Below are 126527 nucleotides of genomic sequence, written 5' to 3'. Positions count from 1 at the left end.
GAAACACATATACCAATAGGAACAATAATAGTCCTGACATGATAAAACACCATCAAGAAGGGGATATGAAACACACTGCGCTCTCTGCAATAAGATTACAGGCTATCAGCCCTCAGTAGATTTGCCAGCGGGAGTCCCCAGTATAATAAAATCAGATTAAAGGACAATCATATTTATTTCTAGTATATACAATACATCAAGGTTGCTCAGTAGCTGTTATTGTGATAGGCTGTGAAAAGGCAAGCCTCTGTGTACTCTCCTTCTCCTAAGTTGACGTTAGGCTGTGTTTAATGAGCTTCAGGTGTCAAGGCGTCGGGAATGTAACAGGATATGTTGGCGAGGCTTATTGATTTATTGTTTTTCAAAGAAGTTTTGGTACTTTTGTTATTGCCTGGCTGTCGCCGGTAATGTCATTTCAAAATAATTTCGAGTGAATAAAAGTTGAGGCACGGTGTGTAAATGTGAGCGTGTGATTGCTCGGCAGCTGGATAAAATATTGGAAAATAAGATGACTTGGAGATGTTAATATGACTTCTGACACATAAACATATCTCCTGCTCTGGGCTCTGAAAACAGGTATGTGCATATGTGCAAAGATTTAAATCAGAAAATATGAAAAATAAACAAATTAGTTGGTTTTACCTCCTTGTTGCCACCAGTAAAACCACCACTACCAGATGTGCTTGTGCTGCTATTAACACCAAAACCTAATCACATGTAGGAAGGATGCGGAGAAAATATACCACATAAGACTATTTGAACAAAGACATCAATGTGTCACATAAGAGTTCAAACTATGAGGTAAGTTGTTTGCGTTTAAGCTGCTTGGATAAATGTTACCGACTAAAATGGTTTTTGGCCCAGATGCTCTCCGGTAGGTGGTCAAACAGCCTGCACAGGTGTCCTTCCGCATTAATTAAAACCTCTGAAGGTTACCAAACCAAAGTAAACTGAAGTGGCAGGAGAGAAACACAAACCAAAGGGATTGTTTGCTTAAATGCCAGCTCGGAGTTCTTGCAAGCCAAAAGGTTCTTTTTATGAACGTAATATAAAAGCTCATAACTCATCTGTAAGACGTGTACAATGTGTGAACTGTTAATTAGGTCAGTAAATGTACTGACAACCTACCAGTAAAAGCTTGTGAAAGTATTTAAATGCAAATGTATAAAATCAATAATTTTGTTTGACTGCATGTAAGAAAGAAATGTACCTACAGAGAATTAACTTAATTAGAACTACAGTTTTCCTCAGTTGCAGAGGGTTTTAAAGTTCTTTAGCTAATTGTTTTGGTTTTAATGTCTGCAACTCACCAGACATTTTAATGCTACTCTTATTGAAATTGTATTATTTAGGCAGACCTTTAATGAGAAAGAAAAGAGAACTCTAGATCATAATAATAAGCAGCATATATACAAGGTTAGGTCTTCCCTCTCATGCCTCACTGCTGGGACTATGCAGCATGCAGGACCTTCACCTTCCTTTACTATCTTTCTTTTGTTCGTGACGCTCCTTCATGCTACATCCCTCTGCCTTCTCCATGTGCTCTGCCCCAGCCAGCTTTGTGCTTATGCAACCCGTTGTTTGTCTGCTTTGCTCATCCTGTCCAGGGAAAGCAACTGTCTAAACAGCAGTTGTATCATTGGATCATAGAGGTTGCTATCAATGCCTGATAGTATAAAGAAAGTCAAAAAGCCCAAATAGATTTGAATGAATTCACCAAAAAAAGACTGGGCTTTGTGCAGCGTTTAAGGTTGTGAAAAGAAGAAGAATCTTTGCAGTGACCACAGTAACCTCCAACGACTCAATGTCAGATTTTGCTTTGTGACCCAAACTTGGCTAATTATGTAAATGATCTAAAACCATTTTACTTTCAAGTTGAATAGAGACTGCAAGAATTATTCAACAAAAATGTGAGATAGACTGAACTTTCTGGCCCTTTACCTGCTAAATGCTTTACTGTGCTCACCAGCTACTGCCTAAATATGTCTGCTGCTGTCTTATGCTGGACAGGTAGCGTAGAGTGTATTTAGAGCAGCTACATGCTGCTGTTACAAATTACACAGGCGAGAGCAGTGCTGTAACCACAACATTAAAGCTGCAGCCCATAAACCAAAACAACAAACTGAAAGATGCTATGTAGAGAGGGTGATAATTACCCAATACTACCATGATCTTTTTTATGACATATAGTGATTAAATCCAGTGGTGAATTAAAAAATGTTGCTGTGGAGCAGCTTCAGGTGTGAGCGTTTTGATGGTTGTTGATCAAAGCTTTAGTTTACTGCTTCCTAAATTAAAAATATGCATCATAAAACCAGGGGATTTGTAAGAGGATTCGGAATTTTTTATAATCACACATCTTGAGAAGATGCAGCTTATTTTCGACATCATTTAAATGTTCTAAGCGTCTAAACAAAAAGTCAACGTGTGATTAAAGTGAAAACATAAAAGCTTGATCTAATCTTGTATAAACAGTTGTAATGCACTTTTTCAGGGAAATTGCAACTGTGCGTATTCTCAAATAACAGCCTTACATGTGGAACTGGGAGGCTTCAGACATTTCAATCGTCCACTCGCCCACACGACTACATGTCCCTTCTCTCTGCCTAAATGCCACACAATTATGAGTAGTTCCAGGATTGTGCATAAGCATGTGTGTGTTTGTGCGTGTGTGTACAATGTGTGAACAGAGAAGTCATCTTATTTACCCACCTTGGTGTTAGGGTTGGCCATTGCCCGCCCAGCTAAATGCCATGCAAATGCTGCTGCTGCCGTCAAACTGCCAATCACGCCGGTGTTGGCATTCACGGCATACTGCCGGAGCATTTACAGCGCCTGTGATCTTTACTAAATGAGAAATAACCCTAGCCTGTCCAAGCTGGCCGTGCCGTTTAAACAACGCTATCCCAAAATTCCCACTGGAAAAATGCTGTGAAGTCAAGACATCATATTGTGTCAGAGGAACGATAAAGAAAACAAAGGGGGTAGAGGGGAGGTGGGTGGACGTGTGGGTGGTAAGGGAGGTGTCTTACTCCCACAGTACAGCCTCATTATGATGATGTGATTTGCTGGAATGGCAGCGGTGGCTCTCGTCACTAATACCAGCTCCCCTGAGCCTCGAAACAGCGCTTTATTAAACTTTATGAAAGGCTTAGCTGTCCAATTTATGAGTCTGCCTGCTGAGGACAGGAGCGTGCAGAGACAGAGGAAACGCCGCAGCACTACATCAGATGAGATTACACAGGACAAAAAGTTTTACCCCTGACAGTACTTTTTCTCTCACTTTATTCAGAAACGCAAACACAAGCCATTGTTTTAGATTGATATTACAAGAGGTGACGGAAGTGTATCAACTTACAAACCAAACTACGTCCCTATCATCATATCTTTGTGAAAACACTCAAGCTTTAATAAAAAATCATTTGACTAGGTTTTTTTTATAGAATTAGAGTCATAAAAACACATTAGCGTGTCAAAGTCTGCAGGGTTTGCTGATGTATGATCATCATTGGTTTTCTCAAGCAATTTTAATATTTTATATGTTAAAAACAGGTTTTCAAATTAGACTAGACGAATTATAAGAAGCGCAATAAATGAAAGATGCAAAACAGATTGCAAACATACACAAATGATAATTTTAAGAAAGCTAATTCAACGTCACATTTGTTTTTTATCCTAGTTCTACAAACTGGCAACCAGGAGACCAGTGTGTGGGGACACAAGTGCTCGTCAATGTAAACAGAAGGAAAACCACACAAGTCTTTGTAAGTAATCACATGGCAAACACGCTTCAATGAAGGATAAACGTAAATAGAAGAGGATCCAGCAGCAGACCTTGAGGAACTCGATATCACTCTGTATGAAAAGAAGTGGAGGAGTTTTTGAAGCATTTGATAGGAAGTGAACACTGTCAGAGTCTTCATTCAGCGTTCATTACCAGTTGTATGGTCACTGTAAAGCTGACTCCTTCCTGAGCTCTTTGCAGGGACTAGCAGTTTGGATAAGAGTCAATTAGAGAGAAACAAGGAATGTAAAGTGTAAACAACCACACTGTCATTTTTTACTTCCCTAAAGCACGTTTGACCATATAACACAAACTCATGAGAGATTTTATCAGGGGAAAACATTTACATTTAAAGGTCAGTTAACTCTGGTTTAAAAGAAGTATTGCCCAGTGCAATATTTTTTTTTCTGCTCTTTGTTAGTTGACTTACAACACGAGTCACAACTGCAAAGCTTTAAGCTTGTTTGTTTTTTGTTGTTGGAAAAGTAGATGAACAGTCCTTTTTATCCTCTCCTGCATATCTGAGAATTAAATGTGTCAATTAATTATAAATTAAGACTGATACCATTCTTAGGGACTCTCATACTCATGAGTGTCTGATGATCAAAATCATCCAAAATCAATGTTACATTTGGCGGGAGGATTGATCGTTACAGTCCTGATAATGAATTTGAGTACCTGTTCTGATACTTTGCCCTACCGCTGCAAAGATCACTTCTGACAGTCTTAATTATGCACAGAAATTGTGCCGACAGAGCCGTGTGCACCTTCCTCAATCCACTCCTGGTGGCAAAAAGCGCCTCATTAACTCCTCTATCTTTGCTGACATTCTGTTATCACACACTGACAGACACACAGAGATAAACACATGCATTAAATATTCACTAAAGTGTTTATGTTGGCAGAGAGACAGTCGGGAGAGCAAACAGTGCACACACATGCACACGGATCCCCAGGCAGCAATTAGTCGTGCCCCGTAACAGGTCCCTCCCTCATCTCATTTAGCTGTAGGTGCAAATTAAATTTGTCTTAATGCACTGTCACTGGTCTCTGTTCCTACAAGAACACGTCAGGGTCATACTGAGGCAAAGACAGGTGCACTCACTCGCACCCACAGCGAACACCTTGAAAAATACATAATTACAGAGAACGTTTTATTTCCTGCTACGAAAGGTAGAATCTCAAGACGTGGGATGCAGAGTTTAAATTCAGTTTGTGAATGCTGAGAGCGGAACATAGTGTCCAATTTACCACATAACCGAGCTTATAGTAAAGCTACAGCTTGTTTGATTTCAGATTTAAATCATTTAAATCTTAACGTGGATGTTTCTCACCAGTATAAATAGTTACCAGTCACATACACAGACTGTGGCATGTGTCAAAGTATCACCAAGATCTTCGAGGATAAAGCAGCTCATTTGTTATTACATAACTTCCACTGGGAGCATTAAATGTTCATCTTATTTCAACTTCTCATTCTCACGTGCTCTTTGAGGTAATGCCCTTAAGACAACATACTGTTTTAAAGAAAGATGTTACAAAGTCATAAGTAAATGATTTTCTCATTCCAAGGGACAGGACTTGTTCACAGTGAGTAATCTGATTACAAACATTCATTTTGCTGAATTTGATTTCAGCCAGCAGAGACTAATAGAAATTGTTAAATTGTTCAGATATTAATTTATTTGACAAATAGCGCAAATTAGAAAAGGTTAAAGAGATGTGTGAGAAGTCAAGGCTATCAGATCCCACAAGGATCTAATCCCATTGAGTTAATGATGGAGTTAAAAGGATTTAGAGAAACCTTGTTACCATGGCTTGACTTATTTTACAGAAACTCATCTGATCCATAAACCCTGAGATCAGGTGTTCACTAGAGGACATCGCACACTTACCAGGACAGGAAATGTTTCTCTGTAGCAGCAGGAACATTGTGGGGTTTCAGAGTAATCAGAATAAAATAAATCCAAAACATAAATGCATTACCAGATTTCTTGCATTACTATAATCAAATCTATTGTAGTAATCTGGTTTGTAGATGTATCCAGTGACTCAGCAAAGCAAACAAACAAAGAGAAAAGATAAAAAGCACAATGCACAAATGTGCAACGATTCCATGACATGACTTCACCACATGAGCAAGTTAAGCACACTTACACCACAGTGGTGCTAAATGACTGAGTGGCAAAATGACAAAGTAACACTCAAATCAATGGCACTCGGCTGCTAATGAATGACAAGGCTAATTGCAGGAACGGCTTGTTGCTCTTTGGTTTAGATAAATACTCCGACAAGTGAAGTGCTTTAATTATCCCCAGTGTGTTTGTGCCTGAGTGCCGTCGCCACCGCTTCACTTGAGATGCCTGCTGAATGAGACAAGCTAATTAAGAGTGATTTCCCCGCTCCCCACTCATTAATAACACAACAGCAATTAAGAGGAGCTGGCGGAACATGGTGCATTTGGTGCTAACAAGATTAGCCTCATGGAGCAATGAGTTTACAAGAGAGAGACACACACACACACAAATACACCCAGAAAGGGAACGGTAAAGCCGAGAAAGAGATTCAGTTGAGAGAGAAATATATTAGAAGGTGTCGGAAGAAAGGAGGAAGACAGAGGGTATATAAGGAATTGACAGGATAGTGAAGAGAAATGAGACTGAAATGAGAAAAGAGGACGAAAGGAGGTGGAGAAAATAGTAGTGAGGAAGAGGCAAATGAAGTTAAATGCGAGGACGACAAAGGTGCAGAGAAGGAGAATGCAAAGGACAGAAGATAGGATAAGAAAAGAGAGAAAGACTATGTGCTTCTGAGTCAAACTGAATCTCTTTTTTCTTCTGCATGAATCATCAGAGTGGCCTTTAAATGAGCTGTTGCATAAAGGACATTCAGTTTCATGAGCTCACCGAATAATAACAGAGGCAGGCAAGTGACTGCACCTCTGATCACGACAGCGTTTAATTACCAACATATTTGAGCCTGTGAGAGAGAGATTATGGAGGTAATGAATAAATTCAGAATGGAACAATTGCAGTATTTTGGTATGTTTATACTGACACCAGTTTATTACATGCAGGTACAACAATTTGTAAATGTAATTAGATCATCCCTACATGAATCACATTAAAAAAAGCAGGCCAACATGCTGCGAGGGGTTCCTGTCCTACAGAATGATGTAAGAGGATTTGGAGAAGGAGTCGTGTTGATGTTTAGGAGTTTGATTTTAAGATATGAAAGAGTTTTTACAGCAGAATCTACACAGACCTTATCAAGAGGGTGGAAACCAGCGGGGAACTGCTAGATTTTAGTTGGACAAACGACATGGATCATGCTGACATGATCCACAACAACAACACTGCTACAACTCTGATGTTTAGCTCATAAAATGCCAACATCTTAGATTAGATTTTCTAATTAGCACTAAACACAAAGAACAATAGAGGCTGATAGAAATGCAGGTGTACTGGATTATAGTATAAGTATTGTGAAATTTTAACCAAAGGCTATTTTTTAAATCCAAAATAGGAGATATGGTCTGGAAATCTGGAACAGCAGTGCACTGTTTTTAACTGTACACATAATGGGATTAATAGGATTACACCTGTTTTTTTCCCCGTTAGCGACCTTATTTGTTGCGGCTAATTTGAAGTCCGCAGATGGTCTCTAGCAAGTGTTTTTCCTGTGTGTTGCTTCATTGTTGTTGCCTTATGGTGTTCTAACATGTGTAACTTGAAGTACCATCATGTACCTTATTTTCATTCTGATCATGGCCACAGTGAGGATATTTGCTGAGCTCTAGGCTCTGAAAGAGTTAGAGCTGCATTAATTAAAATGTTTGCATTACAAATGTATGAATTTACCAAACATTAAGTAAAAAGGGCTGCGACCATCCTACAGCTACACAGAGCATTTTAGCACCTTACGCTTTTTTTCCTGTTTATTTTTATGGGCCTTAACGTTACTGTTTTGAATCACTCCCACTATTCTCATCATTATTGTTTTCAGCAGCAACAGGCTGTCGTACACAACCTGCCCAGCACCAATCAGCACACTGCCAAAATTACAACCACTAGCTGGTGAAGTCTGAGCTTTCAACAGGGCCAGATATTTCCCCGAGGACCTGATGGAGTCCGTAACACAGCTGAATAAAGAAGGAACATAGAACTTATATTCACCAGCAGGGCGCCAACATGCCCCCAGATAAATGTTAATATGCTTAGTGTCTGCTAGATGTGAAAATAAATGTTTTGTAAATGTCAGTGCTTGTGTCTTACAAGAAAAAGCTATTGATGCAGGTCAAAGACCTAACAGGGCACTAATTAAAACTAAAACAGACATACATATATTTGGATAATTGATCTGTGCCAGTTATCATGTCAGACTGGATACACTTAATGCCTATGAGGTCGCCATTGTCCTCTGCTGTATATGCAGCAGACTGGAAAGTCTGAAGGAAAGCGTTCTATATATGTTGTAAAAATATAGCAGCATTGCAGAACAAAACTGAGCAGTTCCAGGGGGAAAGAATAAACTTCAAGGATGAACTCAGAATTCAGTGATCTTCTTCTTAAAGCATACAGCATACAGTATCTATAGAAAACAGACTCGGGGGCAATGCAAACTATGTGTGTGTCTGTAAAAGGATGTCAGTCACAGTAACTTTTCATGCTGCAAGAATAGAGCTCTTGACAAGAGACTCAATCAGCAGCACTAAAGCCTGCCTCTGCCTCCTGTGCCTCTGCCACCCTACTTTTGTGTCGACTAATCTCCACTGTAGGATGTAGAGGAGCCATTTGATATTGTCTTCCCCGGTGTTTTTCATTATCGCCGTCTTACTGCAACCTGCCGGTGGCATTACCGCGACATTAGTGGGCTTGACAGGATGAGAATCACCACACAATCCTGTCACAACCTCCCATCTCAGCTGTAACCCTATTCGCATTTCAAAGCTCCTCTGCCTCTTCTTATCTGTCACTTGCTTTTTTCCTCCTTTGAGGTGGATGAACAGCAGGGTCATGGACAATATTTTTTGGAAAATTACTGAGAGGTTAGACAGTTTGTCGGAATCCAAATTTCATTTAGAGTGTAGGGTATAAAGAACTTGTCACTCTGCACGTGATAGAGACACTAGAGCAAAATCGCCATTTGAAAGATTGAAAACATAATTCTATTTTCTCCTTCACAAACATCCCTCTTCTCAAATATGAGAGAAGTGTTAAAAGTGTCTTAATTTAACAGCTGTCTTATGTTCTTTTCTTATTTTCAAATCACAATAGATTTTTTAATAAGGTTAGTTTTTGGTTCTTTCACACTGCACAGTACATTACACAAGAAAAAGCATCGAGGTTTTTCAACATAGTCATGCGCTTGCAAACACACACAAATCATTGACAGGCTGGTTCCAATTACCACGACTCCTATTGATTATTGGGCCCTCCTGTGGCTTTTGTAGCCAACAGCAGCATTTATGATTTTTTAAAAAGATTTTTAATAGACTACACGTTCTGCAGTTTCTAATGAGCAATCTTAATTTTTTGCTTGTCCAGCTTCAGTTTCACAGCATAGATTCATGGATTTCCTTTACTAGGCCTGAATATTTGTATTTCTTTTTCACTCACTCTACAGTCTACATGGCTGTTGTAAGCTTGATGCAGAACTGGTAATGTTGGTCCGTCACACTAGTCTTGATTTTTGACTCAAATTTAAAAAAGTAATTTATGGGTTGTCATAAAATTTTAAACAGACACTCATGGTTGCTGGAGAATGAACCCTACTGACTTTGCTGTAGCTTTAAATGAATTACCTCATTATTATTATTATTATTATTATCAGATCGATTCCCATTAAATTTGGGACACAAAATATGTGTCACATTTGTTTTCATGTGACATGTGAGATTATGGTAAAGGTTTGGTTAGGGTTAGGTTTAGAGTTTTAAAAAAAAACCACTCTGATAAAGTTAAAACTACAATCATGGGTGAAACTTGTTTTAGTCGCTGTGAGCATGCTGACATTAACCCAAAGCAGTGCTGTGACTTTGTGTGGTTACTTAGGGACATACTAAGTCTCCTAACATGGCAGGAGAACTGTGGCAGACAAATATCTGTGAGATGAGCAGTGAATAAGGAAGTGAAGGAGCTGTTTATGCATCTTGTTAGGAAGGGGCGAAGAAAGGTTCATTGATTACTAAACTGAAACCAGAGTCATGCCAAACTCCCCGCAGTCGATGGAAGTATGAAGGTTTTCAGTGTCACAGCTCAAGATGACCACGGACTAAAAGAAGCTGTTGCTGAAAGCCTTGTGCCTCAGAAAGGAAGAAAGAAATATAAATCTGAAGAAAATGATGAGGCTGTGTCTTATCACACTGACTGAAAACTCATCTGGCTTAAAGTAATACCTCACTCTGGCGGAACATTTTTACCTTTCAGCACACAAACCTTCGCAGCAGGTCCAACATCTCCTGCCCTGGGGATCCACAGTCAACACTAGCATTCAGACTTTCTCCCTGCTCTTGGTATTGATATTTGCTAACAGCCAAAATTACTTTTTGGAAAGAATCATCTGGGATGTTATATAAAATAATAACTCCTGGATCAACTTTACCTTGTGTTTCATTACATTTCCAAATGAAAGGAAGACAATAGCTATATAGTGATTTTTTTTTTCTGCAGTCACTAAAAATGACTCAAAAAGAGTCAGCTTGAGAGCTTACACTTCATAATCACCTACCTCATAATTATTCATCAATGGTAACTTGTACTACACGAGGGAAAAGACCCTACAATAATGCAGATACCTTAGAACATGTTGAACAGGTAGTAGTTAATAGTTCAATTCCCACTTATTCCACCCATACAATCATTCATTCTCTGATGCAGAAGTAAAACTAACAATAAAAGCTCTGAGAAAATGGTGCATCTCATGCTCTGTTCCTTCATCCTTACCACTGCACACTGATAGTCTTTTTTTGGCATCTTCTGGAGAGGACTAATTCCTAAGATAATCACCTAAGATATATATATATATATATATATATATATGGTATGATAAATGTGGTGGAGGTGGTTCTTATCAGAATTAACTACATAAACATATGTGTATCAACTCATTGCTGTTGTTTTTGTGTATTGTTTGCAGTATTATGTAAATGTTGGACACTTACCATTTTATATTATTTACCATATGATGTCAGTCTATTTGTGTGCATGCTTTGGCAACATCATTTAATCACAACATCCATCATTAATTTTTACTGACTGGGGTGGGCAATACCAGACATGAATCATTTGAAACAGACCTATAGGTATTGCAAACACACATTTCTTGATGAATACTTCCACCTAGAGGTCAATTGCTGTAAAAACATCTTCTAGTTTAATTTTTTTCTCCAATATGTTAGCACCAATAGCACATGGCTAAGACTAAATACTGGACACTGTTGAGCGAGTCTGTTCTGAAGAGCTTATCTTGAATTTATGTTAACTTTTATTTGACTTCTACCTTTAACTTTATTTATTGTTAGAATTGGAATTTGTTCATTTCTTGCAGTCCAAGTTGTATAAAAGGCTGAAAAATGACATTTTCATATATGGCAGCATGTCTAATTGATGTGGTTAAGGTGACTGCTGCACACAAATATTATTTCATGAATGAAATAAACTGGCACTGGGGGAACTTCACGATATCATAGGTCAAAGTTCAATCAGACTGAACTCTGAGTTGGGTTAAAAAGGCATGACAACTCAAGCAAGCGTGTGTCTCAGCCTGAGTCTAAGTGCACCATTACGCTTGTTACCACACCTACCAGTGACATAACAGCGTAATGACACACTGGCGTGCACAAGTACGTACGTGTGCATCACTGCAGAGATGTTCAGCTGCTGCAACTGGTCTTTACAAAAGCCCACGGTACAGATGGTGCTGTTGTGTAAATTAGTCACATTTACCTGCGGCTAACGCGATCAGTAAATGGAGCGCACTGAAATTCCTCGTCCCAAAATTCCTTCTTAAAGTGGAAGTCAGGCAAGCATGAGTTAGGTCAGATGGGTTGTTGTGCACTGGTTGTTGTCAAACTGCACTTAAGACAAGAAAAGACACTGCAGATGCACATAGTGCCAGTCAGAAATACCGGAATGTAAATATATTTTGAACAACAAGGATTACCTAGACTATGTACACCAAAGGGCTTTTAGTCAACATATTCATTAAAATAGTACATCTATGAAACGCAGACATAATTAAGAAAGCAGACTGGCAAAAGCAGTGGTTAAAGCCTGTTAGGAATAATGTTCAAGTATCTTAAGGTGCACCTTCCAGGACCAACAAGAACCTCTACTAGGGGTAAATCACAGGTTTGCTTAAACTGTAGTAATAGAATATTAGAATAGACTTTCAGGCCCGTTTTATTGGTGCTCTTTGAGAAATTCCTTCATATACGCCGCCAGAGCCTCAGTGTCCTCCAGTGTTACAGCGTTGTACAGAGATGCACGAATTCCTCCAACTGACCTGCAAGAGAAGACAAACAGTCTCAGCTCAGTGATGGACGTATTTCACAAGACACCAAACTCACTATGCATTCAGCTAATGGTGTCTCACACCATTACATCACATAAACTGACTGAATGAATTCAGGATCCAGTCAAGAGGCATTTCAACACTAACCTGTGTCCTTTCAGCGATATCATCCCACGCTTGGATGCTCCGTCCAGGAACTCCTTTTCCAAGGCGTCGTCTCCCTCTTTCTTCCCCACACGAAACGGTACGTTCATGCGGCTTCGACAACCCTCTTCTACGGGACACCTAGAGACAGCAGGGAGTTCTTAGTTTACTTTTTCACCTGTGTTAATCGTCACCCTTATTCAGGCTGATGTTATTTTTCTGCCTTAGTGATACTATGAAAGAGAACTCTTGGTTGGTAAAACAATTTCTACGTAAATGATAAAACAGCTGTTTAACAGCTGTTAAATGAGTGCAAGCGTCTACAACATCAACTCACTGCTGACATTATGTGGTCAGTACACTGATATTTCATCCTATTAAAATTCATAGGTTAAGTTGTTTTGCAAGTCCAAAAAAGTCTATAGCCTATAAGAGTGTGTACAGGTAGTATTACAACATATGAGGCAAAGCATAGTTAAGTTCCTTATTAGCCTTAATGGCACAAGATTGTCACAACTGTAGCCTAATGTCCAATGTTTTAAAGTATTATAGTTTCTATTTCTTCAGCTAAAGAGTGAAGTTACAATATTCCATGATGAAGTAGGTTAAAGTTTTACATTTTGCAAAGAAAGACTGTGCTAATCTAGAGCCTAAGGGGACACTCTCTAAATATTCCTTGAATGTGAAGGGCTGGACAATTTCCACCTTCGCTGGGTTTTCCCCTATTCGAACACAGGCTGCTGACATTTTGTGATACTCACACATAGAAACCATTAGAAGCATCGATGATGTCATAAATCATGGAGGACTTCCGCTTGTTCAGCGTTTCCATTGCAGCGCTGCCGCCGTTGTTCTTAATCCACTCCAGCACCAGAGCCATGATGTAGATGCTGAACCGACAAAATCATGAGGGAGATTAAAGCTGTCACATAAAAGTGGTAAAAGGTTCTTTTACTGCTCTTATACACTTTACATGGTGATTGTTAAACAACTATAATAATTCATAATTCTGTATTTTGTAAAGAAAATAAATAAACAGTCATTTTGCTTTTTGACCTTCCTGCCAAGATACATGAGAAAGTACACTGTCCATCCCCCTAAAAATCGTCTATAGCTTTGAATACTTTACACATTCACTGTGGCATAGTTTCGACAAGCTTATACAATGTCAACATTTATTCCCGGCCAGAGTTGCATTAATTTTTTTGCCAAGATCTTATATTGATGATGGGAGAGTCGGACCACTGAACAAAGTCTTCTCCAGCACAACCCAGAGACACTTAATGGGGTTAAGGTCTGGACTCTGTACAGACTGTCTTAACCCAGTTTTAGTAGTTTCATCAATCTCCTTAGATGTTTTCTTTGCTTGATGCATGAGGATAATTTGACGGTTCTGAAACAGATTAACATCTTTTCCACGACCACACGATGTGTCCTCCGACATTTAAGAAATGAGAAGCCACTCACTGCATCAGTTAGGGTTAAATAACCTGTTGCCGGCTGAAACATAATCATCCATGCAGTAATTATCCAGTGGGAGGCTCTTAGCTATTTGCTTAGTTAAATCCAGGTGGTGACTTTTTTTTTTTTGGACGGGCAGTTTATGTACCATTCTAGTGTTTGTACTACCTACAGCATGAGTACGTGGCCAGCTGGCAGGTAGCTTATATCAGCATAAAGACTGGGAACGGGGGAACATTTAGCCTGGCTCTGTCCAAAGGTTAACTGGCTGTAGCTTCATATGTAGCTGACAGATATGACTCTCAGATATGACTGTATCTTTTCTCAACTCCTCAGAAAAGGGCTAATAAGCATATTTCCTCAAATGTTGAATTATTTTAAGTCTTTTATGTGATGGGAGTAGTACTCTGAGCAGTACATCCTCTTTTTGTACTTACATTAATATATATATACAGGTTGTTACATCACAGTCAACAGTACAGTACTTTTTTATTTATTTATTTTTTTATCTGTAATACTTTCCTCTGTTTTTTTTTTATAATCTGTATTTTATCTGTCAGTAGAAACAGAGGGCTGGAGTCTGTACCTGAAACAAGGTGGTGTGTTGTAGAGGGAGTTCATTTCAGCCTGCACTTTGTAGTCCAGAACAATCGGACACTCTTTCAGAGCATGGCCTATCAAGTCCTCTCGCACGATGACCACAGTCACCCCGGCACAACCCACATTCTTCTGAGCCCCAGCAAAAATCAGCCCAAACTACACAGTGCAGGGAAGACACAATAAAATGAATTGGTTCAACTTGTGAGAAAAACTGTTACATTTGGTTTGAGGGAAACTAATCACAAAACTAAACTGACTGTTTTCACCAAAGTCGAATGCGTTCATCCTATGTACAGTGGCTACTTTAGGACGTCTAAAACACAATTCGTCGGCCTCAGCGTTCTTATCCTCACCTTGGATACATCCACAGGTCGGGAAAGAAAGTTGGAGGACATGTCACTGACGAGGACGACCCCGTTTGTCTCAGGTATGAAGTTGTACTCCACGCCATGGACCGTCTCATTACAGCAATAGTAAACATAGGAAGCTGAGGGGTTCAGGGTCCAACTGCTGGAGTCAGGGATTTCTGGAGGGGTCAATCACAGAACACAATTGAAATACATTTTACATTTCCAATTATAATCTGCATCCTAACATTAGTAGCACTGGGATGAACCCCAGTGAGACCCAACCACGTGGAAAAGGCTGCTCGCATACCAGAGTCTTTTACTGGCAGTCGCCTCTATTGTTTATTACGTAACAGCTTGGGCACACAGGGGGACTGTCCTTACCCGGAGTGAATGAGAATGACTGCTCATAAGAGCTGATGAACTTTGAAGCAAAAGGGAAAAATGTGAGAAGAAATGGAGGATGTTGTAGTGGGCAGATTTTTTTTAGTTACAATAAGAAAATCATCCTCACTCTGCCTCTGTCAGCTTTAAGACCTCTTTTTAATCCATGCACGCAGACTTACTGGTGTAACTATTCAGCTTTGGGTGAACAACGTTGATTTTTCCGTATTTCTCGGCTTCTTTTGCCGCTTTTGCAGACCAGGTGCCGGTCACCAGGTAATCAGCACAGCTGTCCTCCTTCAGGCCGATCAGGTTAAGGGGAACAGCGCTGAACTGTCCGGATCCACCACCCTGCAGAAACATCACCTTGTAGTTGTCTGGGATATTTCTGTGAAGACAAAAAGGTCCCTGTGTTAACAGTGCATATAAAGTTAGTTAAATATTTACTGTACAGCACAGTAGTTAAATTCAAATTGATAAATATATTCATTTAAACGATTCATCTCAAATCTCCTGCCACTGTTTCTATAAAATGTTTTACCAACACACAGTAACGTGCACTTTATACTGTGTGAGAATGTGAACTAACACCCTGCTCTTGAAGTGCAGCACCACGCTTACTGTCTCTGAGGAAAGAGGAGCGAAGCTCTGTGAAACACAGGCAGCACTTACAGCAGCTCTCGCAGGAGACTCTCTGTTTTGTTGAGGATTTTGTTGAAGTCTGACGATCGATGACTCATCTCTGGTTCAAACAGAATCAAAAACATTTCGAGTTTAATCTCACTGGCACGGACGTTTACTGACCTTTCAGCAAACGCTGATTATATTTGGGAGAAAGCAGGGATAAGCTATGTTATTATATGGACAGGTGTTTTATTCATCCCATTTCTATCAGTGTACGTTTTGTTTCATAGTAATTTAAAATACTTCTACTCACCAAGAACACTAATACCAGTATCGCTGTAGTTGATCAGCTCCTTCTGTGCTTGAAGCAGCACCTGCAACAGGTGATCACAGATAAAATATCTTTTATATATTTCTGGACAAACACAGAAATGGTTTAAGAGGTTTGAACAAGAAACAAGATGCAAGTTCAAAACTAGTAGAGCTGCTTTAAATTTAAATCATTTAATGTTTACTGGCATCATTTGGTTTGTAAAATAGCAGGAAATAATGACTCAATCACAGCTCTGTCGTGTGCAGAACACTTATCTGCGCATCACATTAACCAGTTTTACAACATTTGTGTGAAGTATGACAGTGCTCTAGTGACACGCATTGTGTTTCCTGCCATCTAGCGGTCACATCTGCTGCTGCCAATAAAACACAAAGGAGCAGGTTTCCACATGATCGAGGCTGATGCAACTCAACAGTGCGTTTTCAGCCTGTGGGATCCGCTGACAAATGCCAAATCGACAGCAGCAACAGCACTGAAAGCATCGTTTTCCCCACATGGCTGCAGGCCACACTGTGAGGACCCACTTCACAGCGAGTACGCAAACGCTGCGCAGGATCAGAAACGTGCATGAGATAAAAACCCACCTCCATCACACGAAATCTAAATCTCCTCCACATTTTTCCTTTGCAGCAGTTTGCTGCTTATGGGCTAATTGCCTCGTATATTACAGCTTTTCCAACGTTACACAAGCAGGCCGGGATCTAAACTTACGGATTGGGGGAGTTTTGCAGGTCCAGCTCCAAAGTTGATGGTTTGTTTCTGCTCCATGATGAAATGCTGTCTCGTTTTCAGCTGGTGGATGTTGCCTCAGTTGGAGTCATCAATGGGAATGATTTCCTTCGGCTGTAGCTCTCCTGCAATCTTCGGTGTGGAAAATGCTGCGTTCAAGCGCTCCTCGAAAACTCGTGTTCTGCACTAACTACAGTAACTCAGTGAAGTACAGTGAGGTCACCGCTGCGTATGCATTTTGATATGAGTCGCAATAGTTAGTTGACTGATCAATTAGTCGGCCAGTTGACCGAATGAAAACAAATAAATCTTAAAATCAAATGTTAAAGAATCAACAGGTTTATTTGTTATTCTCAAAAAAACAAAACAAAACAAAAATGAATTTACCAGCTAAAGTTTAATACAGTGTGACCTTGGGGGACGCTGAGAGTCTGGAGTGCTGAGTCATCTGCTTTTTTTGTTTATTGGTTTGTTGTTTGTTGCATGTTTCCAAATCTATAAAACATGAACACTTAAATTTTTTTTATATCATTGAAGGCATCACAGGACCCGGAAATCTCAGTCGGTCATCCCATTGGCTGAGCTCTCATGTCTGTTTAATAAACGAATGTCATTGGTGAATATTGACATAGGTCTGGACTGATTGGTCCCACTGAGACCGCACCAGTGCAATTAAGTTACAACGTGGACTGACTTTCATTCTCATAGTTATCAATGTGACAGACTAATAAACCCACCAGTTGAGCAAAACATTATATGAAATGCAAACTTCATACAAAACAATATACAAATATAATTAACCCCTTGTTTTAGTCTTTCATTTATTATACACAGTAATTCTTTTCTGATGAATGTAACATACAAATTCTTCATATATATATATATATATATATAATAATCTTTTGTGTGTGTGTCATTTTTAGATTGTTTCTATTTTAGCAAGTAAATGCAACACTTCCTCCTATTCCACACATTGGCATCATGCACATTTAGCCTGGCTAGAGTCTGAGTTGTGAGTGTTTTTCCCAGCATGCACAATACATGAGGTTGAACCACCATAACAAGCCTGAATAACTAAACCAGGCTAAACAAGGATACAAGAAACAGACCAAGGTGTGTGTGTGTGTGTGTGTGTGTGCATCCTTTGTGCACCTTTTATAGCTGGTTAACACTTTTCCAGGATAAATGTTCACTAACAAATGATGAATAGCAACAAATGACGAACTTAGTTTCTACCTTTAGCCTTTATTCTATTACTCGAAGAGCTAATATGTGTGACCGTGTTTTATGGAGATAAAGTTCAGCTGATGATCCAAAAACACATTTTGACAGTTAACTGACTGCCTCAGTCCGGCTACGCTTGAAAAAACGTGACAAACATAATTGTATTTCAGAAGCTCGTGAAGGTCACGAGAGAGGCACCTGACTGGTTTGTCCTTTTTAAGAGATCACATGGGAGAAATTGCTCCTCAGTGTGTGTGTGTGTGTGTGCGCGTGTGGTTATCTTGGCGAGCACCAATTTTGCACAAAGAGACAGACCGGTGTCTGACCTGTGCCTGCGTGTGTGTTGGTCCATGCACACACATGCCAATGTGGGCAGACTGCTCTCATCTCCTGCACAAACTATAAATAAACAATGAACGTACAGTGTCCGAATGCACGGCGTGGCCTTTAGGATCCAGATGAAAGAAAGTGCAACTCTGCTTCGCCTTTGGGATCCCGGCGATCCAGCTCTCCCCCTTCCTGTGCATCCATGTTTCCCACCCTGACTCTCCGCCTCGTGCGCCACAGAAACATGGCAGGGAAGGCGTGCTTGAAGGCCTTTCTGAAGTTGTTGCCCATAAAAGCATAAACCAGAGGGTTGACAGAAGAGTTGGTGTAAGACATGCAGTGACCCCAAATCTTCAGCTGCAGGTGGAAAATAAAATGAAGACAGGTAGATGAAAGGCTTTGGTCCTGTTACAGTTTTTTTCTGACACCACAGTCCTGTCACTCACTGTCACTCCCTCATCCCAGAGAATATTTAAAAAGTAAAGTAGGTTTGAAAACATAAAACCACAGGGAATTAATCAAAAATGACTCAGAGCTATCTCTGCCTATCTGAATAACATATTTATTATTGGTTGCACCTCTACCCTAGTGAGTCTTATTTAATTAACCATCAGAAGTAAGTCACCTTGTATAGAACATAACTGCGGAGGCCAAAAGCTTGCAGGAGGATGCAGACCTGGATGGGGCCCCAACAGATGAGGAAGAGGACCACCATCACGACTACCATGCGGGAGACCCGTGCCCGTACTGCTGCAGCTCGTTCTGCCTGAGCCTGGAGCTGGAATCAGGGAGGATTTGTAACAACTGAAACATATGTAGTTCTCTGTGGATTTAATGAGTGAATTCAACATTGTTCTCTTACTTGGTAGCTACTGTCAACGGGATTCACACTGGGTTTGCCCATGCGCTTGAGCATGAAGGCATAACAGGCAGTGATGGTGAGCAGGGGCAGCAAGTAGACGGCCAGGAAGGTGTAGATGATAAACGCTCTCTGGAGGTGGACAGAGGGGAAGACCTCAGTGCAGTAGGTCTGAGGACCAAACCAGTATCCTGCCTCCAGACGCTGGTACACAGCTACAGGAATGGACAAGAGCAAGGAGCCTGCAGGGGACAGAGTGACAGAGTGTCTGTGTCTCAACTGTGATGTTTATAATAAATCAAACTTATCTCCACTAGATGGTGACTCCGACAAGCAACAAATCAAAAGGGCGTCTGTATGTGTATGAGGTTTATTTTGTGATACCTATCCAGATAGACACAGAGACGCCCAGAGCCATGCGGGGAGTGCGGTGTCGCAGTGACTGCAGAGGATAGATGGTTACGTAGCAGCGGTCGACGCTCATAGCTGACAGAGTGATACATGTTGCCTGAGCTGTCACCTGAAACACACACACACGCACACACAATATGTTTTCCTCTGTTACTTTTACTACTTTTAATGAGCTGACATGAAGAATGATTCCAATTTGTTGATCATATATTAAACATTTTTATATATTATGCTGATATTTTACTGATGATACCAATACTATGGTGTTGTCTGCCAACAATCACTATTTTACTGACAGTTATTAATGGTATAATCATCACAATGTGTCCAGTTGTTAAATTGAGTGGATCTCACTTGCTGAAGGTAATTCACCAGTCGGCACATAAACTCTCCAAAGATCCAGCTGGGCAGTGGGTAAAGTGTGGCAGTGAAGGGCACGCAGCAGACCAGAAACAAGATGTCGGTGGTGGCCAGATTTACTGGAGGAGAACAGGAACAGTGAGCAATAAACAGAGAAACATCACCGTAACACTGGCCGATGCTGAATGTTCTGCTTTTCAAAATTCACCAACTAACTAATTTTTAGTTTTTTTTTATGTGGTCTGTTTTTACTTTGGAAAGTCATAGTTTCCATCCCACTTTCACAAAGTATGAAACTGTGCAACTTCAGAGAATATTTCTTTCATCAAAGTTAAAGTAACAGCAGGACACTATAAATCTACTTCAAATACTACAAGTAAAAGATGTGCATTTAAAACAGCTAAATCAGTGTAATGGAGTAGAATATTAACATAATTACAGTAACTGAGTACATGTACTGAGTAAATGTTACTTTCCACTATTGGAAGTATTAAGACACAAAAAGAGAGCTTCAGAAATGTTACCTATGTAAAAGTTGGTAACAGTCTTCATCTGCTGGTGTTTCGTGACCACATGTATGACCAGTGAGTTGCCGACCAGACCGAGCAGCATGATGAGGCTGAAGAAAGTGGGCACCAGCCAGGCGTCGACCAGCACCGGTGGCCTCTGTCCCTCCAAAGCTGCGGAGTCGTTGCATCCAGACCCACAGTCTTCACTGTAATTGTCTGCTGATTCCACCATCATCTTCACAAAGTAAAGTCAATAACATTTCTGTGTTACATGTAGAACGTATACTCTGTCTAACGAACGACATCATGCAAATTTAGCACAGAAAATGACAATGTTGAGCTGTTATTAATTTAAATTAAAACATAAACTTACTAGAAACATCTGGCATGAAAGCGTGGATTTAAATGATCAGATAAAGGAAAATTAAATAATTAAGAAAACTAAATAAGCTTTTTTTTTTATTTACAAAAAGCTTCTTTAGTTTACACATCTTTTACCTGTGTTGTGCCCCTGCAGTTCCGCTCTGCTCTGTAAAACTAGATTTAGTCCCGTGTTGGTCAGTGATGTGCTGCTGGGCTGTTCTCCGCATGTCTGAGATGAAAGCACAGTTATAGAGCCCCATAACTGGGGAGGAAAAGGGAGAGGGAGGGGTGTCATTTCGCTTTGTGAATGTTTATGTGCGCACAACAGAAAGAGGCTGGGTTAGTAATCATCACCTGTAATTACCCAGAACTGGGTCACCTGAGAAATGACTGCAGCTGCATGGAGCTTTTTACAAGATCATAGGGATGTAATATTTCAGTAATGATGATGAAAAAAGGGTTATTATATCAATTATAATAAAAAAATATTAATACAGTGAAACTATTGTAGTCGCTAGTACGTAATAAGCAGGTAATAGCTCAGTATAAGCAATGCGCTAACCCAGGTAATAAAAGGCCTAGATCTTACAATGTGGAAGCCAAACACCAAGAGCTCCAGTATTTTCATGGAAGCAGTTAAACAGAGTTAGAAAATGAAAACAGCTCAATTCTACTTAATTTGACTGTAATAATAAATAAATACAAATGTACCCCCATCACCTTAACATTATGAAAATATAACCCCCATTGCTGTATTTATTACCACACTATTATCTTATTTCCAAAACATAATATTACCATGGTGAAGAGCTGAAACTAAACTGAAAATGACTTTATTTTTAGAGCCTCATTACCTATGAGGTAATGAAGCTGCTAACACGGCTCATAGATGCTGAGCTAAAACATGCATGTCACTGGGCTCTAACACACCCACAGCCTGCAAGCCACCTATTCCCTTCTCTGTCACAGTTCAGATATAGGGAATAGCGGATGGTTCCCTGCAAAAACAGGGAAATCATAGCTAAATTGACAACGAATGAATCATGAAGGCAGCGAGAGGTCATGGTGACAGTACAGCTTCATCTCGCAGCACTTTAAGCACTAGAAACTGTTTTAAAAACTATCATGACATCCTTTATGAAAAGCAGCAAGCGACAAAGCTTTGTCTTTTTCACAGCGTGATACACACAGAGATGAAGTGTTTGTTTGTCCTGGGGACAGAAACACATTAAAATCATTCTGAGCTTCGTGCTTATAACAGACAAACATAATTGGACCTTAAATGTGTGGAGATGTCTTGACAGAGCTGGAGTCTTTAAGATGTGTTTAGGGCTTCTGAAATTAAATGCATGTGTTACACATAAAACCTTTTCAGCCATTATTTTTTGCCACCCTCAGCATGTTTCACCATATTATATTTTCACATGTCCAACAAGTGTCAAGTTTGTTTGTCACAAATTCTGTAACATGAAGAAAAAGTCTCACTGTCTTTGCTGGTTTCACTTAGATTTTATCTTTTCTGTGTCTTTCCCTTTCTTTAATTAAGAAGTGGACACAGACGAGCTGGAACAAGCATCTTTCCGTGGCACCTGTAGGCGTCTGGGAACGTGTTTCTTTGAGGCACCTTGAAACAGCTTCCTCTGCAGGTCTGTCAAGTTCTCAAAGAACCATTCATTGGTTGGGCCTGGTTTAGAATCAGACAACAAAACAATCAGTAAATGATCAAGTGTTGATCTACTGTTAGTAACAGTAACATGATAACTGTTATGATCCAGCTTATATTAAGACCACAGACTAGTAAAACAATCTCCTTCACCCACACCCTCTGACCAGGTTGTGTTGGTCTGCACTGTGGTTCACAGGGTAGTTGTTTAGTCCAAGCCATCACATCCAGGACGTGTGGGTGTATCTCTTGTCTTTTAGTCTGTTTTTCCACAGAGGAGTCAGCAGCCGCCGACTTAGATTTTTCCACCAGGTGTGCAATGACAGGATTTAGGGATGACAAGCTGGGCCGGAGTTGTCCCTGCTGAGATTGTGCCACTAGATCACCAGGAGCAGGAACCGCTACTGAGGGAGATAAGCTTTCACTCAAGTGATCACGCCGCTTAAATTCACACTTCGACAACAGGCGGATGTTTTCAGGGGGCACCGCTCGAGCTCTAAAGGCCCCGTGGGTATTAAAAGCGTCTGTTGCTGGGTTCTTTAGGATGGAGAGGGTGGTGCCGATGTTACGGGGGTCAATATGCATGGTGGTGTCACGAGGCAGTGATTTCCTTTCAGCCAAAGCCTTTAATAACTCTGAAATCTTAGAAAATGTGATTCTTGAGAGATTCTTACAAAAGCTACATCTTTCTGTGACTAACGGCTGCTACTGCAAACAATAAACTGTACATCATGATATGCATCACATCCAGATGCTGCAAATAAATATGTCTGATAACCTTACACAATGTTCGCAGTGCTGTAACAAATGTTAACACGATGATGCATGTGTATAAAATGACCACTACCTTAAGCCCACAAGACTCTCTGCTGTCAGATTCCTCATTCTTTTGGTTGTCCATGACCCCAAAGAACCTTCAAGTAATATGAATATATAAGAATTTGTAATATTCCTGAAAAATGAATGCCTAATATAAGTTAATTAAAAAAAAGCTTTTAAAGTAAGTGAAACGTTACCTTTCTCGCAGCCTAAACGTGAAAATGTTGAGAGGTTTGCAGCACAAACGTGAACCTGATGACGTAACAGTGACACAGAATCCTCCTGATTCTGAGTTGTCACCATGACGACTTATCCGACGCTATGCCGACTGGCATCAGTTTGAAGTCGCCTCTGTACGAATACTACAGTTTGACTGATGAACATAAAACAGTGGACCTACCATTTCATTTTACTGGATTTATTATTTCATATTTACACATATGTATTGCACAGGTTACAAATCTTAAGAGCACATACTGTAGTCTATACAAACAAAAGTCCTGGCTTCAATTAAGCAAAAAGAAACAAACATAAACCACATGTACTCTTAAGTGAGGAATACATGTTTTGTGCGTTGTTATTTTTTTGTGCGTTCATGACGTTCAAGGGAGAGAGTTGCCTCCTTTATATTTACACACAGAGAGATATATATATACACTTATTCAACTTTTCAGCCTTTCAAACTGATAAAGCAAATTCAAGACACTCAAACTTTTTCCACTTTTGCATACTAATGGTAGATAATCCTGGATAACACACTGTCCTACAGTGACTTCAGCAAACTGCTGATCATGGCCTTGATGTCTATGTGTTTTGGTGGGTAGCTTTAAACTTGAAAACAGATGTAATAATATCACCTTTCTTTCTCAAAGCTTCACCAACTTAAACCTCAACTTGCAGCTTTGGTCAGCATGCTCTTGGGCAATGTTATACGATTTTCTCTAGCACACGGTAAGATTCGACTGAATTTCTGAAAATAAAGTGTGTGTATGTGTAAAATGGTAGCCAGTCGCTTTAAAAAAAAAAAAAAAAAAGAAAGAAAAAACACCCTGCTTTTGAGGTCCTTCTTAAGTTTTCAGATGCAGAGCCCAGAATTTTAAAAAGCAGCTGTCTACATCACAGGTTTCTGAACCTAAAATATATCTGTTTAGATGGTTTCAACTACACACATTGTATTAAAATCTTCCTCTAAAGACGAAAACGCATACTTGGATTTGGGAGTGTGTGTATGCAAGTGCAGGAAGAGGCAGTAGCAGAAACTGAGTCACATCCACATCTCAGAGGTTTCCTCATATCCGACTTCCTGGTCAGCATTCTGTCTTCTGGTGCTCTATAGATGGGACAGGGCTTGGATAAGAGCGGGAAGATGGAGGCTCCATGATGCTCAAATGTTGAAGCTTTCACCACAGCCACATGTGCCCTTGATGTTGGGATTGTTGAAGACAAATTCGCTAGACAACTTTGACTCCACAAAGTCCATCTCAGTTCCCAGCAGGGTCAACTGAGCCTTCTTCTCTATAAACACCCTCACACCTGTGGAGGTAGAGTAAAAAAAGTTGGTGAAGTGAACTAATTGTTGTCTTCTGATTCCACATTTAAAATCTTTAATACAGAAAATGGAACATTAAGGTGTAGCTTACCATCCTGCAGCACCTCCTCATCAGATTTGTCTTTCTCCTTGGTGTAGTCCAGTGTGTATGTCAGCCCATTACAGCCACGTGTTCTCACACCGACCTTCAAGGCAATCTGAAAAAGAACCAAGTAAATGTTAGCACTCCATTATTTTGCTATCACATATACACACACAAACAACTAATGGGAAACAGAGTCAAGATATGTTGATAAATTTTTTGACACAGAATAAAATCAACTCTTTTAAAGTGCCCAGTTTTGTTTCTCAGTCAAAATAGTTTCAGCATTTCAAAGGTGAAGAGAGCTCACAAACTCAACGTGAATCTGTGTGTACTTTACTGTACTTTAGGTACATTCACATTAAGATTTTGAGCTACAATCCAATAGTATGTAAGGAAAAAAACAGCTTTGTCCTTAGGACAAAGGAAACATGTAGAAACACCAAACAGCATGTAGATGCTGTTTGGTGAGATGATGTTTCAGTGAATGTTGGTAATATCAGCTACTCACATATTCCGGCTTGTCCTGTAACAACAACCTGATCTTGTGCACAGCTGCTGGAGTCTAAAGAAAAGACAACAGAAGATCAAATGTTAGCACTCACTATATTCAGATGTGGGTGGTGTATCTTGGCAAAACTGTGACTGTTTTAATCATACTGATCCAAAGAAAAACAGAGAAACAGGCCTGGGGTTTGGCCTCTGTTTCTGTGGATGTTTTGATAGTGCCCCACCCCCCACCCTCATCTTATCCACTTAAATCTAACTTGCCCAATAATGTGCACCTACACTGTAATGAAAGAACCTGTACTTCTGTAACTCCGGCTCTAAAAGAGTGGATGAAGATGCAGAAAAGATGGATACCATGAAGAATTTGAGAGGATGAAGTTTACTATATAAGTAACCTGCAGCTAATCCCTATAATCTGTATGGGTAAAAGTGAGCTGCTGTTACTGACCACAGGACAACTCAACTGTGTCACAGCCTGGAACTATTTAACTGTACTGTGACTATAATCTTAATTTGTAATGTCCAAAGTTCCCTGTAGAGTATATATTTGCATAACTAAATCATGTATTAGGCTTAATCAAATTTAGACCACAATTTTGTAACATTGATATTTATTACTAACCTTAGTCCCTGGGAGGTAAAGAAATGAACTACAGCAGAACACTTTAATGACAGATCCTGTGTAGTTCACTGAGTGATGAGGGACGTCCCACCTATAACTTCAACTACCTTTATCAGCTCAAACCAACATACAAACATTATCTTTCTCTGCAGAGTGAGTGGAGCCCGTCAGACTGATACTCTACATTCTCCCACCCCTAAAAAACATCAACTATGCAGTAACAGCTCAACTAGCTATTGCAACAAATGTTGCTAGAAATAATTAGGAAATTAAAGAGGAAATCCACTGATGTTACAGATACAGGTTGTGAGTCAAAGGGTGTCAAACTGTGAAAATCAAATATGTTGACATTTGATTTGGCAAACATTTAAAAGTTTAACATTCACAATGGATTCAGCTTCTAAATTGTGTGCAAAGTTAAGTTTAGTTTAGTTGATTCTCCGACTAAACAACAATCAACTATTGTAGTTTTCTGCTGCTCTCTTGAATCATTTAAACGAGATACTTGAAATGTTAAGAATTGTGGGCTAAGATCGAAGACGTCACATCATCAACTCAGCGATATTTTGGACAATGTTTAGATAGAATCAACACATTTAAAGGTAATCGACAGATTCACAATAAAAATAATAGTAACCTGTATCGTGAGTGCCAACTTTAATAACCACATGTACTATCGATACCCTTGCATATGAGAAAGCTCGTAAATGATATTGTTAACTTAGGTAAGGTAAACAGAAGTGTAAAGTTGATCTAACGTGTTGCTTTGTGTGTTTCATTGCTAATTTGCAACTGACAGTGAACCGTCAACGTCCCAAGCAACAGCTTAGCCTAGCCTAGCCTAGCTACCTACCCTACCTGATAGTAACATTAGTTAGCATGAGCTAATCTAGTTAAGCCCTGAGCAATTAGGATCTTACAACCATGCTTGCATAAACCTCCACAGTGTGCACTTCATCAAAAATATAAGTTATCAACTCAACATTTAAGTGTTTGGTAAAGATACGCAAACCGTACTGACTTCAGAGAGTTAGCTAGCATGTAATCAGCTAACTTTGGATCACGCTTAATCCGCTGGTATTAACACCGCACCTTAGTAAAAAAAAAAAAAAAAAAAAATACGTGAACTGCATTTGTTTAAAACTAATGTGTGCAACTTACCAGTGTCAGTGCGGCTCTAGTAGGCATTATCTTTCTTTTGCTGACCGCTCGGACGGTCGCTCGCACCAAGGAGGCAGACATGTTTGTACAGTTGAAATGACAACAATGAATTGCGCAAGCGTGTCAAAACAATGTAACCGCCCCAAACGTGTAGCGCCTTCAATGATTGGCTAATATCACGACGGACAATTCCAATAGCCAATGAGCTTTAGGATAAAAGTTTCCAAAGATCGCATCAACTTCTGTTGCATAACCTACATGTCCTACAAGTGGCGCAGCGTTCAAATGTCAAACATGTTGATATTCTCTTCACTCAAAACATCCCCCCACGGCTATTTTACTTTTCAAAGTGTATCTAACGCTTGTTAACTTATCCTGACACGGTCCACATCTGTGTTTCTCAGCAGATAAAGGTTGGTATGTTGAGCAAAGTACTGTTCCCACAGTCAATAATGAAGCTCTGGTTTACGCTGCATGATTGTGTGTGTGGCAGACACGTTTTCGTGTAGGGTTACTATTAAAAAAATACAGACAATTAAAATCAAACGAACATTTTTTTTATTTTCTCTTTAAAGTAACTATTCCACACTGGGATTTGATTTCAGTTTAATGAATTATCTTTGACAAAATGGATTGCTGGCCAACATTTTCTGGCAGGATTGACTTTTCTTATTAACAAACTTAAATGTCCCATTTGAGTTCAACGGAAGAAATGCAATAAGGCTAGCAACAAAACAAAGCTACTTTAAAAATCAGAAATTTTGTTACAACACGTTTTTAATAAACTGCAGCCGTATTTGGATAACAATAATAATACCCAGACAGTCCATATTGAAATTTCAATATTACGCAGGTCTTTGAGACATTAACTAGCAGCAACATAATTCAAGAGCGTGGACTCTCACAGTGCAGCTACCAATCTGTGGCACCATTACAACAAAATTAAGCCTTCGTAGCAAATAAACACTTGTCTCCACTGAGCCCATTACCTCTAGTTTAGAAGTGAATGCAGCCTTTTCCACAGTCTATGCCATCAGATGGACCAGTTGATTTTTTCTTTTATACTCGACAACAGCGTGTAAGTATGGAACTTGTTCAACTATGTGTTCTTGCATTATAATTATGATACTTCCTATCACATGGAGACATATACAAGCCTGGGTCAGCTGAGGAAGTAGAGTTTTACCCTTCCATTCACACTTACAGGCAGTTAATGGGACGTATGCATCTATGAAACAGGAGGATCAGCAGTCTCAAAAAGCAAAGCCATAAACCTGAAAAATTATGTTTACATGGTGGATTCTCTAATACTGAGACACAAATATACAAAGACATACTGTAGATATAGCTGCTTTCAAGGCTGAGGGAGAAACAGACTGATGAATGTCAGTGCAGAGGGCAACTTAAACCAGTTAAAAAAAAAAAAAAAAAATCCCTTAGAAAAAGATCTTGGCCATTAAGAAAGGCACACTGCCACTTTTTAAATCTGTTTAAATTTCAAAACGATCAAAAATCCATTCTAAAAACCTTGCAATTAAAAATAAGTGAACTGATGAGTAACTTGTTGGTTTAATTAGAAATGGCCTTGTTCTTGACCTCTTAACTGACCCTTAAGTCACTAGTCACAAGTGGCAGACAAACATAATGTCACCATGTCCATTTGTCTCGGAGCTGTAGCAGTGTTTGCAAACACTAGGTCTTACTTGACTGTGAGGGCAATTATAATTATTTACAGACACTTCAATTTTACACTGAATCTGCAATAACACCTTTGAAAAGTTATGAATTTAAAACTTAACTGGCAGTGTTGATTAACAAAGACATGAAATGCATGCATAATGGCTTGTCTTGTTAAAATGAAAGCTTTAAAAAGCTCCTCTGAAGAGGAGAACTTTTGGGGGGGAAAATAAGAAGGAGAAGAAGAAAAAAAAAAAAAGCACAAACTGACATAAAAAGGCCCTATTTGGCTTCAAGTCAAGGCATCTTAGCTTTGGCTTTTAATGGGCTGCCTTTGGCCCAACAGTCCCATTCAGATTTAAGGGTTCCTGGACTTTGGGTTGCTGTCTGCTTGGACAGGAGTAGAACCTTGTGGTTTGTGTAGCCACTGCTGCTGCTGCTGCTCATTCCACTGGGCTCTTCCTGTGACCAGAGTGACCCAAATTTCGGCAGGCTAAACTACCTGAAACAAATCAGAATACAAATGTCAAAATTTATTCTAAAAACTCATTTTAAGCCTGCACCAGCCACTTTTCTACTCTAGAAAGATATCTTGATCTGGCTAAATGACAGACGAGGACAGACTGCGTCCTGGTAAGCTGACAGCTGTATCTTCTTTATTTGCATAAAAATCATTCCAGGTTACAGATCCAGCCACTCAAAGAATATGTTGTAGGAAACATAGAAAACAGATAAAAACAGGAGCACAATGGTACACTTTAGCCAAGACACCAGGAAGCATGGACTCTGTCCAGAGAAAGATGGATCAATCAGAGCCTGCTGTGGATATGTCTGGCTCTCATTATTTCTCTTCTTCGGCCCTAAACAGGTGGAATATTTTTTAATTCCTTACCATATTCCACAATATAATTAAAGTACAGTAGATTTATATACCTGCTTGTGGACCCAGTATCACATTTTCTTGCTTTCTCCTTTTCTTCTCTTCTTGTATAGGTGAACCCTATTAACAAACAGAGGCACAGGCATAAATGTATTCACTGAGCTCTACAATGGCATCAGTATAAAGAATTATATTTAAAAAATATAAATACTGATACCTGTTTCTCCTTTTCTCTTAAATTCCTCAAGTGGGCTGAAGGAGAAAAACTTTCCATCCTCACATTTCCTGTCAAATGAAAAGATTTACAAAAAAGTAATTACAACTATGTAATGTGGTTCAGTTATATGAATATAATGCATAATAACCTCTTGTCCAGTCCATTTTAATGCAGAAAAAAATAAGCAATATAATACAACTGCTAGCTCCACTAGTAACTTAAAAGAAATGTTTCTTGGAAATTCCTAAAGGTTGAATAAAAAATTTGTGTGAACCTGCAGCAGGGCTTCTGTACACCTGACAGTCCTTCTTGATGTGGGCACTCGATCCACACACGTAGCAGCAGCGCATCTCCAGTGCATCTCTTTTCCTCCAGTGCTCACTCTTGTGTCTTGCCTGATCCCTGGCATCCTCTGCTGTATCCATTTTGTCTCTGAGATGCTCAGGTCTCTTTTCCAAGTCCCTTCTGTGCTTGGACCTAAGCAAAAACAGGTCCCCATTATAATACCAACATGTAGCTTGACAACAAAAAAATTCATAGATGTATTATGCTTATACCTACTTCTTACGCATAGGGCAGTCTTTCATGAAATGGCCAATCTTGCCACAGATGCGGCAGCAGCGATCATTGGGAGCCACTTCACCCTCAGTGAGAACTTCAGGATCAAAGAAATACTCCTGGAATAGATCAGTGTTGGTGCTTAGAAAATTTCACCAAAATATGCAAATGTGCTATTTAGACCGCAATTACTAACCATCTGGCTGGGGTACACTGGAGGAAAGACTTTGACTGGTGTCCCAAAAAGTGTTCTGCCATTGATGAAAGCCTTCATGATGAAGTTTGTCACTGTTTTAATGGGTAAAAGTACAGAAAATTACACTAGGACAAACAGAAAGGCAATCAAAGACAAGCAGCAAATGGAAATAAAGAAATGATCATACTTTTCCTGGACAGACCAGCACCCAGGTTATGATTCAGATCAAATGGATCTGTAATTACAGACAGGAGAAAAAACAAAATTCAACTAGAAGAAATATTTCCGTTCAGTTTAGTTACCAATCCAATACTAACTGTTAACAGTGACATGCATCGACTGAACTGGAGCAGTAGTAGTACCAGCAGAAATAATGAACCAAAACTATTTCAACAGCCTGTGTTGTTGGACTGGTGTTTAGTTTAAACTAATGTAATTAAAAATTTCCTCTTTGTGTTCTTATTGAAGAGGTCTGGACCCAAAGTATAATGCAAGCTCACCTTCAATGACAATGTATTTAGATGTCCACTGCTTGTTGAAGGTGGTGAGGCGGGCGTGCTGTCGGATACAGACCACATGCTCTCTGAAATCGAATTCCTCAGTGTAAAAGCGAAGCAGGCCGAGCCACAGTTCCCCCACAGTCTCAGTGTTCTTCCCATACTGTGGCCAACGACTGGGCTGCAGGTAGCAGTGGACAAGAATGATGTGTTTTTAAGACAGGGTGTAACATGCATGACCACTAAAATGTAATGTCACATACATAAATATGCAAATATATGAATGCTCACTAGTGCTTTTAAATCATCAAAGAAGTATACATTCCAGCCATCAACTAGCACTTCTGGCTTCTTCTTTCCATCATAAATCTGCAACAAACAAAAACAGAGCATAAACATAATACTAAGACATCATAGTTAGTGATATTTCTGAGTTTTTGGGGAGAACCAGGCAAAGAGATTCATAATTCTAACTTAGTTTTCTTTTATACTGCATGTCTCAAGTAAAACACAAGCATGCGTTTCCAGGATGGTCCAATACTAAAACCTTAAATGCAGTGTCATTGAAGTGTACAAGCATTTACAAATTAAGACTAATTTTCAATTTGCCTATTTGAAACTTTACAAACATAATTTTTACCTCTTGCAGCACAGGGATAACGGGTGGGTTTCTCTGCTGTAGAAAAAACAGCACCATAAGGGTGTAAGCATAGGACGACAGGCTGCCACGTGAGGCATCCCCAATGTCACACATCTGTAATGGAACAGAATAAATATGGTGGTAATAAAGGACAAAACAATGGCAACGCTAAAACATGAAGGGGTAATGCGTTTCAAAGATGCCATGGATGTGAATGTGTGCAGCATAATCACCTTGGCAAAGACCTTCATGACATAACAGAGGATCTTCACTCTCCTGTCAATGGCAGCATATGAAGCAAGCAGGTGTGTGTTGTGTAGGGCCTGAAAAGGGAAGTGTAACAATGCAAATTATAAAATAAATCAAATCAATCAATTGTGAATTAAAATCAGATGGCAAAATGAAACGGGTGGAAACTAACCAGTGTATTGTAGAGGCTGATGTCTCCCTCCAAGCCAGTGCGAACATGGTAAAACTTCACAATGGGTACTTTTGCAGTAGTAATGGGCAAGATGTTCTTCAGACCTGGTAACAGACATGGACACGGATTAAAAGGGATATGGTGACAACGTCAGTTTTAACAGCTCTCCATTTCTCACTCGATCTAAAATGACTGAAAGCCATGCCTTACACATTGAAACCAGCATGGGTAGAAAGCTGAAAGACAAATCAATTAATAAATAAATGAAAAACCTTATGACGCACTATGACTTACCTGGGTGTTTCTTTAGCATTCTCGCCAGACTTTCAATGATATTGATGCAGTCAACATCCTTTAGAAACACAAATGTTTACTAAACACAGGTAGAACTTAACCCAGCAGTAGACAAATACCATAAATGAAAATTAGCAGTGGCATAAAAAGATATCTTACATTTATGGTCTCCTTCCCCTGCAACACCATACAGATGTCCAGGTCACTCTGTCGGAAGCCAAAGCCATTTTTGGATGATCCAAATAATTGTAGCTGAGCTCCTGTACAAAAACATGATTTGTACATTTCATCTTTATCTCTTCTCTCATGCTGGTTTATGTTTGCAAACATTGAAATTCTAAACAGTTCAGATGGTGGTATACTTCACCAGCAAACTGTCGTCTGACAAAGGTCTCCAGGTCTTTAAGGATGTGCTCTCTTAAACCCACTTCCAGTTCATCAGGGGCAAAGTCAGCTAAAAAGCAAATGGATCAATGGTCAAAATAAGAGACAAGATGCCACTGTGTATGAAAAAGTATAGAACCGTTTTCTAAAGCTGATGCTCTATATAATTCAGTGGCCGAGTATGTGCTGTTGCAAAACTGACTCTGCTGCCTTCTGTTTTTAGACTTCTGGGACATTGTTTATGCCAATGACTAAACAGGATTCCTTAATTTTAACAGAATATAAAAACTAATTAAATTTGTTATTGTACTAATGTATAAAAGATACAGATGGAAGAGCTATGTAGCTCAGTGCATCAATTTATTAATGCTTATGTCACAGTATATTAGATGCTTATGTCACTCACCTCCCAAATGCATATAATAATGGCAAACTGACTAGAAGCAATATTTCAACTTCTTTAAAATATGAAAATATTGATATCTTTAAAAGGTATACTTGGGGAACTGACACTAGTGGTTTCTAAGCATATTCAAGACCAGAAGATACAAATTCCCACTGCTTCCCTACTCATGAGCAGGTGGTGTCCATCAAGCTGAAACAAGCAATTAGTGACAACTGGTGCAATTAAGAGAGTTTCCTGAATCCCACTTAAACCATTGGATCATTGTACTATTACTCACTGTAGCACTGCTCACAGACTTTGTTGAGCACAGTAAGAAACTCTGGTGTTATTTGAGGCAAAGGATCCAGCTGCACTTTCTTAAAATCTTCAGGGCAGTCTTTCTTCAGATGTCCATCACGCTTACACAAGCTGCACACAACCATGTGTGACTGGTAGAGATGAATAACAGATTAGCTTAACCTAAAGTCATAAGACAGTTTATCACCACATAACTTGTAATTTTTTTTGTTGTTTTTTGTTCTTACATATTAAGATAAGGAGGTTAAACTTACTTTTCCTCTGGTGAAAGCTTGTCTGGTGAACTCATAAGATAACCTGCTCTGTTTCTGGTTTGTGATTTCTGAGGTCTCATCTTTAGCTGTGTCCTCTGAAAGTGGAGATGACATATGAACAGTCACCAACTCCACCTCTTCCTCATCTTCCTCATCCACTGAACCAGGTGTGTCCAAATCAGGACCCTCCTCATCAGACAAAAGCTCCTCCCCTGAGATCTCATCCACTGGGAAGATCTCCTCATCTTCTGTGGTGAAGCTGTCCAAGTGGTGTCTGTTATGCGTGTCCACATCTATGTCTACGTCCTCTTCCTCATCCTCATCCTCAGAGAGACTGCTTTTGCCCATGTCCACTTTTTCCTTCTCTCTTTCTTCATCTGAATCAGTGTACTCTTCAACTTCCTCCTCTTCTTCAATAATACAGTCAGAGTCTTCAGGACCATTTTCTACAACTTTGTGTTGACTTGCATGTTGTGACTGAATGCTGAGCTTACTGAAATCTGTATTCAAAGCCTTAGCATTCGCCCCTTCACAAGGTCCTCGCGGTGTTTTGCGATTAGCAGCTGGCATGTTCACTGGCAATGCAAAGTACTTGTATGTGGTTTTGAGGCAGTGGAGGATGTACTCGTACATTTGCTGACTGTTCACGGTGCGGGCCACATTTCTTTTCACAGCAAATGGGTCTGAGAATAGAAATTAAGACATTAGCTAGAAAATCAGTCTGTATTTATTCGCCAAAAACTGAATTGTCTGTGTAAAGTATCCAAAAGCAAAAAATAAATAAATAAAAAACTTTCTGACCCTCCACAGCAATGCGTTTCTTTGGCCAGTCTTTCATCTCTCGGGAGAGGACAGTACTGGTGCGCACACTGATTACATTGTCGGCCATGTTAAACTCCAGCGAGTAGAAACGAAGCATTTCAACCCAGAGAAGCCCAACTTCCACAGGCGGGTGAGGGTTCAAAAACACCAGTGGAACCTGGAAGAAAACAGCAGACAAAATACAGTTTACTTTTAGTTATCAAGTATAATAAATTAGAAAATTGAATAAAAGGCTATAACCAATGCTTTACCTCCTCTGCTAAACTACACACATGCACACACAGCAACGGTTTCTAAAAGCATACCAGCTTCGTTTACTTTGAAACATTCGTTTGACTTATTTGATACATTTTTCCATCAACATAATATTTTCTTACAACTAGCTTTTGTGTTTTGGGGACCCAGCTATGTATTTTAAGTGAAAATAAAAGCATTTGTGTGTTGTCATGATTACCTTTCCCTTTATACAGGAGCCCTCTGGCTGTGATGATTCTTTGGAGGAAGGGCTGTAAATCCAGTGTACATATCCATCCTCATCATGCGTGAGGTTAAATTCCGACAGTCTGCTGAGTGAAAACACCTTAACCTAAAGACAAAATCAAATGACTAGATTAGTTTACTGTAATACTGAGGTTTTATTGTATAAGTGTATTTTACTTTAGAACACAGACCTCTTGGTTTAGGTAAGTCGGCAAGAGGGGCTCTTTTCGCTGTTGTAAGAAATAGATAACCAAGAGCGCAAAGACATATGGAGGAAGCCCTCCCTCCTCGGCACGATCAATCTCACAGATCTAAATCAAAAGAATGAACAACTGTTAATAACATAATCTGATGTTTAGAAATGCATGGAGCCCCATTTAGAAGTTGCTTGCATCGTGTGAGCATTAGCACATGGTCTCAATTGGACATTTACCTGTGCCCAGTGTCGAAGACCCACAACCAGTGGCAGGAGGAGGTGTTCTCGACTGGCTAGCGCAGAAAGATAAGAGGTGGTTTGGAATGCATTTTCATTACCTGCACTCACTTTGCAGATCAGACCACTGTTGAGGAAAATAACAGTTTCAGTTTTCAATTGCACTCCTACTCCTCTTTACATGTAAATAATTTCCTCTGTAGAGGAAGACACCAAACTATCCCAAAGTTTATCATTTCTATAAATCATGGTTTGAGTCATAAACATGATATGCAAATCTGTGAAAAACTGCCAGAAATACTCACCTTTTTTTCTCTTTGCAAATTACCACAGGCACCCTGGCATGAAAATCAGCTTCCAGATCATTGAAGAGAGCTAAGGACCAAACCAGACGTTTTAAATGTAAAATGACAGAGAGGCTTTTGTCTTTCTTATTGTGGAATATAGAAAAGAGGTGACTCACGGCTCACAGAGAGGCTCTCCTTGACCAGCAACAAGACATCTGGCTGATGCATCTGTGAATACATTCCATTTCAAAGCCTTTATACAACATAAATGCAATATAAAAAGGACATATGAATGTGGTGTTTTCTATAGGGAGCAAAAGCCACAAATCAATAACTTTTGAAACCTAAAATGTAAAAGAACAGAACAGAAAAGACTTAACACTTTTTAACACTGACTTACAGTCATGTGTTATTTTATACAATGTCAAACTAATAACTAAACCATTTAATTTGTAACAAAACTTAAATATATTCTTTCATGAAAGCTTTAATTATCATGTCTATTTTAGTATGAGGTATGGTGGCTTTCTGTTATCTAATATAATTAATAATGTTGAAATAAACATTATGCACACTATCAAACTCACACTGGGCTACTCACGTGAGGCGGATACTGAATGTCAATGTTGACATCAGAATCCTTAAATCCAAACTTAGTGCAAGATGATCCATATAGCCTGAGACGGATCTCTAGATATGATAGAAAGAGGGAGGAAGCAATGTTATTAATAGTAAATGTAAACGGATGAAGAGCAGCCATGTTACTCCTCAAAAGGCACTATTTTGTAACTACTCGAAATGACTTCATTGGCGATGGCCATGTTCACTTCAACAACAACCACCCAACCTTTGGTCTCCTCCACAATAAAAGCCCTTACTTCCTTCCAGGACATATGTACACTTTCACAGAGGTAGTTATTAAGCTAACTGAATACTATGTAAACAGCATAGAAATGTAATAGAAATATATTCTAGTATGTGGAATTTAACAGATAACGCCATCTGAATTAATTTAGGTCATGTTCTTATGCAACTTACCAGGAAGGACGGACAGAAGAAGGTCTTGCATTAGGGAGACTACACACTGTCTTCTCTCAACATCCTGGTCATTCATCCCATGTTCTCGGACAACAGCCTCCAGTGCAGCACTTACTGCACTGACCTGCTCTGGGCCTGGAGGCAGAATCTCAGTCAACATCACCTGTTCTTGCCTCTCCTGCAGACAGAAGCATAAGCAATTAAATTGCATTTCATTTTAATGAATAATACTGCCAAATTACACCATTATAGAATCTGGAGCTATTGCATAATCATCCACAGATGTTTGGATGAATCTCTTGATTTCCTAATTTGTGTAATAAGACCATTTCTCACCCGGGCCCTTTTCTTGTGCCGTTTGTCTCTGATATGCCTATAAGCGTCAGGAACAGAATCCAGGAAAACCTCACACAGAACACAGGTGTAAAGTGGACCAGTGTTGCTGTGAGACTTCTGAACAAATTTGAAAAAGGAGAAAAGCACAGACATCAGACAAGGGTTGTTACAATGTTGTCAACTGAACCAAAATCTGCTTAATTAAAGTTAAATTAAATCAAAATAGCAAAATACTCAAAACTGAAATAAATGTGCCTTGTTTTAAATTACTCAAACTAATTGAGATAAGTAAATTAGACAAAAAAAAAACAACAAACAAAAAAAAACTCCTAAGTGAAGTAAAAATAGTTCTGTAACTGAAGTGGGGTGATTCGTCTAGTTCTGGGGAACAAGTGAGAATATTTATCCCAAGTCAGTCCCTGTGGCACTTGACTTGATCTGTGTGTTCCTGCTTGAATATTTGTACAATGAATATTTTCAGCGCAGAATTATTATTTTTAGGTGTGTGAGAGAGAGAGTGAAAGTGAGAGAGAGATACTGAGGAATCACCAGTGGAACTACAAGGTGTTCCACAAAAATCCACAAGAAAATAATGGGTGTCATGCAATCATGTTAATGCAGTAAACATTACCTGGTTTCTCAGTAAAGGGTGGATATTGTTTAAACAATCTCGCCTTTTCTTTTGGCGTGGCTATGAGTTCAAACATATGCAAGCTTGTCTACATTTATGCTTTCTCGATATACAGCACTTTTCTACGTAACTGGCACTCAAAGCACTGATGGTATGATAAATAATAAATAATGGTTTGCATGATGATGAAAATGCATCATCATCTATGGTTAAAAAAATATTTGAAACAAGAAGTTGAAGTATTTTAATAGACTAAAACTTGATTTGTTTGCTTGGCAACGAAACTGAAACAGTTTCCAAATAACTGAAAATAAACTACCAAACTTTAAACAAACAAACAAAAAAACTAACACTGTTCTCTTAAACCAGCTGTAAACTAAAGAGTAAAAAAACAAACAGAAATTAAAGCGTATACTTGGGCCACCACAATAAAAGCCTTTACCTTCTTCAGAGGGTAGATCTCATCTCTATTAAGCCGTCTCTCTGCCTGCCGTTGGCTACGCTGCTCTTGGGCTGAGAGCGTGTACTCTTCATTCATAAGGCCCCTGTTCTCTTCTGCTACACCTTTCTTTTTGTTTCTGTTTCTCCGTTTTCTTCCTTTGGAAAAAGAAATGCTTCAGAAAATGCAAAAGACATACAAATTATAGTTTCTTGGAAACCTTTTTTTTTTTTTTTTTTTTTTTTTTTTTTTTTTAAAGATGAGCAGGGATGATGTTTTCTAAATTCTCACCTGATTTATGAGCACTTCCATCAGTGCCCTCTTTCCATTCTTGCTCCTGGTCCTCCTTTGGACCCTCTCCCCTCGTACTCCTCCTCCAGTGTTGCTGTGAACGCTCTCTCCAGTTATCTTCTCGACTTCCACCGATGTTCTCAGGTCCTGAGGACCAACGAAGGTCATCTTTCTGTGAGGGGCTGCTGCCACCTCTGAATCCACCAGGGGAGTAACTGAGGGGTCCCAGAGCTCCCCTCTTGGGACTGGCCCTGTAAGGTCCACCCTGGTTCCTTTTGCCCTGCTGACTTCCCTCTGGTCTGAAGTTCTGTCCTCGCCCCTGGTCCTGTGTCCTCCAGCTTTCTGTCTTATCTGCTCCTGATCCCCTCTCCCAGCCACCTTGCCTAGGCCGGTAAGGCCTGCCAGAGTTTTCCATGGCTCACTAATGCTAAAATGACATAACAAGTTCAATATGGAAATAGTCTTAATTGAACCAAAACACCCTCGACATAACCTGCAAGCCAACAGGATCATCTGACAAACCTTTGTTTGATTCTTAATCCATAGTTGCCTCACAGCTTTTATAACCTATGCAATGTCATGTAATTCAGAGCAAAAACAGTAGCAGAACTTTGCAGCTGAATAAATACCAACCACACTTTGAATTTAGCCGCTGGTTAAGCAAGTTAAGCCCATAGACAAAGTAACTGGCAATAATCTGTCACTTTAGCATCATATAACTTCCTAAACCACTACAAACTCTGGTCAACTGTTTACAGACTTTTATTGACATGAACGTTGTCAAGACGGAACCTGATAATTTCACCAATAGGAAGATTCTAAATAACTGGTGATTTCTATGTTGCCACAGCCTGCACTAAAAACGGTAGGTTAGGCAAATACAACAACTGTGTATGCATAAAAGCAATGCTACATTAGCCAGCGAGTCGGTTTACCCAACTGCTAGCTATCTATAACGTTAGCCACATTGCCTTACCCAACTAGCTGATTTCAGGAGCTTGTTATTGTGTAACGTTAGCGTACCATTAAGCTAGCTTACTAGCTTGTAAAGTCTCATATCCCCAACCTTAACATTACCTTCGAGCAAACAGCTTAACGGTGCAGCTTTATCACGCATGTGACTAACACACGTTAAAGGTTAGCGTGCTAGCTAGAAAACCCAACCGCTAACGTTAGCTTAGCTGCGTTACCCAGCTAGCAGCAGCTAGCGTTGCTATTTATTATATAGACAGGTTTTTAAGTAGTTAGACCTGCAGCTGCGACAAAGGCAGCCGAGCAGTAAAATGTTAGCGGCAATGAAGCATTAAGACTATTATCTCAATGTAAATACCTTTTGCACTTGTGCAGAGGGCATACTTGAAGCCTTGATCAGGTCTGACTTAGCATGATCGTTTGTCTTCCACTGGAGTTTGAAAGGTGACGTCTGGACTGTCTTGTTTTGTAGTCGTCAGCGTTAAAGATCCGCCCACCGGCGACAACAAAACACGGAGCCCTGGTGTTTATTACTGAAATAAAACACACAAACAAATCCGAGAACACTTCTGAAACGAAAAGTGTGCACATCCAGCTTTGTTATAATAATAATATTAATAATAACAAGAAGAAGAATAGATTTAGCATTTCACACTATCACATCATTTTACACGATGAGCTGTGATTTTCTTTTCTTTTTTCCGTCATTTTGCATGTAACAGGTAGAATAATATGACGTTTGAAATTCATATTTATACTGAAATAATAGGCTACGTCACATGTGTGTAATGTATTCGTTTTGTAATTTAGTGGCCTACTTTTTGTCTTGCTAAACACATCTACAGACTTTATCGTATCATAATAATTATTTAAAATAATTAATTCCTCATGGGACCGTGATTGTTTAGCATCGGTTGCCCGGGGCAACGGGAGAAATGTGCGCCGCAGGAGCGGGGAAGACCCCGGGAAAAGTGACGTCAGCAGAGGGAACTCCTCTAACCATCCCACAGCCAACACTCAGGAGTCTGCTGCTGTGGACGAGCTGGTCACAGAAATACGCAGTTACTGGCCTGGCAGCAGATCCACATCCAGGCGATGGTGTCATTCGTGAAGTGTGACGGCCGCTCCAGGTCTGCTACAGGAGGAGACGGGTACAAAAGGAGACGAATGAACGGTGAATCACCTCCATCAGAAACCTCCACACCGCCCCAACGTCAGCAGACAGCCAGGCAAAGAAAACAGAAACTCATGTCCAAACTAAGTGACTCCGGTTTCGAGGAAGACTTGGGATCCCCGGCTCGGATTGATGTGTCCCCACTCCGTTCAGAAGGACAGCCTGGTGTGGGACAGGTGTGCAGTTGGTACCTCCAGTATGGAGACATCGGTTACAAGATCCAGAGGGAGAAGGAGGCGCAGTATCATCCCTGCAAAAGCTTGGCACGTCAGCCACAAGTAGGCAATAACAGACTTTGAGTGAATGAAATAGGCTACTACATGAAAACCAAAGTATAAAAAAATTTAAATGTGCAGCTTTTTTACTTTTTGTAGCCTGTGCACAAGACAGCTATCTAAATTTTAAATTAATAGGAAAAGATCTGCTTCCTACATGTTTGTTTGTACATTGCAATATCTTATTGATCTCAGTAGCCTCCTGAAATTTGAATTGTGCAGCTATAGAGACACTAGTAGTGGCTGAGCACATGAATACATGGGGATAAGGGTTTCTGTGTGTTTTATTGGCAGTTGACGGCAGAGGCAAGGTGTAAACTCGTCAGCTGGCTCATCCCTGTACATAAACATCTAAGTCTGTCCTTTGAGTGCTGCTGCCTGGCGGTGAACATCATGGACCGGTTCCTGGCGTCCACAGCAGTGGCTGCAGACTGCTTCCAGCTACTGGGGGTCACTGCACTTCTCCTAGCCAGTAAACAGGTTTGTCTTTAGGTGTGACATATGCCAGAGGTACTAATAGTATGCATAATTCTATTTAATTTAATAGATTCCACTCTTTATTCTCTGCATCACCCAGGTGGAGGTTTGCTCACCGCGGATAAGACATCTCTTGTCATTGTGCTGCGATGCCTTCACCAAGGAGCAGCTCTGCAACCTGGAATGTCTCATCCTCCTCCGCCTGAACTTCTGCCTTAATGCACCCACCCTGGCTTTTTTCCTTGACTATTACACCAACTGCATTGAAGCTGCAAAGCTTGTGACTGAGAAAACAGCTGATGAGAAGTGTGCAAGAATGAATATAGACTCAAAACTGCGCAGACAGTGCAAACTTGCACAAAAGGTGTGCGAGCTGAGTCTAGCAGACTATGCTTTCAACAAGTACCCGCCATCGCTGACTGCTAGCTGTGCACTGAGGATAGCCAGTGGCTTACTGAAAACTGAACAAGGGCTTGCTGCGCTTGCAATCACGCAGTTGCAGGACGACCTGTGTGAGAGCCCTGACTCTTCTGAGAACCACTCTCTAATAATGAAGAGTAACTTCCTGCCCGTGAGTCAGGAAAGCTACCACGAGAACCTTGCCCAGGAATGCAAAGACAACCTGGAGCTGTTGGTGTCATTAAACCAGGAGACGCTGGAAGTGATGTCTTTAATGTAACTGCAGTGTGCCACCATTAAAGCTACAGTTCCCTCTACTTTGGGGGTTACATTTTTAGGACTTCGATAAACCTCATGTATAGCTCATGGAGATACTTGCTCTGAATGTTTTGAGACTTAGCATTGTTGTTTAATATTTCATGATAGATCTATTTATTGATTTATTGATAGAGAGCCATTTGTCAGTGAAGTACAGTATATTAATATATTACCCTTATTTTTATTCATTTTAAATTAAATGAATTGTTTACTGTGTATTATAAGTTCCATTACTGTGGCAATCTCTTTGATGAAGGTCCTGAAAAAATGTTGACATATTGACAAATGTAATCGTTATTGATTGTAATTATGAAATAAATGATCCGTAAATGAACTTCAGTTTCTGTTTTAATGTCTGAATTTCTGATGCAATATGACTAATTTCAGCTGATAGTTGATGTTCTTTCACATTAGTCAGGAGTATTGCAGTTAAATGCAGAAGTCCATTACTCCACTATTCAAGCAGACAGATCTTTTAAGCCTATCATATTGTATTTGAACGAAAGTCAAGTTTGGTCAAGTTTTGTAGAGCATATATATATATATATATATATATATATATTTAAAACTCCAAAACATGCTTTTGTTATCACGTGTTATTCAATATAAAAATGCCATTGTTATCAAGCCTACAGAAATTATTTAACGTCATATCTAAAATGTGATTTTATTATAATAGGTTAATTCAAGTAACACATCAAATGTCTTGTGTCCTGAAAGCAATGAAGTCGCCCTACACACACTCCTGACTGTCTACACAGGTCATCAAAGTGAAAGTTGAAGTTTCTTTATATAGTAACATGCTGCATATTCTATATATGTCCTGGTCATGGATGGAGGAGATCATGACACACTCCACATGGGAAATGTTTAGCCGAAGGCACGGGGAGGGCTGGCTACTTCTGACGCAGGGAGCACCTGCTGTAATGGCGCCGTTATGCGCGGTACCACTTAACACTTCAGCCCAGAAGACCGTTAGTCCGCACCAATCTAATCTCCGAGGACGCCGGTTTCTCCCTGGAGACCAAATAAGTGCATTTGATTGGGCCAAACGTATGAAACCGCGGCATGAACAGACACAAACCGGGAGAATGTCGTCTATATCAGCACTAAATGAAATCATGTCTCTTCAGTTCTGCAGTCAGAGCCGATGGAGACGCACAGAGACAGGAGAGTGTTTGGTGCTATCTGCCCCAACCAAATGGGACAACAGGTGAGCAGGGCAGCAGTCAACAAGAAGGTATGACATGTTTCTGTTCACACTGATGACCATGTCCACGACAGCTTTATGGAGATTGGAAGGACTAATAAAATCCGTTCTCCCTGCAGGATAAATTGCTGGTGCCACGGAGCAGCAGCCCCGTCGCTCTGTACGTTGAGTTCCCGTGCGTAATTGAACAAGGTACGCACATGGAGTGCGCATAAGCAAAAACAAAGCATCTTTAAACACGTTGCTCCCGGGGGTAAAAACACTGAGTGACACTTTTTCTTGTGTTGCAGCTTTTTCAACGATTGCATGGGAGGATTTGGAAGACTGCGACTCTGTGGTGAGACGGGACTGCGACTCCCTCGGGTCTCGGGTGAGGAGAAAATCAATTCATTTCACGATAAGACGATGCCCTCAGCTTGTGCAGTGCTCACTGAAACGGCCACAGTGACACGTTCTGCACATTACTCGACTTGGTCGTGCTGGAATTTAGAAAAAGCTCAGTTTAAATATATGTCTTTATCCTCATTTATTTTAATTCTCCATTTTATTTGGCAACAGGTGAATGAGTCTGATGCAGATGACCAAGACTTTGCAGAATATGCACTTGATTTCATGGCAGGTAAGAAATTAAATATAAATTATATTATCATAATATGTTAGATTTGTATATATTAAAAACATAGCAATTATTTTTAATGTTGTGTATGTCACTATTTACCATTATGGTATGTTTTCCTCCTCTTTCAAGAATCTCCAGCCACTCTGGAAAGCAGTCTCTCCTCAGCTGAACTGGTATCATTTCAGGGATGTGTCATACCCCCGCTCACCCCTCAGCAGGATTTTTCTCCAGAGGAAAGTCTGGTTAACTTATCCACAGAAGCGGACAGCCCATCTGCCCAGGATCGAGCTCTTTGGCAGGGCATCACCCAGAGTCATGGCGGGGCCCTGGGGAATTCTATAGCAGTCAACAATCAGGTAAATCAGTAAGATCTAATAAAGAGTTAGTGTCCAGCCTTTCTTTTCTCAGCTCTTTGTTTAAGACACAGTCTCTGTATCTTTAACACTGAACAAAGGCTTGTGCTGGATGTATGTGTCCTCAGTCAGCATGACGGAAAAGATTTGACTTTGTATGTCTGCAGCTTCACAAGACTCTTCACAGACGACAGGAAGAAATTGACTCCCTTCAGGAAAGAAACCTTCACCTCAGGCAGCTGGCCAATCGAGCGAAGCACCTGGCCTCAGTGCTTGAAGTGAGTACACGACTGAGACTGGCATATACAAATATGTTTATTCCTCGATACAGCATAGCTCCTTACACCTGTATTCTCCTAAATTACATTCAATCATTAGTTCTGTTGGTCTTGTATTTCAATGGTTTTCCTTCAGAAACTGATGACAGTTGGAGACCCAAATGTAAGAGAATCAGTGAAGCCATGCAGGGACAGAACTTCACTTAGTCCCTGCAAGCGCCAGCGAATGGACGAAGGCTATGAGACGCAGTCCTCTGACTCGGTGGAGGACATGCTGAGGGACCTCAGCACACGCTGCAATGCTGCCCTGCACAGCTCCACTACTAGAACAAATCTACAGCAGGAATCAGAGACTATACAAATGTTTGGCTCATTCTCAAACCTAAAGACTTGTATTTCCAAAGACACAAGCACAAGGATTGATGGAGCAGAGCCTGAGGAGAGTGTTTCATCTTTCAGAACTTCTATTAAAGAACACTGCACCATAAGAACTCAGGTGTTTCCTCATGGACATGCCTTTACCTCCAGGACTCAGCAAGGGGGGTACCGTTTTCGCTGGGTTCCCAACCACAGCTGAAACCAGTATTAACAAATGTAAAACTGAATCCAATATGTGCTTCTACTAAGTGCCATAAGTCAATTAAAGACTGGAAGGAGGGGTGGACAGTGACTGTTAATGCTTACCTCATAATCTATGTTGATATTTGTAAATGATTAAATGGTGTGTTCCTCAGGTGGCTTTTAAGTTTATCAGTCAGAGGTGGTGCTTCATAAAGGCAATATTGCCCCAGCTTTTGTTTACACCATGTTTCTGTTTACGTGCCTCAACGCCATATTTATTTGCACACCCTTCATTCCCCCTTTCTGCTACCTTGGGGGTCACTACAGCAGATCATGGTCCTCACATTTATTTGGCCCAAGTTTTTACATCGTATTCCCTTCCTGACGTAAGCCTGGCTAGTGGTTGGTTGTCCAATGACACTTCAATGTATGGACATGAGGAGTCAGGCAGCAGAAGACCTGCTTTACCAGCTGAGCCACTGCTGCCCCCTTTTTATTTGTACACCCTATTAGCTGTTCTTGCTGTATTTTTTTACAGATTTGGAAATAAAAGTTATTATTTATACAGTATATGACTTGGAGAGTTTTTTATGTCTTTAATTAGGTAATATTTAAACAGGTACTTTCTATCTGCCTGTATCTGAGGGATTGTCATCCTTTTACCGGGCTTACAAACATGCTGTCAACAGTGGTCTCCTGTGACCAAATATGCTACTTGTCACGTCTTTTCCAAAAATATTTCTTCTGAATTAGACTTTTAAAACAAGGGTATAAAAAATTGAAAATATAAAAGAGAAGAGAAAAATAACCAACCTTAAGATTTGACCATCTTTGGGTATCTGTGATCTTTGAACCTTCCTGTTGAAAAAAGTAGGTTTGCATGAGGCTGATGGGTCAACAGCATCGGACACTTGTTGGAGTTCAATGAAACCTGGACCTGTTTACTTCAGAGTGGGGAGAGAAAACCTTGTAGCACACTGATGGGTGGCAATTTACAGTATTGTAGCTGCCTTGAACAATTGATTGAACGACATAAATACATTTAAGAAGAGCTGTGAGATGAAGTTTTGATTAACTCTGGCCTGATCACTCACTGGAAGCTACAGGACAAGGAAAAGTTACATTGTGTTAAAAAAAAACAGCTAATGTGAACTTTTCACTTTTCAACTGAATTCATAAAATGATCCTGAGGTCAAAGTCAGTGTGCACTATTAGATAATATAAGATTTTTAATGTCAAAATGCGATGTAATCTTTCAATGTAGAAGTGCCAGAAGGGTACATTTACATTGTTTTACTCCACTTTATTTGACAAGGACATCACACTTAAAGAAACATTACTGTCAATGTGCCAGAGTTAGGCAAAAGGCTCATTTGCAACTGGGATCCATGGATAATTAATAATGTTACATAAGGTGGTAGAGTTTGAGGCCTTCAGTGTGATTTCTTTTATTTATATATATATATATATATATATATATATATATATATATATATATATATATATATATATATATATATATATATATATATATATATATATATATGTATATATATATTTATATTGCTTAACCTTCAAGAGCAGCCAGGGTTCCTGGACTCATTGCAAGCCTAACACAGTTTAGAGTTATAATAAACAGGACTCTTGCTGTCGATCCTCAGCTCCTCTAAACTCATTTTTTACTACCAACCAATTCGTTGGTCGTTGAGCAGCAGCTCTGCTGAGAGGGCGAAGCTTTGTTCAAGCTGCTGGTGACACATTTTGACCGGTTTAGCTGCCGCCAAACGGAGGGGGACAATGCGGGGAGGGGAAGGGAAATACAGACACAATGAGTTTCTAAGGTGACTAAAGCCAAACCTGCAGGGAGACTGCAAAACAGAGTCCGGCGGGAAGGAGCCTTAAAAAAAAAAAGACAACTGTGCAGGGATGCTGAGCAAATCATCTGAGCCAATGTGGTTCATACAGAGATACTAGTTTTATTCAAGTGATGCAACAAGCAGTTTACATTTTACAGCAAGGTTAGATGTTGTTTTAACGTTTGATGTAGGATTATTATACAAGCATTAAATATAAGTCACATCATTTTGCGGGACACCTGCGTCGCGCTCCGCGGCTCCGGGAGCGCGCACCTGTCGCGCAGTTTTCAGGCTCGTGCCCCGAGGTGCGAGCGCAGATGGAGGTGGCAGGTGGCGAGAACGTGCACAGCTCGCGCCGTTCAGCCCACTTAGCGCGAGAGCTCCTCGTCGTCGAGGAGGAGTGTCCCGCGGATACGAGAGCTGCACGCGCAAAAAACCAAAACAAGACGCGCTCATTGTTCCAGGAGGAGAGACGTTAGGAAATCATAAGAGTGGATTTTATTATAGTCACAGATACACAACAGGAAACTGAACTTCACAACTAAAATAAAGTTACATAAAATAGAATGATTTGCACACTAACATTTAATTCAGTTCAAATAAAACCAACAGTTTCAAAAGCTACATCATCATCATTATTATTATTTTTATTATTAAAATGTTTCAACACGCTGCTTTGCTTTAAAGAGCCTGTGATTGAAAGGTGCTACATAAACCCCATTATCTGTGAATCATGCTTATATAATAATTTAATTTTAAAAAAGCTAGACAACAGTGTTTTGAGCTTAAGTGACCAATTAAAAGCGCTTTTTTTAACTGTTTGTTTCCACTGGAAACCGGGACGCGGAGGGAATCCCTGAACAAGCCTACATGCACAAAAAAAAAAAAAAAAAAAGTACAATCCTCCAATAGCAGCGCAGAGGACGGTACTTCCCGCTCCGCTGTCCGCTCAGGGTGAGTATTAAACACGCAGTGCGTCCAGGAGAGGAGACGACAGGTGCACCAGGCATTGGCAGGATCAGCCTCCTCACACGGACTGAGAGGGAAGGACATGGACTGACGGCAGGTGGAGATGCGTCTGAAACGCACGTCTGGAGATTCAATTGAACTGGTGAGCATTTATTAGAATAACATAAAAACAACCTGACAGGTAGATGAAGTTTTATTATCTTTATATATTTATCTGCTATCACTGATGGCCTGTTGCTGCTGCTACCAGGCAACCACTTCAAATTCTAAACACAGGGCTGTTCCTCTTACTTCAACCATCCACTAAAACACAGAAACTCTTAAACTTAAAAGAAGAGGCATTCATCATGAATTAAAATAACCCTCAACTTGCTGAATATTTAGTTGTTTTTTTTTTAAGTTGTTTAATGTGGGAGAAGGATGCTTTTAATGATCATAATGAATCTGTTATTTGCTATTTCCTTGACCAGGACAACATGAGCAATATGAGGGGAATGTTGAGCGACTATGTAAGAAAGAGGAGATCCTTCAAGGTAAGAATGATAAAATTAAAAAGATAAAAGACAAAACTAACGTTAAGGTTAAAATGCTAGTTAGGTTTCTGCGCTCCAGGAGCCGAGCTGGTGGTGACAGTGTGGCAGTGTACTGCTGCTGGTTGTGCTACTATCTGATTGACAGCTGTCAGCTACACTCCTCACTGCTGCAACCAACTGACCTCATATAATCCCTGCTGACACTGACACACACTCCACTTCATTCACCTGCAAAATAAAAAAACAAAAAACCTGTAGAATAAAGCTGGGCAGGGAGAAATCTTTAAACTCGACATTTAACACCATGATAAACATCAGTTCAACATAGTCAAATCCTTTCATTTGCATTTACAGCAGGCCTTTGAATTGTGGCTGGTTGGGAGGCAGTGTAATGTTAGCTGATGTTTCCTTAGCCAGCTCACACTGCTCTGCTGCCCTAACAGTTACACTTAACTGCGTTTGTTCATCACGCATTCACACATACGTGCACTTTGGAGAACATGCTGGAGGGTGAAGAGATACAAGCATCCCGATTCCCCAAAGGACAACATGTCAACATTTGAGCTCCTGGTGTCACAAAGACCTAAAACAGAGCAGTTTTATGGTGCCTTCTATTGGAGCCCCTGTTTTCAGATCTTATTGTGGGCGGCTGCTAGGCAGTGTCTTGTTAGCTGGTTGATTGTGCCTATGCCAGCTTACCTGCTACTGCCCTCCAACTGTCCACCTAAAGCCACACCAGACATCCCGGAGGACGCTCTGTCGACTCAAAACAGCTGGCTGCGTTTGAGAGGTCTGGTTGCAGAATTGATGAAAGAAGGAGTCACTGGTGACGTACACCAGAGGCGCCAAAATCAATGTGTTATAAAATACGTCAAACAACAAAATCCCATAAACAGAATATAAACACCAAGTGATTCCACTTTGCAAGTATTGTAAATTAACAATCAGTTCATTAAGTAGCTGAATTGCCGCAAAAAACCCCCAGAAAAACACAAACCATCCTGAGTTCATTGGCTAAACAAATAATAATGAAATCATTTTATTGCTGGATGGATGGTCAACATTTTGTGGAGCTCATATCAGTCAAGGGGTGCTTAGATTGTAGGCTTCACTTTTCAGGTAAATATTAGAAAGAAAGAAATAAGAAACAAAAAAAAAGTCTAAGCCAAACTGAGTAGTTGTAAAATCTAAGGCCAAACAATCATTTGGCTGCAGGAGTGGTCATTAAAGGAATGTGCATCGTGATTGTCATTATTAACACAGGATCATTTCCATGCACGCAGGCAAACTCTCACAAATTACACACACGCATTGGGGCAAGTGGATCTTTTCTTCCTGCATGTTTCTGGAGCAGAACATCACTCAACACAATCACTGTCGCAGTTCAAAGTTCACCACTGGTCATTCCCGGCCGTCGAAGCACAGGAAGAAAACATCACACAGTGAATGTGTCCAGCATTCATCAGTGAGCTCCATCATAGCTCCACTCGTTTCTTTAGGATGATGTCTCGCACCAGCGCCGTGACGTCTTGTCTAACGCTCTCCATGGGCTCATCTGTTCGCCAGTACCGGATCACTTTCCCCTCTGGATTCACCAGAAACTTCCAGAAGTTCCACTTTGGAGTTTTCTGCACAGAATCTGAAGAAGGATCGACTTTGAGTTATTAATGACACGGTTAGGTATCATAAGTCAATTTATAACGGCCCCTTATGTCTAACTGGCTGGTTTAGTCATCATAGTACATTATTTAAATATATAAGATTTAAGTTTTTAATAGATTTGTTGCACATTTCACTTCAACTTTGTCATCTTAAGTCAAAGTGAGGTCCAGACTGGATTTCCTGACACCCTGCTACTTATCTGTATCCATTAATAAGCTAAAACGTGCAGTTATTATAGATGCAAACATATTATTTAAACATTAAGATATATTTCCCCCAGTGTTTGTGTAAGTGTGTCATTTTATAAAATATGCTGTCCAGCCTGAGATGCGCTTCATCGTCTTTCTACCAACCTGTGAGGAACTTGAAGGCAGGTTCGGCCTCTGAGCCCATGATTTTGATCTTGCTGAAAAAGGGGAAGGTAACACCGTAGGTGGACTTGGCGAAAAGCTCGATGTCCCGGCTGAACCCGGTCTCCGTGTCCCCGAACTGGCCACAGGGGAAAGCCAGGACGTTGAAGTGAGAGGTGCCCAGCTCCCGGTGCAGCTCCTGCAGAGACCTGTAGTTCGCCTCCGTCTGCTCGCTGTGACTCGCCACGTTTACAACCAAAGACGCCTGAAGAGGGGAGAACAGCTTTTTATTTTATCATGTTGGGCCTTTAAAGAACAACCACACACACACACACACCGAGCAGTGAAACTTTCCCTCAGCTCAAGACGCAGGATGTTAACTTCCACCCAGTCTGCACAGATTCCCCCTGCAGCTGATTTAACTGGTGATGATGTGGACTTACTTTGCCTCGGTACTTCTCCAGAGAGACCGTCCTCCCCTTCGCGTCTTTCACCTCGAAAGAATAAAAATCCTGCGGTTTCGTGGGCTTCAGCAGCTGCGTCTGCAGCAGGAACAGACACCCCACACCGACTGTCATGCTCAGCAGCACCGTCCACCTTTTAGCTTTTGGGTTGGAGGACTTGGAAGGGTAGCCCCCTAAAGCCTCCATCTTGGAGGGGGAAGAACGAAACGTCGGAGGGGGACGTGAACTTTCCTCAAGTCTTGGGGCGGACCAGCTGATCGGAGCTGTAAAGCTGCTAAATTAACCTGTGACGATAGCGGAAGCGAAATTGCGATTATTTCAAAATAAAAGACCGACTTTTTGAGGCGCACACAATAATGAATCAACACATAGGTCCATTATACTTATTAATGGCATATTTAGATATGCGACCCTGATAATAAAACCCCACCCATTTAAAATTAATTCTGTTAAATAGAAAAGTAGATTTGGTTTATGAATCACCCTTCAGATGAATAGCCAGCATTAATACAAACTAAAGCTTATTATTCTTACATGACCTTAAATTCAACAATAATTATATTTATTTACCCGTTATCAGCATGACGTTTTAATAACTGAGAAAACGAAAAATTATTTAATAAAGCACAGCTTTGTAGTACAGAGTGGCAACAATAACTTTCAAATCAGTTTTCTTTTCTAAAGCAAAATAAATAAATAAATAAATAAAGCCTTGTTCCTGCTTCTTATGGTGATTTGATGCTTTTCTCTGGTGCACATATTAATAAACGAGATACTGTTTACATATGATGCATGTGTTCAACAGGGAAAACGTTAGTGTCAGATTTTATTGTTCATGTTAAAGGTTTTAACAGGAAGTCTTGCTCTTGCTATTGGCTACTTGACATGTGGAGTTGTGTGGTTTGAAGTTTGCATTGATTTGCACTTTTCAGTATTGGGGATTATTTATACGAAATCTAACATATTCTTTAAAATTGTGTTTATCGTTTGTTTCTCTCAGAGACAAAACGATGCTCATCACGTGTCTTACAAACGCTTCAGGAGGCGGATCATCCAGAGGGGAGGCACAGAGGCTCCTGCAGCCAGTACACCTCTAACCACCTGGAGGCAGTGTGATCCAAGCTTTGACTTTGACACAGTCTGTCAGAGACTGGACCTGGATTCTCCACCAAGACATCCTGAACCAGCAGAAGGAGTCCTGCAGAGAAACCTTGAAGGTGCAATTTTAACAATAATAATAATACATTTATTTATAGAGCACTTTTCTAAACATATGTTACAAAGTGCTTCACAAGACAGACAAGAAACACATGTAGCCCAACAAGATCACCTTGAGCAAGCAGTGGAGAGGAAAAACTCCCCCTAGGGAAGAAACCTCCAGCAGAACCAGGCTCAAGTTAAACGGCCACCTGCCTCGACCGGTTGGGATGCAGAAAACAGTTATACAAACAAAACAATAATACAAACAACTACCACATCGATCCTTGGGGAGACCAGTTCCAACGTAAAGACATTTTAATCTAATGGAGAGTCTTCCCAAGGACAGATTTGTTTTAGCTTACAGAAGATCGCAAAAGGCTCGCCGGTAGAGGTATGTTTTAAGGAGAGTTTTAAAAGATGTTACTGAGTCAGCTGATCTTATTTCCTCGGGTAAGCTGTTCCAGAGTTTAGGGGCTCTAACTGAAAAGGCTCTGTCACCTATTGTAGTCATTCTGACATCAGGGACATACAAAAGATTTCTACCAGAGGATCTCAGGCTACGTGCAGGCTCATAAGGCTTTAAAAGCTGGGATAAATAGCTGGGAGAAAGGCCATGCAGAGCTTTAAATGTAATTAATAAAATCTAAATGGAAGATAATACAGGAGTGACAACACGCCACATCATAGAGGAATGGAGATGATCTGACTCTGTGATGTGGATCACATCTGTACTGTGTAAAGACACAGAGTGCAGGTTAATGTTTATGTGACACAACACTGTGCACCCTGCAATATGCTTCAAGTGTAGCTTCAACCACACGTAACAGCACTGTGGGCAACGCCTAAGGCAACAGCTTTGCATCACAGCTTTACAGACCATGTTGCAGAGAGAATACATATCTTAGCCTTACCTCTTAAATAAATGTTTTATCTCCCATAATGCTATTAAAATTGTGCTTTTTTTTGGTTAAAATACACAGAATTCTTGGTTTAGGACCATAGTTGCACCACTTTATCCTCACTATCAAAATTCAAATCTCTCCACACAGGGGCACAGAAGACTTGTTCCAGAACGGATCCAAGTCAATGTATTTTTTTCTGTAATATTTCTGTTGTAATCAGGGACAGCGTGGGTGGAAGGTGTGTCCTGCTGTGGGGGTGTTACACCACTGAACACACAATGCACCATCTCTGCCAAGGGAAAACCAGTCAGAGAAAATTCTCCAGAACAGGTTCGTTTATTAGTCGTTATTCAAGGGTTTAGTGTCACTATGCCACAAAATACATCAAACAAAGTGTAAACCTGTCACAAATATTAAGCACAGCAATTGGCAATGTTAATGTATGATGACATTTCAACATTAAATGTTTTTGAATCAATCCTATAAGGTGTAAAAGTTGAATTATAAGAAAATATATTTGCTATTTGCAGGGATGGGTGTGGAGAGATGCAGGTCAAGAACATGACAATGCCCAACAGTCAGGTACAACATGGCTGTTTTTTTTTTATGGTGCTGCATGGTGAAATGGCTGGTGAATTACCCTTAATGTGGCCAGTTTAACTTTGCTTAAGTGTGGATGTTTACTATTATGTATTTTTACATTTTAATGACACAACATAGTGTTTTTGTTTTGTGAAGAGTAATGAGATCAACACCATCAATACCCAACCAACGACACAGTACATTACCTGAGATGTTGCAGTTTCTGAAACTATGTTTTTATCAAATATTTTTCCTTTGCAGAATCTGATATAAGAACACATAATCTGCCATTTGCTGTTCTGGACAAAGCCGCTCTAAATCTAAAGGCGAAGTTAGTGATGAAGTTGGCAGCACCGTCACTGCTGGACGACTACTGTAAGAGACATGTGGTGTAGTAGGTTCATTATTTTGTGTCTGTGTTTGCTCCATGTTCTTGGTACAGTACATTACATTCTATTTAATGGGGACTATTATCAACCACAGACTAAAACACATTTGGCCTAGAGGTGGGTAGTTGTTGCAGCAGGGTGGTGTTTGTATGCAACACGTTCATCAAAGTGAAAGATTGTATAGCAGCATGTCCACCGTGGTGTCATAGTGTAGTTCGAGCAACATTTGAAACACATAGCAGGGAACACAATGTACTGACACATAAACATTTATCTAAACTACACAACAGTTCTTATATATATATAATATATAATGTATATATAAGCTTCAAAGAATGAGTCACTTTCTAATATCTGTTTTTCATGGCCCTATTGACTCATTAACTCTTTTGGCAAAATAAAACTGTCTCTCTTTTTAATTTCTTCCCTTTCAGACACCAATCTTCTCGATTGCAGTTGTAATGGTGTCATTGCGTTAGCTCTGGGTTCTTCTGTTTATCTTTGGAATTCAGAAACTCGTAGCCTGATGGGACATTTGGACCCGAGTCCCCAAACAGAACAACAGTCCATCTCATCTCTGTGCTGGAGCAGAGACGGCAGAGCTCTCTGCATTGGAACGAGACAAGGGGAGATCCAGGTAAATGCCTTCAAGCTTGAAGAAAAAACACAGAGCACATGGTAGAAACTGATTCACACAAACTGTGGTAAGGGGGCATGTGTAAGAGGAAGTGTAATGCTTAGTGAATCAGCACTATGAAAATTTGTGGCGTCTTTGTTTCTGTCTTTGTGTCTTTAGTTGTGGGATGTTGAACAGAAGCAGAAAATGAGGTGTCTGATATCACACCAGTCTGTGGTCAGAGCACTTTCCTGGAAACAGCAGTTACTGAGCAGGTAGTGATATGAGAGACATCAGTACACTACATGTATTATACACAAAATGAATAATTAAAACAATAAATAGTATAATTTTGAGTGAAACTGACACTAAAAGACTTTGGCTGAAAAGTTGATACTAAATGAACGTAGAATGAAGTTTAGCCCTCATGCAGTTATTATGACATAAACAAATACACATGCAATATTTCTGCATTCACAATCTAACAGTGGCTCTGTTCTTGGGAATATCCACCACTTTGACATTCGGGCTCCTACACCGCTGGTAGGTGTAGCCGTTCAGAAGCAGGGGATCTGCAGCCTCCAGTGGTCACCAGGGGACGACTGGTTGGCTAGCGGCTCCACAGATGGCCTTCTCCACGTATGGGGTAGTGATATTGCAGGGCTCACAAGATCACATCAGCCAATCACCACAATGAAACAGCCTAGTGCTGTGAAGGTGAGTTTACTTGCCATCACAAATTGAAATTAAAGCTTGTGCTTGTGTCAACTTTGCGACTTCTTGTATGACTTGATGATGACCAGTCCTAGCTTGTAGGTGTTGTTGGTTTCATGCTTAAGATTATAGCTTAAGGTGGTTGAAACATACTGGAATCAGCAACTGTTCACTTAAACAATCAGCTCATATGCTGTCATGGTTGTGCACTTGTTGTGTTTGCATGTTTAGGCAATGGCATGGTGCCCTTGGCTGAGAAAGACGATCGCCACAGGAGGGGGGTGGAAAGATGGAGAGCTCAGAATCTGGAACACACAAACAGGGACTTGTGTGACTTCTGCCAACACAAACTCCCAGGTTCTTAACAATGAAAGTATGGTATAGTGGATAAGAGGCATTTTCACTGTGTTTAAACATTATAAATATAACTCCTTGTGACTTTAAATGCAGATCTGTTCTCTACAATGGGCTGAAAAGAAGAGATATTTGGTCACAGGTCACGGCCTTCCTCATCACCAAGTCAGTGTGTGGGAGTTTCCCTCCCTCAGGCCAAGTTACCAGCTCACAGGTTAGAAAAACTGAAATATTATTAACAATCTATTAATTTTTAACACACTACACAGCATCATACAACTAAATGGTTATGCATGCTGAGTAATATTAAAGGAGCAGCATCAGTGTGACTGAGAAGCTTCACTATGACAGTTAAACCATTGTTGCAAATATTGTTTGTCTCTATGACATTTTGCGCTGAGTCATTCATGTCCTAGCAGATAAAGATAAACTAAGATAAAACTGTGAAAAAAGACATACATATGACAAGAATCGTGATCACTGTCAGTCCCTATCCTTCGTACAGAGGAGGGCTTAGTTGTGCAGTTTGATGGCCACTAGCATAAAGGATCTCCTGTGTCGCTCTGTGGAGCACTCCTTTGTTGAACTGATGTTGACATGACATGCATGTGGCTCATCAAAGACAAACACATTGTGGTTGAGAGTTTCACAGTCACAATGAACAAAAAACTTTTTTACTACCTTACTACTTTTTATTTAGGAAAAGTATTTAAATATAAATAAAGTCATGTTGTTTTTTTAGGTCATTCTCATCGAGTTCTGCACGTGGCATTAAACCCTGCTAATTCTCACATTTTTTCTGCTGGAGCAGACCAGTGCTTTCACATCTGGGACCTTTAATCTTCAGTATTGGACATGGACCCTAAATGATGATGCCATCTGGTCAGAACTGTGAAAAACATCTGTCCAAATACATGTTATCTTTCTTAGTAATGTACGGTGAGCATGACTCTTGTAAAATAATGTTAATGTATTTTTTCATATATTTATTTCCTTCTTTTATGCTCACCTCTTGAGATGTGTGATGCAATAAATATTTTACATGTTCTAAGTCTTGGTGTATCATTTTAGCCTAGCCTATGAACACGAGATTTATTAGGTCCTGTATGGCTCTTACACTTTTCATCAAGGTACAGATGATTGGTTAGAGTAGCTTAATGATTTCTACTAATCATTAAGGTAGAAATCATAAAATAGAAACTCCAAGATGGATCATTCCTCACAGTATAACCTAGGAAGGTAAGGCTGGAATCTGCCAAAAACAAACATCTATGGAAACATTTTGTCTGCCAGTGTAAAGAAATAAGCAGCCAAACTGACTGAAAGATCCCTCATCATGCAGCAAGATGACGACCCAAAACACTCTGCCAAAACAACAAAGAAGTACATCAGGCACAACAAGTGGAAGGTTTTAGGTCAAGTCAGTCTCCAGACTTGCCCTGTAGGGCATTTTATCTGCTAAAGAGGAGGTTGATCTTGGTAAGCTGGTGCAAAAGCTAATTCCAACCTGCAAAATGAGAGAAAAAACAGGAACAACATGCAAAAGTCAAATAGATAGACAGTATAGATGTAAACCCTGAGGACTGCAATACAAAAAAAGGATTACTGTTGTATTTTTGAAACAGTATGAGAGCAATGCAGTTGAAAGCCCTGGTGAGAGAACACTAGTCATGTTTTCTCTACATGCTGCTGAGATCCTACCTTTTCTTTTTATTCTTCAGTTCTACTGAGAAGTAGCAACTCTCATTTTAACATTTAAGCAGAACTTTTTTCTTTTGCCTGAATCATACTTTTGCTGTTTCACAGTGGCCCACCCTTACTGACAGGTCTCACACTGATGATGTGAGTGTGAGCTTCTTCACACATAACAAGTCTCCAGTCCACAGCGTGTGAACAAAACGGCTATTATGACTGATAAGTGACAAGTGGTAACTGCCAAAGTTGTGAAGTTCATACAGATTAATATTTAATGTTTTTGCACATTCAGACCACATCCTTTAAGTAGAACATATAAAGACAAGAGTGTGCAACAAGGTGGGTTTCAGTGTGTTTCACCCTCACTTCAAAGAGAGAAAACAAAATGTTCTGCCAAATGGGTTTCACTGCGCTTATTTCCTGCACTGTCCTCCTCATTGTCCAGACAAGTGAGTAATATTCTATATATTGTACTAATTCTTTATTTGACCATTTATTCATGTAAACACGTAGAACACAAAGTAATGGCACAGATCTCATTTAATCACCTGGTTTCTTTGTTAAATGCCTTAGGTGATGGTTCTGAGATTATTGGTGGGAAAGAAGTGAAGCCCCACTCGATGCCTTTCATGGCTCTGCTGAAGAACAACACAACCGTCTGTGGAGGGACACTGATCAGTCCATCATGGGTGCTGACTGCTGCCCACTGTAAAGAGTAAGAACTAGATACATATGTTTTAGTTTAGATATTTTGGCAAAAACACACAAAATACATTCTCAGTGATCATGTTTTCTGATAGGTTTATTATCAACTTTCATGATACACTACTTTTTGATATTTCCTGATTATGTTAACAGAAAACACAATCCAGTTGGGTTTCGTCACAAATGAAACTTAGTTGCACATAAACATAATATCTAGGAGACAGGATTAGCTATGCAGTCTTTTGTCAGTTTAAAATTAAGTTCTCACTAATTCATTCAGAGACAAAAGCATATAAGACATGTAGCTGAGACTTTGCACATTGACTTCTTTTGCTCTTTCAGCATTAAGACGGTCTTGTTGGGGGTGCACTCCATCAAAGAAAAGAAAAATGAAAAGAATTCCAGGCAGATCCGAAAGGTTAAGAAACAGTTTCCTCATCCCTCCTATGATGAGAAAAAAAAGGTCAATGATCTCATGTTGCTAAAGGTAAGATAACATTTTAAGAACCTGTAGTGAATATCTGCTGAGATGAAATAGAAAAGAGTTAGGAGCAATCAATATTTGGAGCACTTGGTTTGAGATCAGAATTTGCTGCATACATTTGTTTTGCCAGAAAAAACAGATGCTATACAAACTGCAATTCTGCAAATCAATTTAAGGTACGCATGGTGCAAAGTCAAACTGAGTTTGTCACAGTATTTCTAGCCATGTTAAGCCTGTAAAAATAAGTTATTTTTCAATAACAGTAAAACTGATTTTGGGTCATGTATGCTTTTTGATGAATCTCTTTGTATTGTTGGGATTGTTGGTAGAGTCCAGATGAAAGAAAGTGAGATTAGTGAGTACAACATGTTACAGCAGCCTATACAACATAAAGACAGATTTAAAAGATTTAAACCTGGTCAAGGTCCAAAACTCTCATGTTTTTTGTTGTGGCACTTTGTAGTTGGTATCCGTAGCCAGTCTTGGTCATGATCTGGCTGAGGGGGTTCAGGCCTATGCAGAACAGCAGTGGGGACAGAGCATCTCCTTGGTACAGTATATGCCGCACTTGATGTTGACTTGGGCAATCGGCTTGAAGTTGGTCTCAAGGGTTGTTTTCCACTTTCCCATTGAGTTCTGGATGAAGGTTCTTAGAGTCCTGTTGATCTTGTACAGTTCCAAGCGTTCCATGACCCATGTGTGAGGCATTGACTCATAGGCTTTCTTGTAGTCCATCCAGGCAGTGCACAGGTTGGTATGTCTGGTCTTACAGTCTCTGGTGACTGCTTTGTCTACCAGTAGCTGGTGCTTTGCTCCCCTGGTGTTGCTACCAATTAGCGATGTTTTGTTCGTGAACGATTTGTTTAATATGAACTAAACTTTTATATGACTTGGGAGTAATGAGTCCTCTCAGTAATGGATTCGTTCATTTCCAGTTCATTGCAGTACCTTCTATCACCACATGGCATCAGCTGCATAGGCTCAGGCAGCAGGACGGGAAACAGTTTGTTATCACAGATGATGGATGGATGAAAGTTTAATTTAAAAAGAAGCATAAAGAATTTATTAATAACCATCTATTAATCCATAATGTTCCTTTTTTGACAGCTTGACAAACCAGCGAAGCCAACCAAAACGGTGGGATTGCTCAAGTTGGATAAGACTATTCAAGATCCAAAAGCTGGGACCATCTGTGTCGTGGCTGGATGGGGGACAACAAACAACACTACAAAACAAATGTCAGATGTCCTGATGTCTGTCAAAGTGACTGTGGTTGACAGAAAGAAATGCAACTCTCCTAAATGTTACAACCGTGCTATCACCAATGACATGGTATGTGCTGGCTCGAATGGTAAAAAAAGAGCAGATACTTGTGAGGTAAGAATGCTTTGAATTCACTGTCTGCTCACCTTCACCTCTGTACCCAAACTAAATAGAACTAAGTATTTCTTCTCTCTGTAGGGGGATTCAGGAGGCCCACTGTTGTGCAACGGAGCTCTAGTTGGAGTCACTTCTTTTGGAAAGGGCTGTGGTGATATCAAGTTTCCTGGAGTTTATGCATTTCTTTCAGCAAAACAACTTATTTGGATCAAAAATACAATGAAATCTTAAACATGGTGAAATGAGCGCTCACTGCTAATTACTAATTTTACCCTGTATCTTTGGATTATTGTGCTGAATTCATTTTATCCTAATTAGATGTATATTTGGGGGTTTTATATTATTATGGCTGCCCCCGCTGGAATAAAACTGCTTCTCCATTAGCTTTGCTTTTTGATGATTGTACTGTATATCTTTGTTGCTAAATATATTCTCATAGCTTTTGGCTGCTGGCCCCTGATTGTAGCTCCAAATTCGAAATAAAAATGCTATCACAAGGTATTTTTTTGTTTCTTTGGTCACTTCCGATCATCAACTGAAACTTTTAAAACATTTATGTGTATACATTATTAATAACAACAACAATAACATCAATAATAATAATAATAATTTCACATTTTGGACACAATTTGCTTTAAAAGCAAATTGCTTTAAAACTTTTTGCTTTAAACGTCTCACTAATTGTCATAAATAAGTTTTACTTTCACTAGTCCTCTACCAGCCGTCACGTGAAAGGCAGCTCGGGCTGCACGGTTTTGTTCATTGTTCTCAGCTCAGGCTGTGGAAGCAGTGCACTCGTTCATGGATCGTTCATTTGTCACGTGACAGCTACCAAGTCACTGTCGCGCTGTTAAACAACAAGTGCAGGGAGGATGTAGGACACAAGTCACTTTATTGTGGTGTGGATTTGCTTTCCTATGTTTTCACATGGTTTAAATTGCTTGTGGCATTTTGTTTATTATAATTTATCAGCGGAAGCAAACCATGTTGTCTTCAGTATATAGTGTTTGAGAACCGCTGTTTTTTTTTAAACCGCCACCTGCTGTAAAATGAACGAAATGAATGAAATTACTCAAAATGATTTGTTCAGTGTGTAGATCTGAGTCAGTTAAATTAACCGAATTTCCCATCTCTACTACCAGTTCCCTTCTGGGCACTGTTCATGTATTGATCCATGTGCCTGCTCATCTTGGCTGCTATGACACCTGACAGGAGCTTCCATGTTGTGCGGAGGCAGGTTATTGGGCAGTAGTTGGATGGGACTGCTCCCTTCTGGGGGTCCTTCAGGATCAGGAATGTCCGGCCTTCCGTTAGCCATTCAGGGTGGGTTCCATCCATCAGTAGATTATTAATTTGTGCTTCCAGGTGCTCATTGAGTGAGGTTAGCTTCTTTAGCCAGTAGTCATGGATCATGTCAGGACCTGGTGCTGTCCAGTTCTTCATACCCGAGACTCACTCTTGGATGTCTGCCTTTGTGATGGTTACTGGATGTTGTTTAGGAAGGTTGCTGTGGTCTGCTTTCAAGTATTGTTCAGTCTCCAGCCTTGGTGGGTCTCCTCTCATGTTATTACCCTGCCACTGTGAGTACACCTTGGATGGCTCAGTGGAGAACATCCTGTTTATTCTCCTGGTCTCAACTTCTCTGGTGTATTTCTTCAGCCGGGTAACCAGGGCCGTGAGCCTTTGCTTGGCAGTCTCCAAGGCCTTAGGTAAGGTCATCTTACTGTACTTCTTAAGCACCTGGTTCTTCTTCATGCTGCCTTTCTGTAGCTCTGATAGTTGGCTAACTTCTCTCCATGTTGCCTTGATCTTGGCCTCCAATCGCCATTTCCATGGAGGATACTGCACCTTATGGCTTGTGTTGATCTTATAGCCAAGTACTTCAAGGATCACAGTTGATCCTGAACTGTATATCAGCTGATTGGTCTCGCTGATGGTCAGGGTTGGTATCGTCTGTAGTGCTGCATTCTTCTAGCAGACTTTGAGAAGGTACTTCACTAATTCTTGGTAACCGGACTCGGGGGCTCCAGGTGTCCATCTACCCATGATCTTCAATCTTAGTCAGCTGCTCTTGCATTAAACTCAGTTATTGGGGCTTGGAACCCAATCTCTGATTGTGGGGAGGATGAAGAAGAAGAAACACCTTTATTTGTCATTTGTCACATTTTACATGTTACAGATTAAATTTGTCCTCTGCATTTAACCTATCCCCCTGGGGGGAGCTGTGGGCAGCTTCATACAGCGCCCGGGGAGCTAGCGTGGAATGTCTTGCTCAAGGACACGCCTAGTGTCTGTGACTCCCTGCTGTTGTACGTCTAATATATATATATATATATATATATATATATATATATATATATATATATATATATATATATATATATATATATATATATATATATATATATATATATATATATACATACGTGTGTGTGTAGGAGGAATATATATATATATACACACATATATACATACACACACACACACACACACACACACACACACACACACACACACACACACACACACACCTCTTTCAGTATTAACACGGTCTTGCTGGGGGTGCACTCCATCTAGAACGAGAAAAATGTGAAGAATTGCAGTCAGGTCCGCAAGGTTAAGAAACTGTTTCCTCATTCCTCCTATGATGAAAAAAAGCATATCGATGATCTCATGCTGCTAAAGGTAAGATTTATTTTTTATTTTTTAATGCAGAACAGATTTAATCAATTTCTGTTTGTTGTCACATCTGTACTGTGTAAAGACACAGAGTGCAGGTTCATGTTTTTTTGCCAGGACATTGTGAACCATGCAGCCTGCAAAATGTTGTTTCAACCACACATAACACTGTGGGTAACACCTAAGCCAGCAGCTTTGCATCACAGCTGTACAGACCATGTACTGACACAAACATTTATCTAAATTACACAACAGTTCCTAACACAGTATTGTTGTAGTATTTTCAAAGTAGGCTTTACTGAGGAATATTTTATACTGCTTTGGATACAGCTTTTGCTAATAGGTTCAGTTCAGTTGATAGTAGGGTTAGGGGAGATCCAGCTTCAAGCTTGATATAAAACTAGAGCACATAGACTTGAGTGACTTCTGCCAACACAAACTTGCAGGTGCTTAACAATCAAAGTATGGTACAATGGATCAAATGCATTTTCATCTGTGTATAAACATTATAAATATAACTACTTATAACTTTGATTGCTGATTTGTTCTCTATGATGAGCTCATCACCAAGTCAGATTGTGGGAGTTTCCCCTCACTCAGGCCAAGTTTCCAGCTTGCTCTCTAACCAGGTTAGAGAAACTGAAATATTAATGATGTTTTAATTTTTAACACTGCAACAGCATTATACACTAAATGTAATGCATTATTATGCATGCTGAGTAATATTAAAAGAGCAGCATTAGTGTGAGAAGCTTCACTATAATCAGTGTGACAGTTAAACCATTGCTGCAAATATTGTTCATCTGTCTCTATGACTCATTCAGGGCTTCCACTGAACAGAAAACTATAAATTGACAAATGAGAAATGTGGGTTAGATCTGTCAAGAAAAACTTCATATAGTAGGTCTGTCACAACCTTTACGAAGGACCCCGTGGCCAGAGATAACCCAGATTCGGAGGAGAGTTCAAAAAGTTTGACAGAAATAGAACTTAAACAAAGCAGGAGGACTCAGTAGAGATCCAAATGACAGAAGGCGGTGTCAGGCGAGTAAAAAAGCTCTGGATGTGAGTTGTTGTGGAGAACCGGAGGGAATGGCAACAGTTCTAAGATGGCTGTTGAACAGAGGCTGAGGACTGAACACTGAGACACGTGACTGATAAGGTGGTGTGGGGGTCACGGCTAATATGGCCGACCAACAGAGCATGTGGAGCAGATGGGGAGAGTGAAAGCTAATAAAGTCCGGGGATATGTACAGGGCAGAACAATATCAGGCTATAATCGCAGTCAGGGGCAATCCAGGTCATACACAGTGAAAAGGTTTTAAAGTGATGTCCAGCAGGCAAAATCCACAACACAATAGACAGTCCTGGTCAAACACACTAGGAGGTCCACACAGAGTGGAACCGGGAAATGGAACAACAAGGGAGAGAACCGATAACACATAACCAGAGGGGTAGAAGGGGTGCAGGCAGATACAGGTACAGGTCTTGTACTGTGAGCAGGGGGGAAAGCAGAACTCACAGAACCAGGAGGTCAGGCAAGAGATGAGGTCCAGGGCAGGCAGAGTCCGAAAAATCCCCAATAAATCAGTCCAAAAGAAAAGCTGGATACTGTCCAGGAGTTGAGGTTTGACTATCTGGAAGCGGAGAAACTGTATCTATATAGTGTGGGGGAAACCAGGTGCAACCAATTCGGTGAGTGGAGGAGGAAACAGGAAGTTGTCGAAATAAGCATGGGGCATGGGGGAAATACAGGCAGCAACAAGGCTGGAATCATGACAAGGTCAAGGGTGGAAAATGAAAATATAAATATTTACATTTACATTTTAGTCATTTAGCAGACGCTTTTATCCAAAGCGACTTACATATATCAGTACAATGGTAGGCAGGGTGAGCGTGAGGAGGTCTTGCCTAAGGACCCCTATTGGAGGTAGGCCATCTCCCACATGGGAGGTGGTGATGTTACCACTACACTGACCAGCGGCTTTAAATATGACATAAATTGTGATCACTGTCAGTCCCTATCCCTCTTACAGATAAGGGTTTAGTTGTATAGTTTGATGGTCACTGGCAGAAAGGATCTCCTGTGGTGCTCTGTGGAGCTCTCCCTTGTTGAACTGATGCTGACATGGCATACATGTGACACCAGAAGATACAAACCATTCATTAGCAAGAATAACCAAACTAACTAAAAGGTCCCGCATCATGCAGCAAGATAATGACCCAAAACACACAAAGAAGTTCATGAGGAACAAGAAATGTAAGGTTTTAGATCATGCAAGGTCAAGTCAGTCTTTAGACTTTTAGATTTTATCTGCCAAAGAGGAGACTGAAGGGATCCTGTTGAGTTGGTGCAAAAGCTAATTTCATACAAGAACAACATCCAAAGGTCATATAGATAGACAGTATAGATGTACACCCTGAGGACTGCAATATAAAAAAAGAATTACTGTCTGAGCTGCATCAATATAATGAAACTCATCAGGTAGTGGGTTGTGTCTCTTTGATAGTCTTTTCCATAGTGGGCTCACCCTTACTCACATGCCTCACACTGATGATGTGAGTGTGAGCTACTTCACATATAAAAAGCCTCCAGTACACAGCCTGTGAATAAAATTACTATGATAACTGATAAGTGACAAGTGGTAACTGTTCACCACACAATTCCATGTGAAGTTCACACATATTAATTTTTGCATGATAATACAATGATATTTATGTCAATTTTGCTGACACACACATTTGCACATTCAGACCACATCCTTTGAGTAGAACATATAAAGAGAAGAGTGTGCAACAAGGTGGGTTTCAGTGTGTTTCACCCTCACTTCAAAGAGAGAAGCGAAAAGGAAATGTTCTGCCCAACGGATTTCACTGCGCTTATTTCCTGCACTGTCCTCCTCATGGTCCAGACAAGTGAGTAACATTCTATATATTGCACTAATTTTTTATGTGACCATTTATTCATGTAAACAAGCAGAACACAAAGTAATGGTACAGATTTCATTTAATCAACTGGCTTTTTTATTAAATGTCTCAGGTGATGGTTCTGAGATTATTGATGGAAAAGAGGTGAAGCCCCACTCGATGCCTTTCATGGCTCTGCTGAAGAACAACAAATATATGTGTGGAGGGACACTGATCAGTCCATCATGGGTGCTGACTGCTGCCCACTGTGAAGAGTAAGAACAAGAAACACATGTTATGCAGGTTTAGATATTTTGGCAAAAACACACAAAATCCATTCTGAGTGATCATGTTTTCTAATAAGTTTATCAACTTTCATGATACATTACCTTTTGATATTTCCTGGTTATGTTAACAGAAAACACAATCCAGTTGTGTTTCTTCACAAATTATCGTTAGATTCATATAAACACAGAAGCATGTAAGACATGTAGCTGAGACTTTGCACATTGACTTTTAAATGGCCTGGTTGGTGATTTGAGGTCAAAGCCACTTCAAGAAATCACAGGACGCACAGGGCCTGAGACAGGATGTGCTCTTGATCTTAGTTATATTTGTTTCTGCACTTTGGGCAGCAGTTTACTTTACATACATTAAAAAACTAGATGAAGAATAGGTCTGAGATCCACTGGCATGTGACTTTATAAACCAGTTCAGGTGTTGTTGGTACACTGACCTTTAATGTATGTGAACTCTAATCTAACCCTGCTGTGTTTTTGCTCTTTCAGCATGAAGACGGTCTTGTTGGGGGTGCACTCCATCAAGAAAAATGAAAAGAATTCCAGGCAGGTCCGAAATGTTGAGAAACAGTTTCCTCATCCCTACTATGATGCAAAAAATAAAAACAATGATATCATGCTGCTAAAGGTAAGATAACATTATAGGAACCTGTAGTGAATACCTGCTAAAATGAATCTGAAATAGAAAAGAGTTAAAGAGTGTAAAGAGAGTAAAAACTGGTCATAAGGAGTATAACTGCTGCATTCTGAATGAGCTGCAGCTGAGAGATAGTCTGCTTGGGTTGTCCAGCAAAAACTGTGGCATGATTCTTCCAGTGGCGTTAAAAGGAAAGGAGGCATTCTTCTGTTAATATCTAAATAAAAATATACGATTGCCTTTAACCTTTCATGTTTTGGTTGTAATCTAAGAGCAATTTTGTATATTTCAAAATCTAATTGTGGTTTTTTTTTGTGGCTCTGCAGCAGATTCTGGGCAGTGTGACCTATGAATATTCATTCATAAATATATCAGCTTTGTTAGTGTGGATGTTATGCTTTTTGATGAATCTCTCTGTATTGCTGTGATTGTTAGTAGAGTCCAGATGAAAGAAAATACAAAGGTAGTACAATTAGTGAATGTGGCAACATTTTCAAATACCTTTGAGTACAGTATGATACAGTAGCCTATACAAAATAAAGATGTTTTTACAGATGACTGATGGATGAAAGTTGAATTCATAAAGATGTATAAAGAATTTATTCATGTCCATCCAATAACTCATAATGTTCCTTTTTTGCAGCTTGACAAACCAGTGAAGCAAACCAAACCAGTGGGATTGCTCAAGTTGAGTAACAGTGTTAAAGATCCAAAAGCTGGTACCGTCTGTGTCGTGGCTGGATGGGGGAGAACAGACTACAATATAAAACAAATTTCAGATGTCCTGATGTCTGTCAAAGTGACTGTGGTTGACAGGAAGAAATGCAACTCTTCTGAACATTACAACCATCGTATAACCAGTGACATGATATGTGCTGGTTCAGATGGTAAAAACAGAGCAGATACTTGTCAGGTAAGAATGCTTTGAATTCACTGTCTGCCCACTTTCATCTCTGTACCCAAACTAAATGAAAATAAGTGTTTCTTCTCTCTGCAGGGGGATTCAGGAGGCCCACTGTTGTGCAACGGAGCTCTAGTTGGAGTCACTTCTTTTGGACGGGGCTGTGGTGATATCAAGTTTCCTGGAGTTTATGCTTTTCTTTCAGCAAAACAACTTGTATGGATCAAAAATACAATGAAATCTTAAAAATGGTGAAATGAGCGCTCACTGCTAATTACTCATTTTACCCTGTATCTTTGGATTTTTGTGCTGAATTCATTTTATCCTAATTAGATGTATATTTGGGGGTTTTATATTATCATGGCTTTCCCCGCTGGAATAAAACTGCTTCTCCATTAGCTTTGTTTTTGATGATTGTACTGTATATCTCTGTTGCTAAATATATTCTCATAGCTTCTGGCTGCTGGACCCTCATTGTAGCTCCAAATTTCAAATATAAAAGCTATAACAAGTTATTTTTTTGTTTCTTTGGTCACGTTCGATCATCAACTGAAACCTTTGACACTTTTATGTGTTTTCTTTCTTCCACCTCCTTAGTCAGCTGTAGATGATGCACAAATGATTCAAATGAGACAATTGCAGTAATAGGATCACAGAGAACGGGAAGCTCTGAATCACAAATAAATATGAAAGTTTATCATGCACTCACTCAAACCAAACCCCAGAAGACATATTCAGACACCTCAGCTTAAGACCCCATACAGAAAAAACTGATGTCCTAAAATGTTTATTATTTATTGTATTTAATAACTTCACTGGCTACTGTGACAGCATGAACATCTACTGAACACAACTTGGAGTTCAAATTTCCAATATTTTAACATGTAGAGTACATCTCTAACCAGCGAGTGTCAGTGTGAGTCAAGCTTTGAGTTAGACACAGTCTGTCAGAGACTGGACCTGGACTCTCCACACAGACACCTTGAACCAGCAGAGGGAGCCCTGCAGAAACCTTCAAGCTACCATTTTAACATCACATCACGTCACAGAGGAACAGAGATGATCTGACCCTGTGATACTGATCTCATAGTCACACATAAACTATCCACAACAAATCAGTAAAACCAGGAAGTCACACATAACTCAGCTTTGATATGTTGAGATTCTAAAAAAAATGTTTATATGGGAACAAAATAATATATATATTTTTTAATGCAGAACATATTTGATGATTTTTTGTTTGTTGTCACATCTGTACTGTATAAAGACAGAGACAGAATGCAGGTTAATGTTTATGTGATGGGACATTGTGCACCATGCAGCCTGCAAATGTTGCTTCAACCACACTTAGCAACACCTAAGCCAGCAGCTTTGCATCACAGCTGTACAGACCATGTTGCAGAGAGACACATTTGTAGGTCAACTCTTGAATACATATATATTTATATTTATTGATACAATAGTACATTTGCACATTTCCACGGTGCCACTTAAGTTTCAGCTTCCACGTTAGTTTGATAAAGAACATAGGAAATCAGTTTAACTCAGCTTTTCTGTGTGGACATTATTACAGAAAGAGTAAATGTTAGTAAATGAGTGTTTATTGTAACTGTCTTTAATGTGGATAACAACAGCAAACCAAAGATCCAGGACATTGGGACCATGTTTTTATCAGACCGCTCTAAATCTGCAGGGAAAGTTAGTGATGAAGTTGGCAGCACCGACACTGCTGGACGACTACTGTAAGAGACATGTGGTGTAGTAGGTTCTTTATTTTGTGTCTGTGTTTGCTCCATGTTCTTGGTACATTACATACTATTTAGTGTGGACTATAATCAACCACAGATTGACACACATTTGGCCTAGAGGAGGTGGGTAGTTGTTGCAGCAGGTTGGTAACACATTCATCAACATGAAAGATTATTGGGCAGCATGTCACCTGTGGTGGAACATTTAAAACACACTGCAGGAACACAAGGTGCTGACACATAAACATTTATCTAAATTACACAACAGTTCTTAATACAGTATTATTGTAGTACTTTGCACTGAGGAATATTTTATACTGCTTTTTTTGAAGTTTTTATTTATAGGTTCAGTTCAGTTGATGGTTTTATCATTTTTGTTTAACTTTAATCATCTATTTGACAATTAGAAACATATTATATTTCCAGCAGTATCCACAGACTTGTGTGACTTCTGCCAACACCAACTTGCAGGGGCTCAACAATGAAAGTATGGTACAGTGGATCAGAGGCATTTTCACTGTGTTTAAACATTATAAATACAACTCCTTATAACTTTAAATGCAGATCTGTTCTCTCTTGGCTGAAAAGAAGAGATATTTGGTCATAGGTCATGGCCTTCATCATCACCAAGTCAGTGTGTGGGAGTTTCCCTCCCTCAGGCCAAGTTACCAGCTCACAGGTTAGAGAAACTGAAATTTTAATCACGATCTATTAATTTGTTACACATTACAACAGCTTTATACAACTAAATGTAATGCATGATTATCCATGCTCAGTAATAATAAAAGACATTGGTGTGTCAGTTAAACCATTGCTGCAAATATTGTTCATCTGTATCTGTGACATTTTGAGCTGACTCATTCAGGGCTCTCGCTGAACATAAAACTATGAATTAAACATATGAGAAATGTAGGTTAAATGTGTCAAGAAAACTTTATACAGTAGGTCAGGTCCTGGGGAGGAAAATGAAATTATAAATATGACATAAATTGTGATCACTGTCAGTTTCTATCCCTCTTACAGACGAGGGTTTAGTTGTACGGAGGAAAAGAGCCGTCGATATCAGGATCATTATGAGAGCTGTGAAGAAAGACCCTAAAACACTGTGGGTAGGAGTGAAGGTATCATAATCTGCTATTCACAGAAAACTTCATGAACAAAGGTACAGACAACACCAGAAGATACAAGCTAATCATTAGCAAGAATAACCAAACTAACTAAAAGGTCCCTCATCATGCAGCAAGAAAAATAATGACCCAGAACACACAAAGAAGTTCACCTGGAACAAGAAATGTACTGTAAGGTTTTAGATCATGCAGTTTTAGGTCAAGTCAGTCTTTAGACTTGCCCTAAAAGGCATTTGATCTGCCAAAGAGGAGACTGAAGGGATCCTGGCGAGGTGCAAAAACTAATTCCAATATCCAAAATGAGAAAAAAGAAAAGACAAGAACAACGTGCATAAGTCATATAGACAGACAGCATAGATGTACACCCTGAGGACTGCAATTCAAAAAAAGAATTAGGCTACTGTTTGAGCTGCTGTAATTCCACCTTTTATTTTTATTCCTCAGTTCTTCTGAGAAGTAGCAACTCTCATTTTACCTTTAACCTGAATTTTGTTCTTCTATCAGAATCATATTTTTGCTTTTCCATAGTGGGCTCACCCTTACCCACATGTCTCTCACTGATGATGTGAGTGTGAGCTACTTCACATATAAAAAGTCTCCAGTACACAGCCTGTGAATAAAATGGCCACGATGAAGTGACAAGTGGTAACTGTTCACCACACAATTCCATGTGAAGTTCATACATATTCATTTTTATATGATATTTATGTCCATTTTGCTGACTCACACATTTGCACATTCAAACCACATCCTTTGAATAGAACATATAAAGGCAAGAGTGTGCAACAAGGTGGGTTTCAGTGTGTTTCACCCTCACATCAAAGAGAGAAGGGAAAACAAAATGTTCACTGCGTTTATTTCCTGCGCCGTCCTCCTCATTGTCCAGACAAGTGAGTAATATTCTACATATTGTACCAATTATGTGACCATTTATTCATGTAAACACGTAGAACACAAAGTAATGGTATAGATCTCATTTAATCACCTGGTTTCTTTGTTAAATGCCTCAGGTGATGGTTCTGAGATTATTGGTGGGAAAGAAGTAAAGCCCCACTCGATGCCTTTCATGGCTCTGCTGAAGGCCGACACACCAGCCTGTGGAGGGATACTGATCAGTCCATCATGGGTGCTGACTGCTGCCCACTGTAAAGAGTAAGAAGATACATATGTTTTGCAAGTTCAGATATTTTGGCAAAAACACACAAAATACATTCTCACTGATCATGTTTTCTGATAAGTTTATTATCAACTTTCATGATACACTACTTTTTGATCTTTCCTGATTATGTTAACAGAAAACACAATCCAGTTGGGTTTCTCCACAGATGAATGAAACTTTAGTTGCACATAAACATAATATCTTGGAGACAGGATTAACTACGCAGTCTTTGTCAGTGTAAAAAAATGTCTTTACTTACTTAATCAGGGTCAAAAGCATGTAACACATGTAGCTGAGACTTTGCACATTGACTTTTAAACATCCTCATTGGTGTCTTGAGGTCAAAGTCACTTCAAGAAACCACAGGACTCACAGGGCCTGAGACAGGATGTGTCTTGATCTTTATAATATTTGTATCTGCACTTTGGGCAGCAGTTTACTTTACATACTTTAAAAAACTAGATGAAGAATAAGTCTGAGAACCACTGGCATGTGACTTTATAAACCAGTTCAGGTGCTGTTGGTACACTGATCTTTAATGTATGTGAACTCTAATCTAACCCTGCTGTGTTTTTTCTCTTTCAGCATGAAGACGGTCTTGTTGGGGGTGCACTCCATCAAGAACAAGAAAAATGAAAAGAATTCCAGGCAGGTCCGAAAGGTTGAGAAACAGTTTCCTCATCCCTACTATGATGAAAAAAAGGATATCAATGATCTCATGCTGCTAAAGGTAAGATAACATTATAGGAACCTGTAGTGAATACCTGCTAAGATGAATCTGAAATAGAAAAGAGTTGAAAAAAATGTTTGGAGAATTTGCTTCTTACATTTGTTTACGCAGGAAAAGCAGATGCTGTGCAAACTGCAATTCTGCAAATCAATTCAAAAGACGCCCGGTGCAAAGTCAGACTCAGCTGATCACAGTATTCCTAGTAAAGTCAAGCCTCTAAAAATGTATTTAGATTATTCAGTAAAAATGGATCTTGGGTCATGTAGGGAGTATGGCTGCTGCATTTTGAATGAGCTGCAGCTGTAACATGGTCTGTTTTGACATGACACATTTCGAGTGGCATTAAAAAGAAATGAGGCTTTATTCTGAGGCTTTAAGTAAAAAATTTAGGAACTTTTCATTTTTTGGGGTGTAATCTAAAAGAGCAGTTTTGTATATCTCAAAATCAACTTGTGGTTTTGTTTTGAGGTAGTGTGACCTATGAATATTAATTCATAAACATATCAGCTGTGTTAGTGGGGATGTAATGTTTCTTTATAAATCTCTTTGTATTATTGTGATTGTTAGTAGAGTCCAGATGAAAGAAAATACAAAAGTACAGTAGTACTATTAGTGAGTATAATATGTAAAATATTATACTCACTAATTGTACTACTGTACCTTTGTATTTTCAGCCTATACAACATAAAGACAGATTTAAACCTGGTCAAGCTCCAAAACCCTCATGTTTTTACAGCTGATTGATGGATGAAAGTTGAATTCATACAAATGTATAAAGAATTTATTAATGTCCATCCATTAATCCATAATGTTCCATTTTTTGGCAGCTTGACAAACCAGTGAAGCAAACCAAAACAGTGGGATTGCTGAAGTTGGGTAACAGTGTTGAAGATCCAAAAGCTGGTACCGTCTGTGTCGTGGCTGGATGGGGGACAACAAACAACAGTGATGAAGAAATGTCAGATGTCCTGATGTCTGTCAATGTGACTGTGGTTGACAGGAAGAAATGCAACTCTCTTGAACATTACTACCGTGCTATCACCAGTGACATGGTCTGTGCTGGCTCAGATGGTAAAAACATTGCAGATACTTGTGAGGTAAGAATGCTTTGAATTCACTGTCTACCCACCTTCACCCAAACCATAACCCAAACCCATAGAAATAAGCATTTCTTCTCTCTGTAGGGGGATTCAGGAGGCCCACTGTTGTGCAACGGAGCTCTAGTTGGAGTCACTTCTTTTGGACAGGGCTGTGGCAATATTAAATATCCTGGAGTTTATGCTTTTCTTTCAGCAAAACAACTTACTTGGATCAAAAATACAATGAAATCTTAAAAATGGTGAAATGAGCGCTCACTGCTAATTACTCATTTCACCCTGTATGTTTGGATTTTTTTGCTGAATTCATTTTATCCTGATTAGATGTATATTTGGGGGGTTTATGTTATTATGGCTGCGTCCGCTAGAATAAAAATGCTTCTCCATTAGCTTTTTTTTTTGATGATTGTACTGCATATCTCTGTTGCTAAATATATTCTCATAGCTTCTGGCTCCTCATTGTAGCTCCAAATTTGAAATAAAAATGCTATTGCAAGTTATTTTTTTGTTTATCTGATCACGTCCGATCATCATAGAAAACCTTTTAAACTTTTATGTGTTTTCTTTCTTCCACCTCCTTAGTCAGCTGTATATGATCCACAAATTATTCAAATGAGACAATTACAGTAATATGATCACAGAAAACGAGAAGATCTGAATCACAAACAAATAAGTTTATCATGAGCTCACTCAAATTAAACCACAAAAGACAAATTCACACACCTCATTTTAAGACCCCAAACAGGAAACATGCTAAATGCTGCAGCAGTTCATACTGTGAAGTGCTTTTATTCTAAGACTGAAGGAGATACTGACAGTGAACAGTGAACACTGTACAGTAGCTTAAAAACTTTCTTCTTTGCCAGAAGAAAGAATGGATGTATTTTATTAAGCACACATAATATTGAGGAAAAAAAACATGTCAAAAATAGATGTCCTAAAATATTTAATAACTTCACTGGCTACTGTGACAGCATGAACATCTACTAAACACTCCCTGGAGTTCACATTTGCAATATTTTAACATGTAGAGTACACAACTAACCACCAAGTGTCAGTGTGAGTCAAGCTTTGAGTTAGACACAGTCTGTCAGAGACTGGACCTGGACTCTCCACACAGACACCTTGAACGAGCAGAGGGAGCCCTGCAGAAACCTTGAAGTTACGTCACAGAGATGACATGATGATCTCTCTCTCTCCCTCTCTCCCACTCTCTCTCTCTCTCTATATATATATATGTATACATAAATGTGTGTGTGTGTGGGTGTGTGTGTGCGCCAGGATATTGTGCACCCTGCAACCTGCAAATGTTGCTTCAACCACACTTAACAACACTGTGGGTAACACCTCTACCAGCAGTTTTGCATCACAGCTGTACAGACCATGTTGCAGAGAGACACATTTGCAGGTCAACTCTTGAATACATATATATTTATATTTATTGATATAATAGTACATTTGAACATCATGTGATATGAAAGTTTGACAATAACCATGTCTTCAGAGGACAGTTCTTTATTCTAAAACCCTCACACACTTCACTGTATTTCCTCTGTGCCACGTAGGTTTCAGCTTCCACATTAATTTGATAAACAACATTGGAAATCACTTTAACTCACCTTTTCTGTGTGTGGGCATTATTGCAAAACGAATAAATGTGAATAAATTAGTGTTTATTGTAACTGTCTTTAATGTGGATAACAACAGCAAAACAAAGATCCAGGACATTGGGACCATGTTTTTATCACACCGCTCTAAATCTGCAGGGAAAGTTAGTGATGAAGTTGGCAGCACCGACACTGCTGGACGACTACTGTAAGAGACATGTGGTGTTGTAGGTTCTTTATTTTGTGTCTGTGTTTGCTCCATGTTCTTGGTACATTACATACTATTTAGCATGGACTATTATCAACCACAGATTATCACACATTTGGCCTAGAGGTGGGTAATTGTTTCAGCAGGGTGGTGAGACGTTCATCAAAGTGAAAGATTGTATAGCAGCATGTCCACCATGGTGCAACATTTAAAACACACTACAGGGAACACAATGTACTGACATATAAACATTTATCTAAATTACACAACAGTTCTTAATACAGTATTATTGTAGTACTTTGAAAGTAGGCTGCACCGAGGAATATTTTATACTGCTTTTTTTGAAGTTTTTATTTATAGGTTCAGTTCAGTTGATGGTTTTATCATTTTTGTTTAACTTTAATCATCTATTTGACAATTAGAAACATATTATATTTCCAGCAGTATCCACAGACTTGTGTGACTTCTGCCAACACCAACTTGCAGGGGCTCAACAATGAAAGTATGGTACAGTGGATCAGAGGCATTTTCACTGTGTTTAAACATTATAAATACAACTCCTTATGACTATAAATGCAGATCTGTTCTCTCTTGGCTGAAAAGAAGAGATATTTGGTCATAGGTCACGGCCTTCCTCATCACCAAGTCAGTGTGTGGGAGTTTCCCTCCCTCAGGCCAAGTTACCAGCTCACAGGTTAGAGAAACTGAAATTTTAATCACGATCTATTAATTTGTTACACACTACAACAGCTTTATACAACTAAATGTAATGCATGATTATCCATGCTCAGTAATAATAAAAGACATTGGTGTGTCAGTTAAACCATTGCTGCAAATATTGTTCATCTGTCTCTATGACATTTTGAGCTGACTCATTCAGGGCTCTCGCTGAACATAAAACTATGAATTAAACATATGAGAAATGTAGGTTAAATGTGTCAAGAAAACTTTATACAGTAGGTCAGGTCCTGGGGAGGAAAATGAAATTATAAATATGACATAAATTGTGATCACTGTCAGTTTCTATCCCTCTTACAGACGAGGGTTTAGTTGTACGGAGGAAAAGAGCCGTTGATGTCAGGAACATTATGAGAGCTGTAAAGAAAGACCCTAAAACACTGTGGGTAGGAGTGAAGGTATCATAATCTGCTATTCACAGAAAACTTCATGAACAAAGGTACAGACAACACCAGAAGATACAAGCTAATCATTAGCAAGAATAACCAAACTAACTAAAAGGTCCCTCATCATGCAGCAAGAAAAATAATGACCCAAAACACACAAAGAAGTTCACCTGGAACAAGAAATATAAGGTTTTAGATCATGCAGTTTTAGGTCAAGTCAGTCTTTAGACTTGCCCTAAAAGGCATTTGATCTGCCAAAGAGGAGACTGAAGGGATCCTGGCGAGGTGCAAAAGCTAATTCCAATATCCAAAATGAGAAAAAAGACAAGAACAACGTGCATAAGTCATATAGACAGACAGCATAGATGTACACCCTGAGGACTGCAATTCAAAAAAAGAATTAGGCTACTGTTTGAGCTGCTGTAATTCCACCTTTTATTTTTATTCCTCAGTTCTTCTGAGAAGTAGCAACTCTCATTTTACCTTTAACCTGAAATTTGTTCTTTTGTTCTTTTATCTGAATCATATTTTTTCAATTCAATTCAATTCAATTTTATTTGTAGAGCGCTTTTTACAATTGACATTGTCACAAAGCAGCTTTACACAACCAAAGAACAGTACATGAACAGTGTATGTGTATGAGTCATAATAATGTGATTGTCCCTGATGAGCAAGCCGAGGGCGACGGTGGCAAGAAAAACTCCCTGAGAAGGCAACAGGTAGAAACCTTGAGAGGAACCAGACTCAACAGGGAACCCATCCTCATATGGGTGATTACATGCTGTGTAGGCAGCAGTCCAGTATAACAGTCAACGTCTTTAAGTTAATGTGGAGTCCAGTTAGTTAATTGCAGGCAGACTTGTTCCATTCCAGGACTATCGATCATTGAGTCGAGACCTCCGAGAAACAGCTGCCGACGTCCACCGAGGCCAAGACCGACTTCATAGTAGCACGTGACCAACTCCAGTCTCCACACGCATCCCATTGGGCAAACGGTGGATTCAAGCGACGAGATCTCCAGCCAGAAGTTGGGCATCAGGACGAGTCAGACAGGTCCAGAGGGCAGAGGGTGGAATGACGTGTAGCTCGACAGAGAGACAGGAAGAGGGAAATAGACAGGTAGAGAAAGACAGAGATGGCAGTTAGTTGTATTCACAGTTGGATAAAGTTTGAGGTGAATGTATATTTAGTTTAGTGCAGCAGGGACTCTGACAGGACTAATTATGACAGCCTAACTAAAAGGGTGGGCCAGAAGGACACACAGACATGAACCGAACCGAACACTTCACCATCAACAAACCTGAGTGATCAGTGAGAGTTGGGAAGACACCATCTAAACATACCAGTTCACCATTTTTGCTTTTCCATAGTGGGCTCACCTTTACTCACATGTCTCACACTGATGATGTGTGAGCTACTTCACATATAAAAAGCCTCCAGTACACAGCCTGTGAATAAAATGGCCACGTTGACTGATAAGTGACAAGTGGTAACTGTTCACCACACAATTCTTTGTGAAGTTCATACATATACATTTTTATATGATGTCCGTGTCCATTTTGCTGACTCATGCATTTGCACATTCAGACCACATCCTTTGAGTAGAACATATAAAGACAACAGTCTGCAACAAGGTGGGTTTCAGTGTGTTTCACGATCACATCAGAAAGAGAAACGAAAACAAAATGTTCTGCCCAACGGGTTTCACTGCATTTCTTTCCTGCACTGTCCTCCTCATGGTCCAGACAAGTGAGTAATATTCTACATATTGTACAAATTTTTTATCTGACCATTTATTCATGTAAACACATAAAACACAAAGTAATGCTACTGCTCTCATTTAATCACCTGGCTTCTTTGTTAAAAGCCTCAGGCGATGGTTCTGAGATTATTGATGGAAAAGAAGTGAAGCCCCACTCGATGCCTTTCATGGCTCTGCTGAAGAAGAAAAAGCCAGTCTGTGGAGGGACACTGATCAATGAGTCATGGGTGCTGACTGCTGCTCACTGTAAAGTGTAAGAAGATACATATGTTTTGCAAGTTCAGATATTTAAAACACACCAAATACATTCTCAGTGATCATGTTTATCATGTCAAGTTTATCAACATTTATTTTACATTACCTTTTGATATTTCCTGATTATGTTAACAGAAAACACAATCCAGTTGGGTTTCTCCACAAATAAATGAAACTTTAGTTTCACATAAACATAATATCTAGAAGACAGAATTGATTACGCAGTCCTTTGTCAGTGTAAAAAAAATGTCTTTATTTACTTAATCAGGGTCAAAAGCATTTAAGACATGTAGCTGAGACTTTGCACATTGACTTTTAAATGGCCTCATTGGTGTCTTGAGGTCAAAGTCACTTCAAGAAACCACAGGACTCACAGGGCCTGAGACAGGATGTGTCTTGATCTTTATAATATTTGTATCTGCACTTTGGGCAGCAGTTTACTTTACATACTTTAAAAAACTAGATGAGGAAAAGGTGTGAGATCCACTGGCATGTGACTTTATAAACCAGTTCAGGTGCTGCTGGTACACTGACCTTTAGTGTATGTGTAATGTAACTGTAATCTAACACTGCTGTGTTTTTGCTCTTTCAGCATTAAGAAGGTCTTGTTGGGGGTGCACTCCATCAAGAGCAAGAAAAATGAAAAGAATTCCAGGCAGGTCCGAAAGGTTAAGAAACGGTTTCCTCATCCCTACTATGATGAAAAAAAGCATATCAATGATCTCATGCTGCTAAAGGTAAGATAACATTATAGGAACCTGCTGAACACCTGCTAAGAAGAATCTGAAATAGAAAAGAGTTATATGTTTATGAAAGAGATAAAAAAAAAATTGGAACAATTTGTTTGAGATCAGAATTTGCTTTTACATGGAGCCAGGAAAAACAGATGCTGTGCAAACTGCAATACTGTAAATCAATTCAATGGACGCCCGCTGCAAACTCAGACTCAGTTAGTCACAATATTTCTAGTAAAGTCAAGCCTTCAAAAATAAGTTTAGATTTTCAGTAAGAGTAAAAACTGGTCTTGGGTCATAAGGAGTATGGCTGCTGCATTCTGAATGAGCTACTGAGATCGTCTGCTTTGGTTTTTCACTAAAAACTGTGGCATGATACGCTTCCAGTGGTGTAAAAAAGAATGGAGGCATTATTCTGATTGTTCATGTTTTGGTTGTAATCTAAGAGCAATTTTGTATATTTCAAAATCTACTTGTGGTTTTGTTTTGCGTCTCTGCAGCAGATGTGACCTATGAATATTCATTCATAAATATATCAGCTATGTTAGTGTGGATGTTATGCTTTTCAATTATTCTCTTTGTATTATTGTGATTGTTGTGAAAATGCCAAAGAAAATACAAAGGTAGTACAATTAGTGACTGTGGCAAGATCACTAACAATCAACAATAGCTTTGAGTACTGTATGATACAGCAGCATATACAAAATAAAGACAGTCACATAAGATTTAAACCAGGTCAAGCTCCAAAACCCTCATGTTTTTACAGATGATTGATGGATGGATGAAAGTTAAATTCATAAAGATATATAAAGAATTTATTAACATCCATCCAGTAATTCGTAATGTTCCTTTTTTTGGCAGCTTGACAAACCAGTGAAGCAAACCATAACAGTGGGATTGCACGAGTTGGGCAACATAGTTGAAGATCCAAAAGCTGGTACCGTCTGTGTCGTGGCCGGATGGGGGAGAACAGACTACAATATTAAAAAATTATCAGATGTCCTGATGTCTGTCAATGTGACTGTAGTTGACAGGAAGAAATGCAACTCTTCTGAACATTAAAACCATCGTATCACCAGTGACATGGTCTGTGCTGGCTCAGATGGTAAAAACAGTGCAGATTCTTGTCAGGTAAGAATGCTTTGAATTCACTGGCTGTCTACTTTCATCTCTGTACCCAAACCTTAAAATAGAAATAAGTGTTGCTTCTCTCTGCAGGGGGATTCAGGAGGCCCACTGTTGTGCAACGGAGCTCTAGTTGGAGTCACTTCTTTTGGAAAGGGCTGTGGTGATGAATTGGAGGAGCTGCGTTCATTGCCTATACGCTTTAAACCTTAAACCTAAAGTCTTACCCTCACACGCCCCCGGTGACAGAATAGCTCTGTAACAGTCTCTCTTTTGTCCCATGTCTTCTCTCATTCATAGTCTGATGGGACATTTGGATCCGAGTCCCCAAACAGAACAACAGTCCATCTCCTCTCTGTGCTGCAGCAGAGATCCAGGTAAACGGCTTCAAGCTTGATATAATACCAGAGCACGTAGACTGTAGAAACTGAATCGTGCAAACTGTGGTAAGTGGGCATGTGTAAGAGGAAGTGGAACGCTTGGTGAATCAGCACCATGACAATTTGTGGTGTCTTTGTGTCTTTAGTTGTGGGATGTTGAACAGAAGTGGAATATGAGGTGTCTGCTCTCACACCTGTCTGTGGTCAGAAACAGCAGTTACTGAGTGAAGTCAGTACACTACATGTATTATACACAAAAGGAATCATTGAAACAAAGCTGATACTTAATGAATGTATTAATGTGTATGAAAATGTATGAAATTCAACTCGTAGTCACACTTTCCCAAAATATTGTTTATTAATATGTTCACATTTTCTCTGCTGGAGCAGACCAGCACTTTCTCATCTGGGACCTTCATCTCAATCTTCAGCGTTAATCAAGATGGGCACTGAAGGTTTTGTCATCTGGTCAGAACTGTGAGAAACTTCTGTCCACATATATGTTACTCTTTCTCTTAGTAATGTAACTGTGTCAAGCTTGCTCATTTCCTGTTCCCCTCTCTCAACTAACCACTGTGCAAAGTCATCTTTCCAACAAGTCAAACCAATTCTCACAGAAAGATGCACCACAATGTAATTTATTTTCTAGATTTTGTGGCTAAAATGTGATTAACATGCCAATAATTAGACTAATGACACTGTTGCCCACTGTAAAGAGTAAGAACAAGATACATATGTTATGCAAGTTTAGATGTTTTGGCAAAAACACACAAAATACATACAATCATGTTTCCTAATATATTCATTATCAACTTTCATGATACATTACCTATTGATATTTGACTACTGACTATGCAGTCTTTTGTCAGTGAAAGAATTTTGTACTCACCAACTTAATCAGTCACTTCAAGAAACCACAGGACTCACAGGGCTGAGGACAGGATGTGCCATTGATCTTTAAGGTTTATAGTTTAAAGTTTATATATTTTTTTTAATGCAGAACATATTTGATCATTTTCTGTTTGTTGTCACATCTGTACTGCATAAAAATACTGAGTGCAGGTTAATGTTTATGTGCGGGGACGTTGTGCACCATGCAGCCTGCAAATGTTGCTTCAACCAGCAGCTTTGCATCACAGCTGTACAGACCACATTGCAAAGAGACACATTTGTAGGTCAACTCTTGAATACATATATATTTATATTTATTTATTACAATAGTACATTTGAACATCATGTGATATGAAAGTTTGACAATAACCATGTCTTCAGAGGACAGCATTTGTTCAAAAACCCTCACACACTTCACTGTATTTCCTCTGTGCCACGTAGGTTTTAGCTTCCACATTAGTGTGATAAACAACATTGGAAATCACTTTAACTCACCTTTTCTGTGTGTGGGCATTATTGCAGAACGAGTAAATGTGAATAAATTAGTGTTTATTGTAACTGTCTTTAATGTGGATAACAACAGCAAACCAAATTTTATCAGACCGCTCTAAATCTGCAGGGAAATGAAGTGAGGAAGTTGGCAGCACCGACACTGCTGGACGACTACTGTAAGAGACATGTGGTGTAGTAGGTTCTTTATTTTGTGTCTGTGTTTGCTCCATTGTCTTGATATAATACATACTGTTTGGGGACCTTTAACAACCACAGATTAACACACATTTAACCTAGAGGTGGGTAGTTGTTGCAGCAGGGTGATAACAAGTTCATCAACATGAAAGATCATCTAGCAACCTGTCCACTGTGGTGTCACAGTGTAGTCTGAGCAACATTTAAAACACACTGCGGGGAAAACAATGTACTGACCAAGAAGCTTCACCATGATCAGTGTAACAATTATGCTGTTGTTCTATAGCATGAATGGTAATTGGTAAAAATCATTTTTCCTATTATTACTCTCCAATTTTGCCCAAACATCCAGAAAATAAAACCTTGAGGTGCGTCTTACTGTGACAATTGGTTTGACTTGGTGGAAAGATGGCTTTGCAGTGTGGTTGGTTAAGAGCGGTGAACGGGAAATGTCCAAGCTTGACACAATGACATTACTAAGAAAGATAACATGTATGTGGACAGAAGCTTTTCACAGTTCTGACCAGATAGCAACAACATTTGTGGTTCACGTTGATTAACGCTGAAGATTAAAGGTCCCAGATGAGTAAGCGCTGGTCTACCCCAGCAGAAAAAATGTGAATATTATTAGCTTTTAATGCCACATGCAGAGCTCGATGAGAATGACCTAAAAACACAACATGACTGAAGGTTTTACTTTAAAATATGCTTCCTAAATAATAACTAAGTGCCCTTGTGTTCATTGTGATTAACATTATTAAGCAATAAAAAATCCCTTGACCATAATGTTTTGGGGCCTTTGATGAGCTTGGTGTCATATGTATGTCGTGTCAACATCAGTTAAACAAGGGAGTTCTCCACAGAGCACCACAGGAGATCCTTTCTGCCAGTGGCCATCAAACAGTACAACTATGCCCTCCTCTGTAAGAGGGATAGGGACTGACAGTGATCACGATTTATGTCATATTATATTTTCATTTTCCACCCCAGACTATTACTGACCTACTGTATAAAGTTGTTCTTCACACATTTAACCCACATTTCTCATGTGTTTAATAAATGTTTTTATCTTTAGTGAAAGCACTGAATGAATCAGTGCAAAATGTCATAGAGACAGATGAACAATATTTGCAGCAATGGCTTAAAATGAGAGAGCTGTTTTAGGAAATCTATACCGAGGTGAGGTAAAACAATGTCAATGTTTTGTTTCATATATTTATTTTCTTATTTTATGCTCACCTCTTGAGATAGCCTCCTGATGTACAGTATATAAATGTTTTTACATGTGGCAAATCTGGGTGCATAATTCTGGCCTAGCCTGTGAGCATGAGGTTTATTGGATCTCATGCTGCTCCTTCATTATCAGGCTAATTTTATATGATATTTGTTCATCATGTGTGTCACTTTCCTCACAATGCTGAGTTAGCCTGAAGTAACTTAACTGTATAATACAGTGTGACAGTTCTTATATTAAAGTTGATATGAAATACAGAGTGAAGTTTTCCGGGCAGAGACCTGTATAATAATATGTGTTTCCCTTGCAAGTGTGTGAAAGCACACTTTGTGCAAGCATGTCTGTGGTAACACTTACGGTAAATAGTGTATTTGTTATGATGTTTGTATTCTATTGTATGAGTAACATATACACCAACATGAAGTGGAGACGTGATCATACATTGTTTGAGGTTTGGTATTTGTCCCTTCAGACATCTATTTCTCAGACTTCACCACACCACAACACTTTACATCAAGATGCAGATGATAAGCTAGAGAAGCTGGAAGTGCAACTTCTCACGAACAAATCATTAAGGTAGAAATCATAAAATAGAAACAACAAGATGGATCATTTTTCACAGTATAACCTGCTGCATAGTGCAGCAGAGAAGACACATTTTACTCTATGTTTACTTGTGAAGCACAGATTCTTCAGCTATTGACAGTGTTTAAGTAACAATTCTTTCTTAGGTCAGTCATTGGCTTTGCATACAATAATTTGTCATAACATTTCATAAATGTACAGCTGATGGGTGATATCATCTATATGTGTAATATTGATGATATTTTTCACTGTTTTTCATCTGATTTCAAATCAATACCACCTTCTGTACAATCTGTACTGAGATGCACATGTAGGCAGATTATGAGACCAGTCACACAGTGTTGCAAGTCTTTGTGGTCATGTTGCATCTAAATGTAGTTGCCACACTCCTATCCAAAAGTATTGGAACAGTGAGGCCAATTCCTTTATTTTTGCATGAATATGAGACAAAAGATTACAGTTTTTATTTTCATCTGTTTTCTATGTTTACATCAGAATCCAACAAACAACTTACAAGCTAGCAGCTAAAGTTTGAACCCACCCATTTTCCATGTGAGCAAAATTAATGGAGTATTGTTGCCTACATGTGTCCTATTACATTGATATTCAAACAATAGCACTGAATGCCTATGCTCAGTTTTAGATTTGGGTTTTGGTTGTTCAGACTGCATTAATAGTTTATTGAGGTTTACCAACATGAAAACCAGAGAGAAAAACAAGCAATTGTGAAGCTGAGATAAAACAAGAGCAATTGCACAAACATGGCCACAGCCAGTACAATGATTACTGAAGAAGAAATAAACCACTGGTGTACTAAGTGACACTAAGCCGGACAGGTAGACTAAGCAAGACAACAGAAATTGATGTCAGACACATTGTGAAGTATTATAATCTGCTATGCACAGAAGACTTTATGAACAAAAGTACAGACAACACCAGAAGAAACAAACCAATCATTAGAAAGAGGAATAGAAAGGTGAGGCTGGAATGTGCTTATGATTCTGGGAGAAGTTATATGGACTGATAAGACAAAGATGAACTGTTACCAACGTGATGAAAAAGCTAAGGTTTAGAGATACATAGAGTCTGCTCATGATCTTAAACATACAATCTTATCTGTGAAACACAGTGGAGGTGATGTTATGACTTGGGCTTACATGTATTGTTCTGGGACAGGCTCAATAATTCTCATTGATGACTGGTGAGTGACATGTGGTAACTGTTTACCACAAACTTCCATGTGAAGTTCGAACACACATTTTTATATGATGCTTGTGTCCATTTTGCTGACTCGTGCATTTGCACATTCAGACCACATCCTTTGAGTAGAACATATAAAGAGAAGAGTGTGCAACAAGGTGGATTTCAGTTTGTTTCACCCTCACATCAAAGAGAGAAGTGAAAACAAAATGTTCTGCCAAACAAGTTTCATTGCATTTACTTCCTGCACTGTCCTCCTCATTGTCCAGACAAGTAAGTAATACTTTTATATATTGTACTAATTATGTGACCATTTATTCATGTAAACATGTAGAACACAAAGTAATGCTACTGCTCTCATTTTATCACTTGGCTTCTTTGTTAAATGAAACATTGGAATATTTTTTGCCTCAGGTGATGGTTCTGAGATTATTGATGGAAAAGAAGTGAAGCCCCATTCGATGCCTTTCATGGCTCTGCTGAAGAAGAGAAAGCCATCCTGTGGAGGGATACTGATCAATGAGTCATGGGTGCTGACTGCTGCCCACTGTAAAGAGTAAGAAGATACATATGTTTTGCAAGTTCAGATATTTTGGCAAAAACACACAAAATACATTCTCAGTGATCATGTTTTCTGATAAGTTTATTATCAACTTTTATTTTACATCACCTTTTGATATTTCCTGGTTATGTTAACAGAAAACACAATCCAGTTGGGTTTCTTCACAAATGAATGAAACTGTAGTTGCACATAAACATAATATCTAGAAGACAGAATTGACTACGCAGTCCTTTGTCAATGTAAAAAAAATGTCTTTATTAACTTAATCAGGGTCAAAAGCATGTACGACATGTAGCTGAGACTTTACACACTGACAATTAAATGGCCTTATTGGTGTGTTTTTGAAGTCATAGTCACTACAGGACGCACAGGGCCTGAGACAGGATGTGCTCTTGAATATTTGTATCTACACTTTGGGCAGCAGTTTACTTTACTTTCATTAAAAAACAATATGAAGCATAATTCTAAGAAGCACTGGCATGTGACTTTATAAACCAGTTCAGGTGCTGCTGGTACACTGACCTTTAATGTATGTGTAATGTAACTGTAATCTAACACTGCTGTGTTTTTCCTCTTTCAGCATTAAGAAGGTCTTGTTGGGGGTGCACTCCATCAAGAAAGAGAAAAATGAAAAGAATTCCAGGCAGGTCCGAAAGGTTAAGAAACGGTTTCCTCATCCCTCCTATGATGCAAAAAATAAAAACAATGATCTCATGCTGCTAAAGGTAAGATAACATTATAGGAACCTGCTGAACACCTGCTAAGATGAATCTGAAATAGAAAAGAGTTATATGTTTATAAAAGAGATAAAAACATTTTTGGAGCAATTTGTTTGAGATCAGAATTTGCTTCTTACATTTGTTTAGACAGGAAAAACAGATGCTGTGCAAACTGCAATACTGTAAATCAATTCAATGGACGCCCGCTGCAAACTCAGACTCAGTTAGTCACAATATTTCTAGTAAAGTCAAGCCTTCAAAAATAAGTTTAGATTTTCAGTAACAGTAAAAACGGATCTTGGGTCATAAGGAGTATGGCTGCTGCATTCTGAATGAATTCTTTGGTTTTTCACTAAAAACTGTGGCATGATACGCTTCCAGTGGTGTAAAAAAGAAAGGAGGCATTATTCTGATTGTTCATGTTTTGGTTGTAATCTAAGAGCAATTTTGTATATTTCAAAATCTACTTTGTTTTGCGACTCTGCAGCAGATTCTGGACAGTGTGACCTATGAATAATCATTCATAAACTTATCAGCTGTGTTAGTGTGGATGTTATGCTTTTTGATTGTTGTGAAAATGCCAAAGAAAATACAAAGGTAGTACAATTAGTGACTGTGGCAAGATCACTAACAATCAACAATAGCTTTGAGTATAATGTCTTACAGCAGCCTATACTCAACATCCCCAAAACTGAACTTCTAGTGTTCCCTGCCAGACCTTCAACTCAACACAACATCAGCATAACATTGGATTGGCGGTGATTGTCCTTGCTAAGTCAGCCAGAAACATGGGGGTCATCATTGATGATCAGCTGACCTTCACGGAACACATCGCCACAGTCTCTAGGTCGTGTAGATATGCCCTCCACAATATCAGACAGATCAGACCCTACCTGACGGAGTACATGACTTACTGTAACTCATTGTACAGGCATTGATTTGATCTGATCCAGATCTCGCCTGGATTATTGCAATGCACTGCTGATGGGGTTACCGGCATCCACGACCAAACCCCTACAGATGATCCAAAATGCAGCAGCACGCCTCATTTTCAATCAACCAATAAGGTCTCATGTCACACCACTCTTCAGATGTTTGCATTGGCTTCCTGTGGCTGCAAGGATCAAGTTCAAAGCTCTGTCTCTTGCCTACAGAATGGTTAACTCCACAGTTCCATCTTATCTCAATTCAATCATTCAGGTCTACATCCCCTCCCCTCCACTGCGCTCAACCAGGGAACGTCGTCTGGTGGTACCAGCACCACGACACCAAGGAAAACTCTTCAGCTCAGTGATCCCACGATGGTGGAATGAGCTGCCTATCTCTGCATGCTCAGTCAAAACAGAACTCTTCTGCATCTTCGTTCTCACATCTCTTGAAACAGAAACACTTTTTTGATAGCACTTTGCTTTGATGTTGTTTCTTCTTGACCTTGATTTTGTTTGCTTGCCTTGTTCCTCACTTGTGAGTCGCTTTGGATAAAGTTACATATGGACAGTTGGACAGGATGGATAGTTACATAAGATTTAAACCTGGTCAAGCTCCAAAACCCTCATGTTTTTACAGATGATTGACGGATGAAAGTTGAATTCATAAAGATGTATAAAGAATTTATTAACGTCCATCCATTAATCCATAATGTTCCTTTTTTGGCAGCTTGACAAACCAGTGAAGCAAACCATAACAGTGGGATTGCACGAGTTGGGTAACACCGTTGAAGATCCAAAAGCTGGGACCATCTGTGTCGTGGCCGGATGGGGGAGAACAGACTACAATATTGAAAAATTGTCAGATGTCCTGATGTCTGTCAATGTGACTGTGGTTGACAGGAAGAAATGCAACTCTTCTGAACATTACAACCATCGTATCACCAGTGACATGATATGTGCTGGCTCCGATGGTAAAAACAGAGCTGATTCTTGTCAGGTAAGAATGCTTTGAATTCACTGGCTGTCTACTTTCACCTCAGTACCCAAACTAAATAGAAATAAGTATCTCTTCTCTCTGCAGGGGGATTCAGGAGGCCCACTGTTGTGCAACGGAGCTCTAGTTGGAGTCACTTCTTTTGGAAAGGGCTGTGGTGTTATTAAATATCCTGGAGTTTATGCTTTTCTTTCAGAAAAACAACTTATTTGGATCAAAAACACAATGAAATCTTTCATATGGTGAAATGAGCGCTCATTGCTAGTGACTCATTTTACACTGTATCTTTGGATTTTTGTACTGACTTAATTTTATCCTAATTGGATGTACATCTGGGGGTTTAATATTATTATGGCTTCCCCCGATGGAATACATCTGCTTTTCCATTAGCTTTGATATTGACAATTGTACTGTATATCTCTGGTGCTAGATAGCTAACAGCTTCTGGCTTCTGGACCCTCATTGTAGCTCCAAATTTCAAATAAAAATGCTATTACAAGTTATTTCTTTGTTTCTTTGGTCACGTCCAATCATTAATTTGTTTTTTCGTTTTTCCACCTACTTAGTCAGCTGTAGATGATGCACAAATTATTCCCGAATGAGACACTTGCATTAAAATGATGACAGAAAAGGGGAAGTTCAGAATCCCAAATAAATAAGTTTATCATGCCCTCACTCAAACCAAACTACAAAGGACTACAAAGTAATACACCTTAACTCAATTCAATTCAATTCAATTCAATTCAATTCAATTCAATTCAATTCAATTCAATTCAATTCAATTCAATTCAATTCAAATCAATTCAACCAGGCTCATAGTGGGCAGCCATCTGCCTTGAACATTTGTGGTGAGTGGAAAGAGAAGAGAGAAAAGAACAGCAGGCAACAAAAACAACAACTAGGAGTAAGAACATTGGGCAGGTCAACTGGATTGTGGAGATAATAGCACCAGGCCGAGGATACCTGCAGAGAAGTACAATGAGAGGGAGACAGAGGGGAGGAAGCACAATTACAGGAGAAAGAAGACAAAAAGTTAATGATATGCAATGGTGGCAACTATATGACTAACCTATATGAGCATAACTCAGAGATGTTTCAGAGTCATCTGATCCAAGGGAGGGCGCCACTGGAAAATCCCTGTGATCCCCCAGTGTTAGTGTTAGTGTTTATTGTAACTGTGTGTGTTTGATGTGGATAACAACAGTAAACCAAAGATCCAGGACAATGTGACTATGTTTTTATCAGACCGCTCTAAATCTGCAGGGAAAGTTAGTGATGAATTAGACAGCACTGACACTGCTGGACGACTACTGTAAGAGACATGTGTTGTAGCAGGTTCATTATTTTGTGTCTGTGTTTGCTCCATGTTCTTGATGCATTACATACTATTTAATTGGGACTATTATTAACCACAGATTAACACACATTCAGCCCAGAGGTGGACAGTTGTTTCAGCAGGGTGGTGTTTGTGTGCAAACCACCCTTCATTATAATGAAACAACATATTAACTAGTAGCAGCATAATATTATATGGTCTAGTGTGTTTTGGTTATTCATACGTTGCACTGAGAACATTTTATAATGATTTAGACACAGTTTTCTCTAATTTCCCCAAAGGGACAAATAAAGTATGTCATTATCATTATTGACAATTACTGAAAAAAACACTCACTACTTCAAGGTCAAAAACATAATCTTCATAGTCTTCTGCATTATTTCCTGTGGCGCTGTGGAAAAGACTCATGCACAGAAAGTTTGTTTAACATTTAGTTTGTTTTTCAATTTTAAAGAACTTTTGTCAAAATCATCTGATGGTGTGGGGTGTGTTTTGGAGGACCTGCATTCATTGCTTATACGCTTTAAAGAATAAGTCAGAAGTTCCTGTTATCTGTTTGTCTTACCCTCACAGGCCCCCGGTGACTCCTTAGGTTGTCAGGCACAGAATAGCTCTGTATCAGTCTCTCTTTTGTCCCATGTCTTCTCTCTGGATTTGAGTCCCCAAACAGAACAACAGTCCATCTCCTCTCTGTGCTGCAGCAGAGACGACAGAACTCTCTGCATTGGAACGAAACAAGGGGAGATCCAGGTAAACGCCTTCAGCTTGATATAAAACTAGAGCACGTAGACTGTAGAAACTGAATCAAGCAAACTGTGGTAAGTGGGCATGTGTAAGAGGAAGTGGAACGCTTGGTGAATCAGCACCATGACAGTTTGTGGCGTCTTTGTCTCTTTGTGTCTTTAGTTGTGGGATGTTGAACAGAAGTGGAATATGAGGTGTCTGCTCTCACACCTGTCTGTGGTCAGAGCACTTTCCTGGAAACAGCTGTTACTGAGTGAAGTCAGTACACTACATGTATTATACACAAAAGGACTCATTGAAACAATATTAATTCTCATTTTGAGTGAAACTAACATTAAAAGCTGATACTTAATGAATGTGGAATGAGATAATAGGGGTGAGGGTTTTGGGGGTGTTCATTCATCTCAATTAATTCATTCATGTCATGTTTTTTTTTTTTTTTGGTGTTTTTTTCTAGATTTTGTGGCTAAAATTGTGATTAACATGGCAATAATTAGACTATTATAATTTAATTAAAATATTATAATTAGACTTATAAATATAACTCCTTGTGACTTTAAATGCAGATCTGTTCTCTAAGATGGGCTGAGAAGAAGAGATATTTGGTCACAGGTCACAGCCTTTATCATCACCAAGTCAGTATGTGGGAGTTTCCCTCCCTCAGGCCAGGTTATCAGCTCACAGGTTAGAGAAACTGAAATATGAATTATGATGTATTAATTTTTAACACACTACAACAGCATCATACGACTAGATGTAATGCATGATTATGCTTGCTGAGTAATATTAAAAGAGCAGTATCAGTGTGTCTGAGAAGCTGTCTGATCTGTCTGATCAGTGTGACAGAACCATTGCTGCAAATATTGTTCATCTGTCTCTATGACATTTTGAGCTGACTCATTCTGGGCTTTCACTGAAAATAAAACATTGAATTGAACACGTGAAATGTAGGTTAAATGTGTTAAGAACAACTTTATACAGTTGTCAGAAATAGTCTGGGGTGGAAAATGAAAATACAAATATGACAATAAATTGTGATCACTGTCAGTCCCTATCCCTCTTACAAAGGAAGGTTTAGTTGTACAGTTTGATTGTCACTGGAAAAAAGGATCTCCTGTGGTACTCTGTGAAGCTCTCCCTTGTGCTCCACAGACAGTTCAGAAGGGTTTTTTATTGCTTGATAATGTTAATAGTCACAATGAACACAGAAGCACTTAGGTTTTACTCAGGAAAATAATCTAAATGCAAATCCTTCAGTCATGTTATTATTATTTTTTTTTTGTCATTCTCATTGAGTTTTGCACGTGGCATTAAACCCTGAAAATACTCACATTTTCTCTGCTGGAGTAGACCAGCTCTTTGACATCTGGGACCATAAAACGTTAGCGTTAATCAACATGGACGGTGAATGTTGATGCCATCTGGTCAGAGCTGTGAAAAACTTCTGTCCACATACATGTTATCTTTCTTAGTAATGTCATTGTGTCAAGCTTGCACATTTCTTGTTTTCCGCTCTTTACTGGCCACACTGAAAAGTCAAACCAATAGTCACAGTAAGATGCGCCTCAAGGTTTTTTTCTGGATTATGTGGGTAAAATTAGAGAGTAATAACAGCAATAATGACTGTTACCTGTTGACATTCGCGCTATAGAACAACAGCATTAAATGACAGTTCCACAAGAGAACATAGGAAATCTATGCAGAAGTGATCATGAATCTTGGAAAACAATGTTAAGATTTTGTTTCATATATTTATTTCCTGCTTTTAAGCTCACCTCACCTATGATGCAATAAATATTTTTACATGTTGGTATGAAATACAGTGAGTGAAGTTTTACTGGCAGAGACCTCTATAATGAAATGTGTTTCCTTTGTAACTATGTGACTGGACTAGACTTGAAAGAACACTTTGTTCAAGCGCACCTGTGGTGAACACTTCTGGTAAACCCAAAAGAACAGTGTGTTTGTTATGATGTTTGTATTCTATAGTATGAGTAACACGTACACCAACATGAAGTGGAGACATGTTGAGGTTTGGTATTTGTCCCTTCAGACATCTATTTCTCAGACTTCATCACACCACAACACTTTTCATCAAGATGCAGATGATAAGCTAGAGAAGCTGGATGTGCAACTCCTCACGAATAAATCGTTAAGGTAGAAATCATAAAATAGAAACAATCATCCATTTATTTGGCAATTAGAATCATATTATATTTACAGCAGTATCCTTAAAGTGGTCTATAATATTCCACGCACCAAGCATTACCAATACATAAATATCACCATAGAAATAATGAAAATATACTAGAAATATAAATGAACATTTCTTTTTAATATGATTTTACATGTATTTATATATATACATAAATAATATAATATTATTTATTTTGATTGTTTTAATCCAAAATATCTGATGAGGTGGGAGCTGTGTTGAATGACCTTCATTTACTGCCTATAAGCTTCAAAGAATTAATCACTTTCCCGTATCTGTTTTCCATGACACTGTTGACTCACATACATGCTGAGTAATATTAAAGAATATTATTAAAGGAGCAGCCTCAGTGTGTCCGAGAAGCTTCCCCATGATCTGTCTGACAATTAAACCCTTGCTGCAAATATTGTTCACCTTTTTCTATGACATTTTGTGCTCATTCGGGGCTTTCAGTGAGCATAAAACTATAAATTAAACACATGAGAAATGTAGGTTAAATGTGTCAAGAACAACTTTATACAGTAGGTCAGTAATAGTCTAGGATGAATAAATAAATAAATATGACATTTACTGTCAGTCCCTTACAGAGGAGGGTTTAGTTGTACAGTTTGATGGCCACCACTGGATCTCCAGTGGTGCTCTGTAGAGCTCTCCTTTGTAGATACGACATACATGTGACACCAACCTCATCAAAGACACAAACACATTATGATCGAGGGTTATTTTTACTGCTTGATAATGTTAATAGTGTTGTGGAAATTTTTCATCTGCTGGTGAAGAATGAAATTTTCGACTTCTGCCGGCCGACAAGGTTTTATTCTTACGTACGTACGTACGTACGTACGTACGTAATCTAGCCATAGGGGTTGCAAGCCAGTGACTTCTGTGCCGGTCCCAAGCCCGGATAAATAGAGAGGGTTGCGTCAGGAAGGGCATCCGGCGTAAAAATTGCCAAAATAACCATGCGAATCATTCACAAGACTTTCATACCGGATCGGTCGAGGCCCGGGTTAACAACGACCGCCACCGATGCTGTTAACCTACAGGGTGCCGGTGGAAATTTGACTACTGTTGGTCGAAGAAAGAGAGGATGCAGAAGGGTTCGTGGTCAGAGAGAGAAGGGAAAAGGCAGGAGCATAGATTTGAGAATAGGGACTCTTAACGTTGGTACGATGACAGGGAAAGGCAGAGAGCTGGCAGACATGATGGAGAGAAGAAAGGTAGATGTTCTGTGTGTGCAGGAGACAAGGTGGAAGGGCAGCAAGGCACGTAGTATCGGAGGAGGATACAAACTGTTCTACCATGGTGTTGATAGGAAGAGAAACGGGGTAGGAGTGATCTTGAAGGGGGAGTTTGTGAACAATGTTCTAGAGGTGAAAAGAGTCTCAGACAGGGTGATGAGCATAAAGCTAGAAATTGAAGGGGTGATGATGAATGTAGTCAGTGGGTATGCGCCACAGGTTGGCTGTGAGTTAGAAGAGAAGGAGAGATTCTGGAGTGAGTTTGATGAGGTCATAGAGAGTATCCCCAGAGGAGAGAGAGTTGTTGTTGGAGCAGACTTCAATGGGCATGTTGGTGAGGGCAACAGAGGTGATGAGGAGGTGATGGGCAGGTTTGGTGTGAAGGAAAGGAATCTGGAAGGACAGATGGTGGTGGACTGGCTGTAGTCAACACTTACTTCCAGAAGCGAGAGGAACATAGAGTGACATACAGAAGTGGAGGTAGGAGTACGCAGGTGGACTACATCCTATGTAGACGAGGTCATTTGAGAGAGGTTAGTGACTGCAAAGTGGTGGTAGGAGAGAGTGTAGCCAGACAGCACCGCATGGTGGTGTGCAAGATGACTCTGGAGGTCAGGAAGAAGAAAAGAGGGAAGTCAGAGAAGAAGACCAAGTGGTGGAAGCTAAAGAATGAAGAAACTTGTGAGGAATTCAGGCAGAAGTTGAGACAGGTTCTGGGTGGTCAGGATGAGCTTCCAGATGACTGGGAAACTACAGCAGAGGTTATCAGGGAAACAGGTAGGAAGGTGCTAGGTGTGTCATCTGGAAAGAGGAAAGAAGGTAAAGACACTTGGTGGTGGAATGAGGAAGTATAGGAATGCGTACAGAGGAAGAGGTTAGCTAGAAGGAAGTGGGATGTAGAAAGGACTGAGGAAAGTAGACAGGAGTACAGGGAAGCGCAGCGTAGAGTGAAGAGGGAGGTGGCAAAGGCCAAACAGAAAGCTTACGATGAGCTGTATGACAGGTTAGACACAAAGGAAGGAGAGAAGGACTTGTACAGGCTAGCCAGACAGAGAGATAGAGATGGGAAGGATGTGCAACAGGTAAGGGTGATTAAGGACAGAGATGGAAAGGTGCTAACAACCCAGGAGAGTGTGCAGAAAAGATGGAAGGAGTATTTTTAGGATCTGATGAATGAGGAAAATGACAGGGAAAGAAGAGAGGAAGATGTTGATGTTGTGGAGCAGGAAATAGAAGAGATTGGAAAGGATGAGGTTAGGAAGGCTCTGAAAAGGATGAAGAGTGGAAAGGGTGTTGGTCCTGATGACATACCTGTGGAGGTGTGGAAGTGCTTAGGAGAGGCAGCAGTGGAGTTTCTAACCAGTTTGTTCAATAGGATTCTAGAGAGTGAGAAGATGCCTGAGGAATGGAGGAGAAGTGTTCTGGTTCCGATCTTTAAGAACAAGGGTGACACGCAGAACTGCAGCAACTATAGAGGAATAAAGTTGATGAGCCACACAATGAAGCTGTGGGAAAGAGTAGTGGAAGCCAGGCTTAGGAAGAAGGTGGAGATTTGTGAGCAGCAGTATCTTTTCATGCCCCGTAAGAGCACCACTGATGCCATTTTTGCTTTGAGAATGTTGATGGAAAAGTACAGAGATGGACAGAAGGAGCTGCATTGTGTCTTTGTAGATTTAGAGAAGGCGTATGACAGGGTGCCGAGGGAGGAGCTGTGGTACTGTATGAGGTCGTCGGGAGTGGCAGAGAAGTACGTCAGACTAGTTCAGGACATGTATGAGAGAAGTATGACGGTGGTGAGATGTGCTGTAGGTCAGACAGAGGAGTTCAAGGTGGAGGTGGGACTACACCAAGGATCAGCTTTGAGTCCCTTCTTGTTTGCTATGCTGATGGACAGGCTGACAGATGAGGTCAGACAGGAATCTCCCTGGACAATGATGTTTGCGGATGACATTGTGATTTGCAGTGAGAGTAGAGAGCAGGTAGAGGAACAGCTAGAGAGGTGGAGGTTTGCTCTGGAAAGAAGAGGCATGAAGGTCAGTCGTAGTAAGACAGAATACATGTGTCTGAACGAGAGGGATCAGGGTAGAAGCGTTAGGTTACAGGGGGCTGAGGTGAAGAAGGTACAGGAGTTTAAGTACTTAGGGTCAACAGTTCAGTGTGATGGAGAGTGTGGAAAAGAGGTGAAGAGGCGAGTGCAGGCAGGTTGGAGCGGGTGGAGGAAAGTGTCAGGAGTGTTGTGTGACAAAAGAGTGTCAGCAAGACTCAAAGGAAAGGTGTACAAGACAGTGGTGAGACCAGCTCTGCTCTATGGGTTAGAGACGGTAGCAGTGAGACAGAGACAAGAGGCTGAGATGGAGGTAGCAGAGATGAAGATGTTGAGGTTCTCCTTAGGAGTGACCAGGTTAGACAGAATAAGGAACGAGTACATCAGAGGGACGGCTCATGTTGCCTGTGTTAGCGACAAAGTCAGAAAGGCCAGACTGAGATGGTTTGGACATGTTCAGAGGAGGGATAGTGAGTATATTGGTAGAAGGATGTTGGAGATGGAGCTGCCAGGCAGGAGGACAAGAGGACGACCAAAGAGGAGATATATGGATGTCTTAACAGAGGACATGAGGTTGGCTAGTGTTAGGGTAGAAGATGCCCATGATAGAGTTAGGTGGAGAAGGATGATTCGCTGTGGCGACCCCTGATGGGAAAAGCCGAAAGAGAAGAAGAAGACGTACGTACGTACGTAAGGTCAATCAACACACGAGCGGTCAGAATGGAGAAAGACCCTGAACAAAGGGAAATCAGGGTTTTTATACCTGGGGAAACTCCCCTCAGGTTGGTGCCACCACCTTTTGTCTGCTGTAGGTGTCACTGATTTTCCTGGGATGTGGGTTTGCAGGAGTTTCCCGCAGGATTTCACACCCAGGTGAAAGTTCCTGAGAGGCTCAGACAGCATGAAAGCTACTGCCGAGGGCAAGGCAACACAGGAGCAAATGCCAAAACCAAAAAATACAAAGTAACAACACAAAATCACTGCAATCGCAGGCAAACAAAACTCACATGTGGGGTAACAGTCCAACAAACAAAAGAGGAACCTGACGGACGAACGAGAGTTGCTGACGACACTACACAGCATGACACAACACAACGCGACGAACCAGCAGAGAACAAAGGACTGAGGGAAGCTTATAAAACAAAAGGGGAACACAGGTGAAATTAATCAGTCAATTAAGAGTCCATGGGTTGAGTGGAGGTGGAGGTGCAGGAAGGGAGAAAACAAACAGAAGGGGGAGACAAAAACGTCCAAACAGGCAGGTATGAGGCCTGAATCCTGACAGGACCCCCCCGGCAAGGGGCGGATACCAGACGGCCACAAACAAACGAGGACGGGCGGGAGGAGGGAGGCCCGGAGGAGGGCCCGAAACACCAGACCGGGTGGGCGGAGGGAGGCCCGGTGGAGGGACCGGGAGCAGCAGACCAGCAGTGCCTCCGGCGGACGGCCAGGAGGCGGCGAACGGACCAGCAGTGCCTCCGGCGGACGGCCAGGAGGCGGCGAACGGACCAGCAGTGCCTCCGGCGGACGGCCAGGAGGCGGCGAACGGACCAGCAGTGCCTCCGGTGGACGGTCAGGAGGCGGCAAACGGACCAGCAGTGCCTCCGGCGGACGGCCAGGAGGCGGCAAACGGACCAGCAGTGCCTCCGGCGGACGGCCAGGAGGCGGCAAACGGACCAGCAGTGCCTCCGGCGGACGGCCAGGAGGCGGCAAACGGACCAGCAGTGCCTCCGGCGGGACTGGAGAGGCGACGAACCAGAAGGCGGAGCCTCGGGCGGACGGCCGGGAGGCGACGAACCAGAAGGCGGAGCCTCCGGCGGACGGCCAGGAGGCGGCAAACGGACCAGCAGTGCCTCTGGCGGACGGCCAGGAGGCGGCAAACGGACCAGCAGTGCCTCCGGCGGACGGCCAGGAGGCGGCGAACAGGACTGGAGAGACAACGAACCAGAAGGCGGAGCCTCGGGCGGACGGCCGGGAGGTGACGAACCAGAAGGCGGAGCCTCGGGCGGACGGCCGGGAGGCGACGAACCAGAAGGCGGAGCCTCGGGCGGACGGCCGGGAGGCGACGAACCAGAAGGCGGAGCCTCGGGCGGACGGCCGGGAGGCGACGAACCAGAAGGCGGAGCCTCGGGCGGACGGCCGGGAGGCGACGAACCAGAAGGCGGAGCCTCGGGCGGACGGCCGGGAGGCGACGAACCAGAAGGCGGAGCCTCCGGCGGACGGCCAGGAGGCGGCAAACGGACCAGCAGTGCCTCTGGCGGACGGCCAGGAGGCGGCAAACGGACCAGCAGTGCCTCCGGCGGACGGCCAGGAGGCGGCGAACAGGACTGGAGAGACAACGAACCAGAAGGCGGAGCCTCGGGCGGACGGCCGGGAGGTGACGAACCAGAAGGCGGAGCCTCGGGCGGACGGCCGGGAGGCGACGAACCAGAAGGCGGAGCCTCGGGCGGACGGCCGGGAGGCGACGAACCAGAAGGCGGAGCCTCGGGCGGACGGCCGGGAGGCGACGAACCAGAAGGCGGAGCCTCGGGCGGACGGCCGGGAGGCGACGAACCAGAAGGCGGAGCCTCGGGCGGACGGCCGGGAGGCGACGAACCAGAAGGCGGAGCCTCGGGCGGACGGCCGGGAGGCGACGAACCAGAAGGGGGAGCCTCGGGCGGACGGCCGGGAGGCGACGAACCAGAAGGCGGAGACGACAAACCAGAAGACAGAGCCTCGGGCGGACGGCCGGGAGGCGGCAGGAGAGCCGCAGACCGAAGAACCTCGGGACTGCGAAGCGGAAGCCGGCTGCGGAGCTGAGGCCTGGAGAGCCGGCTGCCTGGAGCGGAGGCCTGGAGAGCCGGCTGAGGAGCGCCGGGCGGATGCTCCGGCGTCTGGAGTGCCGGCTGAGGAGCGCCGGGCGGATGCTCCGGCGTCTGGAGTGCCGGCTGGAGCTGAGGGGCCAGAACAGGACCACAGTTCTCAGGGGCCCCCCAAGAAGACAGGAGCAGGGTGGTGGTGTCCTCATTGTCATCCCACCACATCTCCTGGGGTGACAAACAAAGTTCAAAGTTGAGAGACGGCGGCGACGGCCTCTGCGTCGACCCGTCCGAAGACTGAAGAGACGACGACGGCGGCGACGGCCTCTGCGTCGACCCGTCCGAAGACTGAAGAGACGGCGACGGCGGCGACGGCCTCTGCGTCGACCCGTCCGAAGACTGAAGAGACGGCGGGGGCGACGGCCTCTGCGTCGACCCGCCTGGGAACCGGACTGGAGCAGTGGCGGCTGCAGGGACCAGATCAGCAGCTGACACCAGAGCAGCGGTGACTGCAGCAATCAAGGTGGCTGCAACTGCAGCGGCTGATGAGGGACCAGGAACTGCAGCGGCTGATGAGGGACCAGGAACTGCAGCGGCTGATGAGGGACCAGGAACTGCAGCGGCTGATGAGGGACCAGGAACTGCAGCGGCTGATGAGGGACCAGGAACTGCAGCGGCTGATGAGGGACCAGGAACTGCAGCGGCTGATGAGGGACCAGGAACTGCAGCGGCTGATGAGGGACCAGGAACTGAAGAGGCTGATGAGGCGACAGGAACTGAAGAGGCTGATGAGGCGACAGGAACTGAAGAGGCTGATGAGGCGACAGGAACTGAAGAGGCTGATGAGGCGACAGGAACTGAAGAGGCTGATGAGGCGACAGGAACTGAAGAGGCTGATGAGGCGACAGGAACTGAAGAGGCTGATGAGGCGACAGGAACTGAAGAGGCTGATGAGGCGACAGGAACTGAAGAGGCTGAAGCGGCAGCAACGGCTGCGACGAGGGCCGCCGCGGGGCAAACAAAAGCCGCAGCGGCTGCACAACAAACGCTAGCAGCATGGGCTGCGGGGCCACCACCAGCAGCATGGGCTGCATGAGCAGGACAAACAAGAGCCGCAGCATCGGCTGCACGAGCAGGACAAACAAGAGCCGCAGCATCGGCTGAACGGCCAGGACAAACAAGAGCCGCAGCATCGGCTGCACGGCCAGAACAAACTAGAGCAGCATCGGCTGCAGAACCAGGACGAACAAAAGCAGCATCGGCTGCAGGACCAACTGAAGCAGCATCGGCTGCAGGACCAAGACAAACAAAAACCGCAGCATCGGCTGCAGGACCTCTAACTGAGGCAGCATCAGCTGTACCACCAACTGAAACAGCACTGGCTGCACCCCTAGCTAGAACTGGCGCACAAACCTGGACTGAACCCCGGGCTGCTGTGGCAACTGCACCCGGAGCCACATGCACTGCCGACACAGGGGCCTGGGAGGCCCTCCGTCGCTGACGGGGACGTCTGCGCTTGCTGTGCACGGTAGTCTCTGGGGTTTCCACCCGCAGAGCAAGACGAGAACCCCAGTAAGGGGAAAGGTGAGGTTCACAGGGGGTGGGTGACTGGCTCACTAACACACCACACCGGAGATCTAGCTCTGGAGCCGACTGAGCCTTCAGCTCTGCATATACTGAGCGAGCTTCTTCAGGGCTCAGAGCAACAGGGGTTAGTGGGTCAGGAGAGGTGACTGGCGGAACCGGTGACGTACTGGGTGAGTGACTGGCAATGGAGGACTGAATGGGTGGGGGAGCCGACAAAAACCGTTCCCTGGCCGAAATCAGACATGCCATCATGGCGTCTTCCAAGTGTTGAAACTCGACATATTTTAGCAGGTACTCCTTATCCTTGAAAGCCCTGATTGATGCCCTACACATGGCCTCCACACACGCCAACGTGTCAGCCATGTCCACACACCGTAGTACATACGCTGAGCTGCTATGGAGGTCTAAATATTCATCCCTCAGGATGTCTTCATAAACACCGTAGTGCATGAAAGACGGACAGGGAGGGAGGACGGTGCGACCAGTGGTGGAATTGCGTGATTCCATGGTCGCTTTTGGCTGGTTCGTTCTGTGAGGGACTGGACTGACGGGGACCAAACGGGTACAAACAAAAGTATATTTATTTACAAACAAAGGAAGGGACACGGGGAAACCAAACAAACACTAACAAAGTATCAACACAAAAAGACCCAAAACCACGGTGGATAAGAGCTAACAAAAAACCAGGAACAGACAGACCAAGTAGCAACCTAAAACAATGCGGGAATGCAGGTAAGATATAAAATAACTAAACACACAACTAACTAACTTAACACAGGACTACACAAAACAAAACCGACAGACTGAAAAATACAAAGTAACAACAGAAAGCTACTGCCGAGGGCAAGGCAACACAGGAGCAAATGCCAAAACCAAAAAATACAAAGTAACAACACAAAATCACTGCAATCGCAGGCAAACAAAACTCACATGTGGGGTAACAGTCCAACAAACAAAAGAGGAACCTGACGGACGAACGAGAGTTGCTGACGACACTACACAGCATGACACAACACAACGTGACGAACCAGCAGAGAACAAAGGACTGAGGGAAGCTTATAAAACAAAAGGGGAACACAGGTGAAATTAATCAGTCAATTAAGAGTCCATGGGTTGAGTGGAGGTGGAGGTGCAGGAATGGAGAAAACAAACAGAAGGGGGAGACAAAAACGTCCAAACAGGCAGGTATGAGGCCTGAATCCTGACAAATCTTCAGCATTAAACAACATGGACGGGGAATGTTGATGCTATCTGTTCAGAACTGTGAAAAACTTCTGTCCAAATACATGTTATCTTTCTTAGTAATGTCATTGTGTCAAGCTTGCACATTTCCCGTTCACCGCTCTTAACTAACCACACTGCAAAACCGTCTTTCCACCAAGTCACAATTGTGACTTCTCGCCAGTTGTCACAGTGAGATGCACTTCAAGGTTTCTTTTCTGAATTTTTGGCAAAACATTAGAGGGTAATAATAAGAATAATGACTTTTACTTGTTGACATTAATGCTATAGAACAACAGCATTAAATGACAGTTCCACAAGAGAACTGCGTAGGAAATCTATGCCAAGGTGAGCATGATTCTTGTAAAACAATGTTAATGTTTTGTTTACAGTGTGACAGTTCTTACATTAAAGTTGATATAAAATACAGATTAAAGTTTTCCTAGCAAAGACCTCTATAATAAAATGTTTCCCTTGGAAGTATGTGACCAGACTAGCCTTGAAAGAACACTTTGTGCAAGCATGTCTGTGGTAAGTACTTATGGTAAACCCAAAAGAAGACTGTATTTGTTATGAGGTTTGTAATCTATAGTATGAGTAACATGTACACCCACATGAAGTGGGGACACATTGTTTAAGGTTTGGTATTTGTCCCCTCAGACATCTATTTCTCAGACTTCACCACACCACAACACTTTACATCAAGGTACAGATGATTATCTAGAGTAGCTGGAAGTGAAACTTCTCACGAAGAAATCATTAAGGTAGAAAATAAAAAAAAGAAACAACAAGATGGATCATTTTTCACAGTATAACCTGCTGCATAGTGCAACAGAACATTCACATTTTACTCTATGTTTACTTGTGAAACACAGATTCTTCAGCTATTGACAGTGTTCAAGTAACAAATCTTTCTTAGGTCAGTCTTTGATTTTGCATAAAATAATTTGTCCTAATATTTCATAAGTTTACAGCTGATGGGTGATAGTATCTATATGAGTAATATCGATGATATTTTTCAGTCAAATGTTTATGTGATTTCAAATCAATACCACCTGCTGTACAATCTGTACTGAGATGTACATGTAGACAGATTATGAGACTCGTCACACAGTGTTGCAAGTCAGTGTTGAACCCCCCATTTTCCATGTAAGCAAAAGTATTGGAGTATTGTTGTCCAGATGTGTCCTAGTACATTGATATTCAAACAGTAGCACTGAATGTCTATTCTCAGTTTTAGATGTGTATTTTGTTTGATCAGACTGCATTAATAGTATATAGAGGTGTTACCAACATGAAAACCAGAGAACCTTCACTTCACTGAAACCAGAGTCACTGCACATACATGGCCACAGCTAGTACCATGATTTCTAGAAAAGAAAGAAACCACTGGTGTACCAAGTGACACTAAGTCGAACGAGTAGACTGAGCAAGACAACAGCAGTTGATGTCAGACACATTATGAGGTTTCACAAGACTTTATGAACAAACGTACAGACAACACCAGAAGAAACAAACCACTCATTAGCAAGAAGAATAGGAAGGTGAGGCTGGAATCTGCCAAAATGTACAGACACGAGTCTTATAAATCTGGGAGAAGTTGGACTAATAAGACAAAGATGAACCTTGACACAGTCTGCTCATGATCCCAAAAACACAATCTTATCTGTGAAACATAGTGGAGGTCATGTTATGACTTCGGCTTACATGAATTCTTCTGGGACAGGCTCAATAATTCTCATTGATGACTGGTAAGTGACAGGTGGTAACTGTTTACCACAAACTTCCATGTGAAGTTCATACACATACATTTTTATCTGATGCTTGTGTCCATTTTGCTGACTCATGCATTTGCACATTCAAACCACATCCTTTGAGTAGAACATATAAAGAGAAGAGTGGGCAACAAGGTGGGTTTCAGTGTGTTTCACCCTCACATCAAACAGAGAAACGAAAACGAAATGTTCTGCCCAACGGGTTTCACTGTGCTTATTTCCTGCACTGTCCTCCTCGTGGTCCAGACAAGTGAGTAATATTCTATATATTGTATTAATTTATTATGTGACCATTTATTGGTGTAAACACGTAGAACACAAAGTAATGCTACTGATTTAATTTAATCACCTGGCTTCATATTTTTTGCCTCAGGTGATAGTTCTGAGATTATTGGTGGGAAAGAAGTGAAGCCCCACTCGATGCCTTACATGGCTCTGCTGAAGAACAGAACAGACAAACCAGTCTGTGGAGGGATACTGATCAGTCCATCATGGGTGCTGACTGCTGCCCACTGTGAAGAGTAAGAACAAGAAACATATGTTTTAGTTTAGATATTTTGGCAAAAACACACAAAATACATTCTATCATCAATCATGTGTTCTGATAAGTTTATTATCAACTTTTATTTTACATTACCTTTTGATATTTCTTGATTATGTTAACAGAAAACACAATCCAGTTGTGTTTCTTCACAAATGAACATTAGATGCATATAAGTATAATATCTAAGAGACAGGATCAACTTTTGTCAGTGGATTAGTTTTTGTCTTACTAACTTAATCAGGGTCAAAAGCATGTAAGACATGTAGATGGCCTTATTGGTGTTGTGGGGTCAAAGTCACTTTAAGAAACCACAGGACACACAGGGCCTGAAACAGGATGTGCTCTTGATCTTTGAATGTTTGTGTCTGCACTTTGGACAGAACTTTACTTTACATACATCAAAAATAATGAATAAATATAAAGAATAGCTCTGAGATTAACTGACATGTGACTTTATAAACCAGTTCAGGTGCTGCTGGTACACTGACCTTTAATGTATGTGAACTCTAATCTAACACTGCTGTGTTTTTTCTCTTTCAGCATTAAGACGGTCTTGTTGGGGGTGCACTCCATCAAGAATGAGAAAAATGAAAAGAATTCCAGGCAGGTCCGAAAGGTTAAGAAACAGTTTCCTCATCTCTGCTTTGATAAAGAAGATAAAATCAATGATCTCATGCTGCTAAAGGTAAGATAACATTATAGGAAACTGTAGTGAATATCTGTTAAGATGAATCTAAATAGAAAAGAGTTGAGAAAAATATTTGTCTTTACATTTGTTTAAGCAGGAAAAACAGATGCTGTGCAAACTGCTACTCTGTAAATCAATTCTAAGGACGCCCGCTGCAAAGTCAGACTCAGTTGGTCACAATATTTCTAGTCAAGTTATGTTAATACGTTTAGGTTTTTCAGTAACAGTAAAAATTGGTCTTGGTTCTGCAATGGCTGCTGTATTCTTAATGAGCTGTAGCTGTGAGTTTGTTTGCTTTGGTTGTTCAGCAAAAACTGTGGCATGACACGCTCCGAGTCACATTAAAAAGAAAGGAGGCATTATTCTGATTATTAATATCTATTAAAAAAAATATATGAACTTTTTATTGTTATGGGTAAAAATAATCTAGGAAAGCAATTTTGTATTTTCCAAATCTACTTGGGGTTTTGTTTAAATATTAATTCATAAACATATCAGCTGTGTTAGTGTGGATGTTATGCTTTATGCTTTGTATTGTTGTGATTATTACTAGACTCCAGATGAAATAAAATACAAAGGTAGTACAATTAGTGAGTATAATATGTTACAGCAGACCATACAACATAATGACAGATTTAAAAGATTTAAACCTGATCAAGCTCCAAAACCCTCATGTTTTTATAGATGATTGATGGATGAAAGTTGAATTCAGAAAGAGGCATAAAGAATTTATTATGGCTCTTCCATTAATCCATAATGTTCCTTTTTTGACAGCTTGACAAACCAGTTAAGCAAACCAAAACGGTGGGATTGCTCAAGTTGGATAAGACTATTCAAGATCCAAAAGCTGGAACCATCTGTGTCGTGGCTGGATGGGGGACAACAAACAACACTACAAAACAAATGTCAGATGTCCTGATGTCTGTCAAAGTGACTGTGGTTGACAGAAAGAAATGCAACTCTCCTGAACATTACGACCTCAATCCTGTTATCACCAGTGGCATGATATGTGCTGGCTCGAATAGTGAAAACAGAGCAGATACTTGTCAGGTAAGAATGCTTTGAATTCACTGTCTGCCCACCTTCACCTCTGTACCCAAACTAAATAGAACTAAGTATTTCTTCTCTCTGCAGGGGGATTCAGGAGGCCCACTGTTGTGCAACGGAGCTCTAGTTGGAGTCACTTCTTTTGGAAAGGGCTGTGGTGTTATTAAATATCCTGGAGTTTATGCTTTTCTTTCACCAAAACAACTTATTTGGATCAAAAATACAATGAAATCTTAAAAATGGTAAAATGAGCGCTCACTGCTAATTACTCATTTCACCCTGTATCTTTGGATTTTTGTGCTGAATTCATTTTATTCTAATTAGATGTATATTTGGGGGTTTTATATCATTATGGCTGCCACCGTTGGAATAATTCTGCTTCTCCATTAGCTTTGTTTTTGATGATTGTACTGTATATCACATGTTGCTAAATATATTCTCATAGCTTTTGGCTGCTGGACCCTCATTGTAGCTTCAAATTATAAATAAAAATGCTATCACAAGTTATTTTTTCATTTCTTTGGTCACGTCAAATTATCAACTGAAAGGTTTATGTGTTTTCTTTCTTCCACCTCCTTAGCAGCTGTAGATGATGCACAAATGATTCAAATTAGACAATTGCAGTAATATGATCACAGAGAAGGTGAGGATCTGAATCAGAAAGAAATAAGTTTATCATGAACTCACTCAAACCAAACCAATTCAGACACCTTATCTTCAAGAATCAAGATTCAAAAAACTTTCTTAATCCCAGAGGGAAATTGTTTTGCCTCATTACAGTTGTTCTCAACACAGACAGAAAGAAAGGGAACCACAACCAGAAAAGATCAGCACCAACATAAAAACACATAACCAATCACATCAATACAGAAAAACTGGTAAAATAGATGAATGAAATTGGGTCAATATTATAACCTATTGTGGATTGACTGCAAGTGTACGAATTGTACAGATTTGTGTGGCCATAGATCTGTACAGTTCCTCCCCCCTTACAGAGGGGTGTAAAGTATGTCTGAACACAAAATGACACAAGCACGCTCTGCTGCGCCCTCAGGTGGTGGAGAACTGCAACGATATCCTGAGTCCAGCTTTTCAAACATAGAACCGTCAAGGAGAACGTGTCCTGTAGGAACTGAAATGTCAGTAAAACATGGAAATCTTTTAGAGCAGAAGGTCCTATAATAATTTCTCTCAATTTCAAATATATCATTAGCATCATAAGAGTGAAGATGAAAGACTATATTTGCTTTATAGCAGGACCTTATTCTCACCTTATTGTTTCATGGTTGTAAAGTTTTAAGATCAGGTCAATACTGATAACATAAACATAAAAATATTTTATCTGCTGCAAATTCTGCAAAAGTTTTCATTTAGGTAGAAAAAATGAAAACTGTCTGTGATGATGAATGTGACAGGACAGAAAGTGTTTCTCCAGAGGAACTGGTGTTTTGTTTTTAGTAAGAATGAAAATGTGCTGTCTGCTGTGATGTAGCTGGACTCATTCTGAGAAGCTGATCTGCTGTTTCCACATCAGTCTGTGATCTGTGTGGAGCAGCAAATCTGTGTGATGTGGAGGAGACTCTGCAGCTCACTAACTGGTTCATCCTCACTGATCCTGTCCGAGGGTGCCCCGTGCGTAAAATGCGCGCAGCATCTCTTTCCACCTGGAGACGCACGGATTGAGCTGCTGTGACGACGGCGACAAGTATTTAATAAAGTCAGAGCAAAGAAAGTCCAGCGAAGAAAAAACAGCAACAAAATGTGATCTCTGTTTTCCCTGTGTTTGGGAGTTGACTGAGACATGAACAGTGTCCACCCAGGTGCTTGAATTTGGTCAAATTGGATCTTTTAGTTGAACAAACTGGTCGTCTACTGTGTCCATCTGATGGATATTTGTCTCTGGTCAGATGTTAACGTGTGATATTAAGTAACTAGTTGATGAAAACCTGACGTCCTCTGGTGTGTTTCCATTTTCTAACAAAGCTCCACCAGGCTGCTGCTGCTGCTGTCCAGCGTCCCAGGAAGAGGAAGAGGACCTCAGAGGCTCCAACTGTACAACCAGAGGAGAACGTGGTGTCCTCTCCTTAGACCTCCACCTCAGCTCTGCTGACTCTGGTCCCACGGCCTCTGTCCACCATCCCACACACCGACCTGCCAGTTGTCTCCAACATGGCCCCCGACCCTCCACTGCTCCACTGCAGCACGACGTCCCTCAGAGGATTCACAACTTCTCAGTGGGAGAGTACGAGCAGATCTACCAGCGAGTGGTCGATGAGCTGCTGAAGTATGTTCCCGACTCTTTGAATCACATAATTTCCACATTTTTCTGTGTCTCAACTTTTCCACATGTGATATTTTGTATCAATAAGATTTGGTTTGTGTTTCTTCTACTCCTCACAGGTACAAGAGCGGTCGACCTCGACCCTACAGTTTGGAGCTGGGACGTCGCATCAAACAGAAGCTGTGGGAGACACTGAATCGTGCCCTGATGGAGACGTCAGCCGGTGAGGACGGACGTTTGGACGTGGTCACGTCGTACGAGGTTAGTGTCTATCCTCCGCTTTATGACGTGGATGTGATGTTCCATCCTCCACCTCCAGCCTCCCTCCGCTGCTTTTAACATCTTGCAGCTCCATCTTTACTCCACTTCCAGCCTTTCTATGCTGCATTACCATCATGCAGCACCACCTTCAGCCTCCACTTCAAGCCTCCCTCAGCTGCCTTCAACATCTTGCAGCTCCACCTTCATCCTCCACCTCCAGCCTCCCTCTGCTACCTTTAACATCTTGCAGCTCCATCTTCACCCTCCACTTCCAGCCTCCTTACACTGCTTTTACCATCATGCAGCACCACCTTCATCCTCTACCTACATCCACTATCTTCAGCTTCTAACCTCACCTCGGGTAATAAGTCCACTGTAGAAGAGTCTGAGGTTTTCTTATTGATTCAGTGTTCAGATATTAATTTTGGTTTGTTGTGATTTGTGTTTTGTTCACACAGCACATGTTGTTTGTGGTTTTCTTCAGGTTTTGTTTGGACTTCAACAACATCCAGATCTTCCAGGAACTGATCACATCTCTACTCACTCCTCAACTACACCTGACAAATCATTTCAGCAACGTGAGTCTGTTTTTGTGTTTTACAGATTATTTGTGGATTTATTGATTTATTTTTAGCTTTCTGGTCTTATTCATTTTAATTTCAAGCTGATCAAGAAGCTGTTTTAGATCACATTAAACTTACCATAGTTGTGGGTCTTCCTCTCTGTCTCTGTGTCTCTGGACCTTTCTGCAGGGATCCTCAGCTTCGGAGCTGCATTGTACCTGTGTCCAGCTGTGAACCAACCAACCTGCTCATTGTTCACATCTTACGATGTTATGTGTTTGAATAAAAATGTAATAACCACTGTAAACTGTTCATTTGTCAATAAAAATAAATGTTTCAACTTAAATAACACAGTCATTTTATTCAACAACACATGATATGGTGACTGCAGAGTGTGATGTTACCCAGTAATAACACCAGAATATAATGTGATGGAGAAAAATTAATTCAACCAGAAATGAACTCTTATCATTTAAGAAGTTTACTAATCACCTGCTGCCTCAAATGAATTGATCATGTTTGCAGAAATAAAAATAAATATAAGTATATATTAATGGGACTAATGTGGTTGATAAACTAACATATTAACAATTTAATTTCGTAGAAATTGAAACATGTATATTACGGTTACAGTGTAAAGTTCAGTGTTCAAAATGCTTCAACAAACAACAGGACTTTTTCTCTTTGGTTTCATTCATTTCTCTCCAACTCCGAATCATCATTTACTTTGTAAATCTGTTGGAGATGTCGATGTTTTGTGAGTGGATCAGTCCATTTTCCGTGTGTATCAGAGAACAAGTCACAAACCTGCAGCAGCGTTTCTAAACCTATAGACCTTAAATGATCTTTACTTTTTGTATGTGTAGTGTCCATGTTGCAGCAACATTGCAGCTTGACAAACGTTTGTGCAACTGTTCAGCAACTCAACCCAGTTGTTCAACATCTGTCTTCAAATATTTCTCTTTAAGCTGCTGAAAAGAAAAACATTGAACTCTGACTGATGTGTGGAAGTTGTTCCCATAGCTGCTGCTCCAGCTGTTGTCGTCACTGCCCTGCTGCCTGATGACGTCACGTCTGTAAACACAAACCCTCTGTGAATGAAGCACTTTCTCGCCGGTGTTCCGCATCATCCGACACTCGGATTTCTGCTGCTCCACCTGCTTCTTTCTTGCTGCTTGTTGCTCCTACAGCGCCTCCACCTGGAGCACAGCAGCAACGACACCTCTCAGTACACCTCCTGATCAAGTGCAAAGTCAACACAAACCATATTCTACACCTGCTGCATTTAATTCCACACATAGAGAAGAGGTGACCACAGTTATTCAGTGTATAATAAGTAAGTTACAACACGATAAACATCTCAGAGTAAGTAGGAAGGACTGAAACACTGACTTACAGTAAGATGGTGGTTTATATTTAATGCTCAGTGCATCATTGAATTAACGAAATGTCTTAAATAGAGCAGAACTGTTCTAAGAAGTAGACACTCAGTATATCTACATACATTAAATGAATGAAGAATAATGTTCCTGAGCTTAAAGAACATAAGTGTGAAGGTGAATAAAAAACACATCAGTTGCAACAAAACACAATATTAACAAGTGACCTACTCTTTTTCAGACCGTAACGTTGGACTGACGTTCACACTTACAGTGGAATATTTCACAGATTTTATTAATATTATGATCCAGGTTCACCTCCTGATGTATACTGTGGTAGCTGTGTGTTGTTGTTGAACATACTGTTAAACCAGTGACTATGTCTATTGGACTCTAGTATAATTCCTGATTAGTGATGATGATGCTATTAAAAGTTTCTTCTGTTCAAAACTGCTTTGTAAGTGAAGCTGTGATTTTCTGAGTGGTTGCATGTAAAGTGTTATTGCATAAATAAAGATAATAAGAGTGATGTCTGTGTACGATACAGCTTCATGTCTGTTTCAGAGTTGTTTGTGGATCACTTCCTGTTTTTCCATTAAAATATGTACTGTTTGTTGGTCCTACAGTGCCTATAGTAACTATGAATACTCTGCATCTTTACGTGGCTTCTCTGGGCGCTGTTTTGCAATGTGACCCTCAGTTTGACATCTGAACTCTATTGGTTTATCATCTGCTGTAAACTCTGGTAGTGTCTCGAGTCTACTAGCTACTGTAGTGCTAGGGTTTTGATTACAAGTAGTCAAATCCTTCACTGCCTTGGTTACTTCAGCAATCATTTTGTCTTGTTCTCTCAGCATCATCAAGTGAGACACTTTTCTGAGCTGGGCCTGCAGCACTAACTTTTCCTTGCTCAGCTAGAACCTGCATGGCATCCTCAACCAAGCAGTGACAACTCGACATTGTGCAACAGTTGTGACATGATTATAAACTTTCCTGTTGAGTCTGGTTCCTCTCAAGGTTTCTTCCTGCTGCCTTCTCAGGGAGTTTTTTCTTTGCCACCGAGATGTGTGATGCAATAAATATTTTTACATGTGGCAAGTCTGGGTGCATAATTCTAGCCTGACCTATGAGGACGAGGTTTATTAGGTCTCATGTGACTCCTACATTATCAAGCTAATTTTATATGATATTTGTTCATTACGTGTGTCACTTTCCTCACAACGCTGAGTTAGCCTGAAGTTACTTAACTGTATAATACAGTGTGACAGTTCTTATATTAAAGTTGATATGAAATACAGAGTGAAGTTTTCCTTGCAGAGACCTCTGTAATGAAATTTGTTTTCCTTCTAAGTATGTGACCGGACTAGACTTGAAAGAACACTTTGTGCAAGCACGTCTGTGATGAACACTTACGGTAAAACCCAAAAGAACAGTGTATTTGTTATGATGTTTGTAATCTATAGTATGAACCAACATGAAGTGGAGACATGATCGTACATTGTTTGAGGTTTGGTATTTGTCCCTTCAGACATCTATTTCTCAGACTTCACCACACCACAACACTTTTCATCACGATACAGATAATTAGCTAGAGTAGCTGGATGTGCAACTTCTCACAAATAAATCATTAAGATAGAAATCATAAAATAGAAACAACAAGATGGATCATTTTTCACAGTATAACCTGCTGTATAGTGCAGCAGAGAAGACACATTTTACTCTATGTTTACTTGTGAAACACAGATTCTTCAGCTATTGACAGTGTTCAGGTAAAAATTCTTTCTTACTTCAGTTTTTGACTTTGCATAAAATAATTTGTCCTAATATTTCATAAATGTACAGCTGATATTATCTGTATGAGTAATACTGATGATATTTTTCAGTCAAAAGTTTATGTGATTTCAAATTAATACCAACTGCTGTACAATCTGTACTGCAATGCACATGTAGACAGATTATGAGACCAGTCACATAGTGTTTTAGTCTTTGTAGTCATATTTCATCTAAATGTAGTTGCTACACTCCCATCTAAAAGTATTGGAACAGTGAGGCCAATTCCCTTATTTTTGCTGTAGACTGAAAACATTTGGGTTTGACATCAAAGGATCAATGTGAGACAAAAGATTACAGTTTTTATTTCCATCTGTTTACTTCAGGATCAAACAAACAACTTAGAAGATATCAGCTTTTGTTTGAACCCACCCATTTTCCATGTAAGCAAAAGTATTGGAGTATTGTTGTCCAGAAGTGTCCTATTACATTGATATTCAAACAATAGCACTGAATGTCTATGCTCAGTTTTAGATTTGGGTTTTATTTGATCAGACTGCATTAATAGTTGGTACCAGAGGTAGAGGTCGTACCAACATGAAAACCAGAGAGCCGTCTATTGGCAAAAAAAAATTCTAAAGCTGAGATAAAACCAGAGTCATTGCACAAGAAGAAAGAAACCACTGGTGTACTAAGTGACACTAAGTCAGTCCAGTTGGAGTCACTTCTTTTGGATGGAAGTGTGGCATTTCCTGGAGTTTATACTTTTCTTTCAGCAAAACAACTTATTTGGATCAAAAATACAATGAAATCTTAAACATGGTAAAATGAGCGCTCACTGCTGATTACTCATTTTACTCTGAATTTTTGGATTTTTGTGCTGAATTGATTTTATTCTAATTAGATGTGTATTTGAGGCTTTATAATATTATGGCTACCCCCGCTGGAATGAAACTGCTTCTCCATTAGTCTTGTTTTTGATGATTGTACTGTATATCTCTGTTACCAAATATATTCTCATAGCTTCTGGCTTCTGGCTTTTCATTTATAGCTCCAAATTTGAAATAAAAACACTAAGTCGAATGGGTAGGCTAAGGAAGACGATAGCAGTTGATGTCAGGAACATTATGAGGTATCACAATCTGCTATTCACAAAAGATTTCATGAACAAAAGTACAGACAACACCAGAAGATGCAAACCAATCATTAGCAAGAAGAATAGGAAGGTAAGGCTGGAATCTGCCAAAAAGTGCAGACATGAGTCTTATAAATCTGGGAGAAGTTATATGGTCTAATAAGACAGAGGTGAAACTTTACCAAAGTGATAAAAGGCAAAATTTTAGAGAAACACAGAATCTGCTCATGATCCCAAAGATACAATGTTATCTGTGAAACACAGAGGAGGTGATGTTATGATTTGGGCTCACATGAATTCTTCTGGGACATGCTCAATAATTCTCATTGATAACTGGTAAGTGACAAGTGGTAACTGTTCACCACAGACTTCCATGTGAAGTTCATTAATTTTTATCTGATGCTTGTGTCCATTTTGCTGACTCGTGCATTTGCATGTTCAGACCACATCCTTTGAGTAAAACATATAAAGAGAAGAGTGTGCAACAAGGTGGGTTTCAGTGTGTTTCACCCTCACTTCAATGAGAGAAACGAAAACAAAATGTTCTGCCCAACCGGTTTCACTGCACTTATTTCCTGCACTGTCCTCCTCATGGTCCAGACAAGTGAGTAACATTCTATATATTGTACTAATTTATTATGTGACCATTTATTCATGTAAACACGCAGAACACAAAGTAATGTTACTGATCTCATCTTAACATCCCATACAGGAAACATGCAAAATGCTGCAGCAGTTCATACTGTGAAGTGCTTTTATTCTAAGACTGAAGGAGGTACTGACAGTGAACAGTGAACACTGTACAGTAACTTAGAAAATTTCTTCTTTGCCAGGAGAAAGAAAAGATGTATTTTATTAAGAGAAAGCACACATACGATTGGGCAAAAAACATAAGTCCAAAATAGATGTCCTACAATGTTTATTGTATTTATTAACTTTAATGGCTACTGTGACAGCATGAACATCTGCTGAACACTCCCTGGGGTTCACATTTGCAATATTTTAACATGTAGAGTACACAACTAACCACCAAGTGTCAGTGTGAGTCAAGCTTTGAGTTAGACACAGTCTGTCAGAGACTGGACCTGGACTCTCCTGGACTCACACAGACACCTTGAACCAGCAGAGGGAGCCCTGCAGAAACCTTGAAGCTACAATCAAACAACAACAACAAATCAGTAAAACCAGGCAGTCACACATAACTAAGCTTTGATATGATGAGATTATAAAAAAAATTATATCTATCGGAACAATATATATGTACACCCTGCAGCCTGCAAATGTTGCTTCAACCACACTTAACAACACTGTGGGTAACACCTCTGCCAGCATTTTTGCATCACAGCTGTACAGACCATGTTGCAGAGAGACACATTTGCAGGTCAACTCTTGAATACATATATATTTATATTTATTGATATAATAGTACATTTGAACATCATGTGATATGAAAGTTTGACAATAACCATGTCTTCCGAGGACAGTTCTTTATTCTAAAACCCTCACACACTTCAATGTTTTTCCTCTGTGCCACGTAGGTTTTAGCTTCCATATCAGTGTGATAAACCACATAGGAAATCAGTTTAACTCAGCTTTTCTGTGTGTGGACATTATTGCAGAAAGAGTAAATGTGAATAAATCAGTGTTTCTTGTAACTGTGTTTAATGTGGATTACAACAGCAAAACAAAGATCCAGAACATTGGGACCATGTTTTTATCAGACGCTCTAAATCTGCAGGGAAATGAAGTGAGGAAGTTGGCAGCACCGACACTGCTGGACGACTACTGTAAGAGACATGTGGTGTAGTAGATTCTTTATTTTGTGTCTGTGTTTGCTCCATGTTCTTGGTACATTACATACTATTTAGCATGGACTATTATCAACCACAGATTATCACACATTTGGCCTAGAGGAGGTGGGTAGTTGTTTCAGCAGGGTGGTGAGACGTTCATCAAAGTGAAAGATTGTATAGCAGCATGTCCACCATGGTGCAACATTTAAAACACACTACAGGGAACACAATGTACTGACATATAAACATTTATCTAAATTACACAGCAGTTCTTAATACAGTATTATTGTTGTATTTTGAAAATAGGCTGCACTGAGGAATATCGAATCTATATATAGAATCATAATATATTTCCAGCAGTATCCTTTAAGTAGTCTATAGTAATCCACACAACAAGCATTACTAATGTCTAAATATCACTATGGAAATTATGGAAATATACTAGAAATAGAACAAAACTCATCTTTTGATTTAGATTTTTCTATTATTTATTTAGATTCTTTTAAATTAAAATTATCTGATGGGGTGGGAGTCTCGATTAAAAATCTTCTCAATTACAGTTGTATTGGTATCCTTGCATTAGCTCTGGGCTCTTCTATTTACCTTTTGGAACCTCAGAAACTTGTAGGCTGATTGGACATTTGGACCCGAGTCCCCAAACAGAACAACAGTCCATCTCAGCTCTGTGCTGGAGCAGAGACGGCAGAGCTCTCTGCATTGGAACAAGACAATGGCAGATGCAGGGAAATACCTTCAAACTTGATATAAAACTAGAGCAGATAGACTTCTGCCAACACAATCTTGCAGGTGCTTAACAATGAAAGTATAGTACAGTGGATCAGAGGCATTTTCACTATGTATAAACATCATAAATACAACTCCTTGTGACTTTAAATGCAGATCTGTTCTCTACGGTGGGCTGAGAAGAAGAGATATTTGGTCACAGGTCACGGCCTTCCTCATCATCGAGTCAGTGTGTGGGAGTTTCCCTCCCTCAGGCCAAGTTACCAGCTCACAGGTTAGAGAAACTGAAATTTTAATCACGATCTATTAATTTGTTACACATTACAACAGCTTTATACAACTAAATGTAATGCATGATTATCCATGCTCAGTAATAATAAAAGAGCTGCATCGGTGTGTCAGAGAAGCTTCACCATGATCAGTGTGACAGTTAAACCATTGCTGCAAATATTGTTCATCTGTATCTATGACATCTTGTGCTGATTCATTCAGGGCTTTCACTGAACATAAAACTATGAATTAAACACATGAGAAATGTAGGTTAAATGTGTCAAGAACAACTTTATACAGTAGGTCAGTAATAGGCTGGGTTGGAAAATGAAAATATAAATATGACATAAATTGTGATCACTGTCAGTCCCTATCCCTCTTACAGACGAGGGTTTAGTTGTACAGTTTGATGGCCACTGGCAGAAAGGATCTCCTGTGTGACACCAAGCTCATTAAAGACACAAATACATTATGGTCAAAGGTTTTTTTATTGCTTAATAATATTAACAGTCACGATGAACACAAAGGCACTTAGTTTTTATTTAGGAAAGTATTTAAATGTAAATCCTTCAGTCATATTGTTTTTTGTTTTTGTTTTTGTTTGTTTGTTTTTTTTGGTCATTTTCATCGAGTTCTGCACGTGGCATTAAACCCTGATAACAGCTGGAGCAGACCAACTGCTGATGATATTTTTCAGTTAGAAGTTTATGTGATTTCATATCCACCTGCTGTACAATCTGTACTGAGATGCACATGTAGACAGATTATGAGAACAGTCACACAGTGTTGCAGGTTTTTGTAGTCATATTGCATCTAAATATAGTTGCTACACTCCCATCCAAAAGTTTTGGAACAGTGAGACCAATTCCTTAATTTTTGCTGTAGATTTAAAACATTTATTTTTACAGTATAGATGTACACCGCGAGGACTGCAATACAAAAAAAGAATTACTGTTTGAGCTGCATCAATGTAATGAAACTCATCAGGTAGTGGGTTTTGTCTCTTTGATAGTCTTATGAGGGTGCCTCTTACCTTCATCTTATGACACAGTATGAAACCAATGCTGTTCAAAGCCCTGGTAAGAGAACACTGGTCAAGTTTTCTCTCCATGCCACTGTAATTCTATCTTTTCTTTTTATTCTTCAGTTCTTCTGAGAAGTAGCAACTCTCATTTTACCTTTAACCTAAATTTTGTCATTTTATCAGAATTATATTTTTGCTTTTCCATAGTGGGCCCACCCTTACTCATATGTCTCACACTGATGATGTGAGTGTGAGCTGCTTCACAAATAAAAAGCCTCCAGTATACAGCCTGTGAATAAAATGACTATGATGACTGATAAGTGACAAGTGGTAACTGTTTACCACACAATTCCATGTGAAGTTCATACATATTCATTTTTATATGATATTTATGTCCATTTTGCTGACTCACACATTTGCACATTCAAACCACATCCTTTGAGTAGAACATATAAAGAGAAGAGTGTGCAACAAGGTGGGTTTCAGTGTGTTTCACCCTCACTTCAAAGAGAGAAACGAAAACAAAATGTTCTGCCCAACGGGTTTCACTGCGCTTATTTCCTGCACTGTCCTCCTCGTGGTCCAGACAAGTGAGTAATATTCTATTTTTTGCACAAATTTTTTATCTGACCATTTATTCATGTAAACACATAAAACACAAACTAATGCTACTGCTCTCATTTAATCACCTGGCTTTTTTGTTAAAAGCCTCAGGTGATGGTTCTGAGATTATTGATGGAAAAGAAGTGAAGCCCCACTCGATGCCTTTCATGGCTCTGCTGGAGAAGAGAAAGCCAGCCTGTGGAGGGACACTGATCAATGAGTCATGGGTGCTGACTGCTGCCCACTGTAAAGAGTAAGAACTAGATACATATGTTTTAGTTTAGATATTTTGGCAAAAACACACAAAATACATTCTCAGTGATCATGTTTTCTGATAAGTTTATTATTAACTTTTATTTTACATTACCTTATGATATTTCCTGGTTATGTTAACAGAAAACACAATCCAGTTGGGTTTCTTCACAAATTAGATGCATATAAACATAATATCTAGAAGACAGAATTAACTATACAATCCTTTGTCAGTGTAAAAAAAATGCTCTTATTAAGTTAATCAGGGTCAAAAGCATGTAAGACATGTAGCTGAGACTTCGCACACTGACCTTTAAATTACCTTATTGGTGTTCTGAGGTCAAAGGGCCTGAGACAGGATGTGCTCTTGATCTTTGTAATATTTGTATCTGCACTTTGGGCAGCAGTTTACTTTACATACATTAAAAACTAGATGAGGAATCCACTGGCATGTGACTTTATAAACCAGTTCAGGTGTTGTTGGTACACTGACCTTTAATGTATGTGAACTGCAATCTAACAATACTGTGTTTTTTCTCTTTCAGCATTAAGACGGTCTTGTTGGGGGTGCACTCCATCAAGAAAGAGAAAAATGAAAAGAATTCCAGGCAGGTCCGAAAGGTTAAGAAACGGTTTCCTCATCCCTCCTATGATGCAAAAAATAAAAACAATGATCTCATGCTGCTAAAGGTAAGATAACATTATAGGAACCTGTAGTGAATACCTGCTGAGATGAATCTGAAGTAGAAAAGAGTTATATGTCTATAAAAGAGATACATTTGGAGCAATTTGTTTAAGATCAGAATTTGCTTCTTACATTTGTTTAGGCAGAAATCTAGCCACAGGGATTGCAAGCCAGTGACTTCTGTGCTGGTCCGAAGCCCAGATAAATAGAGAGGGTTGCTTCAGGAAGGGCATCCAGCGTAAAAATTGTCAATAACAACCATGCGAATCATCCATAAGACTTTCATACCGGATCGGTAGAAGCCCGGGTTAACAACGACCACCACCGATGCTGTTAACCTACAGGGTACCGGTGGAAATTTGACTACTGTTGGTCGAAGAAAGAGAGGATGCAGAAGGGTTCGTGGTCAGAGAGAGAAGGGGAAAGGCAGGAACATAGATCTGAGAATAGGGACTCTTAACGTTGGTACGATGACAGGGAAAGGCAGAGAGCTGGCAGACATGATGGAGAGAAGGAAGGTAGATGTACTGTGTGTGCAGGAGACAAGGTGGAAGGGCAGCAAGGCACGTAGTATTGGAGGAGGATACAAACTGTTTTACCATGGTGTGGATAGGGAGAAACGGGGTAGGAGTGATCCTGAAGGGGGAGTTTGTGATCAATGTTCTAGAGGTGAAAAGAGTCTCAGACAGGGTGATGAGCATAAAGCTAGAAATTGAAGGGGTGATGGTGAATGTAGTCAATGGGTATGATCCACAAGTTGGCTGTGAGTTAGAAGAGAAGGAGAGATTCTGGAGTGAGTTTGACAGAGGTGATGAGGAAGTGATGGGCAGGTTTGGTGTAAAGGAAAGAAGACTTTGCTTAGAGGATGGAAATGGCTGTAGTCAACACTTACTTCAAGAAGAGAGAGGAACACAGAGTGACATACAGAAGTGGAGGTAGGAGTACGCAGGTGGACTACATCCTATGTAGACGAGGTCATTTGAGAGAGGTTAGTGACTGCAAAGTGGTGGTAGGAGAGAGTGTAGCCAGACAGCACCGCATGGTGGTGTGCAAGATGACTCTGGAGGTCAGGAAGAAGAAGAGAGGGAAGACTGAAAAGAAGACCAAGTGGTGGAAGCTAAAGAATGAAGAAACTTGTGAGGAATTCAGGCAGAAGTTGAGACAGGTTCTGGGTGGTCAGGATGAGCTTCCAGATGACTGGGAAACTACAGCAGAGGTTATCAGGGAAACAGGTAGGTAGACAGGTAAAGACACTTAGACTGAGATGGTTTGGAGCAGGAGGGCAAGAGGACGATCAAGGAGGAGATATATGGATGTGTTAACAGAGGACATGAGGTCGGCTGGTGTGAGGATAGAAGATGCCCACAAGAGAGTGAGGTGGAAAGGGATGATTCGCTGTGGCGACCCCTGATAGGAAAAAGCCGAAGCAGATGCTGTGCAAAGTGCAATTCTGCAAATCAATTCAAATGACGCCCGGTGCAAAGTCAGACTCAGTTGGTCACAGTATTTCTAGTCAAGTCAAACCTTCAAAAATAAGTTTGTATTTTTCAGTAAGAGTAAAAACTGGTCTTGGGTCATAGGGAGTACGGCTGCTGCTTTCTGAATGAGCTGGAGCTGTGAGATCATCTGCTTTTGTTGTTCAGCAAAAACTGTGGCATGACACGCTTCCAGCAGAGTTAAAAAGAAAGGAGGCATTATTCTGATTCATAATATCTATGTAAAAATATACGATTGACTTGAACTTTTCATGTTTTGGTTGTAATCTAAAAGAGCATTTTTGTACATTTCAAAATCTACTTGTGGTTTTGTTTTGTGGCAGTGTGACCTATGAATATTCATTCATAAACATATCAGCTGTGTTAGTGTGGATGTTATGCTTTTCGATTATTCTCTTTGTATTATTGTGATTGTTGTGAAAATGTGAAAGAAAATACAAAGGTAGTACAATTAGTGAATTTGGCAAAATCACTAACAATTAACAATAGCTTTGAATATAAGTATGATACAGCAGCCTATAAAAAATAAAGACAGTTACATAAGATTTAAACCTGGTTAAGCTCCAAAACCCTCATGTTTTTACAGATGATGGATGGATGAAAGTTGAATTCATAAAGATGTATAAATAATTTATTCATGTCCATCCATTAATCCATAATGTTCCTTTTTTGACAGCTTGACAAACCAGTGGAGCAAACCAAAACAGTTGGATGGCTCAAGTTGAGTAACACTGTTGAAGATCCAAAAGCTGGGACCGTCTGTGTCGTGGCCGGATGGGGGACAACAAACTACAAGATTAAACAAATGTCAGATGTCCTGATGTCTGTCAATGTGACTGTGGTTGACAGAAAGAAATGCAACTCTCCTGAACATCACAACCATCGTATCACCAGTGACATGATATGTGCTGGCTCGAATGGTAAAAACAGAGCAGATACTTGTCAGGTAAGAATGCTTTGAATTCACTGTCTGCTCACCTTCATCTCTGTACACAAACTAAATAAAGTATTTCTTCTCTCTGCAGGGGGATTCAGGAGGCCCACTGTTGTGCAACGGAGCACTAGTTGGAGTCACTTCTTTTGGACGGGGCTGTGGTGATATCAATTTTCCTGGAGTTTATGCTTTTCTTTCAGCAAAACAACTTATTTGGATCAAAAATACAATGAAATCTTAAACATGATAAATTGCGCGCTCACTGCTAATTACTCATTTTACCCTGTATCTTTGGATTTATGTGCTGAATTCATTTTATCCTAATTAGATGTACATTTGGGAGTTTTATATTATTATGGCTGCCTCCGCTTCTCCATTAGCTTTGTTTTTGATGGTTGTACTGTATATCTCTGTTGCTAAATATATTCTCATAGCTTCTTGACCCTCATTGTAGCTCCAAATTTCAAATAAAAATGCTATTGCAAGTAATTTCTTCGTTTCTTTGTTCACGTCCGATCATCAACTGAAACCTTTAAACTTTTATCTGTTTTCTTTCTTCCACCTCCTTAGTCAGCTGTAGATGATGCACAAATGATTCAAATGAGACAATTGCAGTAATATGATCACAGAAAACGGGAAGATCTGAATCACAAATAAATAAGTTTATCATGCACTCATTGAAACCAAACCACAAAAGACAAATTCACACACCTCATCTTAAGACCCTGTACAGGAGACATGCAAAATGCTGCAACAGTAACTTAGAAACTTTCTTCTTTGCCAGAAGAAAGAAGAGATGTATTGTATCAAGCACATGTAATATTGAGAAAAAAAACACAAGTCAAAAATAGATGTCCTAAAATATCTATTGTATTTAATAACTTCAATGGCTACAATGACAGCATGAACATCTACTGAAGACTCCCAGGAGTTCACATTTGCAATATTTTAACATGTAGAGTACATCTCTAACCAGCGAGTGTCAGTGTGAGCCAAGCTTTGAGTTAGACAGTCTGTCAGAGACTGGACCTGGACACAGACACCTTGAACCAGCAGAGGGAGCTACAATTTTAACAACATGTCACGTCACAGAGATGACATGATGATATCTATCTCTCTCTCTCTCTCTCTCTCTCTCTCTCTCTCTCTCTCTCTCTCTCTCTCTCTCTCTCTCTCTATATATATATATATATATATATATATATATATATATATATATATATATATATATATATATATATATATGTGTGTGTGTGTGTGTGTGTGTGTGTGTGTGTGTGTGTGTGTGTGTGTGTGTATTTGTGTGTGTATGTGCGCCAGGACATTGTGCACCCTCCAGCCTGCAAATGTTGCTTCAACCACACTTAGCAACACCTAAGCCAGCAGTTTTGCATCACAGCTGTAGAGACCATGTTGCACAAAGACACATTTGCAGGTCAACTCTTGAATGCATATATATTTATATTTATTGATACAATAGTACATTTGAACATCATGTGATATGAAAGTTTGACAATAACCATGTCATCAGAGGACAACCCTTGTTCCAAAACCCGCACACACCTCACTGTATTTCCACAGTGCCACATAGGTTTCAGCTTACTAGAAATATAACTAAATATTTCTTTTTAAATAGATTTTTTATATTATTTATTTTTTAATGTTTTAATTAAAATTATCTGATGGGATGGGAGGTCATCTCTCATTTTCATTTCTACCCTTTCAGACACCAATCTTCTCGATTATAGTTGTAATAGTATCATTGTATTTGCTTTGGGTTCTTCTGTTGACCTTTTCGAATACAGAAACTCGTAACCTGATGGGACATTTGGAGCCAAGTCTTCAAACAGAATAACAGTCCATCTCATTTCTGTGCTGGAGCAGAGATGGCAGAGCTCTCAGCATTGGAACGAGACAACGGAAGATCCAGGTAAATACATTCAAGCTTGATATAAAACTGGAGCACACAATGGATGAGAGGGATTTTACTGTATATAAACATCCTAAATATAACACCTTGTAACTTTAACTGCAGATCTGTTCTCTACATTGGATTGAAAAAAAGAGATATTTGGTCACAGGTCACGGCCTTCCTCATCATCAAGTCAGTGTGTGGGAGTTTCCGTCCCTCAGGCCAAGTTACCAGCTCACAGGTTAGAGAAACTGAAATATTATTAATGATCTATTAATTAGTAACACACACAACAGCATTATGCAACTAAATGTAATGCATGATTGTGCATGCTGAGTAACATTAAAAGAGCAGTTTCCAACATTGTGTCCACTAAGCTTCACAATGATCAGTGTGTCAGTTAAACCATTGCTGCAAATATTGTTCATCTGTATCTATGACATTTTGTGCTGATTCATTCAGGGCTTTCACTGCATATAAAACTATAAATTAAACACATGGAAAATGTGTCAAGAAAAACTTTATACAGTAGGTCAGTAATAGTCCGGGGTGGAAAATGAAAATATAAATGTGAGATAAATTGTGATCACTGTCAGTTTCTATCCCTCTTATAGAAGAGGGTTTAATTGTACAGTTTGATGGTCACCGGCAGAAAGGATTTCCTGTGGTGTTGGTACCACAGACATTATGGTTGAAGATTTTTTACTGCTTCAAATAATAATAGTCACAATGAACACAAGGGCACTTAGGTTTGATTTAGGAAAAGTATTTAAATGTAAAATGTATTTGAATCCTGTGGTTTTTTTAGGTAATTCTCATCGAGTTCTGCTTATGGAATTAAACCTTGATAATATTCAAATTTTTTTCTGCTGGTGCAGACCAGCGCGTTTACATCTGAGACCTTCAATCTTCAGTGTTAATTAAAAACGACTGTTTGTTGTTGCCAGTAAGATGCACCTCAAGGGTTTTTTTTTTCGGGATTTTGGGGGCAAAATTAGAAAGTAATAATGACAATAATGACTTTTACTTGTTGACATTCACGCTATAGAACAACATCATTAAATGACAGTTCCACAAGAGAACTGTGTTAGGAAATCTGTGCAGAGGTGAGCATGAATCTTGTAAAACAATGTTAATGTTTTGTTTCATATATTTATTTCCTGCTCACCTCCTGAGATGTGTGATGCAATAAATATTTTTACATGTGGCAAGTCTGGGTGCATAATTCTAGCCGAGCCTAGAAGCACGAGGTTTATTAGGTCTCGTGCAACTACTACAATATCAGGCTACTTTTGATAATATTTGTTCATTATTTGTGTCACTTTACTCACAATGCTGAGTTAGCCTGAAGTAACTTAACTATATAATACAGTGTGACAGTTCTTATATTAAAGTTGATATAAAAATACAGAGTGAAGTTTTCCTGGCAGGGACTTGTATAATGAAATGTGTTTCCCTTCTAAGTATGTGACTCGACTAGACATGAAAGAACACTTTGTGCAAACATGCTTGTGATGAACACTTACGGTAAACCCAAAAGAACAGTTTATTTGTTATGATGTTTGTAATCTATAGTATGACCCAACATGAAGTGGAGACATGATCGTACATTGTTTGAGGTTTGGTATTTGTCCCCTCAGACATCTATTTCTCAGACTTCACCACACCACAACACTTTTCATCACGATGCAGATAATTGGCTAGAGTAGCTGGAAGTGCAACTTCTCACGAACAAATCATTAAGGTAGAAATCATAAAATAGAAACAACAAGATGGATCATTTTTCACAGTATAACCTGCTGCATTGTGCAACAGAAAATGTACATTTTGTGAAACACAGATTCTTCAGCTATTGGCACTGTTCAACATTACTTTCTTAGGTCAATCTTTAACTTTGCATAAATTAATTTGTCATAACATTTCATAAGTTTACAGCTGCTGGGTGATATCATCTATATGAGTAATATTGATGACATTTTTCAGTTAGAAGTGTATGTGATTTCAAATCAATTCGACCTGCTGTACAATCTGTACTGAGATGCACAGGTAGACAGATTATCAGACCAGTCACACAGTGTTGCAAGTCTTTGTGGTCATATTGCATCTAAATGTAGTTGCTACACTCCAATCCAAAAGTATTGGAACAGCAAGGCCAATTCCTTTATTTTAGCTGTAGACAGAAAACATTTGGGTTTGACATTAAAAAGGAATATTACATTTACATTTACATTTAGTCGTTTAGCAGACGCTTTTATCCAAAGCAAATTACAAGTGAGGAACACGGCAAACAAAACAAAATCTAAGTCAAGGAGAAAAACATCAAAGCAGTGCTATCAAAAAACTGTTTATGTTTCATAAAATGCAAGTACAGAAACGTTTTTTTGTGCAAAGCAAGATGCAAAAGAGTTCTGTTTTCAGCACTTTTTTAAATATTGCAAGTGAGGTGGCTGAGCGTGCAGAGTTTGGCAGCGCATTCCACCATCGTGGGATCACTGAGCTGAAGAGTTTTCCTTGGTGTCTACTGTGTGATGCTGGTACCACCAGATGCCGTTCACTGGACGGGCGCAGTGGACGGGAGGGGATGTAGACCTGAATGATTGAGTTGAGGTAAGTTGGAGCTGTAGAGTTGATCACTCTGTAGGCAAGAGACAGAGCTTTAGACTTCTAAATCTTTGCAGTTACAGGAAGCCAATGCAAAGATCTGAAGAGCGGTGTGACATGAGACCTTATTGGTTGATTGAAAATTAGGCGTGCTGCTGCATTTTGGATCATCTTGCAGGGGTTTGGTCGTGGATGCCGGTAACCCCATCAGCAGTGCATTGCAGTAGTCGAGATGAGATATGATCAACGCCTGTACAATGAGTTGGGTCGTGTTCTCCGACAGGTAGGGTTTGATCTTTCTGATGTTGTGGAGGGCATATCTACACGACCTAGAGACTGTGGTGATGCGTTCCGTGAAGCTCAGTTTGTCATCAATGATGACCCCCAGATTTCTGGCCGTCTTAGCAATGACAATCACTGCAGATCCAATATTGTACTTAGAATGTACTGAGTACACATTAATGGAAATGTTTGCCGTAAAAAATATTAGACAAAAGATTTCAGCTTTTATTTCTATGTGTTTACTTCAGAATCCAACAAACACATTAGAAGCAGCAGCTTAAGTTTGAATCCACCCATTTTTCATTTAAGCAAATGTATTGGAGTATTGTTGTACAGAAGTGTCCTGTTACAATACAAACAATAGCACTGAATGTCTATGCTCAGTTTTAGATTTGGGTTTTGTTTAAACAGTCTGCACTAATAGGTTATTGAGGAGTTACCAACATGAAAACCAGAGAGCAAAAAACAAGCATTTGTGAAGCTGAAATAAAACCAGAGCCATTGCGCAAACATTGGTCACAGCCAGTACAATGATTACTGAAGAAGAAACATAAAAACCAAAGAGCCGTCTATTGGTGAAAAACAAGCAATTGTGTAACTGAGATAAAACCAGAGACATTGCACAAACGTTGGCCACAGCCAGTACAATGATTTGGAAAGTCCTGAAGAAGAA

At 40.2% G+C, this 126527-nt stretch overlaps 13 protein-coding genes and 1 pseudogene across 18 annotated transcripts; 9 read left to right on the top strand and 5 right to left on the bottom strand.

The window, feature by feature from the left end:
• Window positions 1-11016: 11016 nt before the first annotated feature.
• Window positions 11017-17075, bottom strand: psat1 (phosphoserine aminotransferase 1). Its single transcript, XM_026343126.1, has 9 exons — window positions 16904-17075; window positions 16172-16232; window positions 15907-15976; window positions 15417-15622; window positions 14857-15029; window positions 14490-14659; window positions 13204-13332; window positions 12446-12583; window positions 11017-12289 (listed from the first exon to the last, which is right to left on the bottom strand). The coding sequence occupies exons 1-9, from the start codon at window positions 16958-16960 to the stop codon at window positions 12187-12189; spliced, it is 1107 nt and encodes a 368-aa protein (XP_026198911.1). The 5' UTR covers window positions 16961-17075; the 3' UTR covers window positions 11017-12186.
• A 1517-nt stretch (window positions 17076-18592) lies between these two features.
• Window positions 18593-21197, bottom strand: kiss1rb (KISS1 receptor b). Its single transcript, XM_026343131.1, has 7 exons — window positions 21110-21197; window positions 20627-20846; window positions 20097-20221; window positions 19716-19851; window positions 19335-19573; window positions 19098-19250; window positions 18593-18829 (listed from the first exon to the last, which is right to left on the bottom strand). The coding sequence occupies exons 2-7, from the start codon at window positions 20844-20846 to the stop codon at window positions 18593-18595; spliced, it is 1110 nt and encodes a 369-aa protein (XP_026198916.1). The 5' UTR covers window positions 21110-21197.
• Window positions 21198-23858: 2661 nt separating this feature from the next.
• Window positions 23859-27472, bottom strand: isca1 (iron-sulfur cluster assembly 1). The gene is made up of 4 exons (XM_026343169.1): window positions 27381-27472; window positions 25599-25652; window positions 25097-25202; window positions 23859-24989 (listed from the first exon to the last, which is right to left on the bottom strand). The coding sequence occupies exons 1-4, from the start codon at window positions 27459-27461 to the stop codon at window positions 24841-24843; spliced, it is 390 nt and encodes a 129-aa protein (XP_026198954.1). The 5' UTR covers window positions 27462-27472; the 3' UTR covers window positions 23859-24840.
• Window positions 27473-27915: 443 nt separating this feature from the next.
• tut7 (terminal uridylyl transferase 7) lies at window positions 27916-40297 on the bottom strand. Of its 2 annotated transcripts, XM_026343097.2 has the most exons (29): window positions 40189-40297; window positions 38859-39285; window positions 38571-38725; window positions 37498-37614; window positions 37162-37339; window positions 36725-36813; window positions 36300-36351; window positions 36142-36211; window positions 35837-35963; window positions 35595-35714; window positions 35378-35509; window positions 34903-35080; window positions 34102-34784; window positions 33828-33978; window positions 33128-33214; window positions 32920-33020; window positions 32761-32818; window positions 32467-32570; window positions 32279-32368; window positions 32046-32159; window positions 31697-31774; window positions 31409-31586; window positions 31096-31143; window positions 30909-31000; window positions 30716-30831; window positions 30429-30631; window positions 30155-30222; window positions 29991-30057; window positions 27916-29559 (listed from the first exon to the last, which is right to left on the bottom strand). In XM_026343097.2, the coding sequence occupies exons 2-29, from the start codon at window positions 39271-39273 to the stop codon at window positions 29501-29503; spliced, it is 3930 nt and encodes a 1309-aa protein (XP_026198882.1). In that variant the 5' UTR covers window positions 39274-39285; window positions 40189-40297; the 3' UTR covers window positions 27916-29500. The 2 variants fall into 2 exon arrangements, with proteins under 2 accessions (XP_026198882.1, XP_026198883.1); XM_026343098.2 differs by lacking the exon at window positions 40189-40297 and having other exon boundaries at window positions 38571-38742; window positions 38859-38987.
• A 628-nt stretch (window positions 40298-40925) lies between these two features.
• Window positions 40926-42435, top strand: LOC113150488 (cyclin-O protein B). The gene is made up of 3 exons (XM_026343042.1): window positions 40926-41282; window positions 41574-41759; window positions 41857-42435. Exons 1-3 carry the CDS (start codon window positions 40926-40928, stop codon window positions 42433-42435), a joined length of 1122 nt encoding a protein of 373 aa, XP_026198827.1.
• A 1188-nt stretch (window positions 42436-43623) lies between these two features.
• Window positions 43624-45510, top strand: LOC113150487 (multicilin). The gene is made up of 7 exons (XM_026343041.1): window positions 43624-43713; window positions 43803-43875; window positions 43974-44053; window positions 44242-44302; window positions 44432-44658; window positions 44823-44933; window positions 45070-45510. Exons 1-7 carry the CDS (start codon window positions 43624-43626, stop codon window positions 45508-45510), a joined length of 1083 nt encoding a protein of 360 aa, XP_026198826.1.
• Window positions 45511-48794: 3284 nt separating this feature from the next.
• On the top strand, window positions 48795-57013 carry LOC113150560 (cell division cycle protein 20 homolog B). The gene is made up of 11 exons (XM_026343117.1): window positions 48795-48852; window positions 52329-52545; window positions 53651-53760; window positions 53961-54012; window positions 54274-54387; window positions 54836-55038; window positions 55198-55292; window positions 55506-55734; window positions 55963-56088; window positions 56182-56299; window positions 56828-57013. The coding sequence occupies exons 1-11, from the start codon at window positions 48796-48798 to the stop codon at window positions 56923-56925; spliced, it is 1419 nt and encodes a 472-aa protein (XP_026198902.1). The 5' UTR covers window position 48795; the 3' UTR covers window positions 56926-57013.
• gpx8 (glutathione peroxidase 8 (putative)) lies at window positions 49859-51565 on the bottom strand. Its single transcript, XM_026343155.1, has 3 exons — window positions 51308-51565; window positions 50868-51129; window positions 49859-50491 (listed from the first exon to the last, which is right to left on the bottom strand). The coding sequence occupies exons 1-3, from the start codon at window positions 51512-51514 to the stop codon at window positions 50328-50330; spliced, it is 633 nt and encodes a 210-aa protein (XP_026198940.1). The 5' UTR covers window positions 51515-51565; the 3' UTR covers window positions 49859-50327.
• A 1090-nt stretch (window positions 57014-58103) lies between the features above and the next one.
• On the top strand, window positions 58104-74124 carry LOC113150582 (granzyme A-like). 3 transcript variants are annotated; one of them, XM_026343149.1, is made up of 5 exons: window positions 58104-58229; window positions 58354-58495; window positions 58828-58972; window positions 60077-60346; window positions 60431-60842. In XM_026343149.1, the coding sequence occupies exons 1-5, from the start codon at window positions 58166-58168 to the stop codon at window positions 60578-60580; spliced, it is 771 nt and encodes a 256-aa protein (XP_026198934.1). In that variant the 5' UTR covers window positions 58104-58165; the 3' UTR covers window positions 60581-60842. The 3 variants fall into 3 exon arrangements, with proteins under 3 accessions (XP_026198934.1, XP_026198935.1, XP_026198936.1); XM_026343150.1 differs by lacking the exons at window positions 58354-58495; window positions 58828-58972; window positions 60077-60346; window positions 60431-60842 and adding exons at window positions 71658-71799; window positions 72392-72536; window positions 73364-73633; window positions 73721-74124 and having other exon boundaries at window positions 58110-58229; XM_026343151.1 differs by lacking the exons at window positions 58104-58229; window positions 58354-58495; window positions 58828-58972; window positions 60077-60346; window positions 60431-60842 and adding exons at window positions 71315-71537; window positions 71658-71799; window positions 72392-72536; window positions 73364-73633; window positions 73721-74124.
• Window positions 64982-68232, top strand: LOC113150583 (granzyme A-like). Its single transcript, XM_026343152.1, has 5 exons — window positions 64982-65944; window positions 66069-66210; window positions 66724-66862; window positions 67515-67784; window positions 67869-68232. The coding sequence occupies exons 1-5, from the start codon at window positions 65881-65883 to the stop codon at window positions 68016-68018; spliced, it is 765 nt and encodes a 254-aa protein (XP_026198937.1). The 5' UTR covers window positions 64982-65880; the 3' UTR covers window positions 68019-68232.
• Window positions 74125-78233: 4109 nt separating the features above from the next.
• On the top strand, window positions 78234-81244 carry LOC113150585 (annotated as a pseudogene).
• A 4367-nt stretch (window positions 81245-85611) lies between these two features.
• Window positions 85612-89113, top strand: LOC113150577 (granzyme A-like). Its single transcript, XM_026343142.1, has 5 exons — window positions 85612-85698; window positions 85840-85981; window positions 86568-86712; window positions 88363-88632; window positions 88717-89113. Exons 1-5 carry the CDS (start codon window positions 85635-85637, stop codon window positions 88873-88875), a joined length of 780 nt encoding a protein of 259 aa, XP_026198927.1. The 5' UTR covers window positions 85612-85634; the 3' UTR covers window positions 88876-89113.
• Window positions 89114-103741: 14628 nt separating this feature from the next.
• Window positions 103742-106322, top strand: LOC113150576 (granzyme A-like). Its single transcript, XM_026343141.1, has 5 exons — window positions 103742-103840; window positions 103964-104111; window positions 104675-104819; window positions 105597-105872; window positions 105957-106322. Exons 1-5 carry the CDS (start codon window positions 103777-103779, stop codon window positions 106104-106106), a joined length of 783 nt encoding a protein of 260 aa, XP_026198926.1. The 5' UTR covers window positions 103742-103776; the 3' UTR covers window positions 106107-106322.
• Window positions 106323-113724: 7402 nt separating this feature from the next.
• On the top strand, window positions 113725-121539 carry LOC113150578 (granzyme A-like). 3 transcript variants are annotated; one of them, XM_026343145.1, is made up of 5 exons: window positions 113725-113862; window positions 117804-117945; window positions 118490-118634; window positions 120802-121071; window positions 121151-121539. In XM_026343145.1, exons 1-5 carry the CDS (start codon window positions 113799-113801, stop codon window positions 121298-121300), a joined length of 771 nt encoding a protein of 256 aa, XP_026198930.1. In that variant the 5' UTR covers window positions 113725-113798; the 3' UTR covers window positions 121301-121539. The 3 variants fall into 3 exon arrangements, with proteins under 3 accessions (XP_026198930.1, XP_026198929.1, XP_026198928.1); XM_026343144.1 differs by having other exon boundaries at window positions 117798-117945; XM_026343143.1 differs by lacking the exon at window positions 113725-113862 and adding an exon at window positions 117147-117679 and having other exon boundaries at window positions 117798-117945.
• The last annotated feature ends 4988 nt before the right edge of the window (window positions 121540-126527 follow it).

The sequence above is a fragment of the Anabas testudineus genome, chromosome 9 (genome assembly GCF_900324465.2).
Source record: "Anabas testudineus chromosome 9, fAnaTes1.2, whole genome shotgun sequence".
Classification (NCBI taxonomy): domain Eukaryota; kingdom Metazoa; phylum Chordata; class Actinopteri; order Anabantiformes; family Anabantidae; genus Anabas; species Anabas testudineus.
Note: the sequence above shows the minus strand (reverse complement) of the source record. Positions and strands in the feature narration are given on the sequence as shown.

What these genes read in the sequence shown, in the direction of transcription:
- psat1 (XM_026343126.1), bottom strand. Translation starts at nt 16,960, where the DNA reads ATGGAGCAGAAACAAACCATCAACTTTGGAGCTGGACCTGCAAAACTC. An exon ending in CTGCAAAACTCCCCCAATCC is followed by an intron (nt 16,233 to 16,903) that starts GTAAGTTTAGAT and finishes CACCTGTTGCAG; the next exon opens with GTGCTGCTTCAAGCACAGAA. An exon ending in AGTCTCCTGCGAGAGCTGCT is followed by an intron (nt 15,623 to 15,906) that starts GTAAGTGCTGCC and finishes TTGTCTTCACAG; the next exon opens with AAATATCCCAGACAACTACA.
- kiss1rb (XM_026343131.1), bottom strand. Translation starts at nt 20,846, where the DNA reads ATGATGGTGGAATCAGCAGACAATTACAGTGAAGACTGTGGGTCTGGA. An exon ending in TGTTACCAACTTTTACATAG is followed by an intron (nt 20,222 to 20,626) that starts GTAACATTTCTG and finishes GTTCTCCTCCAG; the next exon opens with TAAATCTGGCCACCACCGAC. An exon ending in TGGTGAATTACCTTCAGCAA is followed by an intron (nt 19,852 to 20,096) that starts GTGAGATCCACT and finishes TGTGTGTTTCAG; the next exon opens with GTGACAGCTCAGGCAACATG.
- isca1 (XM_026343169.1), bottom strand. Translation starts at nt 27,461, where the DNA reads ATGTCTGCCTCCTTGGTGCGAGCGACCGTCCGAGCGGTCAGCAAAAGA. An exon ending in CTAGAGCCGCACTGACACTG is followed by an intron (nt 25,653 to 27,380) that starts GTAAGTTGCACA and finishes TCTTTTCTTTAG; the next exon opens with ACTCCAGCAGCTGTGCACAA. An exon ending in TACAGGACAAGCCGGAATAT is followed by an intron (nt 25,203 to 25,598) that starts GTGAGTAGCTGA and finishes GTTCTTTTTCAG; the next exon opens with ATTGCCTTGAAGGTCGGTGT.
- tut7 (XM_026343097.2), bottom strand. Translation starts at nt 39,273, where the DNA reads ATGGAAAACTCTGGCAGGCCTTACCGGCCTAGGCAAGGTGGCTGGGAG. An exon ending in AGATCTACCCTCTGAAGAAG is followed by an intron (nt 37,615 to 38,570) that starts GTAAAGGCTTTT and finishes AAATTTGTTCAG; the next exon opens with AAGTCTCACAGCAACACTGG. An exon ending in TTATCCCTGTGCTGCAAGAG is followed by an intron (nt 31,775 to 32,045) that starts GTAAAAATTATG and finishes TGTTTGTTGCAG; the next exon opens with ATTTATGATGGAAAGAAGAA.
- LOC113150488 (XM_026343042.1), top strand. Translation starts at nt 40,926, where the DNA reads ATGGTGTCATTCGTGAAGTGTGACGGCCGCTCCAGGTCTGCTACAGGA. An exon ending in GCTTGGCACGTCAGCCACAA is followed by an intron (nt 41,283 to 41,573) that starts GTAGGCAATAAC and finishes TTTTATTGGCAG; the next exon opens with TTGACGGCAGAGGCAAGGTG. An exon ending in TTCTCCTAGCCAGTAAACAG is followed by an intron (nt 41,760 to 41,856) that starts GTTTGTCTTTAG and finishes TGCATCACCCAG; the next exon opens with GTGGAGGTTTGCTCACCGCG.
- LOC113150487 (XM_026343041.1), top strand. Translation starts at nt 43,624, where the DNA reads ATGGAGACGCACAGAGACAGGAGAGTGTTTGGTGCTATCTGCCCCAAC. An exon ending in CCCGTGCGTAATTGAACAAG is followed by an intron (nt 43,876 to 43,973) that starts GTACGCACATGG and finishes CTTGTGTTGCAG; the next exon opens with CTTTTTCAACGATTGCATGG. An exon ending in ACCTGGCCTCAGTGCTTGAA is followed by an intron (nt 44,934 to 45,069) that starts GTGAGTACACGA and finishes GTTTTCCTTCAG; the next exon opens with AAACTGATGACAGTTGGAGA.
- LOC113150560 (XM_026343117.1), top strand. Translation starts at nt 48,796, where the DNA reads ATGAGCAATATGAGGGGAATGTTGAGCGACTATGTAAGAAAGAGGAGA. An exon ending in CGAGACAAGGGGAGATCCAG is followed by an intron (nt 55,039 to 55,197) that starts GTAAATGCCTTC and finishes TTGTGTCTTTAG; the next exon opens with TTGTGGGATGTTGAACAGAA. An exon ending in AAACAGCAGTTACTGAGCAG is followed by an intron (nt 55,293 to 55,505) that starts GTAGTGATATGA and finishes ACAATCTAACAG; the next exon opens with TGGCTCTGTTCTTGGGAATA.
- gpx8 (XM_026343155.1), bottom strand. Translation starts at nt 51,514, where the DNA reads ATGGAGGCTTTAGGGGGCTACCCTTCCAAGTCCTCCAACCCAAAAGCT. An exon ending in TGGAGAAGTACCGAGGCAAA is followed by an intron (nt 51,130 to 51,307) that starts GTAAGTCCACAT and finishes TCCCCTCTTCAG; the next exon opens with GCGTCTTTGGTTGTAAACGT. An exon ending in TGCCTTCAAGTTCCTCACAG is followed by an intron (nt 50,492 to 50,867) that starts GTTGGTAGAAAG and finishes ATCCTTCTTCAG; the next exon opens with ATTCTGTGCAGAAAACTCCA.
- LOC113150582 (XM_026343150.1), top strand. Translation starts at nt 58,166, where the DNA reads ATGTTCTGCCAAATGGGTTTCACTGCGCTTATTTCCTGCACTGTCCTC. An exon ending in CCTCCTCATTGTCCAGACAA is followed by an intron (nt 58,230 to 71,657) that starts GTGAGTAATATT and finishes TAAATGCCTCAG; the next exon opens with GTGATGGTTCTGAGATTATT. An exon ending in ACATTGCAGATACTTGTGAG is followed by an intron (nt 73,634 to 73,720) that starts GTAAGAATGCTT and finishes TTCTCTCTGTAG; the next exon opens with GGGGATTCAGGAGGCCCACT.
- LOC113150583 (XM_026343152.1), top strand. Translation starts at nt 65,881, where the DNA reads ATGTTCTGCCCAACGGATTTCACTGCGCTTATTTCCTGCACTGTCCTC. An exon ending in CCTCCTCATGGTCCAGACAA is followed by an intron (nt 65,945 to 66,068) that starts GTGAGTAACATT and finishes TAAATGTCTCAG; the next exon opens with GTGATGGTTCTGAGATTATT. An exon ending in ACAGAGCAGATACTTGTCAG is followed by an intron (nt 67,785 to 67,868) that starts GTAAGAATGCTT and finishes TTCTCTCTGCAG; the next exon opens with GGGGATTCAGGAGGCCCACT.
- LOC113150577 (XM_026343142.1), top strand. Translation starts at nt 85,635, where the DNA reads ATGTTCTGCCAAACAAGTTTCATTGCATTTACTTCCTGCACTGTCCTC. An exon ending in CCTCCTCATTGTCCAGACAA is followed by an intron (nt 85,699 to 85,839) that starts GTAAGTAATACT and finishes TTTTTGCCTCAG; the next exon opens with GTGATGGTTCTGAGATTATT. An exon ending in ACAGAGCTGATTCTTGTCAG is followed by an intron (nt 88,633 to 88,716) that starts GTAAGAATGCTT and finishes TTCTCTCTGCAG; the next exon opens with GGGGATTCAGGAGGCCCACT.
- LOC113150576 (XM_026343141.1), top strand. Translation starts at nt 103,777, where the DNA reads ATGTTCTGCCCAACGGGTTTCACTGTGCTTATTTCCTGCACTGTCCTC. An exon ending in ATGATCTCATGCTGCTAAAG is followed by an intron (nt 104,820 to 105,596) that starts GTAAGATAACAT and finishes CTTTTTTGACAG; the next exon opens with CTTGACAAACCAGTTAAGCA. An exon ending in ACAGAGCAGATACTTGTCAG is followed by an intron (nt 105,873 to 105,956) that starts GTAAGAATGCTT and finishes TTCTCTCTGCAG; the next exon opens with GGGGATTCAGGAGGCCCACT.
- LOC113150578 (XM_026343144.1), top strand. Translation starts at nt 113,799, where the DNA reads ATGTTCTGCCCAACCGGTTTCACTGCACTTATTTCCTGCACTGTCCTC. An exon ending in ATGATCTCATGCTGCTAAAG is followed by an intron (nt 118,635 to 120,801) that starts GTAAGATAACAT and finishes CTTTTTTGACAG; the next exon opens with CTTGACAAACCAGTGGAGCA. An exon ending in ACAGAGCAGATACTTGTCAG is followed by an intron (nt 121,072 to 121,150) that starts GTAAGAATGCTT and finishes TTCTCTCTGCAG; the next exon opens with GGGGATTCAGGAGGCCCACT.